The following is a 135277-nucleotide window of genomic DNA, read 5'->3' on the forward strand; positions in this document are numbered from 1 at the left end:
GGAGGGCTGCTCTGGGACATGCCCAGCAGGATTTGTTGTGCTAACAGGTTTGTTCCTGGAGCAGCTTTCCATTCCTGCAGGCTCCCAGGCAGAGGGAGACAGGAGGCTCCTGCTCAGAGCGAGCCTGCATTGCCCTCCTGCGGCCGGCACCCGGCTCCTGGAACCGCACATTAATCATAGCAGCAGGAGTGTAAAATTCAATTTTACCTCTCCATTCATTCTGAGATGAGTTGAAGGCCGGCCTTGTACATATAAAGCACACTTTACTTCATCAGAGCCCTGGTAACAAATGGAGTGTCTTCTTGAGGGAGTTTAACCATCAAAAAGCAGCGCGCCGTTTAATTCCACACGTGCCGAGGGTCAGAGCAGGAGCTCTTGGCATCAGCAAATGCTTCAGCCCTCAGCTGTGCAGTAAACTATGTTTTAGAGATTGTTCCTCAATACAAAATGATCAGTCCATTTATCTGCTAAAGCAGCCTGTCTCTTTGTTCAGTCTCCCAATATTTTTTCCGCTGACCTGATCTGGACAGTAAACCAAAGTCATCTTAAGATATTCACTGTTCAATTTGTTACTTGAGTGCCTCTGGGTCTGGCTGGCCCTGCTGTCAGCATCCTGGGCTCCCCAGCTTTCCTCATTGACACCAGTGCCTGTGCCAGGCATCCCTGGTCTGCACCAGCTCAACAGCTGGGCAATGGCAGGCAGTGCCATAATCTTAATTTGTGTTTTTTCACTGAAAACTTTCATTGAAAACATTTTTGATCTTTTTTCCCAAGGAAAATCCTAACCCTTTGTCCATGCCTCTCTCTACATCACCTTATCATGGAGCTTTCAGAGACTCATCTCCACAGGAGGTTTCACAGCAGCTCAGAGAGCTGAGCTGGCTCTGGCACCACCTCAAACTCACTTTTCCCTGGCTACCTCAGGTGTCTCAAACTGGGTGCCATGCACCTTATCCTTTGGCATCGGCAGTCCCTCTGCACTGCATGGAGGATCAGACACCCACACTTGGCTGTGGTGTCCCCTGCAGGAGCCAGACACCCCAAATTCAGCCCTCACAGCTCCCTGACTCACACCTGAGCCCTTTCATGGAGGGAACTGTAAATAACTCATGCAGGTTTACACTACAGTCATGAGGGATTTAATCTTTGAAGATGTTAAAAGAGCTTCCAAACCACCAAACCATCCTGGCTGCACAGACAAGACACTGCCTGGAGAAGCTGCTGCTCATGATCATTAATTTTGATTCCCTTGCCATTTTTCATGCTGTGTTTGCCCCGTGTTGCTCATGGGGAGCTCCATATCATCTGTCCAGCACCACAGAAGCAGCAAGATATTAACAGCATCCTGCTGACTGCAGCTTTCTCACTGCTTCCCACCTTCCCAACCCTCCAGCCGAAACAGCACCAGCCTGCAGGAGCAAATGGGAGGTGCTGGAAGTCTCTAGAAGGATATTTTCATCTCACTGCAAAGGCCCAGTGAGTTGGACTCTTGTGGAGGGGGTGTGTGTGCACAGCACAGCTTGGGGAGCCACACCTCAACAGCTGGGCAATGGCAGGCAGTGCCATAATCTGAATTTGTCTTTTTATCATTGAAAACTTTCATTTAAAACATTTTTGATCTATTTCCCCAAGAAGGATCCTAACCCTTTATCCATGTTTTGAAGTTTCACCCTGTTTCTCTCATAGTTTTTTAAAAAGAAAGGGGTTTGGGGAAAAGCTTCCTTTGCAGATCTGCATCTTTCTGCAGTGGAAAAGCACAGCGAGGAGAGGGATGTGGCAAAATGCTTTCTGCCACTCAGCCAGAGAGAGAGGAGTGAGGAAAAAAAGTGCAGCTGAAATCAAGCACAGCATTTAGAGATCAGTCAGCACTGAGAAATATCAGATGTCAGCAATCTGCTCCTTCCAGCCTTACAAAGAAGAGTTTTCTCTCAAACCATCTCTGCCACTTTTGGCGACAGAACTCCAAACATGCAAAGCCACTTGCCAAAACCATTTTTGCCTTCCAGAAAGCTTCGTGTTGGTGGGTGTCAATAAATCTGACAGACACTGCAGGCTCCTACTGCTGTGGGAGATAAAATTTCACCCATATTTACACTTCAGTAAAATGAGCTACAAGTGGATTTACCCAGAGAGAGACAAAGTCAACATCAACATTCACATGTTCAGTTCCTTGTTTCCATCCAAAAAGTGATTCCAAAATGAAAATCTGGAGGGAGGAGGAGAATAGTCAATGTTTATCTACCAGCTTCAGTAAAAATACACCAAGCAAATATAAAATACACCACTCCAGAGTGGTGGATGGAGCCTCTGGAGTCCTTGAAGGTGTTTTTCCCTGGAGAACCCACCTGGGGAGGAGCTGTGATGGTGACAGGCACTGTGCCTTCCTCTGTGACTGTGCCTGGGCAAAGCTCTGTCAGCTCCACTCTCCTCTCACTGCAGCTGATGCAGGAATCCTGGCAAAGCCTAAAACTCCTGTCTTGCCAGAAGTTATTGCTTGCTTAGGTACAAGGGCTCCTGGAAAGTTTCCAAACCCTAATGGGAACTTCACTCAGATGACTGAGTAGCGGGTTCCCACATATTTCAGCCTCCCCAGTCCCTGAGATTTCCTGCTACAATACATCTTCCCTCTGTGTTCCACTCCTCACTCTCACAAGACAACCCTTAAATAGACTCAAGAGGACTTTGTGACAAAGGGACAAGAGTTAGGAGGTGTCTGGGAACAGCTTTGGGATGGAGAGCAGCAGGAGGACATGGAGCAGGTCCAGAGCAGCAGCTGCTCCTACCAATGTGCACCAGCCCCTGCTGCCTTCATTCCCTGTTCAATGGTGAGTGCTTCCCACTTGGAGCTCCTCACTCATCCTCACAAACCTTCCCTGTGGCACAGCACACCCTCAGGAGGTCTCCAAATGGGGCTGAAATGGAGAGGTGGAACAATGAATCACACCAAGGGCACAAATACCCCCAGAGTAACCTGCACAGAGTGGGCTTGACACTGCTCCCCTGCTGCAAATCCTGCCCCCAAAATGGCACCAGTGGGGACATTCTGAGCAGGGGTCATGAGGTGGGAATGGGGCCATTTTCCATTCAGAATTCACTGAAAATTAGCCTTTTCCATATATATAGAAATATATATATGGATATATATACATGCATATATATATATATATATATATATATATATATATATATGGAGATAGATTATAGATATGGAGATAGATTATAGATATAGATATAGATATAGATATAGATGTAGATGTAGATGTAAATAATAGATATAGATATATATTCCTCCAGGATGAGGAACAGAACATAACATGAGTCTTGAGAGCTGCTTGGAAAATCAGTGCTGGGGGATGTGGACACTTAGAAGCATCACCACGTGGGGACCCTTGGCCAGACAAAGGGGCAGTGCCCACCTGGTTCCTCTGTGCACAGCAAGGGAGATGTGCCTAGCTGCCAGTAAGAAGCACACAAACACCACCAGAACTGTCTCCTTCTCTCCATGGTGAGCCCAGCAAGGCAGATCAGGTCTCCAAACCCTGCACTGACTCCCTGCCTTTGTGGTGGTCAGCAAGCAAGCTCTGAGGGCAGGGTTTGTACCAGAAACAGGAATTTCCTCCTCTGGAAATGCTCCCCTGCACACAGCTGCAGGAGGAATCACTTTCTGCTTCTCCTGCTAAACCAAGAGGCTTCAAGGCTTCTCTGATGGCTCCCTGACCACTGTAACATGCTGCTTTCCCTCCTGTAAAATGCAAAGGGTTAAATCAGCAGCAGCTGCAATTTCCAAAAAGACAGATTTTGAGTAAGACAAGACTTGTTCAGCAGTGCTGCAGCTCTGACACAACCCCCCTCCATGTGCCAGGCTGGCCAGCATCCCCAGGGAGCTGCAAAGAGCCTTCCTGGTGTCCTGGCTGCTCTGACAGCTCCTAATGGCCACCACTATTTCACACTGCCCAGGCTGGATTTACACCCAGAGCTGCCTCTGAGATGGATGCTCCCACCAGCACTGCCCCAGCCGGTGCCAGCACAGCAGGGCCAGGCACATCTTGCTCTCTGTGGCAGGAATGAACATGATCTGGCTCTTCCAGGTCTCAGCAGGGTCTTTGCACAGCTTGTGAAAGCCTGGTACCTCCCCAGACACCAAAGGGAGAAGCAGGAGGATTTCCATAAAACCTGGCTCATGGAAGATGTTTCCTGACATAAAAGAGAATCCTCTCTCTGCCAGCAGGCATCTGCAATAAACAATCTATTTCTTGGCTGAAGGGAGCCAAGAAGCTCTTGTGATTTGCTGCTCTCTGTCCTGCTCTCTCTCCTGTAAATTTTGACTTTTCCAAGCAGTACAGGATGGGAACTCTACCAGGATCTGGTGGCTGATCCCTGCTCAGGTGGGAGACCTTGAAGGGAGCCTTGAAGGCAGAGACTGCACAAGCAGAGCAGGACTCACCGCAGGCACCACCACCCACTTCCATCTGTGGGAGGGCATCAGAAACACCCCAAGGACAGCAAACATCCTCCTCTGACTGCTTCTGCCTCAGCTTTGCCCCCCTTGTGCCTCTGCCTGGGAGGAGAGCACAGGGAGCAGCCTTGGAGCTGGGAGAGAGGGAAGCAGCAAGGGTGGGATGAGCAGCTGCAGCAGATCCTGACCCCACAGTGAATTATCCAGCAAGGATCTCCTGGAGTGGAGCTCCTGATGCTCTGTGCACTGCAGGAACTGTAAAGGATAGTTCAAATAAATCTGCAAGACAAGTTAAATGCATTTAGTTATTTTAAATTCTATTATTCTAGAAAGGAGAAAAGAGGGCTTTTTTTATTTGTAGGAAATTTTTAATTGGCAACACAGCCAAATTCAACCCCTGCATCTCACAGCCTTGTACATCCAGAGCCCTGCAAAGCCAATTTTGGAATGGAGCAGGAAGATACTCCTGCATCCTCTGAGACAAATCACAGGGCTGCCATGCTGCCACAAACAAAACAGGGGAATTTCTTAGTTTGGTTTGAGGTTTTGGGCTTTTTTTTTGGGATTGTTTTTTTGTTTGGTTGATTTTGGTTTTTGGGGGGTTTTTTGTTTGGTTGGTTTGTTTGGGTTTTTTTTTTTTATTTGCATTAAACTGTTAATTTTGTTTATTACAATAGTGGCTAGAATCCAACAGAGCTCAAAGATTCCTTTGTAGTGAATACGAAGTGTGGACAAACTGCCATTTTCTATGACTCAGGGTGTAAGTGAAATAATCACTACAGAACATCCTGGTTGGGAATTTTGGGGATTTTTTGGAGCATTTTGTTTGTTTGCTTTTAAACCAGCAGGAGATTCAGCCCTCTGGGTTTTTCATTGATCTCTGCACCTCAAATGCTGCCTTTATCCACAGACAGCTTTGTCCTTTACCCTTTCTCATCCCACTTCCCATCAAACTAATTAAATGTTAGAACTGAAGAATAAGGGAAACTTTTGAAGAATTGGCAAATTAGTTTTTGCCCAAGATACTTTTTGAAACCGGTGCCTGCCATCTACTGGCACTTTTCTCAAAATGCAGCCAAAACCTGGATATAAGAACAGTTTTTCCACAAGCTACTTACCTTCATCTGGCAACTTTTTTATTCCAAGCCCCAGCAAAGTCACTTACTCTAAATGCTGAGCTGGGGTGTTGACTTTCTTTGCCAGTTGTTGATTGTGTGATCACTTGTTAGAGATGAACATTATGAAATTAGAGTAATAAATCTGTTTCCAAGACAATTACCAGATTCCTGGGATGAGCACAGTTTTCCACGACAGTGATGCTCCCAAAAGGAATTCTGAGAGGCTCCCTGTTCTCTTCTCTCCCTCCTTCCCTGCAACCAAGGCTCCCAACTTTTAATTACTTGTCTCTTCAGATTAACCAGAAAGGGTTGTGACTGTTTTCCCATTAGTTTATCAGAATTACTTTTACTCCACAAGATGAGAAACATATTTCAACTATTATTTTCTTGGCTGAATCTTTTTCCAGTTTAATTTGATTTTCTTCTAGAACTGACAGTACTGAAGTCCTGAGTAGAAATATTGACAGCACTTTCTGAGGGGCTTAAGGAGTTGCTCCTTTTTTTACCCTATAATCATTCGATGTCAATGGGTAGTAAATTCACTTTTTAAAAAATCTTTCTCCTTGCTAGCAATGGAATGATTTCTATTCCAAGCAATATTTTGATTCAACAGGCTGATATTTTAACCTCATCCTGTAAAAAACAGGGTTCAAATCCTTAAATGTTTCCTAAACTCCTGACAACCATCTTCAAATGACTCCAGCCTTGCCCACAGCAGCCTGTCACTGCAGCAAAGAGCCACACCAAGGCAGTGAGCCACCCCTTGCACCAAGCTATTTAAAGCAGAATGCTCTGTACTAACCTAGCAGGGAGCTGGAGGCCAAAGCTTTACAAAATAAAGAGATTTGCAGGGTTTTTAAAAGTTTTCTGTCTTCCAACACCTTCCAAGGGCCCACATCTCTGATGCCAGCAGCGTTTTCTCCCTAAAGGTGACCTCAGTCTGGATCCTAACACTTATTCTTAGCCTGGATCTCTGCCTGTTCTGGGTGTGGAGATACCTCAATAGTTTGTGAAACTGTTAAAAAAGTCTCAATTGTTTGTTTGTTTATAAAGATCTACTGCACTCATTCTTACCTAACTATGATGGTTTGCAGCTTGTGACAAAGCTGGCACATCCCTGGGTTCTGACCTCAGCAGGACTCACAATCACTCCTAGAGGAAATTCTGCAGCTGTGCAGCCAGGTAAAAGAACATCTGGACAGGACAGGTCTCCAGAGCCACCCACAGTTCTCAGAACTGGCAAAGGCAGTGCCACCCTCTGCCAGCCCAGCCCAACACACCCACCCAGCACCCCAGAAATCACCCCCTGCTCAGGCCCAAATGATGCATTCCCAAGCTTCCTCAATTCAACAGTTTTATTTTTCTTAAGAATACTTCCAGAGGACAGAGAAACACAGACAACTGACAAGTCTTCACATTCAGTTCTTTCTCCAATCCTTTAAGAGAAAAAAACCTGCAAATGAAATCTTTTTAGTGAGTTCCAACACTGCTCTCAGCTCTGGCTAGGAGACAGTCCCTGCCCCGAGGAGCTTCCCGTCTCAGAGAGTGATTGATACAAAGGTGAGGGGCACAGGGACAACAAGGAGAAGGTGACACAGTTTTCATGCTGCTGGTGCCATTCCTGGAGACTGGTACATGTGTTTGTGCTGGCAGTCAGGATGGACACGCTGAGGAGACCACACAGTGCACAACATGTTCTCTCGGCAGGTATTTGGAAGGGACAAGGTAAAGAAGCTCTCAAGAAAGTTTTCAAGGCAGTCTTGTGATGAGGAAGGCATTTTTTCTATGTAGAAATTTTTGCCTATTTACATCCTTTTTTTTTAAGAAAATAAAACAGTTAATATGCCAAAAAACACATTCATCAAATCAGCTGAATTACAAAAATAAAATTTTCAAGCGATGTCTTCCTAAAATAAATAGCAATAGGTAAAAATGGAAATAAATAAATGTGTATCCAAGCTGTGTTGTTAAAACACAAACAAGCATAATTGCTTACTGAAAAGTAGCCATGGAATCCCAATTAAAGCAGCAACTGCTCAGAGCATCCTTCTCCTCAGTAACAGAGGAAAATGAGTCCCAAGCAGCAAAGAACAGATTTGTAATAAAAGAAATATAAAGGACTGTGTTCCTTATAGGAAAGTATAGACAATTTCCTTCTTTGCTGATCAACAGAGGCTAAAAACATAGTTCCATGATATTCCCCAATGAAATTTACTGGTATTTCCAGCCAGTGGAAGGTCAACATTTTTTCCCTCATAGGATAAAAAAGAAAAGTAAAGCCCTGTCTGTGAACTTGATTGGTTGTGAACATCTTTAGTCCTCTGATTCAGCAGAAAATTAATCCATCTTAAAAATACTGAGCTGCTCTTTCTCCCCCTCCCCAAACAGCAACTCCCATGAGCAGAACCCAGACATTTGAGTCCCCAGGGCCTGCTCAGCACAGCGAGCTGGGCCAGCTCAGCCTCGGGCAGGACACTTTTACTGCTTGGGAGCACAAGCTGCACCAGTTTGGGATGGTCCAACAGGAAATCCATGTTTCCATGGCAGCACCTTGCATTTCAAGGGGTAGTTGATTGCCCTGAGCTCCTGCTGGCAGGAGCCAGGCTCAGTTTGGCCGGTGTAAGTCACAGTGCTCTGGGTGACAGGAGGCAGGGTACCCTACTCCCCACGCTCATAAGGCAGTACCACTCCAGGAAATCTGTTTCTTTCTTGAAGGTTTCAGGTTTTTTTGTGGTCCTGTATGTCCTCTAACTTTTTAAGTTGTTTTTTTTCTAGCTATTTAAAAGGAGCAACATGCCCAGATTAACAAGAGAGGTCAAGTAGGCAAAGATTAAAATGTCCACAATGCAAGCTCTAGGTTTACAATGTACTGGTCATGCATAAACCCCTACAGATCCTGGCAGGCATTTAAACATTTAGGTTGATGGAACATCAAATTGCTAATGAACTGACTGCTGAATGGACTGTAGCCAGCTTGAAATCACTGGTAGGTTCTGCTTCTGATGTCACAATAACTGAAGTTATGTCAGTGGTCATCTACTTTAGCCCTTTTTGCTTTCAAGGAAAGATGCTGCAAGAAAACAAAAAAACTGCTTAGCAAATATACCAAAAATTAGGAGAAAATCAACTACAATGCTTTCTATCCTTAATCACAATTTAAATAAATTCTAACACAAATAGCCCCACCCATCCAACCTCTGCTTGTTACTGACACAACTAAAATAAACCCATTAAATAAAAACCCACATGTATCCCAAAGTGATATTCTGGCTTGTAATAACTCCTAGTTCTTCTGTACTAGCTGCAAACTTAGAAGCAATTTCCCACTGGAAGCAACTTTCCAGGTGTAAAAATGCACAGAAAGATGTGTTCCCAACAATACATCTGCAAAAAGCACCAGGAGAATGAAGGACAAGATTTTAACAACTGTGTTAATCCTGAAGTTGCACTGGATCTTTGCAACCTCTGTGCCCGTAAAGATCTACAAATGTGCAAGGAAATATGAAGAGTTCTGCAAAACTTAGAATGAGAAATAACTGACCAAGATCAAGCTGTAGAAGAACATTTTTTAACAGAGTCCAATTCAGTGGTAATTTGTTTTTAACTTGACAAAGGAATAAAACCTTTCCCTCCTAGCACAAAGATGTATTCTTCAGTAGAAAAAGGGTCTGAATATCTGTAAACTAACATGAACCTGTGTGATTTATAACAGATCACTTATTCATATTTCACATGTATGACTCAAAGTTTTACACAAAAGAAATATTTCTAATTTTCAAACATTTTATAAGGACACCCTAGATTTTTGGCTGATATGGATAACTGACCAGGCTGGAAGAGAGAATGTTCCCCAAAACCAGCATCATCCTTGAGAGCTATCATTTCTTTTAGGATGAAAGCAATGATTAGATCATACTGCAAACTGACTTCACTTGATCAAAAGGTAAAAAACTTGGTAAAAATTGGGTTTTGATGTAATTTCCTAGAATATCTACAGCAGCAGTAGCACTGGAGAGCACATTCCCTCATTCAAGACAAGTCCTCTTTGCTACCACCTACCTAAACGAAAACCTCACCCCAAACTTCAGCCCATGGAGAGGTCACAACAGGATTTTGTGTGGGTGTGGGCTGCTAAATATAAATTATGGGACAACTGTAAACATGTGAGTCAAAGGACTAATTATTGCAGGAACAGATTTGATACAACATTGGCTCAGCTCTTTTTTCTGCAGATCATCTCCCAGCAGCTGAAGGCTCAAGGCTCTGCCATATAGGGGCATCACTGCCTTTGTCAAATTCTTATAGGAAAAAGGCAGAAAATATTCAGCTACTTAGTAAGTCCATTTATAGGTGGGCATTGTCTGGATAATTGAGATGAATTATCCAAGATGAGCATAAAAAACCCCTCTCTTGAGTCAATCACATGAACAGATGCCAAACTGTTGGGAACTGTAACCACAGAGGTGTCCTAAGGTGCTCCCTGCACCACAGGAGTCTCCATTTTGACAAAACTCCAAGGAAGTGAAGAAAACAAACATCAGATTCTCCGAGAAGCCAAATAGTGAAGCAGATGTATAAATTAGAAACACACCACTTTTTCATAGGTCTGATATGCAAATGCATTTTTTCACTCGGATTTTGGAAATGTTTCATTAATTTTAAATATAAAGCTCAGTAGATATTAATGTCCCATGAGAAATTCAATCGAATACAAGATCAATTTGGTAATTGTACAGTATTTATAGGTTATGTGGTACCAACAGATCCAGCTGAACTAACATTTAGATAATATTTAATACCAATTCAGTTCTCAGAATGACCGGTGAATATGTCTGGATTGACAGATTCACATGGGACAGTCAATTCAGGTTGGTGACAACTATAAAAGATACTTATAAATAAAAGGTATCTGTATCACACACAGCAATTTGCAATATAGCTCTGCACAAACAGCAGCTGTTCTTTGCCATTTCACATTTGAATAGATCAGAACTGATTCTTCTGCAGTAAACATAATTAATGCTCAGGATTTCCACAAATTTTGCAAAGCATGCAAAGGTTCTCCTAAAACTATTATGCAAAGTGTGACCACTGCCTACCTACAGTGCTGCTCAGGGAAATGCTACCAAGGCCTATAGTGAAGTGTGGAATGGCTGAAGGCTCCATTTCCCAAAGTGATACCATGGGAAATGTAACTTCACCAGCAAATGGATCTCATTTTGTAACTCTGAGATCCATTGGCTGGATCACAGGGAAAAACATTTCATGCATCAACTTATTAACCTCTTCCTTTACATTAAAACCACTACAATGACCAGAGCCAACTTGATTTCTGTCCCATTAGACCAAGCAGAACATAACCCCTGAGAAAGGTCAGACACAAGAGCTGCTGAGCAGCAATGGTACCGTTTGGCCTCTATGGCGATTCCGTACCGTTCCTTGCTGGTAAAAGTGAGGGGCCAGCTCCAAGAGCCACGAGGATTCCACAGCTGTCACATCTCTCATGTAGTATTTAGCAGTCTGTATGACTTCATTGTACACTACCCTGGGAGAAAGGAGACAAAAATGGATAGTGTTTGCTGTCAAGCAGTGAGGGAGAGATGATTAACACATATTTAGACAGTTTCACATACATGCTGCCAGAGGTGGCATTTACAGAGTGACAAGAGAGTCCTTAAGCTGTAATTCAACCTCTTGCCTCTTTCTCTCTAGTTAGTCAGAGCTGTCCACATTAAAAAATCTTCAGATTGCCATGAAAACAACCTCACATACTACCAGACCATATGGGTGCAAGGTATACATGAAAGATTTCTTATAATAGGGTCAAGGGGGACTCACAACTGATGCTGTGGAAGACAGAATATGAATTACTCTGTGATATCATAAGGGAAAACGTTCAAAGCACCAAAACCCTGCACCCACAACAAGGAGGGCACAAAGCCCAGCATGACTATGCCTGGCGCCAGTCTGCAGCCAGGTGAGATAAGCACCAGAGGAAGAAATCAGCTTTAACTCCTGCCAGAACATCTCCTGGGAAGAGATTTAGGCACATCCAACCATGGGACTCATCCCCACTGCCAGCACAGTCAGGTTGCCAGCATGGACAATCTATTTCTGAGGTCACCTTCAGCAGGTAAGGGCATTTTCCCCAAGAAGTGCAAACCCTTGCACTGAAGGGGCAGCTACCAAATCCTTTAGTCACCATCTGCCTTCTGCACACAGCAGAGCTGCAAACACCTGAGGTTTGTGGTATCTCATTAATTGGTATTTAGCTCTCAAAAGCAAAGAGGAAAGAGTCCAAAATTCTCTTTGCCAAATGCATCCTGAGACATGGCAACTAACACAGCTAAAAATAAATCAGAGAAAACAAACCAGAACAAAAACACATTTCCTATACACTTGTAGCAGGGAGAGAACTGAAGCCCTCAATGAAGGATGGCTGCCCAGGCTGCAGCAGCACTGAAATTTAGTTTGCTGACTAAATTAATTCCTGTGTGACAGGATGACACCAGGTCAAGCTTATCCTTCTCAGTCTCAGCAGCAGGCAGTGCAGGATGGAAGTCCAAACACTTCAGGCTAATCATGCTGACCTGAGAGCTCCACACACATTTCTGTTTGTTATCAGAGGATCTTTGACCTGCACACGGAATGATCATATCCCAGCTAATGGGAAGCACAGTCAGTTCTTTGCTCAATCAACTGGACAGCCATAACTTTCCACATCATGATTTTATGTGTAAGCCCTTTCCCTGAAATCCATTTACCATTTCTGCAGCACCTGTTTATGGTGGTGTTTGAGGGTCCCCAGGATAAGGGAAGAGATGAGAATCTTGACTCCATGTTTCAGAAGGCTGATTTATTATTTTATGATATATATTATATCAAAAGAAAATTATATACTAAAACTATACTAAAAGAATAGAAGAAACTATTTCATCAGAAGACTAGAAAGGAATGAATAATAAAATCTCCTGACAGACTCAACACAGCTGGCTGTGATTGGCCATTAATTAAAAACAAGTCACATGCTGGGTAAACAATTCTCCAAATCACATTCCAGAGGAGCAAAACATGGAGAAGGTGAAGCTTCCCAGGAGCAATCCTGGCAACAATATTTTCAGAAAAGATGTCAGTGACACCTGTTTGATAGGATATTTCCTTAATAGGCTTAATAAATTAACCCTAGCTCTGTTTAGGTACAGAGACCACTTGGAGAACAATCTGTAGTGTAAGATGTGATGCCCACTAAACAGGGTCACCTGGCCCTGCTTTCCACCCTCTGCAGGTTTCTTTCATAGTCAAACATCACTCTATTCCCTTTATTTATTTGGATACTTCCAAAAAAATATTGCAAAGGAAACACTACCTGGATTCTCCCTGTGGGAACTGACCTTCTACATCTATTCCCCCACTGATGGAGAGAAACAATTCAATTTGGATGCTGCAAATCCCTTAAAAAATCCCCAAAGAAGAGGAAGCAGCTCTAACTTACCAGCGTGGAGGCTTCTCTGCATACAGCACTGAGCTGGGGTGGATATGGAGCTCGTGGTCATCACGGATAGTCCTTGAAAACAAGATTCTATTTCAGACAGTGCCTCTCTTTATTGCTTAACATTTGGTTCCTTTCTGCCCCAGTATGACAAAATAGCTCCTCAGTTTAATAAAAGCAAGAATGAAAGGGCTGGAGTAAATTAACAACATTTGCATTTAATGAAGGGATGAAACCAGGCTTAAATGCTGGTGAAAGGAACAATCAATAATTTGATGTCCTAAAAGAGTTTTATCTACATTAAAAGAAAAAGCAGCATTTCAGGCTTTTACTCAGTGCTCTGGGAGTGCTACAACACTACTGCACTACAACTGTACTTGCTTAACTTAAAGCAATCTAATGACTACCAGTAGCAGCTTCCCACTGTTAATATTTTTTGTTATATTTGCCAAAGAGAAGAGATAAACACTGAGGCAGTTTCCAAATACAGAACTTCAAATATTTAGTGCATTTATTGGTACATGTTCCTAATTGCAAATTAGGAGAAACATCTGCTTGTTGATTAAACTTAGATTTATTCATCAGGGGAGCTTTCCAACCAAGCACCAGTTATAGTGAAACTGTATATAGTCACCTGTAAGCTCCTGTGGAGTGGAATTTAGCTGCATTAGCAAAGAATCCAGAAACTATGCACCTCAAAACAGGATCTGGATCACCTGGAAAGAAGAATTTTTCTGTAAGATGAGTCAATGGAAAGGCAAAAATCCCTAAAATACCACTTAATCATCTCAAACAACTTTTCAGAGTGTATCAGGCTTTGAGAGCAACGGCAGGAGAGCAGACAAATCCTGCAATTCCTTTTGACTTCAATTTCACAGCAAAGCAAAAATTGCTGCCTAAAAAAGGAATGTTGCCACCTGTGTCTCCATGAAGAGTTCCACAGTCCCTAAAGCAGCCCAGTGTGACAGCTGAGCACTGAAGACTGATTTTTCAGAGCAGGTAGAGATAAGTGCTAAGAACCAGTCCCAGTACCCAGGCACACACAGCACAGCTGGAAATCACATCCCAAAGGCTGAACAGCACTTTGAACAAAAATGGCTTTTTTGACAAGACAAAAGAGGGAACAGGGTGACCTATTTATGAGTCTTTTAGAAAATCTGTCTATTAAATAGATAATCAGTGGTTAAAACTTCTGCTGGAAATATCAGCTAATGAAGACTAGACTAAAATTTAATTGTGCAAATAGGTTAAAGTGCTCATTTGCAGCCATTTTTAGGAAAAAAATCTGGTCTGAATTAACATTATTTTGAGGCCAGGGTAAAAATACCCCAAAGGTTACAAGAAAAGCAGGGAGCAGACTGACAGTTTGGAAACTACCTTCTCTGTGTATTGGATAAGTGCTTAAAAAAAATCACCTTCACTGGACTTCTTTGGCACTTTAAAGCGGACGAGAAGTTTTTTCAGCTGCTCTCTTACAACAGAAGCTCTCACAAGCCCTTTGTAGTTCAGAAAGTGTTCCTGACACCACTGGGAGCTCTTGCTGTGCTGTACAGTGAGAAGAGAAAAAAAATCTTAATGAGATACCATCAGCAAAGCAAACCCAATCTCTTTTGGATAGCCTTGCTCTGTTTTAATTCTGGTCTCCTGCAACACATTTCTTGTGGTTTTACCTGAAAATTACCTATTTACAGAGCAACTAACAAGGCTTTGGAGCACTAGTAACTAAAAACATGTCTCAAGCAACTTGTAAATAGCAGCAGATCAAATGCTATGGGGTGTTTTCAAACAGATGTGCTTCATTTCTTCATATGTGGTGAAAGAGAAGAGCATCACTCATTCCATTTAATTCTCTCAGATCATAAACTCATCTGTTTTCAACCTCAAAGTGTAAACAACCTTTTCAGTGGTGTTTTCATTTGTCTTCTCTCTGCAAAGGGCTGTTTCTCCAGAATCCAACACTCCCTCCAAGAGCTTTTGCATCTGACTGTTTCTAAGAGAATTACATAGATAGAAAGTGTGAAGGGCAACATTTCACTTGGTGCCTACCTGGCTGCTTTGTGGCTGGGGAAAAAAGTCATGTTTGAACACTTGGGTGGTTATACTGCTTCAACTCAGCACTGCTGCAAGTATTTTACTACAGAAGTGGTTTACATCAGCAAAATATACTTCTCCCAAATAGGTGTAGCAACTTCAAAACTAATAAATAAACCTCAGCTTACAGAGCAGTACTAAGGTTGGTGTTAGACCTCAGGGTATGATGATCAATGAGTTCATTTAACACCAGAAAAAAGAGTGCTAGGTTTAAATGCAGATTATCATCAGTAAAACATGAGAAAATATTAATTTCATTGGAAATTTGGACATTTGTTTTCCCCAAGACCAAATCCCTACCTCCTTGAAAACACAGCTCTCTACCCATAAGATTTCTATGCTGTACCCCAACAAAATTCTCTTTTACTCCCTGTTCAGAGAACTGTGGAAGATCTGTGGCAAATGGTGACCAGAAAGTCTTTTAATGTAGAACTATCACTTGATAGGCTTGGGAAGTCCTTAGCTTTGAGGAGTTTTTGTACCCAGAACTTCCAGATTCAGAAATGAGAACCTCAGGTTCCTCCCACTCCTGCAAATCCACATCCACTCGAGCTGACTTACTTTGACAAAGGCTTCATAAACATTCAGCATGGTCAGATGATCTCCTTCCTCCACAGCAAACTTTCTGTGTTGCCTGGCCTGCAGAACAAGAAATACCATTTTATAGGCAGATTGATTTATGTTGAAATCATGTCTGACATGCCCAGTTCCCTTCAGCTCTGTATTTCCTGGGGACTGTTACATTCTTCCCATCTAGGGCAGCTCCTCTGGGCAACAGCAGTACTTTATTAATCCCCCTAAACTCAGGAACACTTCTAAAACTGAAACTGGAAAAATGAGCAGATAAAGAATCTCCATTCATTAAAACTAGGCTATTAAGAATTTGCTACATCCTTCCTGTTTTGTTCATCTCAAAAGGAAATGGTGTGTTGGAAGGTTTGGGGAATTTTTTTTGCAAACCCTTCCACTGACCAATACTAGTTTATAACCTTTCATGTTTCTGGCCCTCATAAGATTTTTAGTACTACTCCAGGGTTACCCTCTTATTTGGTTTTTTTCTACCTACAACAGATACAATTCCAGAGCTTATTTTATTTTCAAACAAACTTGCAGTTTGTAATAGGCACCAGTAAAACACTTGGCAGAAGTCCAGAAATGTGGAAACAACAAACAGAAAAGGAGACCCAACTGAACTTACAGCCTGGTTTTTTTGATTTGGAGGGATCACAAAGATGTTTTGAATCTGCATCATGGCAGCAATTGTCAAGATCTCTTGGGAGCAGCCAAAATTTCCTGAAGAATAAATGAAGAAATTCAGTAAAGGAAATCTTCCATTCAATTTACCACCATAGAGAATAAAATTAAAAAGAAGCAGAATATGTTTTTATAGTATTAAAAACAAAAATACATAAATTCCTAGATATTTTTTGTATGAGTGAATGTTTTCAGTGGAAAACTTATGAAGAAAATGTTAGACTTATTAGACTGTGAAATGTCATAGACAAATTATTTAATAGAGATTTTAACCAATTTTTTCACTGCAGACCAGACAAAGATGAAGTATAGTTTGAGTTTAGCAAATGTCTAGCAATGCATTACAACTACATGACTGTGAAGAAACTGATCTTTTTCCTCCTACCTGACTCCAGAAGCATCTTTGCAAACATGGGATTCAAAGGAAACTCTGCTATTCTCATCCCAAGAGGCTCTGTTAACCGGCAGTGCATGTCCAAACCTGCAGCACATTCAGAAATGCAGGTGGGAGACAGACAAAACAGCACAGCAAGGCTTCTTTTACACTTAAACTGTATTAAAGAGCAAAATTACAAGCTAAAATACAGAAAATGCACCTCAGAGTTGCTAAGTGTATATTACACTTTGCTTAAAGGCAATCCATGATACCTATTTACTCTCCCAGGGGTCATCAGGTTTATATTTCAAAAATACTTAACACACAAGTTTTTTAATTTTGATCAAGTTTCACTCTTACTGTCAATAATTTTAAAAACCTGCAGTCCAAGTCAATGCCATGGCCAGAGGGGATATTAGCTGTTAGACCTCTGATCCTCCTTTTAAATATTTAGTAATATCTTTGTTTGTGGCGATGTAAAGCAGATGAGAATGAAAATGGGGAAAAACATGGAACAGGCATTACTGCAGGAACAGGAGGCACTGCTGATGGTAGGGTGTCATTTTTCTAAGCACATCTGTCACAGACATATTTTCTGAAAAATCCTTTTGCCAGGATTTTTTCTCCTGAGAAGCTGGGAAGCCTCAGAGGAAAAGAAAAACAATAATTATCTGCTGCTGTGGAATGCAACAGGTGCATCTGTGATTGGTCCATGTGAGTTGTTTCTACTTGATGACCAATCACAGGTCCAGCTGTGTTGGGACTCTGGTCAGTCACAAGATTTTATTATGATTCCATTGCTTTCCTTGCTTTGCTAGCTTTCTGATGAAATCCTTTCTCGTTCTTTAGTATAGTTTTAATGTATCACTTTCTTTTAGTAGAATATATATAATAAAATAAAAAATCAGCCTTCTGAAACATGGAGTTAAGATTCTCATCTCTTCCCTCATCCTGGGACTCCTGTGAACACCACCACACACATCTACTTAGATCATGGAGAAAAATAATGTATTATTATGTAAACAAGAGATGCACAGCTGATGAAGCTTTCCTACAGTTTAGTCTGCCTCAAGTATCATCCACTCAACTGCCAGTCATGCCCCAGCTGTGGCCTTTTCCCTGGAGACGGCACAGGAGGGAGGCCTGACAGCTTGATCTGTGATGGCCAAAGCAACCCTGCACATTTAGCATTTTAGAGGTTTGGCTCCCTCCAGTCAAACCCCTGCAGCAAGGGTGACTCAAGCAAAGCACAGGTCACAGTCTAACTCTGAGCTTTGTGCTGAGATTTCAGGGAAAGATGTAAATGGAAAAGCCTTTCCTTTGCAAGAGGATGTAGAATAAAAAAAAATACAATACACAGGGAACAATAATAAGGAAAAAAACTTGCTAACAAAGGCAGCAAAGAGTAAAAATTGAAAGAGAAAACTTCAAGAGGCTCAGTAGTATCAGGCACGACAAAGAGGTAAGCACAAGAGAGAGGCTACACAAGCAGGGGTGAGTGAGAGCCCATAGCAGGACTTTGGGGCACTGCAGGTTGCATAACCAACCACAGCAAAGAGACCTGAGGAAACACAACCACAGCTCTCACTTTATATAAACACAATATTTGTCAGACTGTGTGGTGTAACAAAGCCACAGCTGCACTGCAGCTCTGTTTCACAGAGAAAAGCAAAACCACAAATCAGGTCAAGGAATGAGATCTCCTATAACTCATGTCAGCACATCTGAACCCACAGATCCCTCCAGTCAGTGTTTATTTTATTATTTGATATGCTACCAACTGATGACAATGTAGTGATTCACTCACACACCCCTACACTGTCCAACAAAACCTACCAGAATTTTCACATAATGTCACAGATTCTCCCCAGAAACAGGTACCAAAGGCAGCTTTTGTGCAATGGTGAATTAACATTTTTAAACACAAAGTCACAGCACCTGCAAAAATTAAGGCATGACAGCTTTCATTTGACTGGTGCCATATGAGAAGTTTAAGTTCTCCCACAACTAAGAGCTTAGATAGGTTTTCATCTACAGAAAGGCAGCTGCATTCCTAAGTAGGAAAAAGGAGAAATTTCCATATATTTATGCACCACTTTCTACAGGTGCATCAAGCCAAAATCCTTTGCCTTCTGCTGCATCCTATAAATGTCAACACAATTTTGCATGATCTATATATGGGTTGTGCACAGATCTATTTGTAGTAATAAGCTTGAATATAGCCTGCAATGGATATTAGTTTGGAATAGGTGAAAGTTTCCTTCAAATAATCCTGGAAGCAATCACTGAATCCACATATATACAGGAAATGAAAGATCTTAGGAAAAGATATTAGAAAGATTTTAATTAAATGTGCTCAGGAGAGATTATTCAAGTACCATGGCACTAAAATGTTTCAAGTAACAATCACTAGTGTGTGACAGGCTGAGGGATTAAAACTCTCCTTTATAAACTGATAGGAGACAACTCTCAAACAAATCTTCACAAAGACCTGAAATAACCCTAAAAATAAGGGCACTTTTTGCCTGCTTATTTACCTCTTAAATGATGCTTAAAACCAATAAACTCCAACTGACAACTCAGACTCTGAAAAAGGCATCAAAGGAGAAGGCTGAGGATATTCCTGATGTAATCAGTTTGCACCACTGTAAAAATAATCCTTCTACAAACAGTGATGTGTTTATTCAACACAGCTATCTCACCTTGGGAGCATCTGCCCTGCACGAGCTGGCACCATGCTGGCACAACAGGGGCCTGACCCCAAACTGCCTTTTTGGATGTGGCTGCAATGCCAATGATGAAATTCATGTTCCAACTTGCACAAGAGAAATTTAATCCTCACTGCACCTGCAAATGCTTGGGCAGCTTTACCTCTGCACTTTATATAAAATCTTCATCATAAACCACTAAAACTTCACCTTAAACTTCAGCAAAAACTGAAGAGTGTATCACACACATTTCCTTCCATCTGAAACACCAAGATCAGCACTTCTCTGCTTTGCTACAAAGCTGTGCAGCCAAGAGAATAAGAGCTCTTTGAAGCTACATGAGCAAGAACACTTCTGCCAAAACATCACCCAGCTAATCAGTGAGTTTATTGAACTTTCCTCTCCATTTCCCTAAGGTGGTTTTGGCTGTGAATTCATCCTTGCAACACATTCCTGAGCCACTGTGAAGGTCCTTGTTCCAAGCTTGCAGAGGCTGCCAAGAACCAAGTGTTTTAAGTGAAACCCTCCTTTGCGAGATGGAACTGAATCAGCACAGGGCAAAAAATCCTGGCCAGGCAGAGTTACAGCTCCATGAGAATAAAAAGAGAGCAGACTGCCACAAGTTACAGCACAGCATCTGTGAGTAGTCTAAAAACAGCCACAAACCTCTGGAAGCTTCCAAAACTTACACAATCTCCTTTATGCTGCCTCATGTTTACATTATGGAGCAAACATTGTCAACTCTGAATTAGCTACAAACAAGGAGCTGAAGTCAAACACAGCTTAGTTTTGACTACTTGGCCTCACATCAAGTTTCTGTTTTGTTTAGTTTGTTGCATTCAAAAAGATTACACAACTGTCAAAAAAACTCAACAATATAACAGTTCTTCCTATAAACAAAATTAGGCAGCAGACATCCCACTCACCACACAAAAAGGAGTTGAAAACTGCGTACAAAAACATATTACTGCAGTGTGATCTGAATGCTAAAAGTATCCAATAGCAGCATAATGAATAAAAGCAGAATGAACACATAGAATCAAAGAATATCTCAAACCAAGTCCAAGTCCCTGCTCCTCACAGAAGCACCTAAAACCAAACCATACGCCAACAGTGTTGTTCAGACTCCAGTGAATTGGAGAACAAGCTGTGATTAGTAACACAGAGAACAGAATTTTAAAAAAGATACTCTTTTAGGTAGCTAAATAGTAGAAAAGTACTTTGAACTATGCTCTCAAGATCTGTCAGACTAATCTTTTCTTTTCATTACAAGTTTGTGTGTATCTGTTGACTTGTCCATAACTGGCAAGTTCAATACTAAAACTAGAGCAGAGTCTTTGCAAGTGGCAAGCATCTAAAAGCATGAAAAGCCAGAAAGCTGTTCACTGAAACACACACCCTGCCTTGAGAAACACAGTTCCCGTTCATCCAGGAGAAAATGTGCTGGTTTTAGGGATGATAAGGGGTTTTTGTTAGTGGTTGTATCCTGTAATCACAACTAATAGAATCAGAACAGTTTGATTTGTTGTGGGTTTGAACTTTTCCCCAGCTCCAGGACCAGCAGCACAAACATGAAGAGCATTACACTACAGCAGGTGTAGCCTTTCAGCCACAGCCCATCCTGAATCCAGAGCAGAGAACAGACTGGAATTCATTTAAAAAATGATAATTAAATTAGCTCTTAATAACTTCTGTCAGTAAAACCTTCAAAATCATAGCAAGGAGGCAATTTGAAAACTATCACACACTCTGTGGGTTTCATGCACAGCCTCCAGGGACTGAGCTCTCCCAAATTCAGGCATCACATTTGACTCACAATGCTTAGACAGAGTTCCAGCGCACACACAGCAAGATCAGATAATGACTGCAATGTGTTAACAGGAAAATTTTTAATAGATAGACTGTGCTTCTCAAAGTCCCACTAAGGAACAAAGTTGCAATTCTATCAGCCTTGATAAAGTTTGGGTTATTGCAGTCAAACCTTTGCTTACAACTTTTCCTGTTTATACCTGCAAGTGTTACATGTTTCCATCGCTGGCACAGTAACATGAAATAAAAGACCACCACACCAAGTCTTAGGTATGTAACAATTTATCTAACTGGGTGCAGGTAAAGTTAGTGTCTGACTCCTCTACTGCTCTAATTAGTGTCCAAACTCCATTTCTATCTTCATACCACACTGTAAGGACTGAAGGAACACAAAGAGGATCTGCCAGGGAAAAAACACCCTCATCAGCTCAGAACCCTGTTCCTAGCAAGGATAAATAGGTGGTTTCCTCTCATGAAATTGCAAGGAAATACAGGTAAGATAGCTATAAAATACTCATTTATCCAATTTAAATAGTTTAAACTCCATTGCTGCTGTTTGTTTGCTTAACCATCTGAAATAACCAAAAGAAAAGACAGTTAATCCAGAAGAGATTGAGGTACACTCTAAAAACCCACCAACATAAGTTTCCACCAGTCACACCTGTGTTTCTCCTTTCTTAAAACACAGTTCTGAAATGCAAATTTTATTAATGTCCCTCTAACACCAAATACAAATTACAGGGTTTTTTTCACAACTCCTGCAATACAGCCCCAAATAAAGCAAAGCATGAAAATCTCACCTCCTAAAGCATACAGCAACTCTAAAGCTTGCACCATCGACTGTGCAGGAGGTGGCTGTGAAGAGAAAATGGGCATTGATTGAAATTATCAGCACAGAACATGAATTCACAGATCTTCCTCTTTTGCAAAATCCTTAACCAACTAATCTCTGCTGAAAAATGAACTGAGCTCTCACAGTCTTCCTCCTTCATGAACTCAGTGCAAAGGAACTGCAGTTACAATTCTATAGAACTGTAGAAGTTTGTCTTTTGTCTTTTTAAGACTTTCCTCACAGTTTGTATTTTTAAAACTCTCCTAACTTCTCAACAATTGAAACATCAAACTCTGGAGTACAAATAGTTGTTTCTAAGTGGTCACACAAATATTTGCACTATTGATTCCCAGGAACACAGTGCTGCCTGACAGTGGACAATGAGCTACACTTTCCAAACCAGCAGGGCTGGTGAATGGTTCTGTGGCCATCCCCACATCATCCCCTGATCCCTCTTCAGCCCAAGGAAAGCCTTCAGAGCCTGGACTCACCGAAAGGAAGGGGAACCGGAGCACATTGTCAATGCCCAGAGCCTTGAGCTGCAGGATGACAGGGGCCAGGTTGCTGCGCTGCATCTCCGGCACCGTGGACTTGGGCAGCTTCTCAAAGTCCTCCTCTGTGGGGGTAGAAAAACACAGCTGGGGACTGAACTGCAACTCCCATTTAAATTATCACATATGGATAATTTACAGCTGTTAAAAGATAATCTCTATCCTAAAGATGATACTTTCTCCAATTACTTTATTTTACATTACTTTTATTTAAGTAGAAATTCAATGGTTTTGGCTACAGTTTTGATTTTGTCGTTCATCCACCCACATTTCAATTTGAAGTGTTATAAATGCTTCACAGAAATCTGGAAATGTTTTGTTTCTCTTCTGTTTCATGGTTTTGTCAGAAAATAAAAGGCAGGGTGCAATACTACCAAAAAAGCATTTCTTTTAAAGAGACATGGAAAAGTTTCAAAGCAGCATACTTTCAGTACAAGAACACTATTTTTGTAACTACTCAAAGATATATTTTAAATAAAAATTAAGGATGGAAAAACAATTTATTTAACAATGCCTTTTTAAAATCACACTCACTATAAAGTCCAAGTCTGGAAAAATATTCCATGTAGAATAAAACCTTCCACTAACTAACTGTTCTGCAGCAAAAAAAAAAAAAAAAAAAAAAAGGCACATTCTACATTATTTTCACCCATACTATTTTCATTTCTACAGAACCCTTTTCTTTCTGAAACCTTCCCTAGGACAAAGACAGTGCTGTTTCTCTGCTGTTGTTCACTCTGTGCAATTTCTTCTTTTCTTTTTTATTTTTTCCTCCTTTAAACCACTTCTTAAAGCATTCCCTAGACCTTGAGCTCTTGAGCACACAAAAATATCTTCAGTGTAGTCATGGTTTCTCTAATAAAACACTCACAAAGCTTTGTAAGCTTGGGATACTCTGTAGCACATATTTTCTCCTGATTCTTACTGGATGCATATAAATTCAGGGCATAAATCATGGCTTGGTTTAATGTGGCAACTGCTGGCAAGCACAAACACATTTTAAAGGAAAATGCTTCATCTCCAACATCTCAGAGCTCCAGTAAAACTAGAGGGGACCTGAAGCCCATCAGCAATGGGAGTGTTCAGCTGCAAAGCCTTTTCTCATTAAGCAGCTGAGAACAGACACTTTGATTGCAGCTCTCTGGACAGTGTGAGGTAGCCAAGAGATTTATTTATAACAGCAATTTTTGTGCACTGCCAGGGTCATTGATTCAAGGGAAGAATTTGGGGTTGGCAGCTATTCCTAGGAAAAACAGAGACACAAAGTTTTCTCTGAATTACATAAAGGATTTCCAGAGCCCTTTTGTTAAATGCAAGGTCTATAAAGACTTCAGTCAGAGAAGAGAGATTATAATACTGGTAAGTGGAAAAAGCTGAAACTGCTCAGAAACCAAAATCCTTAAAGAACAAACTTCCTAATAAGCTCACCACTTTTAAGAGCTGCATCAACATTTCATGTCTGCAACTGCTGTCTGCCCCATTTGTGCTTCTGAGTCACAAAAAGACTCAGTTTCTAACACCTAGCACATAAAAACGAGGTATTTCTAAAGAAGCCAGAGGAACAACTGTGGAATCAGAAAAATAGAAACTTTCACAGATACTAAAGAATTTGATTTACAACCTCAGAAGAAGCTTAAACTAATGTAAAAATACAATACACAAACATTAAACAGAAAAATCATAAATTTATGTTCCTATAGTTGTAAGCAAATATACCATAAGTAAGTGAGAAACTGTATTGATAAGATAGTGAAGGATTTATAATGCAGGGGTGAGTTTATATAGATAATATAGGTTATATATATGTAGTGTAGAGGTTATACAGAATAAGCTATATAAGAATAAGAGTTTAGAAGGTATAATAGAAACGTGCATATGTACAACAGCAGCCTATTAGATAAAAGTATCCACAGCGCAGTAGAAGTAAAAGTGACAAGTTAAAAAAACAAAATAAAGCTTATAACATCTTATAACCATTAAACTACAAAGTATATAAATAGTTATAAATATATAACTAGAAAGTTATATATTATATAAAAATATAGAATATAATAGAATTGTATTACATTATATAAATTATATTATTTATATAATTTAATTATATATAATATATAAAATATTAATATATTAAGATAATATAAAATATTAGTATAATAATATAAAATTGATATGTTAATATATTAATATGTTATATATTTATATGTTATATATTAATATGAAATTGATATATTAGTATAAAGTATTGTGCTTATGAATATATTGTATTAATTATAGATTGATATTTATACTGATATAAGATATTATATTTATATAATTTGAATAAGATAGTATTATGATTTTATGTATTTCATTATTGCTATATATATAAATATATAATGTAATATTATAATGTATAATGTAATATTATAATGTAATATAATGTATATAGAATTATATATTATTAATATATAAATATTATAGTTATATAATATGGATATTATATAGAATTTATATATATTCTATAAATATATAACTAGAAAGTTCTATATTACTCTGTAACGAAGAAACTTGTGACTAGTCTTGAACTATAACCAGCTACTTAATCTCATAAATCTCACAACCTCTAAAACTAACATTTATCTAAATAATAAATGGTTCTTAACCCAGAAGTAATCCCACTCCTTCATTAGTAACAGCGACCATGACACAACAAATGGAACTATTGTTCCTTTGCTGAATGTCCTGGGGTGATGTGATGATGCTTGTATTCCCATTCATCTGTTCTGTGCCTTTAAGACCGACTCTGAAGAGTGGAAGTTTTGTTTGGGTTTCTCTTATCAGGGACACAGAGACGGGCAGTGCATAGGGCTGTTTTTCACTTCTTGCTTTCAGCTTGCTGCTTTGCTTGCTCTCTTTTCTGCTCTCGCTTCTGCACTGCTTTGGCCTCTGCTTATTAGCTAGTTTAGCTAAACAGTCCAAATTCCTTCCTGGACTGTTTCTCCTCTCCTGTTTCTGTGACCATCTCGAACCTGCTCCGGACTGGGACCCGGGAACACCGTTCGGCTGCAGCAGCTGCCCCAGCACCAGAGGCACTGAGAACAGAGCAACCACCCCCGAAAGAGACTTTCTGATTTTGTCATCTTTCTCAGAGCGGTGTCATCGGGTATTGTTAATTTTGTGTGCTGGGGGGTGGTGTGTCTGGTAAACAAACAGGTTCTTTCCACCTCTCTCCAAAGAATTTTTTCCCGAACCGGTTGGGGGGAGGGGCCGTGTGGGTTTTGCTTTCTGGAGGGGCCCTCCTTTGCAGATTCTTTAACAAAGTTGCCCTAAACCAGGACACTGAATGAACAAGCACGGCCCTCTCTCCCTACCCCCGCCCTGCACGAGCAGCCCGTGCAGAGCAGGAGCCCGGAGCCCTCACCCGTGTACAGCCGGTAGCACTTCCCGGAGCGGCTGCGGCCGGCCCGCCCCGCCCGCTGGTTGGCCGAGGCTTTGGACACGGGCACCACCACCAGGCACTCGATGGCCGTCCTGGGGTTGTAGGCACGCAGCTTCACGAAGCCACAGTCGATGACAAAGGCGATGCCGTGCACTGTGATGGAGGTCTCGGCAATGTTGGTGGCAACGATCACCTGCAGGGATGGGCACAGAGAGGATCCTGTGAGCTCTCAGTGAGCCCATCAGCCAATACAGCCAGGGACAGGTCCACAACACACACAGGAGCACACAATGATACAGTAGAAGCAGCAGAAAGAGCTGTCACCTTGAAATAAGCCCAGTTTCTCACAGCTTCATAACCACTTCCTTATTCAAATTTATTCTCTCTTCATAAAAGAAGAGCTTGGCAGTGTTTGCAGAGAAAATCTTTGGCAGTGTTTGCAGAGAAAAAGATTAACTGACTGTAAATCAAGTGTTCTTGTGTAGCAAACTGTGAAAAATGTGTATTTTATGATTGGCTTTTCACAAATATTAAAATGAATATTATATCTTGTGTTAGAAAGTAATGCTGTATTAATTCTCTTAACTAGTGGGTTAAATATAGTTTTAGGTTATAACAAAATGTTAAAATAGAAACTATGCTATGTAGGAATACTTTTTTCCTAAAGAAAGGACTCTGAGATAGCCACAGGACACCTGAATCTTTCAGAGAAAAAGAATTTATTGCTGCATTATCAGGAGAAACTAACTTCTTCCTGCCACACTCTGCCATGAAGACACAGTCAGGATTCAGAGGAAGAAGCTGACACTGACCAGACAGAATCCTGTGTTTGAATGGAATTTATGCATCATGTATGAGGTGTAGGAATATGCAACAGGCTGTTGCTTTTAAGGGTTAATCCTCTGTAAACGTGGGTCCTTTTTCGAGCTTGTGCTGCCTAGAAAAAGGTACCCAGACATCCATAACTCTGTGTCTCCATTGTCTCATATTGTCCTAATTCAAATTGTCCAAATTATTATTACTCTAATTGTATTAGTATTTTTATAACCATTTTATTACTATGAAACTTTTAAAATTTTAAAAACAAGTGATTGGCGTTTTTCACAAAACTAAGAATGTTTTCTTTCTGCTTCTCAGTTACAGTGAACTATTCTTTGTACACTCACAAAGCTATGTAAGGTGAGGTGGGAAGATGCAAAGCTATGTAAGGAATGAGGTGGGAGATAGGAGGGGAACAGAGCTGATTAAGAGTTCCACATTCAGCATTCCTGTAGGGATTCACTTACGTATGTATGCCCTAAAATAATAAAATAATTGTTCCCAGACAACAGTGGGAAATCTAATGCTTATTTCACCTGAAATTAAAGAGTAAATTTTGAAAGTTGACTAATGTCATATCCCAGAGAGAAGTATTTATATGAAATGTTCTTCAGTGGCAGATGAACAATTTCATCTCTCAAACTACAGCAGGTACAAGAATTACAAATCACCTTGGTGTAGTTTTGTCAGCTTATTTCAGCCCAAACACAGGCTCTGCATAAGCAGAAAGCACTAATCACTTCCAATTATATACTTCTGTGACATTAAATGTCTAAACAAGACTTACAGAAGTCAAACAAAGCTTTTTTTTTCCACTAAAATCAAATAAGCTTGAACTTGTTCCTTAGATGAAAATAGAGCACTTACCCACTCTGTCACCAATTTTTCTACTACTGGTTGAAAACAGCCATGGACATTTATATCACAAAAAGAAAGAAAAAAGTAAAAGCAGAGGAGTTCAGAGGGTAAGAAGACAAATACAAAGTTGTATGGAGACGCTGAAAAATTGCAGAGTTGATGAGGCACAGAGAGCTGGAACTGACATGTCTAGGAGTGATCAAAGATGCAAAGGGAAGCCAGGGAACATATTCTTGGTTCCTAGTCTGAAAGCTGACAGAACCCATGATATGAACCTGATAAATGCAACCTGTGTGCTGCAGACATCATTCTGTGGGGTGGAAATTGAGAGAGACACAAGAGCTCACCTTCCTGACAGTGTGAGGGACCCTCTCAAAGACTTTCAGCTGCTCAGGAGAAGGCAGCCCAGCATACATGGGCAGGACACGGAGGTGCTTCTTCATCCCGGTGCGAGCGAGGGCCCGAGCCTGCTCTATGAGCATGGAAACAACAGTCTCCACTTCCTCCTGCAGCCACAGCAGCACAGGGCACACAGTGAGACAGGCTGCACTGTAACAGCACATTCCTGTCACCTAGATACAGAAACTGCACCAAATAATACCACTGTAATTGTCCAAACTCCGGGATTTTGACCAGCTCTCTCCATGCTGTAATATTCTTAAGATAAATTGCTATCAAGAATAAATAAAGTTTTATATACATGTTTGTGTTCACTGTTATTTGAGTCAATGTCATATCACAAACACATGAGCAAAATCATGGGGAAGGACTGAACCAAGCTTAGGAGTGAGCAAGTTAATTTTCCTGTCTATCTCAACTGGTGAGAGCAAAATGGCAGGCAAAAATATTTTGGGGGCCTGGATCAGGAATGGCACAGGAACAGCACTGACACCTCCTGCTCAGCTTCATGTTTGATCTCAGCTGTGGCATCTCACTCTTAAAGACAGAAATCAAAATGTTCAAACACTGCCTCATGAAAATGCAAATTCATTATTCCAAAGTGAAATCAATAAAGGGGATGAGGAATTGCTTTTGAAAATATGCAAGATGTTACTGAAGTTCTTCAAGGTAGCTCCTCACTGCAGAAATGAGCTGCCTCCCATTTGCTCTTCCCAGCTGCAAAGTGAGCTGACAAGCACAAATAGAGCAGAAGAGACCAGTACATTTTGATCTCATGGCAATTTGTTTTTCTGTCAAACACTTCAGATGTTAAGCATAACAAATGGAAATTCCATTTGCTTTAAGTATTAATGATGACTCACTGTCAATTTAACAACTGGCTATGTGTGACTTGCACCAGCAAACCACACAGAATTCCACTCACTAATAAGGCTGAGAAATACAACATTAAATGACAAAAACTGTCATTCATCACTAGCTTAGATAAATTCAGGCCATATATTGCCTTCACATCTTTGGGACTGGCCTAGTTTTGCTCCCATCAATAGAGAAATGTTTGTCATCTTTACTAAGAATAAAGTAAGCACAACTAAAGAAAGCCTCAGGAGACTGAGGCAGCTTTGCAAAGTTCACAATACAGCACTGTAAAGCAAAAAAAAAAAAATTGCTTATGTCTATACCTGGCCAGTTAAAAATGCCAGTATATCACCATCATTTTCCATCTGGTGAATTTTCATTGTAGTTTCCACAGTTGATTTTATGTAGTCAGGAACAGGGCTATGGGGAGAGAAAACAGCAGAGACATGAGCAGAAAAATAGGCACAGACTGCTCCCCTCCAGCAGGGACAAACAGAGCAGCTTTGGGACACCAGAGCTCTGACCTAGACAAAATGATAGCACAGCAGCACAGTGTCACTACTGCCAAGAGCAGACAGGAACACACCTCTGCAGGTAAAAGATGTCCACTGGAAATGTCCTCCCCTCAACAGTCAGGATCACACTGGTGTCTTTGCTGGGGTCACCGGTATCATTTTGATTGAAGAAATCCCTGAATTTCTACATTAAAATAAAAGCAAACACTTTCAGTTTGACATTTCAAAGAATGGAGAGAAAAACCTAAAGAGACAAAGAAGTTAAATTACTACTACTTGGATGTTTACTTCATCAATTTGATACTGCCAAATAAAAAATGTCAAAGTTTGATTTTGTTGCCTTCTATTCTGTCCAGGGTTCAGGCATTTAGCACAAATAGCACTGCATGCTTATTATTTTGAGAAGTAAAAACTGGAAAGGGAAATAAAATTAATTATCTCAGCTGCTACAGTTGGAAAAAGAAGATAAATAAACTTTTAACTGGAAGCTAAATCTATCAAATTAGCAAAGTCAAAGCTATGAAGAACTTAGAAATAATTGGTGCAAAAAGGTTTGTGCAGAGCCTGCATATTCTCATCCATTTTTGGGTGAGTAAATTTTACAGCCCTTACTGAACACCAAGATGTCATTTTGTAAAAGCAGAGTTAGGCATGATTTATGAAAGTTTTTGATTTATGTATTGTGACACCTTCATAAATTTAGATCTATTGTCATGAAGTATTTTCAATAAATAACAGCAAAAGATGGAACTTAAGGACCCATATAATTCATCTCAACTTTTATGAGCATTGTAGAGATAACCATCAACTCTCTGTATTAAAAAAATATTAATAAAGTCACACCAATCATTTTGCTTGTATTAACTCATTTTAGATTAACTGTCATCTATTTGAAATGTGGTTTCTGGCAGTTAAAATTTTGCATTGTAATGTACAGAATATACAGCAGTGCAAACACTACCAGAGCACAGCACACTACCAATATTCATGGCATATGGTATTTGCCATTAAAGGAAATATCTGTGTGCCCACACCTTCAGTGCCATGTGTAAGCTCTCACATCTTATTAAGAGCAGTTTGGAAAAATGGAGAAAAGGAATGAACATGATATAGGAGATGGAATAGCTGTCAAAAGGGGAGACTGAAAAGGCTCTGCTTGGGGAGCACAAAGTTGAAAAGACACAGCTGAGGTTTATAGAATCAAAGATGACAAAGTAAATGTAAAACTGGTTTTGGGGGTGTTTTTTAAAACACAAACCCCCAGTACAAGAACTGGGAGATCCTTGATGAAACTAACAGGTTTGAAAGGATTAGACCAAGTACTTCATTATACAGCAGGTGGCAAACTCCTGAAAATTACTCATGGCGTCCTGGAGACTTGCAGAATCAAAGACAATGAACAAACAGCAGGTCCATAAACACAGAGTAGAGGGAAACAGCAGGAAGGTGCTGAGTAATATCTGTACTACAACTACTGCAGCTGCTGAGGCAGCTCACACTGAACAGACCCACAGCAGGGGCACAGCCTCACGTGCTCCCCCTAAACAGCATCTCCTGTTGCTGCTGCTACAAGCAGGACACAGGGCTGGGTGAAACTGCTCAGCTCTAAGAGTTCCTCTGCTCTTCCTACTCAAAATTAAATTCAGGATGTTTTAACTAAGTTTACATAAGTGTCCACAGGCTATGAGTCAATTAGGGATGTAGTAAGATCTCACTGATATTAAATCTATTAGTTCATCACTTATTTTTATTTAGTTATTTCTATCAGCAAAACTGGGCTAAATGTCCCTTAATAAATTAAGCCAAGAGAACATATTTTTATAAAGAATACAAATATGGAGAAAAAATACATCAATACATAAAAAGCAGATTCATATTTAAATTCACAGCCAAAACAGTTTGCTGATAGAACATGAAAACCAAACAGAGCAACTGAACTACAGCAGATTTTTTCCTGCAACCACCCAAGCAGCACAGAGGATAAACTGTACATGAATAGTAGTGGAGCTGTCACCTAATGTCACCTCACTTCACCCCAAATCTCTGAGCTGTACCTCTGCATCCAAGGTGGCTGAAGCCACAATCAGGCGAAGATCCCCACGCTTCTTCTGGACCTGGGAGAGACCAACAACAGCCAGAGTTAAAAATGCTTTCTGAAATGCAAGACTAGAACCAGGATTTAAAGAATCCAGATTACTAGAAACCTCTCTGTAAAACTACAAGACAGGTGATGAATGAAGCAGCCATATCACCCCACAAGTCTGGAGTTTTATGTATTTATTTTAAGGGCATTCAGTCAGTTATTTTCATTTACTCTTGATTTCTGGTGGGAGTCAGATCTTTAGTAGGCTGAAAGTCAGCAACAAGCCCCAATCAGATCCCTTCACATGATCAGCAGCAGCAGAATCAACAGTGTATTTTTGGAACTATCAGCTAAGGAGACATTTCAGCATCAGGGGAAAGAAACAGAGGATCCTCAATGTCAGATGACCAAATTAAATAGCTGGGTATGTACAATAGGCTGCAGGATAAATGAGGAAGCAGCAATCACACTCCCTAAATGAGGAAGCAGCAATCACACTCCCTCAATTATCAGCCATCAGGATCAGAGGTTGAATGAAAAGGATGGAAATTAAAACAGTTACAGAGAGCTGTATTAAAATTACCAAACTAAAATTACAGTGAATTAAAAAAGAATTACCTTTTTTAGTAAGCCAATGGCAATGTCTGTATAAAGAGTCCTTTCATGAGCTTCATCCAGCATGAGGACACTGAAAAAAGGAGAAAGGTAAAGTTTCAGAAATTACTTGACTGACACTAGAATCAGTGTCTCCCTGTCCTCTAGAAACACCGTTATTTGAAATCTGCTGCTGGACTGTTACTGTTCACAGCCACTCACAGAACTGGGGAAGTTCAAAAAGCTTGCAGCAGTGAATGAGGGAGAAAAATGTACCTGACATCACATGGGACATACACACTGTTCTCTAATCAGGCTAGTTTTAGGAAAGGAGGAGAAGAAAACAAGTCTGTGTTTACTGTACTGCATAGGTTTTCTGGATATGAGAAAAGCCTGTTTGTTGTTGGTTTGTTTTATTAGTATAAGGAAGAAAAAATAATCTAAAATTAGGAAATGAAACAATTCAGACTCCATAAGGCCCCCTTAGCTTTTGTCTCAAAACTACAGCATCAAATCCTGTTGGTTTTGGTGTTGCAATGATCAACTAACAACAGTATGTTGTTGCTGCAAACCAATATCATTTTTACAACATAAAGAAGTCAGAGTTCTACAATAATTTTCATTTTTTGGTATTTAATTTTTAATAACCACTAATAATCTATAAAAACTGCTATCATAGTAGCTTGAAAAAAGCAGGTTTGTACCAAACTTTTCATGTTTTCTTACCTGTATCTTGTTAACAAAGGATCAGCCATCATTTCCCTCACCAGCATACCATCAGTTAGAAACTAGAAGTGAATGCAAAAAAAAAAAAAAAAAAAAAAAGCAAAAAAAAAATCTTTATCATATAGTCTCCACTAACTGTGATTTTTATAGATGCTTTTGTATTGTAGGCTTTTGCCTGAATGTTTCCTGGCCTTTAACTTTCTAATGATCTATCAAATTAGACTGTGATTGCAACTGTGGTCTTGAACTAAGTAAGAATTGATGGTAAAACCCTCCAAATTTCCAACTTTAAATGAATAATCATGCTTTAAAAAATTAAATTCAGCTCTATTTAATGAACAAATATCTCCATTTCTTTCACTGTAAAAGGAACCATCCTCTGAAAAAAAAAAAAATCACAAAGCAAATTGTCTCATTTATCATCACTGCTGTTCCAGCACAACTAAAGCAAATTCTCTTCTGCAGAACACAAGCAACACTCACATTGCTCATAGCACTGAAAAACAGCTGCAAAGTTGCTATTTAATCCACCAAATTATCTCTCAGCCTACTCATCTTGGGTTTTATCTGTGCTTTTAATCAAAATCTCTTGTTAGGGGAGGATACTTTTAATCTGTGATGCACTGCAGCCTTTCCCTATGACTTTGAGTGACACCCAGGTCACACCAGTGCTGCACCAACAGCTGGCCATACCCTGAAATTGTCCTCTAGATTTAAAATGGTGCTTGTCAGACTATCAGAATAAAACAGGTACTCATTTTATTAAGGTTTGGATTGCCACTGCCATTTCAAGCACAATTTTGGGGTACCCACTTGGGAAACTGAAATGTCACCTATTCTCTTGAGTGGGCATCACAAGGTTCTCATTAATTTTGCAAAAGAATTACAAGGTTATCAATTAGTTTTGCAGAAGAACTTGAAGAGTTTCAACTAATCTCTTCAGAGTAACCCCACACTGTTGGTGTTTCACCTTAATTCTTGTGGCCTGTGGGTCTGTGCAGTCATCAAAGCGGATGCAATATCCAACCTCATGTCCCAGCACTGCCCCTCTTTCATCAGCAACACGGCCTGCAACCTGAGAAAAGAGATCCTCATGAGCAACAGACAGCCCAGCACCCTTCAGGCTTGTGTCATGACAAGCTACAAAGACATCTAAAGACACCATAAAACTCCACAAGACATGAATTAGTCCCTGTAGAATTCCAGCCACAAGTTAGTGTCAGAGTTTGAGTGACACTCTAGCCCATGCCTACAGGCAGTGAGTTCATGATTTCAGTTGGAATCTTATCACTTTGAGCCCAAGAATTCAGAATAATTGTCAATCTGGATAATGCAAAGAGAAGTGCAAGAATTTCTAAACTATGCTTTACATCTTTGCAGCTACCTATCTTTATTTCTAGCAACTCCCATGCTCTAGATGGGAGAGCAAATATATCACCTATTAAAATAAAATATCATTTTCACTTCAGGACAAAGCAATAAATCATCAGTTATATTTCTCATCTCCTGTAACAGCCACAGTCCAGGCAGGCTGCAACAACAGCCTCAAAGAAAAACCCTGCTGTGTCCATGTACTAAGCCTGAACGGAATAATCTTTCTATTTTAGGCTTAAAAATGACGCATTGAGACATGAAAGGGAGAAGAGAAGAGAGTTTGCTGTGAGAAATCATTGCAGCACTCACAACATCTCCTGTAAAACTTGTGCTCTGTCAGCTGGATGCCCTATGAAGGAGAAAAGGGAGGACACTGCAGGCAGACTGCCCAAAGCACAGGATGCAGAGCTCTGCTAGAGACTGTCCCCTTAACCAGGCTGGATCTGGTCAGGGAATCCTGGATCTATAGTATTTACTGAGGAAAATGCTGGTGTGTTGTAGATACCATTTATTATATTACAGAGAACAGGCAAAATGAGGGTTATAAAATGGCACCTCAGCTCTCTGTATAAAAAGAGTGCTGCAGCAGAAACTTCACCCACAAGAAAGCCTGGCAGCAGTTGTGAAGACAAAGAAGCAGTGGATGTTTCTGTGCATGCTGCTACCAGAGAGAAGTCATTGCCCTCAGCATCTCCTTTTCCCCCTCACAGATGATGTTATGTTCTTCAAGACAAAATATGTATATGCAAAAATTTCTCATAATAAAACTGTTTCTCCTTCTGCCTGACATTTTTACAGGGAGAAACAAAAAACCACACCCCATAAAAACAACAAAAACTAAACACAAAAAAATATCAAAAACCTAGAAAGAGGCACACAACCTCTTGTTTCTTCCACTGGCTGCACAACTAAATGCAGATTTACATCACTGTTTCACCTTGTGAAAGAAGTTGAGGGTCACACAAGCACAGTTCTAGTCCTGAGTCAATCACAGCTCAGCCCTAAGTTCTGCACACAGTTCTGCTGACATCAGTCAGTTTTACTTCAAAGCTTCTACATCTGCAGTCCTGGAATGCTGGAATGTTTGGCCAGACCCACTAATCAGGTAGAATTCAGTGTGTGACACCAGCAGCTCTTAGACAAGCAGAAGCATCTTTTCCTTCAGGAGCTCATGCAGATTCCTGCTGTTCAGCAAAACCTGCTGATACACTGGAGGCTCTAATGGCAGCAGACTGAGAGATGGGGACACTCACTGAAACTGCAGCGACCCGACGAGGCTGTGTCACCCCAACAACTCTGCCTTCAGCTGTCCAGCCAGCTTCTGCCAGGTACTGCAAACAACACAGGGGAGAGAGAGACACTGTCATGCTGTGCTTACACCAAGGTTTTGGCTCCTCACACTTTGTGTTTTTACCTGGTTCTGCTCAATATTCCATGGAAAATCCCCTGATTTCACCAAGCCACACAGACACTTACCTGGGGAATCTGTGTTGATTTCCCACATCCTGTTTCCCCAATAATCACCAGGGTCTGGTAGTTCTCCACTAGGTAAAGTATGTGATTTCTGAGCTGAAAGAGAAGATGACATTTAAACATAAAAAGCAGATTGTACAAAAATAAGAAAACAATTAAAACTATAATATTTACATATCTGGCAGACACAGTAACTTCTTGTTACATGGAGTTCACTGCCAAAAGCTAAACAGTCCTTTAAAATCTACAAATTACATGTACAGTATATAGTAAATAACATCCATCAACAAAACCCTTAGAACTGTCACTTACACTTGCCAAACAGGACAATAAATTCCAATAAATAGAGAGCAAAGCCATAAAATTATTATTTATGTTGCAAAGGGATTTCATATTGCTCTTAAAAAAAAAAAAAAAAAACAAAACAAACAAAACCACAAGAACCAGGCATCATACAACACATTTAATACATCAAAAAGAACTCCTGTACCTTAAAAACAGGCAGCTTCTGCCTTTGCTGTTCAATGGAGAGGGAAGCATAGGGGTTGTAGATGACAGTGACAGCGCTGCTCTCAGCAGGGCTCTGCCTCTCCTCCGAGACACTGACACCAGGACCCTCTGAGCCTACACAACAGGAGTGAATTTTAACTGGAACAACACACATCTGTCTGCTGTATCACAATACAGCTAAAAAAAATATGTTTCATACACGTAGGAATATAAAAAGAAAACAAAAATTTTTCTGTGAAAGCAATTGAAATATTACCTAACAATAAAAAAGGGATATGACCCCTCACTTCAGCTCTGAATTTACCTCAGGAACTGAAACTTGATTTATTCCTGCTGCAAGCTATCACAAAGCTACTAACAACTGAAACTGTGGAATCACACAAGGGAACCAGAGACAAAAACTCATCTCAGTAATAGAATGGGTCATCTCCAGCTGCAGATTCAACCAGGAAAGTCTGAGAGCAAAGAGGAGGATTCCCTTGTTTTGTAGGATTTCCTTGTTTGCAATTCTCCCACTGTTAAAAGGTTAGTCCTTTCCAGAGCTGCCAAGCAGTTCTACCACAAATCAACAATTATCAACATTATTTCCAAGGTGCTTCTCTCAGAGCTGCTCTCCCTGGTGTTAACCACGGTTATTCCAAACCATGGCCAGGATTTTGCTCCTCCCTCAGAACTCCTTGGGATCCCCCTGCACACTTCACATCCCCTGGAGACCCCGGCAAAGGGCAGCACACCCACCCCACAAAGCACCCCCTCCATCCCCTCCCCTGCCACCCCATTCTGGGGAGCATCCAGCCAGAGCCACAAACACCCCCTGTGCTGCGGCAAGGAGGGGACAGCCATTTCCCCACTGCCCTCATGGAATCATCAAGGCTGGAAAAGACCTTCACCATCACCCAGCCCAACCATCACCACCACTGTAATCCCTAAACCACAACACCCAGCACCGGACTCAGACTCCTCTTAAAAACCCTCACGGATGGTGACTCCATCAATTCCCCGGGAAATTATTGCAATGCCTGACAACCCGAACAGTGAAATAAAAATTATAATAGCTAATGCTGTGTCTCGGTTTAAGGCAATTTCCCCGGTTCTCTGACGGCAGACACAGCAGAAGGAACCGGCTCAGCACAGCTCCCGTCAGGGAGTTTAGGGAGCGATGAGGTCACCCCTAATCCTCCTCTTCTGGACACAAAGCAAACCCAGCTGCCGCTCTCCATAAGACACGTTCTCGAATCCTTTCAGAGCCTTGCTGCCCTTCGCTGTAAACGCGCCAGCGACCCCAACAGCCAAGGGGGGCAGCGCCGCACCCCTCATCACGGCCAGGAGCTCGGAGCTCTGTCCCCCACACCACACCCCTCAGCACGGCCAGCAGAGCTCCATTCCCCGCACCCCTCACCGCGGACAGCCCGCGGCGGGACTCCGTGCCTCGTACCCCCACATCCCGCACCCCCGCATCCCTCACCCGGCTTCCAAAACTTCACCGGCCCCACGGGCGCCGCCATCTTGGGGTGAGAGGGCGGCCGGAAGCGGCGCCCACGTGACGCGGCCCGCGTTGCCATGGAGACCGTGCCCCCCCCCCCCCTCGGGCCCTCCCCTCACGCGTAGGGCCCGAAGGTTTCGGCCCATGGCGGATATGTGAAATCCTTCTTTCTGTGAAAAATGTGTATTTTATGATTGGCTTTTCGCAAATATTAAAATTAATATTATGTGTGTTGTGTTAGAAAGTTATGCTGTGTTAATTCCCTTAAGTAGTGTGTTAAATATAGTTTTAGGTTATAACAATGTTAAAATAGAAACTATGCTATGTAGGATACTTTTTTTTTCTAAAGAAGGGACTCGCACTGAGATAGTAGCCACAGGACACCTAAATCTTTCAGAGGAAGAGAATTTGTTGCTCCATTATCAGGAGAAACTAACTTCTTCCTGCCTCACTCAGCCCTGAGGGGAAGCAGCTGACACTGACCAGACAGAATCCTGTATTTGAATGAAATTTATGCATCATGTATGAGGTGTATGAATATGCAACAGGCTGTTGCTTTTAAGGGTTAATCCTCTGTAAACGTGGTTCCTTTTTCAGGCTTGTGCTGCCCAGAAAAAGGTACCTGGACATCCGTAGCTCTTTGTTTCTATCGCCTCATATTGTACTAATTTAAATTGTCCAAATTATTATTACTTGAATTGTATCACTATTTTTATAATTTTATTACTATTAAACTTTTAAAATTTTAAAAACAAGTGATTGGCGTTTTTCACATTCCCTGTGCCTTTCTTCCCTCACAAGGCAAAAATCTGCAACAACCAAGAGACACCAGAGTTCCTGTCAGCACTGAGTAACAGCTACTGCCCAGCAAACTGCAGTGCAGGTGGGTGGCTTGGCAGTGCCTGGCCAAGGAACAGTGGACTATAAGGGAATAAGGTGCAAACTGGGATCAGGTTTGCACCTTATTCCCTGGCACAGAAGCTGGGGCTGCCCCTGGATTCCTGGAAGTGTCCAAGGCCAGGTTGGACAGAGCTTGGAGCAATCTAGGAGAGTGAAATGTGTCCCTGCTCATGGCAAGGGTTGGGATGAGATCAGCTTTAATGTCTTTTCCAACCCATCCCTTTCTGTGGTCACCTGGGGGAGCATTTAACAGGGTCGAAAGATCACTGCCCTAAAGTCCCTGCTCATTAAGTAATTAATTAGAGCTGATGCCTTCTCCAATGAAGGATGCCTCCACAGCTGCTGCACTTTACACCAGGCAGCTGAAGGACAACAAAGAAAATTATCACACTAATAATGAATAGATACAGCTGTGCCCCACCACAGGCTGCTTACAGCCTGTTTAAACCACAAACACACCCATGAAAGCCCATGGAAGTTAATATTGAATCAAACTTAATGTAGGCTTTCAGTTAATTAAGTAGAAGCTAAAGGAAATATAAAAAATTGAAAGCCCAAACTGTTTCTAATAAGTTTAGTAATACTGTCATATATTCATGCTTATGGGGAAAAAAAATCTAATCACATCTTATATTCTTATAACTTCCCACACTAGCAGTGCAGTTATGGTGATTAACACAAACTGTACCTCACAACACTCTGCCTCCCTGGTCACTTGCTGAGTAACCACACGTAAAAGAGGTTATTAAGTTATAATTATGATGTTCTTTAAGGTTCTAAGTATATGTTTCAATGCACTTTTGATATTAAGTCCACACTATCAAAAATAAACACAACTCACAGTATTTTGTATCATCAATATATTAGTAATCGTTGAGAAAAAATCCCACATGGAAAGAGCTGCCTATTAAAGTAATGAGATGAATAACAAAGTGGAGAAGTTATGCTTGAGAAAATATATACAGATAATTATTATGAAAATAAGACTGCACAAAGAGTATTTTGCATAGAGTTCAACATTGTATGGGGTTTGCCTTTATGGAAAATATAGCTAAGAATAAAAATACATATTTCAAGTTTCTTTACATCTGGATGGAAGTTAATAGTACAAAGCTATGAGCTATTGAATATTTACAGATTAGGAGAGCCTGAATGATTACATTTCCATGATTGTCAGAGCAGAAGAAAGAGGGCCCAGATTAGTTGCATACTAATCAGTACATTTTTGCAATGTACATTTTTGCAATGTACATTTTTGTAAGCTCCATCTGTCCCGTTTAATGTCACCTTGCTGCTGTTTAGCTGAAATTCCTCTGCCAGGTTTTAACCTTCCCCTCTGAAGCCCAGAACCCACAAGACACTCACACAAGCACATATCTGAGTATTTTGCAGTAGAAGAGCCACAAGAACAATTGAGAAATGATAAACATTGTTTTGGCTAATGAGTATCTGCACTGGCAGGCTGCTGGAACTTCAGTGCCTCAATGTGCAGCTGTTTGGGAGGATAGCTTATTCATTTGCGGGTGATTTTTTCCCTCCAGAAATGAATGGATTAAAAAATAATAATAAAAAATTGAGCTTCCAAGACACCTTAAAAATGGTTCTGACACTGACTTCTGTGTCATTGCATTTCTGGTGAAATTAGGACTTCTGTGAAGAGGCAGCAGCTTTACAGATTTCAGATCTACTCAGCTTTTTCCACTAAACCAGACAGCAGCAGCAGCCACAAAGACAACAAAAAGTCTGTCTGGTAATGGCAAGGAATTGGTCTCATTTGGCTCTCCTACAAACATGGGGGTCCTTTAGAATATTATCCCTCACACATTTATTGCATGATGCCCAGCAATCCAACCGGTCTAATACAAAGGCCATTTGAAATTCAGTCACACTAAAGCCTTGTTTGCTGACACATTAGCTCATTCTGCCTGCCAGCATAGCTTTGTATGAAGAAAATGTAACATTTGACAAGTAATAGTGTGGTACTGACCTACTGGCTTCTAGATTAGGATTACTCCTGGTTTGTGTCATGAACCAGTTGGTGGAGAGTTTCTACAAGACCAAGGCTGATTTCAGAGCCTGCTTTCATCTTGGAACAGACTTTCAAGCAATATGAATTTCAATACCTAGATTTCTTAACAAAAAACAAAAAAGGGTTGAGCTACTTAGCTATGACACTGCCAACCCATCAGCTTAAAACATGCACGAACAGGTTGAGAAATGAAAATTTAACAGAATAGTAGAAGTCAATAATGGCTGTATAATATTCTTCAAACAAAGCCACAATTCCAGTTTCACTTTCTGTCAGTCTGAGGTTTCTTTCCCAGCTGCCCTCACAAACACACTGCAGGAGAGTGCTGGGCAGGGATGGACAGACGTGGTTCCTGAGGTTGTGCTGCTTGCTCTGCATGGACATGCAGATCATCTCTCTATGATCCAGTGTGGCCTCATAACCAGGGAGCCATTCCTCTTAGTCAGCGGGGGAGAGGTGTGCAGTGTGTTATTTGGGCTGTACACTGCCTCCCTGGAGGCGTGCAGCCAGCTCCTCTTCCTCTTCAGCTCTCCTACAAATGCTCTCAGATACAAAAATTCCATTCTCAGGAAGTGTTCCCTGGTCATGTCTCTGGAAGCCACTGTTATCCTGAACAGCTGGTCCCACACCCTGTTCTTCTTGCAGCTGGAAAACTCTTGGAGGTTGATGGGCTTTGACCGTGAATGAAGAATCCGAAATTCCAGGTCAAAGTGTGCAACTGCTGGGCCTGACAGGATCAAAATGTTACTGCTGTTCAGCTTCCCATCTGTCCACGTAAAACTAGCAAAGGAAGAGTGAGAAAATGATGAGTTAATTCCAAATAATCAGTAAAGAAAGTATTCACTGGAAATTCCCCTTCACCACATTTAGTTATGTTGTTTTTACAACCCAACTGATGAGCAGTGGGCTCCTTTAAGGATAAATGTTGGTCATAAAATCTGATCAGTTTTCCTTTCTATGCAGAGAAATCATGTAAAGCAAGAGAAAGAAATTGGCACTTGCCTGTAGGAGCCTGTGGTCACTCTAATGCCATCAATCAACATGAACTTTTCACGGACTTTTCCAATGATTTTGGTGCCTGACCTGGTGCAGTACGTGCTCCCCGTGATAATCCGAACCCTCATCAACTGTTAATGACACAGCAAGAGTCAGGTGCACTGCAAATTTCAACTATTGCATTAAAGGAGTAACACAGCAACAACCGTCCCTGATGAACTGTGCACTGGCACAAGAGTCACCACAGGGAACAAAGTGAGGATTTTGTCTTGTTTTTGTAGGCAAAGAGGTGACATTAAGGGGCAAACCCATAAACTGACTGTGCAGAATGGGACTGTGAAAATTCCTGTCACCAAATCATCAGGATCCAAATTCCACAGACTCCTGAGAACCTGCTTCTCCCTCATCCCTCAAAGTCTCGACAAGCCCAAGCAACTCCAGTCATGCTTTAGGAACCGGACATTCCTCCAGCATTTCCTTGAACTTTCAATTAGTATTTGTACTCAGAAAGCAGCTGTAACATCCAATTACTAAGGTTTCAGATTTTCTATTAATTACTATCTTATGTAGGAATAGTTAAATCTTCCAAGATTGAGCTGGAGCTACATAACACCCATTTTAAGTTGTGGCAGCAAGTATAATAATTTCTTCACAGCTTAAAGATTACAGCCATAAGATGATCAGTTCCCTACCCCTATAAATATGACAAAGCTCACCTTTTCCTGCTCAAGGTCAACTCCCAGATCCTTGCACATTTTTAGAAAGTGGGAAAATGAAGACTGATCTAGAAGGATATACACTTTAACTTGCCGTTGGCTACAGGCTTCCAAGATGTCTGTGAAGATATCAGTGTCTGTGAAGGAATCCATAACCAGAGCAATCATCTGAAAAGAGTTTCAGAAGAAACCATTAGGCTGTTTCCACAGCATTGCAAAGGAGATAGCACATGAGAAATTTGAGTTTCAAATTAAATGCTCCCCCCTGCCTTTTTTTCATGTGGTATTGGAACATGGCACAGTCTTCTGTGATAAAGAGTATTCTTCCTCACCCTGAGATAGAGCTAGAAGCTTGGTTTTGCCCTATGTTAGGCAAATTTGATCTCTTCCTAAGCAGGAGAGGTCTTTTTCTTTTATTCTTTCTTTTTTTCAAAAGAACAGATTTCTTTTCCTCAAAAGCATTGCCAGAAGAAAAAGTTGAGCTTACTTACAATACTACAGTTTTCCCATCTTCCAACTTTTCAAGTATAAAAAGAAACAGCAAGAAAACCCAAAACCACCAGCGTCTGACTGCTCTTTATATCTCAGCTCTCTGTTTGAGATAAACGTCAGGTTCATCTTCACCTCACTATTCAGATTCTCATATTTCAAGTTAAGATCTGAATAAAACATCCCTTGAGAGCCAGCTCCTACCCCCGCAGATCTCCCCCATGGACTGAACCCCAGGATTTGCCGTGGGTCCTCTGCAGGATGGGGAAGCGAGCCGGGAATGGGCACTCCGGATTTATCGCTCACGGGTGCCAACTCCGAGAGAACTCAGCGGCACCCAGAGAGCCCATTCGGCAGAATGGGGGGAGGAGAAAGCCGGCAAATGATTAACCTGATTAAAAAATAACTACCAAAGTTGGTGGAGAAGACATAAAGCAATACGAAACAGGAGAGTATTTTAAAACGGAAGGGTATGTAAGTAAGAGAAAGCGGAGAAGGACGAGGCGGCCCCGGGAAGCCGCACAGCGGGAGCGGGCGCTCCGCGGGCACTCAGTCAGTCAGTCAGTCAGTCAGTCAGTCAGTCAGTCAGTCAGTCAGTCAATCACTCGCTCGCTCGCTCACTGACCTGCCGGGCGGAGCGGATCTGGCGCCGCACCGCCTCCTTGCAGCCGTAGATGCTGTCCCCGCAGCCGGGCTGGAAATGCGCCTCCACCCGCGTGAGCCCGCGGAAGGCGCCGCTGGCGAAGCCCGGCCAGCCCAGCTCCAGCGCGGGCGGCTCCAGCTCCGAGCGCTCGGGGAAGTAGGTGAGCGACGAGGCGTCCAGCGAGGCTCCGGCCGACGGCTCGGCCGCCGGCTCCGGGCCCGCGGCGGGCGGCAGCGCGGCCCGAGCGATGTCCTGCACCTCGGGCTCCGACAGGAAGGGCGGCAGCTGCTCCCGCCGCAGGAAAGCGCGCAGCGCCTCGGGGCCGCCCGCCACCAGCTCCTCCAGCGCCAGCCGCTGCGCCTCGCTGTACGGCCCGGCCGGCGGCGGCCAGCGCCCCGAGCCCTCCTCCAGGCACTGCGACGCGTTGGCCATGGCCGGAGCGCCCCGCCGCTGCCCCGGCTCTTTATAGGGCTCCTAACCCGCCCGCTCGCCCACGGCACAGTCACGGGTGGCACAGCCCGCAGCCTTCCCCACGCCCAGGGAAGCGCCAGCCTCGGAGGAGGAAGGATCAGCCCAGCCCTGGTGCTGCTGCCCAGCCCGCATCAAAAGGCTGCTCCAAAAGTTGGAGAGGGCAAATGGCCCCAGCCAGAAAGGACGAAGTGACTTAGTGACCCCGATTTAAAATGCCAAATAAACAGAAAGCAAAGCTCAGCGATGATCAGGTGAAAGCCCCCAAGGCAAAAAGGACTTTATTTGTAAACTGTTTCTTGTTCCTGTTAGAGTACCTTAACAGCAGCACGGTATAATAAAGTTTAAAAGCACATAGAACAAACAAGGTAATTTTACATACATTCAAGAACTGCAGGACTTGGCTCTTAAAAATACAACTCGATATTGGCTTTGAAGGTGTAATCTTGCCTCTCTCTCTGCAGTGTTCCAGATCCACAAATCAAGCAATAAAGTACTTTATCATTTTGAACAAGTGCAGACAGAACTTTTTTCCCTACCTCCAGCTTTAGTGAAGGAGTGGCTGCTTAGAAATCAAAGCAATAAAAGTAGCTAAGCCTCGTTGTCCTTAGAGATTTCAGACAGAAATGCCAAAGTTAGTTACTCTCAACACTTGCAGCCTTTTTGAGTTATGGATATTTCTATTAATTCATTCATTCAGTATTCAAGCCAACAGCTGAAATGTGCCATCTACTGGACATACATGCCCTGAATAAAAAGATACATAACCCAGACACTGGTTTGATTTGACAGAATTCAGTGTGGTTGGTCACTGAAGTACTGAGAGGCAGGTTTAAAGAAAAACAGGCCAGATCTCAGGGAGAGACTGCACACATTGCTCAGGTAAGAGACCCAGCAAGCACAGACATGCACAGCAATCTGCAAACAGATAAAGGCTTTGCAAAGCAACCAAACCTCAGGTCACCCAATATTGGAAGTATCTTCAAAAACTAGAGTGGCACTTCAGCTCCTCAAACTGAGTTAGTAGTAGAAAAATAATAGAGCAGGAAAGAGTATTTCAGATAGCAAAGTTAAATAGAGAAAAATGTTTATTTAACACCTACAGTTACTTGTAAATTAACATTACCCAACATAACCCATAACATTCTGTAGTGCATTTGTCAGTTTACTTTTGAACAGGGGATTTGTCACTTGCCCTCAGTGATTGTCTCGCCTTGAAGCACACTGCAAAGCAGGAAGCACACACACACACATATATATTTATATATCTCTAAACAAAGGCACCAGAGCATGATGACACTAAAGGGCTAGTTAGCTCATTCTGTTTCAGATGGCATAAACAAACAAAATATAATACAGTTGAAGATAACCTGCAACTGTTTCAACACTCTTTGCAACTTTAGTGGAAGAGTAACATATATATCACAGGAGTAAGAATAAAATCAGCTTTATGGCTGTTTGTAAAAGCTGATTCCTCTCCTGTCAAAGATAAAGTAGAAATAAAAGTCAGTATTGGAAAAAAAGATTGAGAATTCCTTGACATAATATAATTCCTTGATATAAGATAGATCTCCATAGCTACTCTGAACAAGGTCAGTGTGACTCAGATTTTTCGAAGTTTACATAAATTAAAACTAAGGCATTAGCAATCCTGGAAAGTAGTAATAAGTTCAGTTTTGAGGTTAAATACCCAGAATAAAAATGATCTTCACCACTAATGCATACAAGAGGAACCTCTAAGTTGTTACTACATAATGTCTCTTTTTCATCACTTACATTGCATAGGATAAAAACAAAGTGCTGGAGAGTGGTGCATTAAAAAAGTATCAAAGAAATAAAAGTGCTGGACGGAAGTGGAAGAATCTTAGGTACAAAGTGACAGCAACTTGAGCCTGGGGTTTGTGTGGTGTGTGGTCAGGGCAGGATCATTTATTGAGGGAGTAGAGCGAGGCGTGGCGCAGGCTGTGCAGGCTGGCGCTGATGTCGCGCCTCTGCTTCAGGCTGGCCCCGGCAGGGACCTGGCTCAGGTAGGTGGCAGGGACACGGCCCCGCCGGGACAGGATGGCCACCATGTGGCTCAGCTTCGACCTGATGGTCGAGTAGTGGAACTGCCTCTCTTTGTGCAGTTTTTGGAAATATTGTGCCCTGTGACTACTGGAATAGTCAAAGGAGCGGAGAGAGGATATTGAGCCTGTAGAGCTTGCAAGAGAGCACTGGGATGATGATGAAGACAAGGATTGCAGACTAGAACCAGATACGGCCTTTGCAGGCAGAAAATACTCTTCTCTTGAAAACTTTCTGGGAAGGAGGGGTGTTTCCGTGCTCTCCTCTTCCTTTGTCTGTGTCACTGCAGTCTTCAGCAAAATGGATGTCTGAGTGCCTGTCACTCTGGCTGTGACAGAAGCCTGAGTGCTAGTGTCTGCTGTGGCAGTGCTGGCCTGAGTGGCTGCATTGCATTTGGTCACAGCTGCCATCTCTTCCCACGGGCCAGTTTGAGTTGATGCACTTCTCTGTTCCACTGTGCCCACTTGATTGCTGAAAGACTCCTCTTCACACAGGCAAGAAAGCTGCAGGTTGCAAAGCTTTCCTGCAGGAGTATATTCAGTTTGATCTGCTTTTTCCAGCAATTTCTTTGGTGTGCTAGACAGTCTGGCAAATTCTGCTCTCAAGTTGCCTTCCACAGTATATTCTTTGGAGGATTCTGTTCTGGTCAGCAGGTGATCAAACATGCCACTGTTCCTGCAGCTGGACGGTCGCTTTGGGCTGATGGGCAGCGACTGGGCATAAAGAATCCTGAACTGGAGGTCAAAGTGTTCCACCACTTGACCTGACAACACCAGCAAGTTGCTGCTGTTCAGCCTTCCATCAGACCACGTGAAACTGTTGAAAACAAACCAAGATTCACAGTTAATCTCCAGTGCATTTCAACAGTGCAGCTACGGACAGCAAGACTCAGCTTAAAAAATGAAGATAAGGTGTGATGGTGTTCACAGGGGTCCGAGGATGAGGGAAGAGATGAGGATTTGACTCCGTGTTTCAGAAGGCTGATTTATTATTTTATGATATATATTACATTAAAATTATACTAAAAGAATAGAAGAAAGGATTTCATCAGAAGGCTGGCTAAGAACAGAAAAAGAAAGAATGATAACAAAGGTTTGTGGCTCGGACAGACAGTCAGAGCCAGCTCACTGTGACTGGCCATTAATTAGAAACAATTACATGAGACCAATCACAGATGCACCTGTTGCATTCCACAGCAGCAGATAACCATTGCTTACATTTTGTTCCTGTTCAGCTTCTCAGGAGGAAAGATCCTAAGGAAAGGATTTTTCATAAAATATGTCTGTGACTATAAGGTATGAAGTCAACAGACTATTCATTTATGCAGGAATAACTCTTATTTAGCCATGGCCAAGCTCTCTGCTAGCAACAAGTTGAGTAAGCCAGTTTTCCAAAGGTGTTTTCAGATTTGTGTCAGCCCCACTTGGACTCAGCTATTCCATGTGCCATTGGCACTCATTAACACAGGGCAAACAGCGAAGTTAATACATCCTTTTGCAGCAAATCACCGTTTCTACAGCTTCACTGGGCACCAGCAGACCCCAATACTTGCCTGTAGGAGCCTGTTGCCACTCTAATGCCATCAATTAACATGAACTTCTCCTTGGCTTTCCCAACAATTTTGGCACCTGACCTCATGTAGTACGTGCTCCCTGTGAGACTTCGAACTCTCATCATCTGGTTCAGAAAGGAAAGGAAAAAAGTGACATCAAATTTAAGTTAACTTCCAAAAACTTTTGATTAGCAATTCTACTGTGCAGCTAAGCACAGTATGGAAGAGAGGAATGAAATTAACTTTTTGTACAGTCTGTGTATGAGTGTTTTTTGTCACACAGTGCTAAATTGCTGTTAAATTGGGTGACAACAGTCAGTTCCAATTAGTTACTGCACAGGAAGGCAGGAGTGTTTTCCCTCTCCAGAGAAACTTTTACTGCACTGAACATAAGCCTATCCAAGCCAAGCCATAACACAGCCATGTCCATTTATATTCACACAGCTAAACAAATTGCCTGGCTCACATCATCCAAACCCTTTTAAAAGAAAGTATTAGGAAAGAAAGCAGATGGTACCAGAGCTGTGCCACCCTTCAGCTTCCCACGTTTCTGTTTTGCTTAGCAAGCAGTTCCTTGAGCCAAAGAATAAAGCTATTTAAACATTGCAAAATTCAATCCCTGAAAATTGCTGCATCCTCCGGACAGGGATCCCAGTGCACACAGCTCATGGGACTGGTGCACATCATGGTTGTACCTCCTACATAAGACCAGGTTGATTAAGCCTTTCAAGGCAGTCTGATGCTTTATAGAAAGGTTTCTTTGACATGCATGAACTGTACCACAAAAATAAAGACAAACCACACCAATCCCAATTCAGTACTTACACTTTCCTGCTCAGGACTAACTCCCAAATTGTTGCACATTTCTAAGAAATGGGGTACAAAGTCCTGGTCAAGAAGGATGTAGACAGGAACTTGGCGGTTGTTGCAGGCATCCTGAAGGTCACTGAAGATCTCAATGTCTGTGAAGGAATCCATCACAAGGGCAATCACCTGCAAGGAAAGCCACACCACTCACTCAAGGGATTTATTTTACACAAGACCACTACCTCCCCCAGCCATTTTCTCCTGCTGTTATCATCAGAGCCTCATGCACATTTCCTTGTCCTGTTACACAGGCTCTAGCAAGCTCTAAAAGATTTCTATATTCCCACAACACTCCTGTAAATTCATTGTGCCCCAGCATGCAAAGCATAGGACTGAAGAGGTTTTTCCTCTGTCTGCTGCTTTTGTACGCTTTCACATTCTCCTTTCCTACACAACCCCCTGTAGTGTGGCCAGACTGGGGAAGCTGTCACAGCAGAATCTGACAAATCTCCAGACAAACCATCTCCACACCTGTTCTCCCCGTGTTTCAAGCAGCTACAGGAGAATTAGCTCGAATGGCCTCCCTGCTGTCAGAGCTCACAAACCCCAGCTGATTTCCAGACTCTTCCTGGTTTCTATATTCTTGCTGAGTTTCTGTCCCTTACCTTCACAGGAAATCCCTCCACTGACCCAACAGTTCTTTCAAAAAGGCAAATCCTAAGATGGGAATATCACATGTATGAACCATCTCTCCAGCTAATTCAGAGCCACCTCACGCACTACACTGATTTGGTGCTTGAGCTCTCACCCTTCCAAACCACTTCTATGTAGGGACACAAAGGCATAAAAAATTCCACTTTATGACTGAATTTTCTATTTTTATATTAAACCAGCATAAAGACCAATGACAATACAACCACTGTGGGTACCTGGCACCTGCCCTTATCAGATGGAGGCTGCTGCAGCACACCCAAGGTGTATAAGCACACAACAGAGCTGCTCTGTGTGTGGCACAGCCTGTACTCACATGAAACCTTTCCCACAGGAACAGGCTGAGCTCTGCATTCCCACCTCTGTCCTGCTCCCTAAGGGACTGGTTCTGTTTGGCTGAGTTCTGACATGTAACATGCACAAGCACATGGGTATTTCTAGATAAAGTTACTTTATGTTGGTGCTTCTTGCGTGTGTCCTGAGTTTCTTGCCACCCAATCACTTGTCTAAGTGTTGAAGAAGATTAAAAACCAATAAGATGCTTTTGACAAGACCAGACAAGTGAGAAAACCACCCCTGAACACAAAACAATTCACACAAAACCCTTGGGAACACTGATGCCTTCATATGGCAGCACACTTCAATTCCTAGCATGTATGAGTTCTAGTCCCAGAATTAGCAGCTGAAAAAGAAACAGTTTTGCCCAAAACGTTTAGAGGAAAGAGAGAAAACCCTTTTCTCTAGTCATCCATTCAGGATAGCAAGGACAAGATCACAGCAGTCACTTGAACTAACTGCATTTGAGTGCATTAATTAAGGAAGAAATTATGCAGCATCTGAAGTTTTCCCAGTCTTCACATTAACTTGAGGAACTCAGAAATTATTGAGAAGTATCACACAGAATCTGACATTCAGTAAATCTTAGTGTGTCAAAAATGCCCATTTATGTCCACAAAAACTCTCCCTGGATCAGGCACAGCCACAAGCAGGGCAGGAGCAGCTTGCCTTGCTCTTGGCTCAGAGTGAGGGAAGGTGCTTGACAGGATGCTGCAAGAGCAATATTACAAACAAGTACAGCTTTTGAGGGGAATAAATGCCTTTATGGTGTTTACTCGAGTTGCCAGACTGGTCTCATGTACCTGTAGGGATTGTTTGAGAACACAGCTTCCTCCGGGACCGTTTCTGGCACGGAGCCCGTCGTTCATGTCATCCTCACACGCCCTAAGCTCCTGCCCTCGCAGGGGAATAGAGACTGAGCTCGGTTGTTGATTCAGGGTGTGCCGTGCACGTTACACAAAGAGACAGGGGTTGCTTCATCTGGCCACCCAAAAAGGAAGCTACACATTTAAATTCTAGCTGAGCCAATGGAATGGCTGCTAAGGAGAAGGGTGGTTCCCAGCTGGGATTACTGTTGGAAGCTATAAACTCCGGGAATGCAATGAGCTACAGGGAACAGCTACAGATTTCTACGCCACGTGGTTTTCAAGCCATACTGTGCATCAGAACAAAAGCGTTCACTCCTGTGGGGAGAAAGTCCTGTCAAAAGCAGTTCTGTAGGTCACTTAGTGAGCTAAGGAAGGAAAATACAATCGCGGTGTTATATTTATAGGTAACCTTCTCTTACAGAAGAGGCTTATTTTGTGTCACACCCTTTAAAGGGCAGTAGGATGTTTCTGCAAGCGCACCTGCCTGGCAGAAAACATCAGTGGGGAATCCTGAACAGGATAACTTCTGCTCCCAGTGAAAGCAAGGTCAGCTGGATCCAGCGGCTGTGCTGGCCAGGGCAGCAGCGCTGCGGGAGGGGAGCGCTGGCGCATCATCCAGAACACCGGGGAAAGGGAGGGCTCGCAGATGCAGCAAACAGAGTTGGGCATTTTTTCTGTATTTTCGAGCTTGTCCTCCTTAACGACACTATCTGCTCGACAAGGGCTTTAAAGCCACTTGGTTTTGTCGGGTGTCCCATGGCGACGCGCAGCGGTGCCGATTCTTGATGCGCTCGCAGACCAAGGGGAGAGGGACCCCGGGCAGGGCAGGGCAAGGAAGGGAGCTCCTCGGGCACTCACTCACTGACCTGCCGGGCGGAGCGGATCTGGCGCCGCACCGCCTCCTTGCAGCCGTAGATGCTGTCCCCGCAGCCGGGCTGGAAATGCGCCTCCACCCGCGTGAGCCCGCGGAAGGCGCCGCTGGCGAAGCCCGGCCAGCCCAGCTCCAGCGCGGGCGGCTCCAGCTCCGAGCGCTCGGGGAAGTAGGTGAGCGACGAGGCGTCCAGCGAGGCTCCGGCCGACGGCTCGGCCGCCGGCTCCGGGCCCGCGGCGGGCGGCAGCGCGGCCCGAGCGATGTCCTGCACCTCGGGCTCCGACAGGAAGGGCGGCAGCTGCTCCCGCCGCAGGAAAGCGCGCAGCGCCTCGGGGCCGCCCGCCACCAGCTCCTCCAGCGCCAGCCGCTGCGCCTCGCTGTACGGCCCGGCCGGCGGCGGCCAGCGCCCCGAGCCCTCCTCCAGGCACTGCGACGCGTTGGCCATGGCCGGAGCGGCTCCGAGCCCGCCGGGATCGCTCTGTGCAGTTTGAATCCAAACAGCGCGGCCGCCGCTGGAGGAGCCTTCCCCGCCCCGCGCCGCCGTTGGCTCCGACAGGAGGGCACCGCCTCCGCCGGGCGGGACCGGGACGGGATCCCGGCTGGGACAGCCCTGCTGCCCTGCAATTGAATCGGGGCTGCTCTGCCAGAGCCCTCCTGCCCTTTAAAGGAGCTCCCGGGCGGGACGGCCCTGCTGCCCTTCCATGGAGATCCCGGCTGGGGACGGCCCAGCTGCCCTTCAGTGGAGATCCCGGTTGCGGCCGCCCGGCTGCCGTTCAATGGAGCCGGGACAGACCTACCCGAGCCCCGCTGCCCGTCAATGAAGCTCCCGGCCGGGGACAGCCCTGCCCGAGCCCTGCTGCCCTTCAGGGGACCGGCAGAGATCGCGGAGTTTTTGCCCTTAACAGCATCAAGCCCCTCTGTGCTCGTACAGATGCGTGCTAACAAATGCTGGAGCTAAAGCCTTGAACGCTCCCATGGAAGGCAGGCACAGGTTTGGGTGTCTGTCCAGCTTGTCTCCAGCTCCAACTGCTGCCACTTCGCAGAATCACAGAATATTCTGTGCTGGAAGAGATCCCCAAGCCTCATCAAAGTCCAATTTTTGGCCATGCACAGGGCAGCATCAAGAATGCCACCATGGCCCTGAGAGCATTGTCCAAATGCTTCCTGAGCTCTGCGTTTGAAATAAAGTTACACCCACCCACTGACTAGATTTCCTCTTCTGGATCTCCCCTAGCTGTAGACAGCTGAGAGGCAGAGATATTTAACAGAGTGCCAAAACTCAAACCAATATAAACCAACAAACCAACCAATCAACTAACCAATCAACCAACCAACCAACCAACCAAACAAAAAACCCCTCAGTGGCATGTTTGTATTATTAAAAGAAATTTAATATAATTTTTAAATTAAAAAATTCAATCTCTCTATTAAAGACACTGAGTCAGGTGCTAATACTGTCAAACATACGCTTTTGGCATGAGTTTTACATAAAGTTTAAGATTTTATGCATTGCTTCAACATGTTAAGAAACCATCTTCATACTTACAGTAGCAATAAAGTCAATTCCATACAATATCAAATATCCTTTTTTAAAAAAAGTTTTAAATATATTAGACTCTGATTGCCAAAATGCCATTTTATACACAAAGCTGCTAATACAATATACAGTTCTTACATTATTTTTTTTCTTCACATAAAATACATTTCATCAAGTTTTATCTGTACATGTTTTACTACTGATCAATGGAATTACGAGTTATTGCAGAAGGCTTGCCATCATCTCTTACTGTCCTGTACCAGGCTTATCCACACTCCTGCAACCTCTCACTGCAATCTAAAGGCTGAAGACATGGTGGTGGCAATGCTAAGGCTGCATCTGCACTGTTTAAAAACCCGTGTGTCCCCTCCAGCTGTGGTGGAGATCATTGCATTGGTGTAGCTTTGGGAACAGGTATCTCGAGCAGAGTCTCCTCTGCTACAGCTTCCGTGGTTGAAATACAGCGAAATGTTCTAGGTCACAACTGTGCCATGGCAGATGTTGCCCAGAGAGCCCAGTGGTACTTGAATTGTGTGAGGGAACTGAGAAGCCCATTGGCAGTTTGGCCAACATGAAAACAGAATAAAGGTGAAGAACAAACAGGGAGAACTGTTCTGTTGCACAGCAAAACAAACCAAAAAATGTAAATGTGTTCTGGTGTAAGAGGTGAGACCTTGCTGCTGCAAGCATGTTCTGGATTCTTCCTGTAGAGAACTGACACACCAAAGCAGTCAATGTGATACAATGAAGCCCCTGTGCATTTCCTTTCTGTGTATTTAGGAAGAGAGAAGTGGTGCTCAGGAGAGAAATTGAAAGAGAAAAATAATAATGTCACAATCTGGCATGCTCTGGACTGTTATTCCCTGGCAAAAGTCTCCAAGTTAAAGATCAGCAAGAACTGTATGGTCACCACAAACCTTCCAGAGACAAGTTACCTTTAGCAAGTATAAGGCACAGAAATAACCCAGGTGTAGGGAGAAACCTTCCAGCAGACAGACAGACAGTTCACCCCTGGCTCACTGGAGACCAGTGCTGTAGCTTTCTCAGGATATTCCCTTTTCTATGGTAACTGATTTAGTTCCAGCAGGGATGATGGGGATAATCAGAGCTCCAAGACTGAAAAAAAAGACACTAGACAGGAGTTGTAATGTCATTTCACCCCATGAAATAAGATCCTGCTCAATAAACTCAAGAATTCAGTGCCTCCACTGAGTATTGCACTGAGTCATTATTGCTATTGCCCTGCCATGCTCTTCTCCTTCCCTACCAGGAGTTCCTCATCCAGGTGGTTCTTCAACCACACCTCCAAGATGGCACAGAATCACATCAGCTAGACTCAGTTCTTCCCAAAATGGGGAGGGTTTTAAGATTCAGGAGCACCAAAGAAGTGAAATTAGGTGGGCTGAAATCGCATCATGTGGTATGTGAAACACAGATCCAGGTGTGATTTCAAACAGATCCCAGCCATGGGACTTAAGCCCTTATCTAACATTTCAGTGCTGAGCTCACTAAAGCAGAGACATTGTTTTGAAAGACACCTTTTTCTCCAACCAACAAATTTCTTTCAACATGGAATGTAAAGCTGCTCTCATCAACCACTGGAAACAGTACAAATTCAGCCCACAGGAAAATGTGAGGAGAAGGAAGGGTTATTCTCATGCAGCTCTGCCTGCAACTGACCTGTCAGTACATTCACATCCTCAGATCTTTGCACAGTCTCTATGAACAACTACAACCTTTGGCTCACTGGTAACTGAACTGGGACTCTAATCTGGCCTTGAATCTGTAATTAGATATTTATTGATCTTAAAACCATTCAGTAAATCATAAAAACCTCAAATGCTCCTCTAATAAACTAAGATATGCCAGTCACAACATGATTTCTAGGTTTTACAGATTCTCAGCCATATTAAGATCCAATGAAACAGCCAAGTGCTCTCTGCTCTGTACCTCGGAGCTTTCCTTTGGGACGGCCTTTAAAACACACAGATACCAAACCCCAACTATTGTTGTAACACTGCTAAATTTTACAGTGAAAAGTGTTATTCCTAGATGTAGGCTGCTACAATGCCCATGTACAGAATCTCTGTTTTTTATTCCCCCAAAAGTCTGTTTTTCTTCACAAAATAATCCACCAGAAGCAAGTTAATTATCCACCTTACAGAATCCCTCATCCCAGACCTACAACCAACAGCCCTGCCAGTGCTGCACAGGCAGTGACCCATTATATCCCAAATGTCACCACAAGAAGCATGAATCCCAGGCCATTCTTCAACAGCCTTCCAGCTCACACCCTGGTGCAGCTTCAGCCTAAAGCCAGTGGCAGGTAAATACTTGGCAGGGCTGTGAAATACATCCTGCAAGATTTATCCATTACTGCCTCTTGCCATTAATAACTCTCCTGTCTTGTTAAGAATGGATTACATTTGATCAGACACCACTGGATTCACAGCTAGGATGATGAGTTCCCAGAGTTTTACTTACGTGAAATACCAGTGGAAGCCAAAAAGCTGTTTGTCTAAAATGGACTGGTTTCCTGCAGTTTTAATGTATTAATAGCTCTCAGTGAAAAGAAGCCTCAAACTACTTTACACTATTGCATTCAGTAATCTCCTTTTCATTTCCTTGGAATTAGGCAGGGTTCAATAGACTTGCTAGCACAAAGTTGCTCTGAGAAAGAAGGAAAAGGGCCCTACTCCTCCTTTGCTGGGAGGGAAGGCAACATCTGGGCCCAGATTTTGCACCATATACAACCTAGTAGATAGCGGCACCAAAATTTGTTAGAGTGAGTTCAGAAATCTCATCAGGATGGATGTGAGGAGACAAATCTCACCACCATGGGAGAAGAGAGGCACCTGAAAGAATCATCTCCCCTGCTCCATAATAGCCAGGCCACACTTGGTGTTATCCCAGAATAATTTACTCAAGGTAATCAGAAGATCCACTGTTAACCACATACAGATACAGTAAAGTCTTTCCAGTTACCAAATCATCCTCTTACTACTAGAGAATGACTTCAAAAATCCCTTAAGGTCAAGCACAAGAAGCATTTCCTAGTTCTATAATTAGCTTATGTTTCAACAATGGAGGGAGCCCAACTTCTTTGAATGCTTCAAGCTCTGCCTTTAGCAGAACTGGGGTTTTGAGTGAACCACATCAACTGCTACCACTTTATAGTTTGCACCTGAAACTGGAGAAGAAAGAGAATTCCATCTTACAATTCAAACCACTGAATTGTCAGCCTGGTACCTCATGGTCCAAAGGTGTCACTTGCACAGTGGTGACACAAGAGCCACCTCTGCTGCCTCAAGGAGCCCAGAGCCCTGCATGGGAATGTATCCAGCCCCAACAATGGGGGATTTGATGAGGGGCAGAGGGTAGCACTTAACAGTCATTGGAAGCCTCAGTCAACTTTTTATAGCCTAGAAAAAGTTAAGGCTGTGAGGATCCCCACAGAGGGAGAGTACACGTGAAAGGGAATATTGGTGTCCAACAGGTGCCAGATAAAAGGAAAATGGGTGGAAGGTGCATTTGCTGTTGCTTGGCTGAAGCACAACTAAGTGAGCTGGATTTAATCCACTGAGGCTTACAGAGACCCAAACAGGTTCATGTCTTCAGAGTTTGAAATTTAAGCTGCCCAAGAAGACACACATTCATGCAGGCAAACAATTAGGTGTGTGACAGCCCCTCTGTGCAGAGGAATTAGAGATTTACAGTTATTTCTGAGACACAAGTGAAGTGTGGCCAGTTCCTCAGAGCTGCCCACACTCTTCTCTCACCTCCCCCAGGTACACAAAGCCTGAACCTGCTGTAAAGCCAGTGCCAAACCCCCAGGTGACCCCGTGCCAGTGTCGGTCAGAGCTCACATGAACTCCACCAAGACAGTGCTGGCACTGCAGCTGCTCCGCAGCACAGAGGATTTGTTAAGTGTCAGGCAACTCCCCCAGACACAGAGGCATTTCAACCTTCCTCTGCCAGCTGCTACCCACTGCTGACAGCTTCAGAACAAAGCATCTCCTGTCCTGCTGCAGCGTTCAGCTACCACAGCAATGGTCACAGTTATTTCTCAGCCAAAGACTGCAGGTTCATGCAAGTGCTGTTCACATCTATGAGATTAGAAATGCTCTCATGGCCTTCCTGGGTTAGTGTTGGCAAGCCTTTCCTTCCCATCCCTCTTGAGCCCTGTGGTTCTGGAAATCCAGAAAAAAATCAGAACACAAAGCATATTGCCCCTACTATCTGTGTTGAGCATACAGAGTAAACAAACAGAATCAATAGGAAAGTGAGATCAACAAAAGTCTTTTCAGTTTTAACAAATTAAGAGTCTAAATAGTACAAATAAGTTTTTTAAATTACTTATCCCAATATAGACCTTTGTCAGTATTTTATTGCAGTAAAATTCTATTGCCAGGGCCCCTTTATTGCAACATCAGTTTTAAAGCCTATTGAGTGAAGCCTGTTCCAGGAAAATTTCTGCTTCAAACCTGATGGCAGTCTGCAGTGACGAGCTGACAGGGCAGAACAGGACCCAGCCAGAGCACAGTTTGTGATGGTGAGCTGTCACTGCAAGGAGGTAACACCTTGCAAACTTCCTAAGTGCAGCATCTGTGCTTGCTTGTTGCTCCAGCCCAGGAAGTGCTGGATCCAGCTGTGTGGAAAACAGTTCTGTCCACTCCTGCAAACCTCATGTGGGGGCTGGATATGTGCATCCCCCAAGAGTGAAAACACAGGTCTGAACTGTCACCTTCCAGCTGCTCAGTGACGTACAGCAAGAGGCTCAGACACAAAGATTTGAATTCAGATCCTTTCTTTGTTCCAAGGCATCTCATGGCTTCCCAAGGATGGGGAGGCAGCACTCCATACCTTCTTCCTCACGGAGCAAGACTCAGGAGACTCTTTTGACATCAGATTGATGTGCATCTCTCCTAAAGAGCCTTGCTCCACCTGCATTATTCATCCAGCTGCAGTGGAAGTAATTGGCAGGGCAAAGTACAATTTGAGATGAACAAGGCTGCCACAGTCAGGATGTCCATAACCAAATTCTCCCTTTGAAATGCAAACTGTGATAGATCCAACCCACATCTCCTGTCCTCTGGGGTGAGACACAGACCAGACTAGGAAATCCTGCAGCAGCCATGCACCTTCTCTTCCATTTCCTCCATGGGAGCTTTGAATTTCAGGAGGGGCGGATCCCCACTGGACACTGTGTAATACACCGAGGTCCCATTGGAGCTGTAGGGGGAAGTCCTGGACTCCATTAAGTGCGACTTGGCCTCGTTCTCAGCAACTCCTGCCATGCCAGTGCTGAAGTGGGTGCTGAGGAAGGGGTGCTGGAGCAGCTTGGCTGCAGCTCGCTGCCTCTTCAGCTCCGACAGCGTTTGGTGGTTGTGCTCCTTGTAGGTGCCCCAGAGCTGCGGTGCCTCGGGCAGCCCGGGGCTGCTGTAGGGCACCACGTGCCCAGGGTTGCTGTCAGGCTCAGGGTGCATGCTCCAAATGTCCCCGTTGGAAAAGGTGTACTGGTAAGGGCTGGCAGATGCCATCAGTCCATTCTGCAGAGGGATCTCGGTGTCACACTGGGTGCTTTTGTTCGCCAGCTCCGGGAGGAGGGAAGAGTTCTCCAGCACTGAGTTCTGTAACAACGAGACATGAAAGAGCATTTTCTACCATTCCTCATAGCAGGGTTCATCCCTGTGACAACCTCCTAAGTCTGCTCACACTCAGCCTTTCTACCAGACAAACATTGAATTCCCCCACTAACACTGTCAGCCCCAACCAGGAACTGTTTCCCAAACAGGAACCTTAACTCTGAAGGCCTCACACACACACAAAAATAATATGCTTATCTACATAAAATGACAATAATTTCATTTAAAACAAGCCACTGCAAAGCAAGTTTGCAATTCTTTTGTGCTTACCAGCTTGTGGGCTTTAGAATGAAAGGCAGACACTATTTTTTTGGAGCATCCTGGTTCATTTTTATCTCAAAACTATGGATGCAGCTGCACATCCAAAACAGGCTTTCCACTTGAGTGGGACATCCCAGTTTGTACCAAATGAGAATTTGGTCTTTTGCTTACACCTGGTGGATGAGGTCTACAAATTTTTCAGCCACCTTCCACCCACAGTGACTGAAGCTGCACCACAGCCCTCCTCAGTGGCTCCCATGAAAGAGAAGAGATTCCTTACAGGGTCTGTATTCTCCTGGTCAGACCGAGTCTCCCCAATTTCTCCAATGAGAGCCGAGTTTCTTCCTTCTTCTGCTGCCCCCAGCTGCTGCCACACCATGGCCTCCTTCTCACACTCCTTCCTGTAAAGGTTTGTCCTGTCCGAGAGGCTGGCCCTCCTCACCACCTTCCTGTGGGACAGGGACAAGGGCCATCAAAGCTGTGAGCAGGACATGACATTTCCTCTTAGCCTGTAGCTCTTCTCACCTCCTCCTCCTCCTCACAGCCTCTCCCTCTGGAATGGAACGTGGATTCAGCTTCCTGGCACCCACACAAAGTGAAAGCACTGGGGTGAATAATGAAGGTGGGAGGAATTTTAAGGAGCTCTAAACTGGCACTGCAAATTTGTTTTAGAGTTCATACAGGTCACCTTATGGATCTATTCTGCAAGCAGTGGAGTAAATGTAGAAGGAAATGGCCCATGAGCTGTTTAGGGAACTTTGTGGTGTGCAGGACTGCTTTGGTGTCCAGAATCATCTCACAAAGACCTCTGCAAACTGTGTCTCAGCACTGCATCTTGGCCATGTGACATACTACTGAAAAGCTCAAGTTAATCCACTTGAAGCACTGATTTCCAACACCAGTTTCAGTGGTTTAACAGGGTAAATTCTCACCATTTGGTCCTGTGCTCTGGGCAGTTCTTAAACCACACCAGCACAAAACCATTTCCCCCCCAAGAATTAGCACCTCTTCCTAGTGAAAAAACCACTCTTCAAAGGAGCTCTGCTCTCAGCCACCAAAGTGAGCTAGTGCCCTTCATTCAGAAAGGCCAGAGGGGTTGTTGTCACTGACCCCAGGGTGAGAACACCCCTGGGTGGCCAGGCCAGGGGCCAGGTGCCCTCAGGGCAGAGCAGAACTCACCCCCGGCTGCCCGTGCTGGAGGTCCTGCGGCTCAGGGAGGATTTGTGCCTCATCTGGGACTTCATGATCACATCGTGCTTGTGCTTCAGCTCCAGAAGCAGAACTTTGAATTCCTCCTCTTCGCACAGATCTATGGCACACACAGACCAAGCCCTTTGTCAGATACTCTCATTAACACCATGTTACTAATTGTGCCTTCCTGGTTAGACACCCAGGTCTTAGGGCTGCACACAACAGCTCCCAAGCACAAGGGATAACAGAGGAAACACACAGCAGGAAGACTTGGTGCTTGGGATATGCCTTCTTCCTTCTTTTTATGAGCAGGAAGAAGCATTTTCTGTAGTGAAGCGGTGCTTCAAAACTTCAGTCCCAGTTAAAGAAACTTTAACTTTGCTTCTAAGAGGATACCTAAAAATTTATGTTGATGCTTCTGAAAGCACCACATGAGGATTCCAGCCATTTCTTAAACATTTCTTTCTTTAAGCTTCATAAACTCACCTATTGGCATCTCATCCAAAGATGTCCTGGCACTCAAACTAGCCCCATGGGACACGAGCAACTCGGCCATCTGCATCTAAAGAATGGAAAGAAAGCCACGCTGATAGAGTCATTTTAGGCAATTTAGCCTTTCCTCCCTAAAGGTGAAAGGTTGGAATAAGATGAGAGGCAGGTTCAGCTTGCCTCAAATAACTCTGGTATGTGTGTGATGTTAAACACCATTCCCACCATCCACTTGCACTGGCATGCTCTGCCTGAAATTTCTCAGCCACCAGTTCTTTTTGGAGCCCTTGGGATCTCCTCTGATGCTGTCCAGAGAGCCCAGCCCCAGTTCAGATTTATTCCATTTGCAGAGTACTCCGCTGTTTGTCCAGGCAGGAAGAAATGCCACCCTCACACGTGACACAGCAAAATCCTTACCTGTCCCCAGAAAGCAGCAGCATGCAGAGGCTCCCAGCCATCCCAGTCCTTCACATCCAGGCTTGCCCCCTGGTCAAGCAGCACTTCAGCTGCATGCAGATAACCATTGGCTGCAGCTATATGCAGCTAGGAGATAAGGGACAGAGCATGAGCTGCCTGCAAGGACCACAAATGGTTTTATACATCTAGTTTCAGGGGATTTTCTTGGATAATGTTTGATCCTAGAGCTGGACAGGCAGCACATTTCACACTGAGCAGATGGCACCAGGTCAAAAGCAGGTTGTTCCTGTTATTAAAGTTCAGTATTGCCTGCATGTAATTCTGTTTGGAGAGGAAATTGCTAAACAGTTCTTAGAATAACTTAGATATATGGATGAGAAAAATAATGTATTCACATTTTAAATCAGGGGCTTTTAAGTGCTTTCCAATCTGTAGGGAAAGCACCATCAAAACACGAGCCTGCAATGCAGAACATCATCCACTCTATGCCAGAAGAACATCTCCTCTTGCCCACTGAAGTGCTGTGGATGTAATTTTTTTGAATCAAATTTACAGCCTACTTTAGTCAGGACTCTCTGTGCAATTGCACTTCCAATCACGCTGTAATCATTTTCACCATTTGAAAGTCAAAAACATTTTAAACCTTGGCTACTTTAACTTAAGGGAGGATGATTTTTCAGATATTGGCTTCCAACTACAGCCACCACTTTGGAGACAATCAATAATGGTGTCTTTCAGTTCCCCAACTTCATGTCTCTGAAGATTTTCTTAATTGCAGTCTGCTGTTGCATCTCTGAGCAAAACATTGACCCATGCACTGCTCTGAAGGGGTTAACTCCACTCAGAGCTCCTCCTACTTCAGTTGTGCTAAATGAGAGAATCAAAGCTTCTTTTAAAAAAAAATTCATGAGTATGCCACCACACGGGGTTAAAACTTCATCTGGAAATAAATCCTGATGCTTTCTGGCAACTCAATTAATTCCTACATAAATGTTATGCCACTTTCTAGAGGCCACATGAATTAATAAGGAATCAGTTGGGGATGAAACAAAAGGGGGAGCCCAGAGGTCTGCTTAAATGCATGTTTATAATCCTTGTAAAAGGGAAAAGTGTGTTAAAAAATAAGCTGCAATAAAGACTTCAATCATACAAGCTTACCTTCAGGGGAGCCTGCCCTTCCCTTACACTTCTGGTATATGGTGAAGGTGACATTTAGATTAAGAAACTGGAATGCACTGCCATGGCCTGGCCCTCAAACACACAAACCAAGTGCCTGTAATCAGTAAGGTCTGGACCCAAACATTAAATGACCCCGGTTGTATGAAATTCCCAGTACATTTAACCACCTTACTGAACTTGCCCTAATCTGGGACTGCTGTAAGACATGATTTAAGAGACACATTTCTGGGGTGAAAAGAACTAGGATAGTTCAGAATTCCCAGTCCCTGTGCAGACAAATGAGATGCCAGCTTGCTTTGTGCTGCACTCTTGTCCTGGGTGCCCACCTCTGCCCAGGGCCAGGTGCCACCAGGGGGAACAAACAGTGAAACTCTGTGAGAACCAGAGCCACACAAAGCAGAAAGGAGGCAGGAAATCTCCAGCAGCACTGGGTCCTGCTCCTGGTAAAACCAGAGGGCTCTCACATCCCCTCCACAGGATTCCAGTCAGCCCATGAGAAGCAAGAGGTTACTGGGAGGCCTTCCAGGCCCAGTTCCCTGCAGCTCACCAGATGTGTTATGTTCTGTGGGACTTCTCCTCTCAGTGACTTGCACCTGCTGATTTTGTGCAGCTCCTGCTCCAGGGCAGGTTTCACAACCCCTGGGCTGAAGGAAAGCAAAACTGAAGCCTCTGCAGTTTCACTCACCAGCGTAGCACCTTGGGCATCAGTCCTGTTCAGGTCTTGGCCAGTGGCAAGAATGTCATGAATGTCACAGATCATGACCTGCTCTGGAGCAGCTCGCATCTCATTGATCCTTTCCTGGGTAATTCCTGTTCAAATTCCATTTAAAAGAGGACAGTTGGAAAAGCTGAGTAAAATAAGATTTAGGATCCTTGATATGATCCCACATCCTTCACCCTCATGATTTTTACGAATCAGAATAACCAAAGTCAGGCCCCAAGAAATTATGCCAGGAGCAGCTCTCTGCTTTTCTCCAGAGGCCAATCAGAGCTGAGAAACAGGGTAATTTTTAGTACCCCATTGACCCATTTCTGTATTTTACATAAACTCAGCCTCCTTACCTTGATAGGCCATGCAAGTCTCAATGACATCCAGGGTTGGCTCATCTTCACAGAGGTCATATGGCATGTTGCCATCTGCATTGACTGCCAACAGGTCTGCTCCACTGCAAGGGGAAAACTGAGTTACACCAGCAAGGACCTCAGACATCCTGCAGCAGACAGTGCCAAACTCTGGGATAAATGCTTAGGGAAAACTAACTGGGATTTGATAGTTGCCCAAATGCCACCAATGTATGTATGAGATAAGAAAGATTTGAAGCAAGGCTGGGGAGCTGTGAGTGGAGAAGATTAATTCCAGAAGTGGATGAAAGGCAGCACACTACACCTCCTTCCTGAGTCAGTAATGCCCTGTGTTCCACATCTGCTCCATTTTTATAACCTCCAAAAATTTCCTAAGCCAAGTGGGAACATCCTCCAAGGGATGCTTGACTGCATCCTCTTCTCTCCTTCATTATACAGCCAAAGAAGAGCCAAATTTTCAATGCTTATGTCCCAGATGACAGCACCACAGGGAGAAGTCTCCCCCCCTGAGGAAGAAGCAGCAGGCACAGCTGTGCAAGGCAGCAGGCTAACACTCCCAAAGCACCAACACTCTGGGAAAGGGAGGAGAGGCCTCCACACACAGGCCCAACCACAGGTGCTCATGAAACAGCTCAAAACACACCTGGTTTCCTCCTCCTTGCTGGCAAGACTTGAGCTTTAGGGACTTGGTCAAGCACCCTGTGTCACCACTGGGGTCAAATCTTGCAGGAAGTTTGGTGATCACTAATTAAACCCCAGTGAGAGAGGTCACAAGGTTCACCCAGGTGTCTGAGTGACACAGGCACACTGCTGCCCTCCTACACCAGTGGCTGCAAGATCTGAAAGTGCTGTTTAGGAGCTTGAGAGTAGATCCTGCTGGCTGCTCCTGTTTCTACCCCACCCAGTGAGCACAGTTCCACAGACATACCAGAATACAGGCAAAAAGGGGCACATTTTGGCCCAGCCTCCAGAAGCTTCACAAAACTGAGCCTAGTCATCCAGGATTTTGTTGTCTCCTGGGCCTTTCTGCTCTTCCTCCTTTGTGATGGTGTTCACAGGGGTCTTAGGATGAGGGAAGAGACGAGGATCTGACTCCATGTTTCAGAAGGCTGATTTATTATTTTATGATATATATTATATTAAAATTATACTAAAAGAATAGAAGAAAGGGTTTCATCAGAAGGCTGGCTAAGAATAGAAAGAGAAGGAATGATAACAAAGGCTTGTGGCTCGGACAGACAGTCAGAGCCAGCTCACTGTGACTGGCCATTAATTAGAAACAACCACATGAGACCAATCACAGACGCACCTGTTGCATTCCACAGCAGCAGATAACCATTGTTTACATTTTGTTCCTGAGGCCTCCCAGATTCTCAGGAGGAAAAATCCTAAGGAAAGGATTTTTCATAAAAGATGTCTGTGACACTCCTTCACTCCCTTCTCCCCTAGGCAGGAAGGACCCCCATGAGCAGCCTGAAAGCAGGGAACCACCACCACTGCTGCAACCCCCCAAGGTCCTAAACAGCCATCCACAGAGGCTGTGGGTAGAATGAGACCCACAGAAAGGACAGACACCAAAAGCCACCTACTGCTGGATGAGGATCTTCACCAGGTTGATGTGGCCACAGGTGGCTGCTGCATGCAGTGGAGTCCACAGCTCGTTGTCCTTGGCATTGACATTGGCCCCATGGCTGAGGAGGAGCTTCACTATGTCCTCATAGTTGTCTATGCAGCACTGGGCAGGAAGAAATGCAGAAACATTGGGGTTTTTTAAACTTTGGGAACATGAGGGTTCACATCTGCTCAGCTGTAAAATAATAAAGGGCATCTGGACATGGAGATCTATTTTATCCTGCACTGCTTGGCAAGGAGCATCTCCAGCAGGGTTAAACACCAAAGTGAGCACCAGCAGGTCAAAAAGGCAAAACACCTACGCTGGACAGACCAAAGGGTCACTGGTATTTTCCAGGGCCTATTCTGGCAGAACCAGCAGGGAATAACAGCAAACATGTGCACAGCTTCTATTCCACTGAGTCTTCCATATTCAAGAGCAAACACAGCAGAAATTCAATGTAACCAGTAGAACCACATACCAAGGGATGAGCTGACAAGCTGACATTCCCTTTTCTCAGGGAGAATCCCACACACTGGCATGTGATGAGCAAAAGTCTTCTCAGGAGCTCACGCTACCTGCCACAGTTATCTGAGAGACACAAATTGGATTCCCAGAATTATGGGGCACTTTGCAGGGCACTTTTCACTTCCTGAAAATAAGCAGCTTCCTTCCTGCATTTAGAATATAGCCTAGCAGGCCAGAAGGGCCTCAACCTCTTTCCTTTGGCGAAGGTGGAATTTGCTCTTTGATCCACCTCTTGTTCACCTTTAGACATGAATGTGCATGTGATAAAGACATTAAAATAATATTTTTTTCTTGTGCAAGAAGGCTGTTTGTGGTCTGTGCATTGCTGCAGACACACACAGCTCAGCACACAGTACAGGCTGTTAATGGGGCTGAATTCCAACACACAACAAACATTTCAGCAGCTGAGTGACAAGGACCTGTCAGGTATTTCTATTTTGTTCACTGTTTGTACATGGAAGTGGGGTTACAGTCATGCTTGTCACACAGCCAAGTTATCACAGAAGTGGAAGGAAGTCACATTCACTGGAAGGAATGCTAATGTGCCCACTGAGGGGCTTCTCTGTGCTCAGGGATTCAGTTAATTCCAGCGCATACAAAGCTCCCATCAGAGCCCCCAAATGCACCTTTACGACCTCTCAGTGGGCAGGGTGGGATTCTCCAGGCTTCAGAGCCTGGCTGGGAAAGCAAGGAGGCTGTCAGTGTCTCTCTGAATGCAGGACAACATCTCTCAGGAGAGGTGATGGTGGTGGCACCTTTTGTTCTTCCAGGAACCAGTTTGCATTTTTAAACAAACATTCATGCAGCTTTGAAGAGAGCAGGCAACTGGCACAATAATCCAAAATCCCAAGTCAATGGGGGCATTCAGAGCAGGGAGCTCTGGCCAGAAAGCCCTGAGTGCTGGTGTGACAACCACGCCACTGTTGTTACAGGCAGTGGGGGCGGCAGCTGCCAGGCACGGCCAGTCCCACGTGCCTGAGAAAGAATAGAAAAACCCTTATGGAAACAGCACAGGGGCTCCAAGGAAGGCCACAGACCTACACACCACTATAGCAACTCTGTATTTCGCTGATGACCAGCTACTCCCATCTCATGCTGACTTTGGAAGTCCCTACAGCGAGCAGCAGTGGGTTCTTCAAGCATCTTGTGCATCATTTATTTAAATCACTTTCAAAACTCATGGATTGCCAAGGCCTCTAAATTTGTGTTTATCTCTTATGAGAATTTAGAGCCCAGTCCTACAAAAATTAGAGTGGGGGAAATGCTGTTCACATGTGAAATCCAGCCCTGACCCTGAGTTCTTATCACTGAATAAATTCTGGGATAACAAGAAAATTATTTGATCTCAGTTTGCTCCCCAAGAAACCAGATCACCAGCACAACATGGTGAGGTTTCACTGCTTTAACAGAGGGGAAAAAAATAAATCTAAGAGGTGTCCCTGTTACTCCTGGCCAGGCTGGCTGAGTGGGCAGCAGGGAGGTGTGAGCTCACCTGATGCAGCGCAGTTAACCCATCCTCATTGCACAGGTCGGGGCTGATGTTGCTCTTCAGCAGGTAACACACTGCAAGGCAAGCACAGGGGAGAGTCAGAGCAGCCACCCCTGCCACATCTCATGCTCCCAGCCAGCCCTGGACAGGTTCAAGGCAATGCATTTCACACCATCAGTGTGAAATCATCAGTGCTGGCTTGTCACCGCAGTGAGAGCAGAGCCTTCCGGGCTGTATCCAGCAGAGAGCACCAGCACACAATTTTCCCCCAAGTTCCTTCTAAAGGAGACTTCTCACAGTTACAACTTTCCTTCAGTTGTGCTGGAACAGTCTCCATTTTTTGTGTGCTTCACAATGCCTGAGTGCAACCTCTGCACTCTGTGGCCCAGGAGAGCCCAAAGGGGATTTTGGGGTCCTGAATTACAACCATGGAAGAGATTCCTCCCACCATGAGAGGGATGAGGCTTGGCCTCAAGAAGTAATCCATGCATTCAGGGCCCTGGCACATTGAATACACCAGGGTTGCTCTGGACACTTCACTTGAACTGCTGCTTGTTTGGAGAAAGCTTCCCAGAGGCTTTCATTTCTAATCACTGCTTTGGGGGGAAAGGGTAACATTTATTCCATTAAAGTGCAAATTTCTGAAACACATGAAAAGTCATTAGACCCTAGGTGAAAAACTTGCACAGGGCAACAGCAACAAGGTTGGCAGAGGGCATAAATTAATAGCAACACCAGAAACTCTTAAAATTCAACACTGCTGACAGATCTTGATGATTCATGCCCATTTTCTGTTGTTGCCTTGCTCGTTCCCTGTTTTTTCCCCAGAGATGTCACTACCTAATGCTTTTCCTACCTCAAATGTCACTGGCAGCACAAGCACAAGCCAGAGGTTCATAATCATCTTCCCAGGGCCAGAGCAGCAGCAGATACTCACATCACATCTGATTTGATGGCAGGCGTGCAGGCACTGAGTGCAACCGGAGCTGCACAGCCAGGATCACTGACAGAGCTAAAAGGGCAATAACTTTCCTCAGAGCTGGCAATCAAAAATACTGCAAGGCTGCTCACTCCAGAGCATCCTGCAGCCTCTGATCCCTGCTGTCAGAGGGAGCTCTTTCCCCAGCACATCCACAAGGAGAACCATCTGCAGGGCTGTCCCTGGGGACACTTCTGGCACGCAAAACACAACATGGAAAACACACCCACCATGACATCAGGGATGATTTATGAGGCTTTGTTTAAAAGATCTGGAAAAGGCACTTACAAGAAAGGCAAATGGAAAGCAAAGTGAAATTTTGATTGGAAGCCACTGCTCTGACGTTATCACAAAGGAAGGCAAAACCAGACAGAAGTGAAATAAAACACTTCACATCACAGAGTTGTTTCACCCAACTCAAAATGAATGCTTGGATTTACTTTTGCTGGAAATAATTTCAAGGCATTGACACCTGCTTGATGAAACTTCTGCAAAAAAAATCAGAATACAGCAAAGACAAAACTCATCCAGCACCACAGTGAATCCAAAGCCTTTTTTTTTTTCCCAGCTCAAAGGCCAGTGCAGGAAGCCCACACCTACACTGCACTCACAGCCCCAGCACTTGCATGCTGAACAGTAATAGGAGCACTGAACCTCAGCCAGTATATCCAATTTAATGACTCTGCTTCTACTGTTTCTGGCCAGCCCTGAGCTCCTGCTCTCCTAATCCAAGCTGAGTGATAGACAAGTCATCCACCAGTGAGTCTGCTTGTCTCTTATTTACCTTGGATGCTCTGCCATTAGGGTTTTAATTCAATCTCAGTCAGTTAAGTGCCATTGTGTACTAATGACACACAGCTCCATAATCATGTTTTGCCTGATTATGGAGATTTGGACAAGTAGATGCTGGCAAATTAACCTTGTAAGTGCTGTCTCTCCATGGGAAGAAGCAGCAGCATAAATCCCAGCTTGTTACAGGGTTTGTGTCAAAGGCACTGTGATCATGGCTTGACAGAGCTTGTAAGAGGCCCTGAAGGGTTAAGATTCAGAGAAGTTTTAATCTTACCCTACAGAAGCTTTGAATTTTTCCCTAACCCCTGCAGCAGCCCTCGTGCTCCCAGTGCACCTCCCCTTGGCTCCCTTGTGCCCTCAGGACAGGCTCACCTTATTGCCCAGAACCTCCCAACACACTGAGGACTGACAGCCACAGGACACCAGAAAAGGGCTCAGAAAAGTCACATAATGCAGCCAGGCATGGATGTGGTACCACTGAGTCCAGGCAAATGAGGCATGAAGAAGAGATCAGACTGCTTTCTGTCCAGTCCCAAACTGAAGATTGCATTTCAGGGCTCAGGGGAGCACAGGTCAGGCAGCAACAAACCCTTATTCCTGCCCACCAGCCTAAGTTCAGAGCAGAACACAGCTCCATTCCTGCCCACCAGCCTAAGATCAGAGCAGAACTCAGCCCCATTCCTGCCCAAGTTCCCAGCAGAACTCAGCCCCATTCCTGCCCAAGTTCCCAGGAGAACTCAGCCCCATTCCTGCCCAAGTTCTCAGCAGAACTTAGTCCCATTCCTGCCCAAGTTCAGAGCAGAACTCAGCCCCATTCCTGCCCAAGTGCTCAGCAGAACTCAGCCCCATTCCTGCCCAAGTGCTCAGCAGAACTCAGCCCCATTCCTGCCCAAGTTCTCAGCAGAACTCAGTCCCATTCCTGCCCAAGTTCCCAGGAGAACTCAGCCCCATTCCTGCCCAAGTTCTCAGCAGAACTCAGCCCCATTCCTGCCCAAGTTCAGAGCAGAACACAGTCCCATTCCTGCCCAAGTTCCCAGCAGAACTCAGCCCCATTCCTGCCCAAGTTCAGAGCAGAACACAGTCCCATTCCTGCCCAGCAGCAGGGCATGGGGTGGCAAAGAGCAGCTCCATCACCCCCTCTCCCTGTGAGCTGCAGAGGCACATGGAAGGAGGACATGGACACCTTCTCCATGCCCACCACCCAGAACAGCCCTTCCCAAAGAGCCAGGAAGAGCAAGTCCTCCTTTCTGATGAGCTTCAGGAGAAAATGTGCCTTTGTGGGTTATCCAGTGCCCAAAGAATAGGAAGAGTGGGCTCATTTGTGATGCTGTGCAGTGCTGGGAGCTGGGCCCTCACCTGTGGCACTGATCTGCTCTGCTGCTTCACACACAGCATCAGTCACAGGCACCTGAGCGTGCAAAATGCTTCTCTCTCCAAGCCCTGCTGGTGTCCCACGCTTCTCTGCAGAGCCCCACACCTTCCACCCCTCCTCCAGGCATGACTGATGCTGTCCAGGTAGGAAGCAAACCCTTCACTCCCAAGGACACAGATTAATCACCCAGCAGCAGCTGATCACCTTCTGTCAGCTCAAGCCTCAGCCGGCAGGTGGAAGGACAATCCCCCATGCTCATGGAACAGCACAGAAATGAACCCTCTGAGAGCCCCTGAGCCCCACAGAGGGGCTCTTTGGGGTCACATCAGCGTGTTGAGCAGCATCAGGCTGCACACTAACACCTGATTAACTTCTTAGAGAGCTCAGGGCCAAAACTGCTGAGCCCTGTCAGAGCTGCACGTGGGTGGAGGCAGGTGGGGAACAGGGGCTGGGTGCCTGGAGATTCTTCATTACACATCCAGCACAAGTTGTGGGAAGCAGTTCCAAAAGCATGGCAAATGAAGGAACGAAAATGATGGCAATAAGAGCTGGGTGAACAAATTGTTGTGAATAATTCATTGCAAATTGTATTAACTGAGCGATCACTCAAATGTATTTTCCATTATTCTCCTTGCTCTGCCTATAATTGAAACTCTCACACAGCAAGATGGTGTACATTAATCTTCAATTTCTATTTTATCATTCACATCTGCGCTGTGTTAAATGGAAAAAGCTCCCACAACAGCTGTAAAAATACAGCCTCGGTTTTAAGCCTCCCTCCATCAGGGAGGAGGGAGGCTCAAACACTGTCCTGGGGCAGCCTTAGAAAGATTCTCCTCCCCAAACATAGCAAACCACTTCTCAGGAGCTCCTTTTCCTCCCACACTCCCTAAGCCTCACTTATTCTCCCCAAAAACTAAAAAGCAGGGGAAAGGCAAAAACAACACTGCAAAGGAAAACTCAACACAGGGCAATCGACTCTCCAGCCTGAAGAGATGTTGCAGTGCTATCATTTTTTTATTGGTGTCACTTCCCACTGAGTTTACTCTAGAAACAGCTTTTCCAGAACAGTTCTTAAACCAGATGAAGGGAAAAAAAGCCTCTGTTAGTGCAGTTTCCCCTAAGTCAATAAGCTACACCATAAAATCCTGGATCCTGTTACACTCCCATCTATACCAAGCACTTGCATACCTCAAGCATTAATAACTCATAAGAGAAAAAGCCAGCTGGAACTGATATGGATATCATGGAGGGATTAAAAAAAAAAATCCAACAGACACCTTCCTGATAGGAGGTCCTGATTCCTCCCAAAAATATATAATGGCAAACTGCCTCTCCTGGCAAGCAGGCTTACCTGTGTGCTCCAAGTTTACATACACACACAAGCCATTACTTAGCAAAAATCCAGGTTTGTCTCAATCTTTTTTACTCAACAATTTTTATTTGAAATCATCCAAGCTCTTCAAGTTCACCTTTTGGTGAACCAGGCACTTTTAAGCGACCTTTAAAAGGTGAGGTGTATATGACAGCACAATTTCTGTATGTTCATACATGACTTCACTGCATAAAATGAAGCTTCACTCAGGTTAATAAACCATTTTTACACATTGCTGCAAGTCCCTTTCACCCAAATGCAGCTTTTTTCAGAGACCCAATGTAGCAGAAGCAGCTCCTTGCAGCATTATTTGTAGTGACATTCACGCAGGGGTGTTGGCAAATGTCTGCAAAGACTGATCCCAGCCTGCCAGGCATGGGGCTGTGGAGGAGCTCAGCTACTTCAAAGCTGCATGTTTACTGCTGTGGTTGTGCAGGGATATTTATTACACAGGAGAAACAATGCCAGGAAAACAGCACTGAAGCTGTGAGCGCTCTGCCAGCTCCCCAGCCCAGCATACAATGACAGTCACATTTTACAGCGTGTCTAAACTCTGAGCAATAACAGGATGAACTCACTCAGCCTTATCCTCCACTCCCTGCAATGTACAACTGATAGCCCATGCTGGCCCATTGATAAACTCCACAGCTCCCTAAAGCTTTCTGAAAGACAGAAAAACCCCTCAGAAAGCAAAACGCCACACACAGCTTCAAACACAGAGTACACCTAAAAATAAATATGGCCCAGTTTGCCTGCTGAGCCAGCGGCTGAGACATCCCATCCTGATCGATCACTGAGCTTTCTCAGGAAGGTTCAAAGCCTGTTAAACACTTCCCACCCAGTTGATAGCCAGGCACACACATAATATCCCCACAAAACCTGGCAAGTCTGGAGAGAGGCCAGCAGAGCCCCATCTGCTTGGTGCCACGCTCAGGGCAGGCGCTCTGCATGCAGCCACGCTCAGCCCAGGGGCTGCTCCTCTCAAGGAAAATCTATTCCTGACTTTGATGCTTCTGAGTTAAGAGGGCACAGCCCACCTCAGCCCCCAGGAGCCTGTTTTTCACAGCAGGCTCCTCCGGCATGGTTGGGGGCCTGGTTTATACAAGTTTTATTCTGACAGCAAGTCAACAAGTTGTACATTTATTTAATGCACAATTCTTTCCAATTCTTTCTCTCCCTGTTTGTGCATATTCCGATCCATTTTTGCTTTATGCTTTCAACCCTTACCCATCACTGCAGCACCACAGTAACAAGAGCAATGCTACAAAGGGACAACCTCCTACAGCAGCTTCTCAGATGGATGGGGACAGCCTGGCTCCCCCACCCTTCTGCACTCACATTTTTCTTGTTCTGCATGCAGGACTTCAAGCTCTGATAATCCACTTAGTGCTAGTGATGATAAAGCATCTTTCCTCAACGGCTGCCATCCACCTGGGATTACTGGGATAAGGAAATGTTCAAGTTACCCATCTGCAGCCACAGTGCTTGAAGGGCGTAGCAGAAGCAAAGCCAAATTTATTTCAGTTGGGAAAATAAAAATTAGAGGATGCTGCCCTCTGACACAGCTTTCTAAGGATGTAGTGTCATGTTAAAAAGTATCCTGATCCTCTTCTCGTGTCAAGCTAGCAGTGAAATTGGTCCACACTGGAAATGTTAAATACATAAAGCAAAATTAAAGTCAAAGGTTACTTCCCTGGCTTCCCATTTGTCATCTGGTATTGGAAGAATAAATAAATCATTTTGGGATGGTTTTTAAACAGATGATGAGATTTGAAAGGGATGAGTGTTTTATATAACCTTTGGGCTCAGCTGCCTTCAGCAGGATTGCTGTGGGCAGGGAGCCAGGAAAGCAGATTCCCCAATATCACCGTGACAGAAACACCTGGGCTGCAGCACAGCCTCCTCTCTCTTTAGAGCCATTTCAGAGCAGTTATTTGAACAGTCCTGATTTAGAGAGTACTAAAAAATATATTAACTCAGACTTTGGGAGGCATGGACCAAACAACCCAAGGCCAAGTTTCCCAAGGATGACTCAGGAGCTTGGCACCAGCAGAGCAGCGCTGGCTTTTAGGGTGTCAGAGCTCATAAAGGGAATGGAACCACACAAGTCAGTGGCCTGAGCAGGGAACAACAACACAAAGAGAGGGATGATGGACAGGCACATCCTCCAGCAGCAGCTCCAGGGGCATCTTCACCCCCCATCTCCTCAGTTCACACCTGAAATTTTGGGTTTGGCAGGCCCAAGCAGGTGAGCAACACATCTCATTTTAATTTGAGCTTCAGGCAGAGTGAGACAAAGGGCACCTACAGAGCCAGAAATTCAACCAGCACCTCCTGTTCTCCTACTCCTCTGGCTGTTTCCAGCCTTCTCCCTACAAAAAGCACTTCCTGGAAGTCATTACAACACAAGCAAATCCATTCACACAACACAAAATCAACACTACATGTGCCTTTTATCTGTGCAGCACAGAGGATCTCACTTGTACACGAGTTCAGAAACAACTTTTGATGTGTTGGACCAAAATCCATCTACTGAGACATGGAGCACTCAGCACCTGTCTGTACTAATCTTATTAGAAATTAAGTCTGTCAGGGTACTAAAAAGGAAATGCATCGTAAAAATTAATTGGCTTTAATAGAAATGACAGCCTGGGAAGTGTTTAGATAAAAGGGAGCAGTGGTGTCAGGAGGGAAACTTCTGCAGCTGTCTGTGAAGAGCCTCCCCAGCCACATGAACACAATAACCCAACAGGTGATCAGAGGAGCAGGATTGCAAAGGCCCCCTCCAACCTCCAGACTGCCAGGATTTGCAAGAGGATACTCTGATGTGCTCTGTGGAGCAGGAAATAGCTCCTATTGCCACTTGAAAGTGCTCTTAGGTTCCAGAGCCAACAGCCTCTGCCCCCAGCTCATGTTTCAGGCATCCCCTGGCCTCAGCTAAGCAGCTGAATGCTGACCTGAACCACAGGAACGTTTTTAAGGGTTTCAATTATAAAACAGGAAACTTTCTACTCAGAGTAGCGGAAGAGAGGTTGTGCTGGAGGGTGGGGAAATCCAGATCTGCTTCTCAAGCTGAGTTCATGCTGAACAATTCGCTGCAGGGACAGCCTGCTGACCACATCCCAGAGCTCCTGGCAGCCTGGGCTCTCCTCCTCTGCCCAGGACTCTTGTTCTGTGTTTCTCTCACCACACTCTGATCTTCAGAGAGCCCTGCTCTGCTCTCTCCATCTGCTCTGGCTGTTTCAGTACCTGCTCCACTCTCTGACCTCAATCAAAACAAGGGATTTTTTCCCTCCGCACCTCCAAAGCTGTCTCTTTTTGGTTTAGGATGAGTACAGTGGGGATGGAGATGAGTACAATGGGGATGGAGATGTTTCACAGCTACAGACCCACATCACACCCTCACATCTGCTCCCATGCATGGCTGCACTCCTGCCTCAGGCTGTGCTGTGAATGCCTGCAAGGGCCTGGTGTGCCAGTGTGAAAAATGAGTATTTTATGACCGGCTTTTCACAAATATTAAAATGAATATTATATGTGCTGTGTTAGAAAGTTATGCTGTATTGATTTTTTTAAGTAGTGTGTTAAATATAGTTTAGGTTATAACAAAATGTTAAAATAGAAACTATGTATGTGAGATATCTTTTTAAGAAAGGAATGAGGTACTCACACCAGCTAGCAGCCACAGCACACCTGAATCTTTGAGAAAGAGAATTTATTGCCCCATTATCAGAAGAAATGAACTTCTTCCTGCCTCGCTCAGCTCTGAAGACACTGTCAGGATTAAGAGGAAGAAGCTGACACTGACCAGACAGAATCCTGTGTTTGAATGGAATTTCTGCATCATGTATGAGGTGTATGAATATGCAACATGTTATTGTTTTTAAGGGTTAATCCTCTGTTAATGTGGGTCCTTCTTTGGGCTTATGTTGCCTAGAAAAAGGTACCCGGACATCCATAACTGTTTCTGCTGTCTCATATCAAATCCAAATTGTCCAAATTATTATTACTGTAATTATATTGCTATTTTATGACCATTTTATTATCATTAAACTTTTTAAAAATTTAAAAACAAGTGATTGGCGTTTTTCACACCAGGACAGGTGCCCAGCTCTGTGTGACAGTGCCACAGCAGGAGCTGCTGCCAGCCCAGATGTGTCTCACACCATTACCCACCTGGGAGACCACAAGGGACATGCCAGCAGTCAAAGAGTAATCTGCTAAAACCTCAGCTCCTTGGCTCTGTTTCTAACTGGAAATGCCATGCTGCTGTGCACTGTGGGAAGGGAAATATCTATGAAAGCAGAAAATCACCTCCCCACATCCCCTTTTCTAATATCAGATAAAGATAGAATATGGTTTCATTTTCAAAATCAAACATTACAGAAAAAACTTGCATGCAAGTTAAGCAGCAACCTGAAGTTTACCAGAGAAGCACTGGCAATCCTTAGCAATGCTTTTGCAACCTGCAATTATTCAGCAGGAAATCTTACACATTTCAGAGATTTAAATTTCAACAGCACCTTCCATCCAGAGATCTCCCGAAGTGCAGCTGCTGTTAGTGGAGTGAGCTCCAGGCTATCTCCTGGATTTTACAATCAGTTTTTGCCTCGTTTCACAGCTGTGACATCTCAGCCCAAGTTAGACCGAGGCTCTGGAGGCTCAGGGACCTTTCCTTGCCAAGGTGACAGTCCATGGCACAGCTGTGACACTGCCCTTGAGCCCAGGTCCCAGCTCTGCCCTTTAAGCACAAAAAACTCTGCTCTCCCCCATCCTTTCTGGCGTTCAAAACTGGACAAAGCAGCTGAAAACTCAGTGCTAACAGCAATTTTTTATCCCTACTCTCACATGCCCAAGTCCAAGTTTGCAATTTTTAAGGGCTGATCAAATCTCACTGTTCCCCCAGACTTTCCAACCACTTCTCCCTGAATCTTCACTTCAGCACCTGTCACCCAGACAAATCACACAGCCCACAATTTATTCTTTGTGTTAACAAAGCAGTGCTTTCAAATCTGCCCTCCAGGTCAAACACCTCCAATCCCAAAGCAATCCCAAAGTCCAGCGTCCCTTGGTGACCAACAAACTCTGGTCAGAGAAGCCAACTTTATCTGTGAACATCATCACCAGAGGCATTCAGCACTGCAGGGAACCCAGCTCATACATGTGAGAGTGGAATCAAAAGTTAGCACCAGAGCTTGGCAGAAATGCAGGTTTTTCACAGCTACAGTGGTGCTTGCAATAAATGAGGCAGAAACTGCAAAAAAACCTTCAATTTGGTCAAAACAAGCAGGCACACAGCCTGGCCTGGTTTATAACCTGCCTGTGAGTGCTGTGCACACCTTGTTTTAAAAGTTATCTCATCTGTTCCATCACACAAAGTTAAAAACTCTCTCAAACAACTTCTGCCACAAGCTCCAGGTTATTTCTGCTTGCCACCACTTGGAGAAGATGAGCATTCCCAGGCAGGGTGATGCAGCTCTGTGACTGCTGGGAGGCCCACGGGAGGCAGCTCCAGAGCTTGACAGGTCATTCGGACCTCAGAAAAGCACAAAAACGCCCAACAGGCTGTGTTCACCCACCCCTGCCCTGTGCACAGACACCAAAGGGAGCCTCCTCTGAACCCAGGACAGCTTTTGCTGCCAGCTCTCCTCTGCTGAGCTTGCAGCACTTTGATGCAGAGAAGAAAGGAACTGAGCACGGGGCTGGCAGCACTTTGCTTTTTCACCTCCCTTTCAAAAGCCATCTCCATCAGCTCCCATCTTTCATCTGCACAATGCAGCCTGAACTCAGCAAACCCCTTCAGATCCGTGGTGGGCAGAGAGAGAAAAGCTCTCCATTTCCTGGCAGGGCAACAAGGATGCTCCCTGGAGCAAGGAGAGGTTTGGGGTCCAAACCTAAACCTGGAGCTCTGAGCTCAGGACCAGCCTTTGGGGCAGCCTGAGAGCCTTTTACTCAAAGAGGAAAAGAACTGAAAGTTTCCTCCAGAAAGTGCTTGGCCTTAGTGCTTCAGGCCAGGTCACTGATGTGAGATGAGCACTTCAGTCTCTATGCGTACACTGATTTATTTATTTTTAATTCATTGCTTTGTGTTTACACGCTGAGCTTATTATAATTATATGTATTATGCATTATCTGAATCTATTGTTGCAATATATATTAACAAAACACATAGCCCAAACCACCAAATTAAAAAATACGTCATTCCTGCAGCTCCCACACAGGTTTAAGGCACCCCACTCATCAGAGCAGTATCTCTGAACACTGAAGCCACAGCTCCTTGATGCTGGGAACAAGGAGTTACAGGCAACAGCAGGGAGCAGAGACAGCACAATATACCCCACTTAGGATCATAGAATTGCTAAGGTTAGAAAAGACTTTTAAGATCATCAAGTCCAACCATCTGTTGACTTCTCTCCCTTCATCCCTGTGAGAGGACTCTTATCCTGGGATAAAAGACAAATCTCCACGTCAGAATTGCAAGTGGAATGCCTCCCCCAGCCTCTGCAGCAAGAGGCAGCTCAGAGGAGTTCCAGTTTTCCTTTCTACACCACTGGAGAACAGCTTCAGTTTGCAAAAGTGTATCACATTTCCCAATAAAATGGCAGTTTGCAGAATAATTAACAGCCATTAAAATTCCCCATTAAGTTTTGCCACTAGCAACAGCAGGAGCATTCTCCTCGCAGCAGCAGTGAAAACTCTGCTTATTTCTGTAGTAAAGCCAGTGCTGTTAATGAGCCATTTCATCCCACCCTGTTTGCTTCTGAAAGCTCCCTCACCAGCAGATCCCTCTTATCAGGGAGGTTTTCATTACATATTTAACACTACAAGATCCTGAGTGCCAAGGACCACCTTTGAGCTGTCACAGAGCAGGAATGGTGACATCCATCTTCTGGGCATGAATGGCAGAGTGCTCTGAGCTCACTGCTCCCCTTACACCGAGGAGTAAAGGGGGAGTAAAAGAGCCTCCTTACTCTCTCCTGCCATGCTGCTTGAGGAGAACAGACTAAATGACCAAATTAACTAAAATAACCCCAATTTTTGAACATTAAGGCAAGAGGAAATCCAGGCTCCAGCTCTGCACCATCCCCCATCAATTCTGCAGTTTAATATTTTGACTTGAACATTTACAGGAACAACAAAATGCTTTAGTAGCTCAACCCACCTGGGTAAGTTCATTAAAGTAATTAATGCTGAAGTGGCTGCTTACAGCTCTGCTGACAGCACTAATTACAGGCTGCAGAGGTGGATCTCAGTGACAGCACAGGAGCTGGCATGGGGATGGGCAGATGTGCAGCCCTGTGCCATCCCTGGGCTGCACCCAGGCTCCTCCTGCTCCTAACCCCAAAATTCAGCATCCCCAGCACTGAGTGTAACTGAGCAACTCCTGCAGCTTCTGCTGTTTTCCTGCAGACCAGCACCCAGCAGAAGAGACCTGGAGCATCCTCCTAAACACCTTTATGACAGCAAGCCCTTCATGAACAGAAATAGGGCTGGCTAGCCAAGGGGACAGGGCCCTTGCAGAGGAGAGCAATCCAAGCAATCCAAGTGTTCTTGTTCCTGGAGACATCGTGGACCATTTAACCTCCTGTGAAATGAAGTGGGAGGGTGTCACAGACATTTTTTATGAAAAATCCTTTCCTTAGGATTTTTACTCCTGAGAAGCTGGAAGCCTCAGGAACAAAATGTAAGCAATGGTTATCTGCTGCTGTGGAATGCAACAGGTGCATCTGTGATTGGTCTCATGTGCTCGTTTTTAATTAATGGCCAATCACAGTCAGCTGGCTCAGACAGAGAGTCTGAGCCACAAACCTTTGTTATCATTCCTTCCTATTCTATTCTTAGCCAGCCTTCTGATGAAATCCTTTCTTCTATTCTTTTAGTATAGTTTTAATGTAATATATATAATAAAATAATAAATCAGCCTTCTGAAACATGGAGTCAGATCCTCATCTCTTCCCTCAGCCTGAGACCCCTGTGAACACGGTCACAGGAGGGTTGTATCTCCCTCACTAAACCAGGGGTAGAACATTGCTCACACAAGAAGGCATGGGCAGAGACCCCCACATGCTCAATGTGATTTGTGCCAGCAGCACCTGTGTCTGCTTTGGGAGATGCAGGAGATCCCATCCTCATTGCTGGACCTGTGATCAAGCACAAGATCCCTCCCCAGCTGTTTTGGGTTCACCTTTGCCTGGGAAAAACACAGGCTTGAAGAAAATTATTATTTTTCCAGTCGGTTGTTTGTAAGAAATGCTTTTGATATGTTTCCCACATTTCACAGGCTGAGGCAATCCCACTCCAAGCCTCCATCAGCACCCAATTAGTGCTACAACAGAGGAATCCTGTTTCCTTCTGTTCATCTGATCACACAGAATCATTCCCAGGGAAAGGAGCCCACCCCACCAGGAGCATCCAACGTGGCTGGATCTCACACAGGCAGCTGCAACCAGTACAGTTGTGTAATGGAAACCTGACCTACAAACCCTGAACCAAATTGTGCCTGTCCCCCTTTGAGAAGTGAGCACGTGAAGGCTGCACACATCTTCTGCCCTGGCTGCTGCCACCTCCCACAGCTGTGATCCCAGCTTGGCTCCACATCCCAACAGGGCTGCTGCCTCTCCTCCATCCAGCACAGCTGGCAGGGAGAGGACTGGGGAATTCAGGGCATCCCTCTGGCTGTCCTGGATTGCCCAAACCCCTGCCAGGGGGCTCAGAGACCCTGGCACAGAGCCCAAGACACCTGTGACTTTGATTATGACCCATGGAGCAACTACCAACCTTATATGAAGATCTGCAAGCCACAAAAGTCTAAGTAGAATAATAATTAGTTTGTCATGGGGTGGAAAAATAGATTTTGGGAGTTTTTAGAATGGGGGTTCAGGGGGCAAGATGGAGGAATCTGGGCATGTCCAGCCTTTCTCCTTCTTCTTCTTCTTCTTGGCCTCCATCTTCTACTGTGATGTTGGCACTTTTGGGTTGGTTTAGAGTAGGAGCTCACTGTCTAACATAGGTGATAGGTATTGGGAAGTTATAGGAAATAATGTACACGTAGTTTTTAGTATAAAAAGATAACACCAGTGTGCCTCTGTCTGACCTGCTGAATGGACCTCAGCAGGCCAGAGAAAGAATTTTATAGATGAGAAACAATAAACAACCTTGAGAATGAGAACTGAAGAGTTCTGACTCCTTCTTCGACAGCCAGGCTGGGAAAAGAGACTTTCTAACACATCACTGTGAGCAGCTAAACCCTGAGAGAGGACCAGCAGCAAAAAGTGAGTTAAAAATGGGCCCTGGTTGCACAAATTGCATCATCTGTGGCACCTACAACTCAGGGATGGACGTGGTTTGGTGGCCAAGCTCTCCACACACAAACCCACCCCTGGGCTGAAGGACACACAGAGGAGCAGCTGGTGAGCCCTGGAGCAAGGGACATTGCCCAGCACACACACCCCTCATGGAGCCCACAGCCTGCTGGGGACACAACACCTGTGTGGTGATCAAGGTGACAACCAGGTGACACTGGGAGATTTTGGGACAGACAGCATTAACCTCTTAGCTGCTGGAGCCTTGCTCACCAGTGCAACCCCAGCTCCTCAGGAGGGCTCTTTCTCTTCACAGACCCAATTCCAGATTGGCTTGAGGTGTTTTGTGCCTCTGATGCAGCATCAAAGGCATTAAGAAGAAGAATATATTGCACCAGAGAGTCTAACAAATAACACACCCATAAAAGCAGAGATGAAAGCTCAGCACATGCAGGCAAATCACAGCAGCTGGGAACTGCAGTCACCCTGGGAAGGGGACAAGAGACAAAGCCATCTCCTCCTCCACCCCTGTACCAGCCAGGTCAGGTGGGAATATGGACAGTCCTGAGCCCCAGAGCAGCTCTGCAAGATGCACAAACCTTTCTTGGGTTTCTGTTCTGCAGTAAAATTCCAAAAAGCATTAAAAGGACTGTGGAAGGAGCAGGAGCCCTCACAAGGAGGTCCTTACACTGTCTGCAGTTTTGAGATGCTTTGCAACCATCTGATCTCTCCTTCCCCATGCAGCACATTTAACATTTAAATCAAGGAGTTTCTTCAGAGAGTGGGCTAGATTTGAATGACAAGGTTTCTCAGCTCCCTGGCTGGAAATCTCTTCTTTTCCTACAGTCTTGCTGAAAATAAGGAGAAATTTGCCCATTCCCAGCAGTGGTGGGCAGGGGCCAGGCTGTGCTGACCCACTGACCAGTCCTGCTTGGCCACACTCCTGGGCCAGCCCCACGTGTCCAGGGACACAGGGTCTGGCGTTGCTGTTGATAATTGCTGCCCTAAGATGTGCAGGATGTCTCTGCTTCAGCCTGCGCAACTGCAGAACGAGTCTGGACTCTTCACTTTTCTGTCTTGAGGTCATTTATTAATTCTTATCCATAAAATTTTCTTTCTGCCCAGCCGAGATCTGCTCAGCAGGGCAGCCACAGTCACTCTGCCCACCCCTGAGGCGGTGTTGTCCTTTTATACTACAAACTACAGATATCATATTTACACTTTATATAAGGGTAGAATATACACCCAATACCTATCACCCATGTTAGACAGTGCACTTCCACTCTATGCCAATCCCAAAGCGCCAACATCACAGCAGAAAATGGAGAACAAGAAGAAGAAGGAGAAAGGCTGGACACACCCAGATTCCTCCATCTTGTCCCCATAACCCCCGTACCAAAAATCGTAAAATCTACATTTTCACCCTGTGATCATTTTGTTATTACACCATTCAAACCTGTGACTTTCAGCTCCTCATACAAAGCTGGCAACTTGCTCCAGGGGTCACAATCAAATCCCCAGGTGCTCTGGGCTGTGTGCCAGGGTCCCCGAGCCTCCTGATGAGGTCCCAGCAACTCTGGACACCCGGAGGGATGTGCTGAATTCTGACAACAGGGTACAGCACCTCCCCTCACAGGGGACACTGCCCCTCACAGCTGGATAAAAGCTGCCCTCTTGGACCCATCCCAAGGCAAAAACCAGCCCAGTCTGCAGTCAGGAAGGGGCTACATGAGCCAGTGAGGAAGATGAGTTGGGAAGATGCTGCTTCATCCCCAGTGGGCAGTTTGAGTGTGTCACACACACCAGGAGCACAGTCAGAGAGGTCTGAGCCATCACATGTAACCCCAGTGGATAACAACTCGCTGAACACATAATTTACTTAATGACTGTAGCAGCAGCTTCACAAACTGTGGGTGATTGCAGAAGCACTCAGGGCTTTGCTGCTGCTGCTCCCATTTGCAGCCAAGCCCCAGAGCAAGGCAGGGACACTGAGATTTCCCCCAGCTGCTCTTATCTTGTCTCACAGCATTGGAAACTGGGGCCGACTGAGAGCAAACAAACAAGGCATGGCACTCACTGAACTCTGCTGTAAATCACTGCAGGGACAGGCTCTTCACGCAGGAGTGACAAGGAAGATGTGTCTGCAATGGTTTTATGGCACATCAGCACAGAAAATGGTTTTAAGGACATAAAAGAAGGTGATTAAAATTCCAAGATGTCACAGATTTTAATCCTCAGCTAATTTTTTCCTCTCTTCTATGCTGTATCATACATCACCGCCATCAAGAGAGCAGAACTCTCAAAAATCAGATTTCCTGAAGCTACAGAACAAGAAAATTATGTTTTCTACAGCAAATCAGTTCAACAGAGGCTCAATAAAACATGATTGATAATTAGTGTTTGCTTTTTGGCAGCTAGTAGCAATTGTCTTCTCCTTAAGCCTAGTGCATTTGCCAATTTAAAACTAATCTGTCCAAAAATGAAACAAAACATCTGCCAAAAAAATTCCCAGTGAATATTGGTTAAGATTTACAAAGTTCCACAGCAGAGTGTCACCTGCTACAGCATCAGACAACTCATCAGTAATTAGGATAGAGCTGAGACAGCCTTGTGGAAAGAGCCATCAGGCAAATGGAAAATGGATGGGAATAGCTAAATCAGTTTAGATTTCCTTAACAGAGGGAGATCAAAAGGAAACTAACCCGATTAGGAGGGAGAGAGACACTGATCCAGATTCATGGAGCAAAGCAGAACAGCTATAAAGTGATATTTATGCCTGTTTTCCTTTCTAGAGCTGCATAAAGCATCAGCATGTACCAGTAGATCTGGCCCAGATTTATGGGCTAAGGGTAGACCCTTCTAAACCAGGACAGCTTCTCTTCTCCAGTTTACTTTCCCAGTTAAGCAACTGTCCAAAAAAAAGAGAAAAAATTAAAATAGGCCATAAAAAAAAAAAGCCTCCCAAATTCAATTAAATAGAGTGGGTGACAGTGACAATCTGTGCCTGCTGGCAGTGCCATTCTCCCTGCTCAGGGCACCTTGTCCTGCTTGCAGCAGGGCAGGGATGCACTGCCAGAGCCCAGCTTTGGGCACAGCCCATTTCTGACAGCCCAGCTCTGGTGCCAGCACAGGCACAGGTCCCTGAGGATGCCAGTGTGGCTCTGTGGTCCCTGACACCAGGCAGGACAATCAGTGCTGCTGGTGGGATGCTGCAGCATTGAATATTGCAGAATATAACACACACAATCCCCCAGGAGCACTGTGCTGCCCTCCCAAGGAAAAACTGACACAGACCCTGCTCCAGCCATCACCTCCTGCAGCAAACCCTCTGCTGCCCAGAGCTGCCACCACTGCTGCCAGGGCTAATGTCAGCTGAGTGCAGCTGCTCAGTGACTTTGGGGGCATCTCATCACCCCCCTGAGCCATGCCCAGCACAGCCACAGCCTCCTCCTCAGCCCCAGGGCAGGTGCCCTTGCAGCAACACAGGGTAAAAAGCTCCATGGAGCCACTCCTGCTGTCCCCAAAGCCACTCCTGCTGTCCCCCAAGCCATTCTTGTTGTCCCCAAAGCCTCTCCTGCTGTCCCCAAACCCCACAGGAAGGACTCACAGCCCAGAGATAATGACAGCACAAAAGCTCCCTGCCACCAGCAGGCTCAGAGAAGGCCACCCTGGCAGTGTCCCCACGTGCTCCTGGCAGCCCTGCTGCTTTCCAGGGCTGGGAGTGTCCCAGGGGATGTGTGAGCACAGGTACACAGCGTTTTTCCAAAGCAAGCCTGTGACACTGTGGTTCAGGTTAAACAGCCGTGCCCCCAAGGCAGTGTTTTACAGCTCTACCACCACAAATGTGCCCAGTCTAAAGAGGTTTTTGTTGCTGAGGCTGTGCCAGAGCCAGGGCAGGCTGCAGCACTGCCCCTGCTCTGACAGGACACCTCCAGCTCCCTCTCACCTCCTCCATAAGCACTTCCCCAGCAATCCCTCTCACTGCTCAGTGCTTCATCTTACTGGCTTCTACCCCAGCTGTGCAGAATTCACACACCCCAACAAGAGCTAAGGGATACCCAAAATAAGAGCCCAAAGTCCTCTCATAGTTTACTGGGAGATTGTGGTATTTGCTGGGTCACCAGGATGAAGCAGGAATTGAGAATCTGACTCCATGTTCTTAGGAGGTTTATATTATTATATTATATTATATTACACTAAAACTTTACTAAAGAAAGAGAAAGGATACAGACAGAAGGCTACAAAGAATGATAATGAAAGCTCGTGACTGACTCCCCGAGTCCTGACACAGCTGATGGTGTTTGGTCATCAAGTTAAAACAATTCACATGAAACCAATCAATGAATGACCAGTTGGTAAATAATCTCCAACCACATTCCAAAGCAGCAAAATACAGGAGAAGCAATCAGATAATTATTGTTTTCATTTGTCTCTGAGGCTTCTCAGTTTCCCAGGAGAAGAAATCCTGGAGAAAGGATTTTTCAGAAGATATGACAGTGAGAAGAGATAAACACAGCTGAGAGTCTGCATGGCTTCCTGGGACTTCCTGGGGATCCCTGAGCATTTTGGCACAGACCTCTGAAGATATTTGGGTATTTTTCCTTTATTGCAATCAGCTTGGTTGGGTCAGTTGACACAGAATCCTTGAATTTGGGAAGCTCTTTTTTATGGCCTATTTTTTCTTTTTGTTTGGACAGTTGCTTAACTGGGAAAATAAACTGGAGAAGAGAAGCTGTCCTGGTTTAAAAGGGTCTACCCTTAGCCCAGGCAAAGTCTTAGCCCACCTTCCTCCACCCTCCTGCATGTGCCAGATGCCACCTGGCACCTCCAAGGAGCTGATACTGATTGGATGTCATTAGGATCTAACACAGAAGCTGTTTTGGGACAGGGCAGAAACAACTTTGCCCACTGCAGTGCCAGCAAACGCCCTTCTTGTGCCCTCCAGTCCCAGGATCTTGGGTGACCAGGCTGCTCTTGCCATGTCCCAGTCACACAGGGACCAGGGCTGGGTTTGGAGAGCATCTCTGGCTGTGGCACCTCAGGATGCTCCATGCAGAGCTCCAGGACAGGTGACAAACGAGGCCACAGCCATGGGACAAGGAGCAGCTTCAAACAGATGTGAGCAGCTCAGGGGGCAGGCAAACAGGATCCCCACTTCCTTCCTGTTCCACAGCTGGAAAACCCACAGGCCCTTCCTGCAGGAAGGGAAGGAGGAGGGTGGGGAGCCCACAGCACTGGGGGCAGCTTCCAAAACTGGGAACTGGCTGCCCCAGGGAACCTCTCCTGCCCATGGTACACACAGGATGCTTCCACTGCTGCTGGGAACTCCTGGCTCTGGTCAGGGTGATCCCTGAGGGCTCAAAATGCCATGTCAATATATTTTAATACCACGGGGCAGTGATTAATGGGGTGGTGTGTAGAGCAGCATCCAGCAGAAGGAGCTGAGTGGACTCTGCATCCTAAGGAGCTTTAGGATGCATGCCAGCCCTGTTCTGGCCTGGCTGGCAGCTGATGCTGTCCATGGCACAGTTACCTGCACACAGCTGCTGTTCTGTCCTTTGTGGCACCTCCAAAGCATTTCCATGTAGAGCAGCAAGGGTTGGAGGTGAGCTGCTGCCACTGCCATGGTTCTGGTTGCAATGATGAGGGCTGAGACACCATGGCTTGGTCTATTCATGGTCTTATGAATTATCTGAGCTGAAGGGTTCTCTGTGTCAAACCCATTCTTATCAATAGCAGCAAAGTTTTACCCTATTCAATAATGTTGAATGAAAAGTAAAGTCCTTGCACAGGAAGGTGCACCAAGGTTTCATTGCTGCAGGGTGTTTGTGCTTTGCTCAATCACTTGGGTCAAGGAATTCAGCTGGAACTGCATCCCAGCTCAGCCTTTTGGGGCTGGAGAGGAACAGGGACCCTGCAGTAAAGAACATTCCACTGGTGTTAGGGACATGGAGAGAACTTCCCCCATCTGTCTGAAGCCACCATTGGCTTCAGATCCTGTGTGCTGTCAGGGAAGACAGGTGAGATCTGACCTGGGGTGCTGTGATTCACCTCCATCTCTCTGGACACATCCACGTTTGGAGTGGCTGGGGAAGATTGTGGCACCTCCAAAGCATTTCCATGTAGAGCAGCAAGGGTTGGAGGTGGGGTGCTGCCACTGCCATGGTTCTGGTTGCAATGATGAGGGCTGAGACACCATGGCTTGGTCTATTCATGGTCTATTAAACTGTCTGAACTGAAGGGTTCTGTGTCAACTGACCCAACCAAGCTGACTGCAATAAAGGCAAAATATCCAAACTATCTTCAGAGGTCTGTGCCAAAATGCTCAGGGATCACCAGGAAGCTCTCAGTCAGAGGCAGCTGCAGGTGGTCCTATGAGAGCACCCAGGACAGCTGAGGAAGGTGTTTGTGGGAGCTTTGAACCCCACCAGAATGACTCAAGGTGGCCACACCTCTGGCTCAGCACCTTCACCCTGCCCTGGCCCAGCTCCTTCCACCTCCACCTGCAATCCAGGCTGTCAATCCTACCCCACAGGAGACAAATCAGCCAACACATATTGCCCTTGAGCTACAAGACAAGTCTCTGGATGTAAGCAAAGCAAGGAATATTTCCTGTTCACTTGTTCCCCACAGGGTAACTGAGAGATCAGCGCTGCAAACATTCCCATTACTGAGCAAAACCTGCAGCACTGATTGAGGCAGTGCAGTGATGAGGCAAGCCTTGAATTAATGCTACAGATCCAGTGCTGACCTGTACTCAGATGAACCTTTCCTGGCTCTGAAGAGTGCTAGAAAATTGCCACAAATGAGAGTAATTTGGGTCAGGGGACAGAGCAGCAGCTTTTTCATAGCTATTTCACAACTGCATGATTGGAGTTATAAGAAATAAATTTCCTATGAAAGCACAAGGAATCTTCCTTAGGTGCCTTTTCAGATGAAATTTTAAACCCATTTGCCCTCCTAACAAAAGCAAAATGGACTTCCAGCACCTCTCCATGACCCACTGCCACCTCCCAAAGCAGAGATGCTGTGGTTTTGGCACAGGTTGGAAGCTGGCTGGTTACAGCCTAGACTGGAACTTCACATCACACTCAGGCATCAGTGTTGTGACAGCATCAGCTTTAGGAGGAAAGGAACCCCTGTGCTAACAGCCCTGACAGGCAGCAGGATGTCACTGCAGATCCACAGGGACTGTCCTCCTTCTCTGGAGCTCTGGCTCTTTCTAACTTCTGCTATTTCAGGCTGTTACACCAACATTTTAATTAAAACAAGAGGCCCATTTAAGTTCCATGGAGCCCTGCTCTAGCCTTGCTAATTAAAGACAAACTGACAGGGTCTGAAATGATAAAATAAATCAGGTCTGAAAAGTTTGAGGGGCACAGGACGAGCTTGAGCTCTAAGTAGGTTGAAGCTGGCTCTCTGTGGGAGCACTGTGTGCTGCCCAGCCCCAGGCTCCTGAGGGAGCTCCTGGTCTCTGAGGAGCTGATGGGCTCTGCAGAGGGTGAATCACAGCACCCCAGGTCAGACCTCACCTGTTTTCCCTGACAGCACACAGGATCTGAAGCCAATGGTGGCTTCAGACAGATGGGGGAAGTTCTCTCCATGTCCCTAAAACCAGTGGAATGTTCTTTACTGCAGGGTCCCTGTTCTTCTCCAGCCCCAAAAGGCTGAGCTGGGATGCAGTTCCAGCTGAATTCCTTGACCCAAGTGATTGAGCAAAGCACAAACACCCTGCAGCAATGAAACCTTGGTGCACCTTCCTGTGCAAGGACTTTACTTTTCATTCAACATTATTGAATAGGGTAAAACTTTGCTGCTATTGATAAGAATGGGTTTGACACAGAGAACCCTTCAGCTCAGATAATTCATAAGACCATGAATAGACCAAGCCATGGTGTCTCAGCCCTCATCATTGCAACCAGAACCATGGCAGTGGCAGCAGCTCACCTCCAACCCTTGCTGCTCTACATGGAAATGCTTTGGAGGTGCCACAAAGGACAGAACAGCAGCTGTGTGCAGGTAACTGTGCCATGGACAGCATCAGCTGCCAGCCAGGCCAGAACAGGGCTGGTGCAAGAAAGGAGAAGGTGTGACAGTGCCTTAGAGTTTAATTCCTGCTCTAATCTCCCCCTTTTTTAGAGCTGAACTCTACAGCAGTAGCCCTTAGGACAGAAAAATGTGAGTATTGTTTAGTTTGGTGGGTGGGTTGCTTGGGGTGTTATTATGGAGGAGGATTGTGGTTAACATTTATTTTTACTAATGGAATTTCTCTTGTCAGCCCAGGTAAAGGCAGACAAAGATAAATGAGGCTTTGGACGTTTCCTGCTACATTTCAGAGCTTGATGCTCTTACACTCAAGGCAGGGACCTTTTTGCTGCTTGGAAAGCAAAGCCCAGCACAGCAGCCCAAACCACCAGGGAAATGTGAATTAAGGCCTGGCTTGAAAACCTTGGCCAAACTGAGAAATGCTGTGAACTGCTATAAAAAGGAATTCAGAGCAGGAGAAACACCCCAGAGCAACTGAAGCCCATTTCCCCCATGAGTGGCACTTGCAGCCAGCCTGCCTCACACTATCCAGGGAATCCAAATCCAGCAAATAAAACAGTTGCAAATTGCAGGGAGCTCAGTGGAAACTGCATCCACTGGCTCAGAGCTGCACATGGGCTCTTGTTCCCCAAATTAAAAGGGAGTGCAAGGTGCTTGATTGCATCTTGGCTCTTGATTACAAATGCACCAGCAGCCAGAATTAAACAGTTGGCTTCCTGGCCTATTTAGCATCCTTTAGTGCTGGGTTAGAGGGTGGGCAAGGCTTAGGGGGTGTTTTTATATACCAGCATCTGATTTTTTTTAATTTTTTTTTTTTTCTCAAGACACTCTCAGCGAATGGTAACGTTTCCCAAAGATCTGGCCAAGCTCCAGAGGAAAAAACAAGCAGTGGAAGTGTCTGTAGAAGCAGCTCTGCACTAGGCTATAAGGCACTGCCTGAACCAGCTGCCATAGCAACTGCTATTAAAGAAAGAATTAGAGCATTCTTCACGGAAGTAGGAAAACTCCCAGTCAGTAAGGGTAAGGATGAGATGCAAAGCAAAAAAAAAGAAAAAAATAAAAAAAGGAGGATAAATATAAGCAAGTAGGAAAAATATGCACAACTGAATGAGCAGCAGGGCTCCTTGCACAGGTAGATGTGCTCTGGTGATGTGGAGATGCCTATAAATACACTAAGATACCTAACTCCACCCTCATTAGCAAGCATTTTAGATACAGTTGATCCTGCCTGGAGGCAGGAGGTGGATTACATGACCTCCTGAGGCCCTCTCAACCTCTATTTTCCATGATTCTAGGAGGGAGAAATCTACACCAGCTGAGCTGAGCTGGCCCTGCTCCAGAAAGGCAGAAATTTAAATCTGGAAAAAAATAGATTTAATCCACTTTTCAAGTTCTCCTTGACCAGGAGAAAGGGGCAGAGAGCAGAGCCTGCAACCACAGTTTAGAGGCAAGGAAATGCATTTTCAGCTGTAGCAGGGGTACAGCAGCAACATCAGTTTTCACCTTGCTAGAAAGATTCACCCCCAAAAGTATTCATTTCCCCACCAACACTCATTTGCAAAGAACAATCAGATAGGTGGCTGCAGACCTGTGGTTTTGGTTGTGGGCTGCTGTACAAAATACACTTGAAAAGAGAATGATGCTGCAAGAAGCCAGCGAGCTCTGGGGAGCAATCAGGCTCATGTCCCACATCCCCTGGATCAGACCCCACAGCACAGCCCCAGAGCAGGACAGAGCCCTGGCTCTCAGAGCTCACAGCCAGGCACACAAAACACAAAATCTCCCTCAGGGCTGTGCTGCTTACTACACAGCAGACACCAGAGTCCCCATGGAGCTGCTGTTTACACTCTCTGGTTCCTCACTACTGGAGTGGGACAAACTATCAGGATAAATCATGTGAGACCCCATTGTCTTCATGTGGAAAAGCCTATTCTTTATTCACACAACTCCTTTCATGCTCTTTTTACAGAACTCGTGTGCAACTGTAACTGGTAAATAGTTTTGCCAGTTACTCTATTAGTTAGTAAAAGGTATTTTACTTGTCCATCAAATCTCTCTATTCTTAAATTGTTTACATATTCCCTTCACTGATTTTCGGGAGACAGATTTAATGTTTATGTAGGTGCTAGCTGTTTTTCACCTAGGAATAGACTGTTCACAAACTCTTCAAGATTGTTTTCACATGGGAACTTGCAAAGTACTAGCTGCTTAGAAGAAATGACAGGCCAGCCATCAATCCAACAGAGCAGGCCTGATTTTATGAAGCCTTTCTTTGATAATTTTTCTACCTGACTGCAACAACAAAACACACCATGAATCAGAGCACAGGAAAGAACACTCACCTGGGTCAGAGCAGACCCTGCCAGCTTGGCAGAAGGCAGAATGCAGAACCTCAAAGAGGAGTTTTTAGGGTTCAAAATGTAGCACCGTATGGTAATGTAATGATTCTTATAGGCTGTATGTAAATGCTATAGGATTGGTATCTTGTACTAGATTGGTTAGTGAGAATCAGAATATTCAACACAGAAGAAGATTTATGGTATTGTAGTCGGAACCTCGCTCTCTTACGCTCGTATCCTCTTTTACTCTTCCTCGCGCTCTCATTTTCTCTTTACCACGCTCTTGCCTTCTCTCTCTTTACCACTTTATTTACCTCTCCCTCTTTGGGGCCTGCTCTGAGCTGTGTCTGGCAGCTCCCAGCAGGGCCCTGCCCCCAGGCCCTTTGCAATAAACCCCAAGTTCCAGCCCTGGCTGCAGAGATCTCTCGTGTCCGTCTGTCCCAACCATCCTACCCCCGACACTGACACATCAGCAAGTGGTAGCAGACTTGGAAATCCTGGCTTGGATATTTGGCAGCTCTGTAAACACCAGGAATCAAGGAGGCCTGCAGGGCTGCCTCCATGTCACAGGAAGCAGAGCAGCCAGGACAGGGAAGGGAAGGGTTAAATGGCACTGATTTAGCACCTGTGGGCAGGGACATCTCCATGCACCTGGTTGAATTAAGGTCCCATTGATAATCTGCCTTGGGCTTACTTAAAGTCTGACATTCCTGTTCTGAGCCTCCTGTGGTATTTTTGGGGTCCCCCATGGCAGGAAGGAAATGATTGAGAATCTGACTCCATGTTCTTAGAAGGCTGATATGATATATATTATATATGAGATGAGACATGATATGAGACATGAGAGGATATGATATGATATTATATAGAATGCTATACTGAACTATACTAAAGAATACAGAAAGGATACTTACAAAAGGCTACAAACAATGATAATGAAAACTTGTGACTCTCTCTCCAGAGTCCGACACAGCCTGACCCTGACTGGTCATTAAGTTAAAACAATTCACATGAAACCAATCAAACAACCACCTGTTGGATAAACAATCCAATCAAACCACCACTTGTTGGATAAACAATCTCCAAACCGCATTCCAAAGCGGCAAAACACAAGACAAGCAAATGAGATAATATTGTTTTCCTTTTTCTCTGAGGCTTCACAGATTCCAAGGAGAAGAATCCTGGGCAAAGGGATTTTTCAGAAAACGTGAATGTGACACCCTCCCTGCTGTGGTTTGGCCAGGCAGGGTTGGAGAGCAGATGGTGACCTGACATATCCTACCTGCTGCACCTTGCAGCACCACCTGAGCAGGTCCAGCCTCTCATCCCTGTTATTTTAGGATGTGAAACAGAAAGATGAGGATATTGGATTTTTTAAGGTAAAAAAGAGGGAAGTTTAATTTTGACTTTAATATTTATAGATTTTTAAAAGTGACAGTGGATTGGAGGGTGATAATGTCACCTCTCCAATGACACTGGACAAACTCTAATAAGAGTTTATTAATTTTTTTTCTTTTTTTATAAAAGAATGCAAAACATTAAGTTATTTACATAAACTGTGTGAGAAAGCTTGTTACAAAAATATAAACATCAAAAGACTTAAAAAATGTAAAAAATTGAAAAAACACCTCCCTATTGCCCAGGTCTCCTTGGGAGGCAGAACACTCCTCACACGCAGCCACATTAACACCACTAACAACACCAATAAACCAAGGAAATGTCCAGGTTGTATTTGGGTGCACATGCAACCAAGGAGACACTGAGTTTCTCCTCCAAAACACACTGCACCAAATGTTGGAAGTTGATTATGTGGTTTAAACTACCTCTTGCAAGAAACAAAATCTTGACAACAGCAATTGGCCAATTCCTCTTTGATTAAAAACCAAACAGAATTCTTAGTGCAGCTTGAATCCAACGTTTATTCATTACCCTGTAATCCTATTACAAAGTACACCAGAAATATTTTCAGTGGTATCAGAAATGGTGGAAGGGAGCACACGTGTAAAAGCCAGAAAAAAAAATTATGTGGAAGTGACCAACTTTTGGGAAATAAAAGAAGTATTTCTGATCAAACTTTTTTGTTTAAAGAAAAATTGTTAAAAGAATTGGTGAAGCTGACTCCAGATTTGGGGAGGGAGAGGGTCTCATCCCAGGAAAACCTTAGGTGGACTTTTCAGTGTTAATTTGGAGAGAGGAAAGTTGGCATTTGAATCTCTTATAGATACAATTTCTCCACTTGATTGAATTTCAGAGAGTAGAGGGAAAAAAATTAAAAATATTTACTTGTTATGCCAACAGAGAAAGTTGCTGATTCAATATTGCTCACGCTCCCAGATGCCTCAAGTTAGCTGCCATATGCAAATCACCCCACGTTGGCATCACATCCAAACTGCATGAAAAAGCCAAGTTAAAATATGGCCAAATACGTGAATCTGCTTTTGGAAGACATACCAACCCCCATTAACAAAATTAACAAAATTCATCATTGCCAAGGGCTCCCACATGCAGCTTCCTAAAGAGGACAGCTCTCATTTCCACACCCAGTGAGATTAAAACTCAAGAAATGCCTTTGTTATTAAAAAGAAATGTTTTCATTTCTGACTCAAACCATTCCCAAATACCCAGATAGACACTCAGACTGATGGTGATAAGAGATCTTTTCTTTTCAGAGCCCTTCAAAGAGCACAAAACCCAGGGGAAAAACCTTCTCAGACAGATAAATGCACTTACTCACAGACCTGGACACAGGAACCCCAAGAAAAAAAGCTTCAGGAGATTAATAACGTGGGTGGAAAATTAAGGCACCTCATAAAGGGTTTGAAGTAACAAGGGAACAGATCACATCAGCTTGGAAAGGTTAAAGAAAGCAATTTATAGACACTAATTAGGGCCTCTTTTAAAAGTGCCTTTGCAAATGACAAGGTTGGGTTTATTCCAGAGGTGCAAAGGGAGCATTGGGGATGCTCCCAGAAGGTGCATGAACCATGCTGGGCACCATGGCACAGGAACAGGAGGTTTGGGATGGCACAAAGGGAAGGAGAAGGGATGTGTTGATAGGAATAAGTTGTTTTCTCCTCAGGGAAATCTTCCCCACACATGAGCTCCAAGCTCATGCCCTCTGCTCTGTCACTGTTTTGCTAAATGCCAAGTCCAAGGTCACCAAAGCTGAGCTTTCCTTCACCTTCAGGCTCACCAGCCATGAGGATCTGCACAGTTAAACTCCTACAGAAGGAGGTTAACTGTGCAGATCCTCATGGATCTGCTGCTTTATGCAACACTCTGGCTCTGATAAGGTTCTGCTTGCAGGATGGAGTGCCAGGAGGTGGGAGCTCAAGGACTCTGCAGCGGGTGCCCGTGGGAGGCAGCTCTCACCCAAGAGCAGGAGAAACCAGGGCATCTCTGGTGCTGCTGGAAGGTGAATCAATCCTTGGGTTGGTGGCTCCTTGAAGGAGCCCAGCTCACCCTGAAGCCAATGCCAACACCTGCAGTTTGTGTCACTGAAGCAGGAGCTCCCACCACCAACAGCCAAGGTGTGCAAAGGGAGCTCCAGACAGCGAATGCCACATGTTTGTACAACCAGCCACTTTACCCACCTCTGGGATCTGTGGTTTTTTTCAGTTTATAGAACACCAGCTCATCTCCCCATGCTCTGGGGCTATTTTAGAAAAGCTCAGTGATGTAGAAAGACCTGGACATGACAGCCCCGGCTGCTTTTGGGGCCGAGGTGCTGCCCTGGGAATGGCAGGACCAGCCTCCTCTCCATGGTTTCAGTCCATCACCTCACACAGCAGCCTCAAAGGGCCACAGCGCTCAGCAATTCCTTATCTTCTCAAATCCTTTGCCATCACTCATAAAGCATTCCTTTACTGCATTATAAAGCAACTCTGCAGCCACTGGAACAGCCCAGAGGCTGCATCCAGCACCACACCCCCTGGAAGCTCTGTGTGGGCTGGGGATCCTCCCTTTGCACCATGCCTTTGAAACCAGCTGGGATTGAGCCCAGAGCTGGTGAGGATGGAGCATATTTCCCTGTGAAATGGAGATGGTGTGGGATGCAGAGGGGCACAGACCAGGTCTGGCCGGGCAGCTGGGAGTGCTCTGGGCTCCCACCTCAGGCTCACCCAGGAGCTGTCTGGACCCCTCACTCTGGGGTCACCCACTGTCACCCCGCTGTCCCCAGCCTGGCTGCCTGCTCCCATCTGCCACCAGCGTGCTCCCTGCCCCTCTTCTGCCAGCAGACATCCAAGGGAGCTTTTAACAGCAGCTTGTTTGTAAAGCTGGGATGTTTTGACAGGTCTGTTGCGGAGGATCAGAGGAGCAGGCAGACAGGAGCCACCAGCCGTTCTCAGCTCCTGCCCACGCTGATGGTCTGCAGGAGCCCCTGCCTTCAGTCCTGCCTGGCCACCACACTGAGAGCATGGAGCCACAGAGCAGCTGAGGCTGGAAAAGCCCTCCAGGACCAGAGTCCAGCCATTCTCCCAGCACTGCCAAGACCACCACTAAACCATGGCCACGTGGATGCATCTTTGACATCCCTCCAGGGATGGTTACTGCACTGGGCAGCCTGTGCCAGGGCTGGACAGCCCTTTGGGTGAAGAAATCTTTCCTAATAATCAATCTAAACCTACCCTGGGGTGCAGCTTGAGGCCATTTCCTCCTGTCTTTCCCATGACACCTGGCACACAGTAGCTCTCTCAACTACCCCTGGGCCAGAGGCAGGCAAAGGACAGTGAAAGCAGCAGGTCCAGGACCTTGGGACCCCTGAAGGGCAGGGCTGGGTTCTGCACCCACCAGCTCCATCCTACAGCACTCAGCTGCCACCCCAGGAGGTGTCATACACACCACAGCCTCAGATACCATGTGGACAGATACCATGCTCCCTGATTCCATTGCACAGCACCCACCACCATCCCCTCTCCCACTTTGGGGGTGAGAATGACAAAAATGAGCAGAGAAGTCACAAGGGATGGGAATGGCACAGCAACCCAGAGGCGCCACGTGCCAGCTGCGCCCCCAGCTCCAACCCTCCTCACTCTGACTTATCAACTCCCTCATCATTTACATTTCACCTCCCCCTCCACATCCCACAGGGAAACAAAAGATGATTCATATATCAAAATAATCACCTGGGACCTCCAAAAGCCCACAAGTTTCCACACTTTCTTGACAAAGAATTTTGCCAGTTTGGCACCTGGGTTTGACTCTGTCCCCTCCTCCCTTTATACTGGTCCCACACCACAGAGGGGGCACAGAACCTGCCCACACACTACCTTTAGGATATAAATTAATTGAGAACAAAACTCATTCACTGTAAAAACAGTGGCATCTGAAAAATGCAGCTACTTGGGAAGCACCTGTGCCCTGGCAATACTGTCCCTTGTCCTCTCATAGGGTGAGGAAATTGATTTTCTGTCAGAGGGAAGTGGCTGTGTAACATTTGGGTTTTATCACCAGCATCACCTTGGAAAGAGCAGCTGCTGGTTCAAGCCCACAACCTGGGCTTGCCTACAGGAAGAGGTGCACAGGAGGATTATGGTGCCAAAAGAGACCTGCAGTGATGGATTTTCCCTCACAGGAGGAAAAGAGTGAAGCTGGGAGCTGAAAGATCAACTCTGCAGCTTCAGCAGTGAAGGATCCATGTCCACATGTGGTGCAAGAGCACTTCCATGGGACCCTGCCAGCAGAACACTGGTGTTACAGCCTGGACACAGGCCAGCACTGCCTGCTCATGACCCTCAGAGAGCAAATCCATCCTTCCCCAGGCCCTGACCACAAACACCTCCACCATTCCTGCCTCCCTCACAAAATGACAAAGCATCAGACAGTGAGGAGCTTTCCTCCTTCCAAACAGCCCAGATCCAAAACCAGAGACAGTGAAAGCAAAACTGCAGAGCTGGGCCTCTTGCAGAGCCATCACACCCCCAGCCATAGTGCTGAGCAGAGGCACAGCACCAAAAGGAATAAAATGAAACTCTCATCATCTGTCCCAGTACTGTGACTTGTCACTGGCAGCTGAACAGCTGGGTATGAAACCCAAACTACAACCTGCCAGCACAGGCAGAGGTGATGCAAGACCCAGACCTGTCCCTCAGGCAATGCCAGCAGTCACAGCTGGCTTCACTGCTGGAGCTCTCCTAGAAAACCACAGCAGCTCAGAGTGAGGAACATTGTTGTCACCATATTGCAAAGCTCCCATACCTTCTCAGTGATGTCTCATGGGCAGCTCCTCACAGCACTGACTCCTTCTTCACAGCACAGCCAACAAACTCCATCTTCTCTTCTCAGCCAAAAACTCCAGCTCTCTCCTGCCCCAGCTAACCCACTCTTTTGTAGCACTTGTCTTCTTACTGGACACAGCTGTGGCCTGTTCCTAATCTTTGGGGATCAGTACAGCTGCAACTCCTCAAGTGTGAGACTACCTTTTGCACTATCTTTATTTTCTTACATTCTATCCCTCCACAAAACATAACATGGGGCCACTGAGGCAGAGAGCTGGAGAGAGCTATGAAACCTCTACAGCAAGGAAAGAACAAATAAAAGCCAGCATTTCCAGGGCATTATCACAGGTGTGCTGTCCCAGGGAGGTCACAAAGGCACAAAGAACCAAAGCCACAGCAGGGCTGGGCAAATGCAGTGACAATTCCCAGGCAGGGCCACCGCTGTCCATGCTCTGTTTGCAAACAGGAGCAAAACACCCACACAAGGACAGAAAGGGCTTGCTCAGAAACAGGGACATGACTTTGGGGAGATTCTCCACCAGACAAGATGAAGTCCTTGCCTTCCACCCACAAACCAGGCAAGGATTCATTGTCTCTTGTAGAGGGTGCTGGAAACCGGAGCAGCATTCTCTGGCAGAGATGCTCAGCTGGCCAGGATTCCTAAACACCCTCCTCTGCCACACCAAGGGATCAGGGAGATCACACCAGTTGTGCAACTTGCAAAGCACCAACCCCAAAGGCAGCTCCAGCTCTCCTGCAAGAGATATTTTCACTCCTCTGCAGAGAAGCACTCTCTGGCTCCCCAGAGCTCACAGGTTCTCCCCCATGCTGTGCTGAGGCTAATGGTTATTGACTTTTAGACATATTTTTTCCTCCTCCCTTCAGATTTTGTAGCAGCAGCACTTTCATCCACTTGCAAATGGTGCAATTAAACCAATTTGGGAACGATTTGCAGGTCTGTTCTGCAGGAAGCACTAAGCAAAGCTGTGCTTCCCAGCATTTTGGGAAAAGATTCATACACTCCTGTAGCTCTGAATGCATGCCCTCAAGCAGGGAAAGTGAAGAGATTCACACTGACATCCCTGTGACAGACTCCTCTAAATCCACCACACCCAGAAGGCAAGGAAGTGTTTCACACCTCCTGCAAGTAGGAAGTGTGAGAAGGAAAGAGATGAAAACTGCCTTCCTTCACCCAAACCTCAGTCACAACTTCTATCCTGGCACTCACACACCCACTCCTGATGCCATCCAAGGTAACACTGGTGTCACACAGGGCTTTGGGCACCTCAGAGCTGTGTCGGGGATGGCAATGCTTTAGAGCCCACCACCACAGCAAGGGCAGACCATGGATGACAGCACAGATGCCTTCACACCACCTGGAGCTCACGGGCAGCCAGACAGAACCCACCAGTGCCATACCTTCCTCCACGTCATTCCTCAGGGAAGCCTCCAGCAGAGCAACGCTGGCCTCAAAAGACACTTTCTTTCTGTTCACAGCATTTCTCTTCTTCTCATGCTTCCTCTTCTTGTGCTGCATCTCCTTCTCGTACTGGGCCCATTTTTTCAGCTGCTGGGCCCTGCGTTTCTGGGCTGCCCTCAGCCTCTCCAGCGTGGGCACCTTGTCCAGCAGCTGCAGCTCGGTCAGCAGGTCCACGTGGGCATCCATGGCTCCTGCCCAGGCAGGGGACGGGGAGGATGGCCCAGGGGGAAGGGATGTCCCAGCACAGCTCCTCTGGATGGCAGCCTCCTGCTGCTATACCAGCATGCTGAGGCTGAGATGGGGAGGGCCCATGGCAGGGTCCGGTGGGAAGGTGGTGGGAACCTGAAATGAGGAGAAAAGCAGAGAGATCAGGTGTCAGCAAGCACACTGCTGGAAAACACAACAGGCAACACCTACCACCTCAAAATGCAGCTAACTGAGCTTTAATTGCTCTAATTGCCTTAATTGTTCTTACCAGCATTGGTGATTTCCCTCTTCCCTCACTCCAAACATCCCAGCAAAACCCTCTTGATCAAGCAGAGGTTCCACTCTGCAGCTCGATCATGTCTATTGCTCACATTAACCCTCTCCTATGACCAGAATAAAGTCTTAATGAGCAAAGACTTTCCACATGTTAGATACCATTTGTCAGAGACTTGGGAGCAGTTTGAGCACTAAGACTCCCATCCTTCCCTGGGCTGGTCCTCTGTCATGGACATATTTTATGAAAAATCCTTTCCTTAGGATTTTTCCTCCTGAGAAGCTGAGAGGCCACAGAAACGAAATGTAAACAATGATTATCTGCTGCTGTGGAATGCAACAGGTGCATCTGTGATTGATCTCATGCAGTTGTTTTTAATTAATGGCCAGTCACAGCCCAGCTGTCTTGGACTCTCTGGTCAGTCACAAGATTTTATTATCATTCCTTCTTTTTCCTTGCTAGCCTTCTGATGAAATCCTTTCTTCTATTATTTTAGTATAGTTTTAATATATAATTTTCTTTTACTATAATATATATCATAAAATAATAAATCAGCCTTCTGAAACATGGAGTCAAGATTCTCATCTCTTCCCTCATCCTGGGACCCCTGTGAACACCTCCACATTTGGTGACCCCGAGTGAAGACAAATCCCACATTTGTTGAGCCCCCAGAGGAACACAACAGATGCCACGAGGCCAGACAGGTTTGCCCAGAGGAACTCTCCCCACCAGGAGCATCATCTGTGCTGCTCTGCCTCATCCACCCAGCCCCAGCTGAGGACAGATGGACAGACCTGGCTCTCAGGTGTTACTAACACTTAAACCACCTCAGATCTTAAAAACATGGGGACGGTGTTCATTTCTCTCTTCCCTCAGGTTTTCTTCTCACCACACACTAAATCACTCTGGTTTTGCTGTTCAGGGTCCACAAGCAATGAGAGCAGACAAGTTCACAGCTCCTGACCCTCAGTGTGACCACAACAGAAACCTCTGAGCAGGGCCACCCACAGTGACCAAGCAGTCACCTGCTGCACAGGAGGAGGACACACAGCCCTCATTTCAGAAGATGTGCATTTGAAATAAAGCTGAAATCACAAGCAAATTGAATTTATCCTTTCAAATCAGACCTGTGCAAAGCACATTGAATGGCTCATGCAAAATCCAGATAAGCAGCAAATAACCAGGGATGAGATGAGAGCTTGTGTGGTTCAACCAGCTTGGAGAGGACAAAGAAAAAAGAAATATAAAGTGTTGATGGGAAAGAGTGACTGAAGGACTGAAGTATTGACAAGCACCTGAGAAAGCCTCAATAAGACAGCTGAAGCTCAAAAGAGGAAGCAACAGCTTTGTAAGCACTGGATGCAGAGATTCTATGGGAAAAGGAGCAGAGGAGAGGCAGCTGAGAGCCACGGTGAGGACAACAAACCTCACCCAGCTGAGAGCCATGGTGAGGGTATCAAACCTCACCAAGCTGCCATGGTAAGGACACCAAACCTTACCCAAAAGCCATGGTGAGGACACCAAACCTTCCCCAGCTACCACGGTGAGGACACCAAACCTCACCCAGCTGAGAGCCACGGTGAGGACACCAAACCTCACCCATCCAGGTGAGGACACCAAACCTCACCCAGCTGCCAAGGTGAGGACACAAAACCTACCCATGCAGGTGAGGCAGGAAAAGCCCCAGCTCATCCCTGCCAGAGGGTGAAGCAGCCCATCAAGGAGACTCAGGGGCTGCAGGGCAGTGTCCCCAGCACACAGCACACCCACCACATCCCAGGGAAGCCTGGCTGAGGCATCCACACCTACTAAACACTGCTCCAGACCTTCCACAGGGCTTTGACCTTCCCTATAAATATCTGGGCAGACTGAGAGCGAGACAGGCCATTTCCTCCAACAGATAATTGGTTTGGGAACTGAAAACAAACAAACTCAGCCAGAGCACACAGGCAGGTCCAGGCAGCTGCTTTACCCAGCAAAACGGTCAAGGACAGCTTCAGCAGCACCTGCAAACCTTATTCTGAAAACTTCAGGATAGACTTGAACAGAAAAAAAAAAAAAAAAAAAACAACCCCGCTTAATCCCACAAGAATTTAAGAATGCAAAAAAAAAATGCTTTAGTTCCACACAGGAACAAACACAAATCTTTGCAAAGTGTTTCATAAGGGAGCTACTAACTCAAAATTCAAATTCAATTCACTTGTTTGAGATGTAAAATACCAACTTGTGGCTTTAGCATGGCACTGGAAAGCAAGGGAGGGGTGCCATGGAGCCATGGGAAAAGCACTCACAGCTCTCCCTGACCCCTGCCCACAGCCCCCACGGGCTGGGACTCACCACAGTCCCCAAAAACCCCACAGAAAATGCATGACTGCACTTGCCAAGCAGCTTTTCCTTTGGGACAGACATTTCCCCACGCAGGCACTCAGCTGGAAAGCTCTTCAGCACCTCTGGTGAACTCAGCTGCTGCCCCTGGCAAGCATTCCGGGGCAGTATCTCTGCTGGCAATCTCAGCCTCTGCTGCAGCAGCAGCACAGCCTGCAGATCTGAAGGCCCAGCCACAATACCTCGAAGGAGGGGAGATAAGGGCAGGAAATGCCTCTCAGGATACTGCACAGGCACTCCCACCTCGCGCCTTTTCCAGGCCACTTCTGCCATTGTTTGCTCGGAGATGAACAAATATTTTCCAAAACATACCTGGAGTAGAAATGGGGACCTCGTGCTGCAGGATTGCTAAAGCAGGAAACTTTATTTCAGCGTTTCACAAGAGAGGCTGGAAGTTTTCCTGTGGGTTTAGGACTGCACCTTGGAAAGTGCAATTTATAAGTAAAGGACAAGTGTGCCATGGTTCAGCTTTCCTGCATGCAGCTTATCCTCCAGCAGCTCTCACAACAGCAGAAATGGGAGATTCAGGTGGTCTGCAAAGGGGAGTGGAATGGAGAGGAGAGATCCATGGACAGCAAGACATGTCTGGAATCCCAGCATGTCCTCAATCCAACCAGAAAATGAACCTCTAAAGGAGCTAAAAGGTCACCCTGAGAGCTCTTCCTGAAGTGGACACAGCTCAATTTCTCCCAGACATAATTCCCTATCACTCTCACAGAGCCCAGAGCCCCAAAAAAAAGACTCTGTCCCCATACCTGCCTGTTTTCCAGTGCCCTGGTTCCTTCCCTGCTCCTAAAGAAATGGCACATTGACTTGTGGCACAAACAGGTCAGGCTAACTATAGCTCAGGTTGAGGCCTCAGCACTTGTTTACCTGCAAAGTGACACAGAAGTGGCTGTGTGGGTGTCTGTGGCTTGCAAGGCATCACACTTTGGGCTCTGTTTTATTTAAAGAAGCAGAGGGGGCAGGAAGAAAAGCACTTTCCTCATGTGGGACCGAGCTGAGCAGTTTCCATGAGCTCAGCACAAGTGGTGCCACCACTGTGAGCACATCCTGCCCCACACACACACACACAGAGCCCCTGGCCCTGTGGGACAATGGGGCTATGGCAGGGGCCAAAAGGAAGGCAAGGCACTGCTGCCATCCCCCTCCTGCCAGCACTGCACCAGGGAAAGGCTCCTCTGACCAAAGCTTGGCTCCAAAGAAGGGCACACAAGTGTTGGCCAACACCACCGTGGGGTTTTTTTGGTAAATTTGCATTTCCTGTGCGTTTTGTATCACCTGACTCAGCCCAAAAGGATTCTCAAGGCAAGGTTACTCACTGCCAGTGCAGGAAGACACAGCAATTCTGTGAAGTGGGGGTTCACTGAGTCAGGGCTGCAGACTGTGCCACCAACACACAAACTCCTTCCCATTTTACTCTTTGAGGCTGGAACCTGCCTCCCTCAAAGGCCAGAACCAAAGGTACTCATTTTCTTCACCAGCACACACTCAGAGCTGCCCCCTGACCTTCCCATTAAGCATTCAATTTGCAGACAGTTTGCCCCAACACTGCTGAGGCTGGAGCTGGGTCTGGTAAAGCAGCCACAAGGCTGGAGAGGCTCCTCATCTCCCCATCTGCTGATGGAGCTGGAGCTGAGACCTGCAAATGCTCTGTCACATCTTCCCAAGGCAGCACTTAGAGCACAGCATGACACTGATGCAGAACACAAACACTCACAGAAGCCCTTCACTTAAGTGTCATCAACTGATTTCAGTTTTATTCCACTTTAAAAACACCCACAAACCATGGAAGAGCAACCTTTGAATGGTACACTTTGAAGTGAAAGACTGGAGATTTTTTAAAGTTTTCAAAGAAAGGGAAAGCAGAAAACTTTAGAAGTGGCTGCTCTGGGCCTAAGGAGATTGTTTCCAGCCACTGGATTGCTCGTGGTGAGGCACCTGCAGGACTGGGCTGGATGATCAGGTGAGGTGTCTGCAGCACAAAGTCCAGCCAGGGGCATGAGCAGACAGAAATAGCCTTCTCCTCCCCACACCAGGCTAATCTCTCCTCTGGAACTGGAAACCCAGCACCAAAGCCTCCAGCAGGGATCTGAGTGCATGAGCAGCCAGCAGAGGAGGTGGTGCCTGATTTATTTATCTATTTCATGAACATCAACACCTGCACCACAGCAAGGTGAATAGCTGCCAAATTCACCTTTTCTGCTCCCTGTGAGGACCAAGGCAAATCTGTGTGTTCAAAATGCAAGGTGTCCAGCCCACTGCAGCCCATCCTCTGGAGCAGGCACCAATGAAGAATTCACAGGATTTTCCTGTGGCACTGTCCCTGCTGAGGGACACAGGCCAGCCAGAGATGTGTGTTCTGCATGGGTGCAGAACTGCTGGCCAGGATCTCCCCAGGTCTGGAGGAAGCAGCAGAGCAGCTCTTCACCCCTTGGTCCCCAATGAGGCACAAGAAAAAGCCAAACAGAGCCAGCCAGAAAGGCACAGAGAGGATGAGGAGACAGCCCAAGGGTGATGGGAGCAGGAGCCCTGTGCTGGACAGGAGCTCTTGGGGTTTGGGTGGTTTATTTGTTTAATTCAGAGAGAGAGCATCAAATCAACGGGGTCCTTCATGCTTAGACCACCACAGCCTAAAACTGTTTTTGTGGGTTTTTTTTATAAAACTGCCTCTGTCACTTCCTGCCTTTTGGGAAAACATTTCATTAGAGCACCATCAATAAGGACACTGTCCTGAACCCCACCTGGCACAGCCTCACACACCCACAAATGGGGACTTGGCCACTGGGTTTTCACAGACACACAGAGGAGTGACACCAACAGTGACCACATGGCAAACTGGGAAGGGTTTCAAATCACAAGAGCAATTCCTCCACAGAATCACAGCCCCAAACTACTCATTTTCACCTGAAATGCCACAGGACACAGCCCCATTTCCTACAGAGCCATGTTTCCAGCCTCCTGAAGCCTAAATGTTTATTTCTCGAGTACCACCCTGCCAGGAAGGTTGCACCATCCCCCTTGTCTGTGCATGGAGTGTGACACAGGTGGGCACTGACACCCTCTCCTCTGGCCATCAGGGCTGTGGCAAGGCAGAAACCTGCCCACAGCCCATGGGCACATCGAACCACAGCTGGACACACACCTCAGCCAGCACCTCACAGTCACCTGCACCAAACCCTTCTGCAGAGCATCCACAGGGGAGCAGATGAACACAGATCAAAGCCACTGCAAGAGCCACATCACCACCTCAGGATTGTCATTTCTAGTCCATCACCACCTCAGGATTGTCATTTCTAGTCCATCACCACCTCAGGATTGTTATTTCCAGTCCTGTGCTCCTGCCACAAGGTGCTAGTGGAACCTACAAGCCCCTCAATGCTACTCTGAGAGCTCTGCCTGTTGCTTCTGGTGGCAAATTCTTCTCGCACACCGTGTGATTCTCTGTGAGCCCCACAGCACCCACAGGTTAACCACATGGAGGAGTGAAAACGATGAAAATTGTTGCTGCCTGATTTAATTTCACTGGTATCCTAGAAGTAAACAGCTCCTTTCCTCACTCAGGGCTTCAGCTGCACTTTAAGCAGCAGATGCTCAGCACTACCAGAAGAATGGTTCCTCCTGAGGAAATGACAGGCAAAGTGACAGGAAACATAATTTAAAATATATATATAAATATACACATATAAATAATTATATATTCATATAAATATATAAAATATGTAAATATATAAATATATACCCATACATAAATAGATATTATATATTTTACATATAAATATATATTAAAATATATATATAGATATATAAAAATACATATATATATATAAATATATATGCATTTCAGCCAGGACCCCTTAGGGAACACAACTCCTACATCTGCCCTGGAGTGTTGGTGGGGAAGAGCAGGTACAGAAATATTCTGGGTGAGAGATCTCAGATCTCATCAGAAATTGGGAGAGATTCTTGGCTTTCCCACAGGTTTCTTGTATGCAAATAAGTAACTTAATCTGTGCCCCAATTACCTCCTTAAAGGGAAGATACTGTTTTACCATCTGCAGCAAAGGAACTTTCATTGCTGCCTGCTGCACGGGTGCATCATTGTAAAATATTTTTCTAGCTTGATGGAAAGCTCGAAATTTCAAGCTAAATTCTGCTCCAGAGAATTAAAAAGATTTTGGTTTGGCTGCTTTATCTCTAATTCCAGATAATCTCTCTGTCTTCAATGAGCTCCTTCCCAGCAGAGGGAATAAAATACAAGCATGAAGAAAAAAAGTGGAGAAGAAAGTCAAAAATATCTCTTTGGAGCCAACACTGGTAATACAAAATTTTAAGTGCCTCTTTTTTTCCTCCTCCCATCTGTTCCACTCCTAACAATACTGGCAGTTGTTTGAGGAAAGCCCCTCAGTATTTTCACTATATATTTCCTGTAAACACCCAACACAGCACAATATACATTCTTTTTCCTATCAATACGTCAACGTCGGCCTCCTTAAAGAAATTTTAAAAATTTAAAAACCTCTTCTGTGCCAGGCAGTCCTGCCCCAGACCAGTGTGCAGTGAGGAGTGACCCAAACCTGGTGGTGGTGCCCAGACACAGAGGGGATGGAGGAGAAGAATTCCATCTGGGGGCTCAGCAGGCACAGCAGGGCAGGCTTTGAGCACAGCTCTCACCCAGGATTTAGGAGCACACCAGAGCATTAAAGCTAAACCAGCTCAGATCTCACTTCCCTCCACGTGGCTCCTGTGCAGAGCAGCCCAGCACAAGGCAGCAGCACCTGGAGGTGTTAAAAAAACCTTCTTATAAAAGCTCTGCAGAGCAAATGCACCTTTCTGTTCCTGCTCCAACACAGCCCTTCAGAGCTGCCACCTGTGACAGATGAGCAATGGTCGACTCTCACAATTAAAGGGCAAATATTATATGTTATATATAAAATATATTATATATAATATATGATATATAATATATGATATATCATATATTGTATATCATATATTGTATATCATATATTTTAATATATATAATATAAATATTTTTAATATATGTTAAGGGAAGTTTTATAGATTTATATTTATGTTTCACCCTCCCTTGCATTGTTATCAGGGCTGGCCTGAGGACATTTGGGAGGGTTGGATCATTATTATGGCAACACTTGACCTCCAATCAAGGTGTAGGAGATGTCCACCACCGGACAGTCAAGAAGGAGTTGATGGGCAGAACTTTGGGAGGGACTAAAGGGTTAAAAAGTGGAACATCAATTTTTTGGATGAGCACATGGTGGGAAAAATCCTTGGCTCCCAGCGCTGTAATATTTCCTCTATTCAGTTTTCTGTTGTATTTTTGATAAGGTTTTAATACATTCTAAATTTTTTGAAAGCGGGTGCCATTTCTCACACACCTTTCTGCATTAAGCTGCCCTTGCTTGGAGATATTTTCAAATCTAGAAGTTCCATGTGGTTTTCCCACTCACTAATAGTTGGGGGTTCTTCTCCCCTCTCTATTTTTATTCCCTATCATCTTCCTCACCAGCCAAGCTCCACTCTCACTTGCTCTTCCTCCACATCCATGGGCAGAATGGGTTTTTCCAGCCCCATTGAGGTCTAGCTCTACTCCAGGCACTGGGAGCAACTTGAAGGATGCTCTGGAGCTGTAAGAACTGCTCAGCCCCCTTGTACTCTCCAAGGGGGACACCTTGGGCTCCCCTCTGCTTTCAGGTCTATCAGTGGAACAGTAAAAACAGACACCCTGAGCTCTTGGCTATGAAATTCCACAAGGAGAAGGCAGGGGGGCATTTCTGCCAGCTTGAACTTGAAAATCTTAACAGAGATTTCGAGTTGAGTTAAAAATCAGAAAGTTCAGGGCTCAATTTCAAACTACAGCAGAACAACAATTCACCAGTCCAGTTCTTTGCTTCTGCCATTTCTGGGATCGCCAGCACAAGGGCTCTGCCACCACAGGCCAAGAAGGACCAAGGAAAACCTTGGAAAACCTCAGCCACTGATGAGACCGATATTCAGCCATTCTTCTCTGCTGTCCCAATGTGCAAACAAGGCACCCCCCTTTAAGCCAGTGCACAGAGAAACCCCACTCAGCAGCACTCACTAATTGTCCTGATTGCTTTTCTCCCTGAGCTGGGTCTCAGCACATGGAACCAGAGCAGAGCTCTCCCCTCTGACCGTGCCCCAGACAGCTCCAGGGAAGATGATGCTTGAAGACAAGGAAATTTTATTCCTCCAAGAATCCAGCACACACCACTCCCCTCTCCCCTTTGCTCCCCTCTGCTAACAAAATTTATCTGCAGCATCAGAGGAGCAGCAGGATCCCTGCCCTCAGGCAAAGAGAAGAGGATCAGAATGGGATTTCTGTGCAAACATGAAGAGAACCCCAACTTCCCTCGCACGAGAGCAGCCCCATCCTCTGAGCCAGGCAGTTAAATATTGAAGGAAAGGCATGCAGCAGCTCCAATTATGTGGAACAAAAATTAATTGAGGGCATAAGTCTCCGATTGGGCTCTCAATTTATTTTTTTTCCACAGCACATTATACGGGAGTGGGGATTGCAGTGCAGACACCTGCAGGGAAAGCAGCCCGACCCCATCTGTGACAGTGATATTACCTCTTTTTATTTGTTTTTCTGGTTAGAGCTTCCATTTTTTATCAACCCTGCCACAGACAGATGTGTGGAGGCTTCCAAAACTGCATCCCTCTTCCTGACATTTTCAGCTACACATTGAGAGATCTGTAATTTGGAAAACAACAATTTTCCCTCAAAACAGACTTGAAAATAAGACATAGGGAAAATTTAAAAAAAAAAAAAAAAAAAAGCCAACTCCGAGCTAATTTCCAACAGAATCTCAAAAACACCACTGGAAAAGCCCACACCCTTCCCTCAAGATATAAATTACAACCCTATTCACACCCTCACCCCACTCTTTTTAACAGAAATCCTTCCATTGTTTAAAGCCATTTACACATATTTTGGCCCACGGAATAAAAAAATAATCCTAGGAACAGCCCTATTGTGGCACAGCAACAAGCTAGATAAGTGCCTGGATTTTCCATTTGCAGCTCCTGGGCACCTCAGGCCGTGCCAGGGGGATGTGCCAGCAGCAGGGAGGGCTCCTGCAGGGTCCCAGCTATGCACAGGGATGTGCCTTTCCCTGGGAATTCCCACTGCAGACATCCCCCATGCAGATGTGCAGCCCCAGGGCTGGGCCTGCTTACAGAGAGTTGCCATCCAGCAGGACTGCATTCCACAATTTTTATTGATTTTTTGGGGGGTTTTGCCACCAGAAGAAAGCCCTGCCTTGCTGGTCCCTTTCCAAGGAAAGGTGAGATTCTGTCACCTTTATAGCACCACGGTGACAAAGCCGGTGATTGGCAGAATTTAAAAGCATTTGCTACACACCTGACAGTGGGAATATTGATTTTGTGGGAGATTTATGGGAGGATTCTCTTCCCAACCATCTGATCCATCCATTTTAACCAGCGGTTGCATTTAATTACCACTAACAAAATGCTCTCAACCCTAAAGCTTATGGGCATTATTGACATTATAACAATTCCAATAATCCTCAAAAGGCCTTAACAAAATAAGATACAAAGACACCCTGTGACCCGTCCTGCATCCATCAGGGAGCCTGTACAGCTGCTCAGGATGGTGTTACCCTCCTGCCTCCGCTGAGCAGGGACAGCAGGGTGTCCACAGGAGAGTAAAGACGTGAGACTGTGGGCAAAATTAATTATCCATGTGACAGCGTGGGATGCTTTGTTCCAGACAGCTCAAACATCTGGATTTGCTGTCTAGGGTTTAGCCCTTATACCTTGGTGAACTCCATGATGACTTATTGACCAAAGCCACGCATGGTTCACCAAATAATTCATCTTCCAGTTCATCCAGATTCTGCAGGTCAAGTTTGGCCCCCAGCATGCAAGAAGGGGCCCTAAGGCTGCTGATCCAACACTTACAGACCCCCCTGCAGCACCCTATAGCTGCTACAGGGTACCAGGGCCAGCCCACTCACAGCAGCGCCCACCACCAGCACCAGGACAACCCAGGACGCTTTCCCTGGGAGCCTGCAGGAATATTACAAGAGCATCTTCTAGAAAGTGGAAGCACAATACTTGAAGAGGACAAAGGCTCCTTAAGATGCAGATGAGCAGAAAGCTGCACGGGAAAGCAGCACCGCCTCTCCGGAGGAACTCGCCTTATCTCACATGCGAGCCAGGAGATGGAAACGAATGTTTAGCTAGCAGAATGCTAACAAAACCTTAGCACGGCTCTCTGCGGCGCCAACATCGCCAGTTTCACTCTGAAATCAGACTCTGGGAGCAGCTTGCCACTGCCTTGCTTGCGAGGCAGATTTTCTGTTGCTGAAGAACCTTTATTTTTATCAACCCGCGCGTCACCATACGTGCCCTACTTTCTGTGCTTTCTGCATCTCCTCTTGGCCACAGTCAGGGTGGTTGTTGGCTTGACTCGCTGCTCTGACAATACAATTGCTCTGACATCTAGCTTAATCAAATATTTACCACTTACTCGTTTGAAAAGAGGATTTCTGATACTTTAGATTAACTTGACTTGCAAGCATGGAACCAGAATTACTGGTACAGCAATTCACCAGTCCAGTTCTTACTTTGCTTCTGCCATTTCTGAGATTACCAGCACAAGGACTCTGCTGCCACAGGCCAAGGAGGACCAAGGGAAACCTCGGAAAACCTTTGAGAACCTCAGCCATTGATGAGCCCAACATTCAGCCATTCTCTGCTGTCCCAATGTGCAAACAGTCAGAGCTGCCCAGGAGAGACTCTTCCCAAAGATACCAAGATTTAAGGGCCTCAGCTGGGAAGAATGGCTGCTCTTAGGTGTGGTGGTGTTCACAGGGGTCCCAGGAAGAGTGAAGAGACGAGGATCTGACTCCATGTTTCAGAAGGCTGATTTATTATTTTATTATATGTATTATATTAAAACCATACTAAAAGAATAGAAGAAAGTATTTCATCAAGAAGGCTTGCAAGGAAAGGAAAAGAATGCAATGATAACAAAAGTTTGAGACTCTCAGAGAGTCCAAGACACCTGACTGTGATTGGTCATTAATTAGAAAGAACCCCATGAGACCAAACACAGATCCACCTGTTGCATTCCACAGCAGCAGATAATCACTGTTTACATTTTGTTCCTGAGGCTCTCAGCTTCTTGGGAGAAAAAATCCTAAGGAAAGGATTTTTCATAAAATGCAGCTGTGACACTTTGGGAAGACTTTCTGCAGGGCTTTCTGGTCAGAGGTGCCAACGCTGCCATTCAGTAGGTACCTGACTTGAATGTTTGTTCTGAGAAGAAATGTTCTTTGGACAGCAGAAAAACCAGTGCAGGAGTCAAATTCAGGGAAGAGGGGCACCTTAAAGCCTGAAATCTGACCTGCTCCAGTAGATGGTGGGGATGACCCTTCTGCATCCCACTGACAGCCCTGCAGCCCTGCTCCCCTCCACTGCTTTGGGGGGCTAAGCAAAACCCACCCTGTACAAAACCCACTTCACATTGCAGATGAACTCTTGCTCGAGACCTCACTAGTAAAAAGCCAAGTCCCTAAATCTCAGCTTAGCCCCACCAAGGAGAGAAAAGGAAGGTGTTACTGGACACCTCACAGCCAGCACAGGGTTCTCCTCCTGCCCTTCCTTCACCTTTCTCCTTGGAGTATCTGACCTTTGAGTTGCTGTGCCAGTTACCAAGCAGAATCTGTGCCCATGATAAGCTTCCAAACTCCAACATCACCACATGGAGCACCTCAGAGCAAGGTCTGACACTTGGGATTTTCCCTTATGGATCATTAAGGATGCCATATCATCATATGGAGCAGCTGGGATAAAATTAAGGCAACTGGCCCTGATGAATGAGCTGTGCATCCCCATCCTTCCCTCCTGAGCTGTCCCCTCTTCCAGAAATACCCAACCTGCAACTCCTGCCCCTCCCAGCTCAAGGGCAGAGCAGCAAGACATGGCAGACCCACACCTACAAGGTAGGACAAGAGCAAACTCCCAAGGAAGATCTCTTGGCAGCTCGGGGTGAGAGAAAAGGAGGAGGGAGTTGCTGCCAGCTTGTTTGTGTGCACTTAGGGTGGCATTCCCAACCCTGTAATTGTTGCATAATGAATTTAGCAATGGAGTTCAAGAGCAATGAATCATTCAGGCCAAGAAAGCATGAGTCAGCTCCCCAAGAATCAGGAGATGTTAAAATTACATACATTTAACTTGAGCTTGACAAATCCAGAGGAGCAATGTCCCAGCAGCACAACTCAAACCATCATGCCAACATCCTCACTGCTCCTCCTGATGGATACCAGACCACAGCAGCACCAGAGCAAAGCCTTTGGCCACTGCAAATAATTTACACCTGCCACCCCTGGCCAGCCCAAATTATCAGCCCCAGCTCTGAAAACCCACCTGATGCTGCCTCTCAGCTGCTGCTCACACTGACTCACTGAGAAAGGTGGCGAGCCTGAGAAAAGCTCTTTGCACAATCCTGAGCACTCAGGATGCTCATTTCACTGAGTGTCACCTGCTCAGGAGCTGGATGGGGACAGGGGAGGACAGCAGAGGTGGCTGTGGGAGCTGCAGTCAGGGTGCTGGAGCAAAGCACAGAGCTGGGGTGGGAAAGGAGCACAGATCTCTGTCAGGGATTGAGAATGAAACAGGGCAGATTCATGACAGAGAAGGATGCTTGAATTAAGGAGTGTGTGTGGATGCAGAGAAGACTTCAGGAAAAAGAAGGTGTTTTCCTGGCTCTGATGGGAATCCTGCTTGAGCCATGCCCTGTATTTTGCATGTACAGGGCCTGCAAAGATGGAAGGAAAGTTATCTTGAAGTGAGATAGGGCGCGAATTCAAAGCAGAACAACTATTCTGGGTTAACTCCCCAGGTGGCTTCTTATTCTAGAGTGGCAGTACCTTTTTCTAGTTTAACTCACTGTAAAAATAGATTAGGCCAATGGTTCTCATCTGCAAGGCCATGGTAGCTGGCCTGCTGCTTTTAGAGCATCCTTAATTGGAGCCTGGCTATGGGGACACGGGGGCTCTGCGTGCAGGTGTGGTACTCTCAATTTGGGAACATCACATTAACTCAAACCAGGAGAAAAACAACCACCTGCAGGAGTGTCTGCACAGCCACAGGGCTGTCCCTCAGCAGGTGCACAGGACACACAAGGCAGTTATCATTGCATTCTTTTCCTTTCCTTGCTAGCCTTCTGATGAAATCCTTTCTTCTATTCTTTTAGTATAGTTTTAATGTAATATATATCATAAAATAATAAATCAGCCTTCTGAAACATGGAGTCAGATCCTCATCTCTTCACTCTTCCTCGGACCCCTGTGAACACCACCACACCTTCCTGCAGTGCTCTCTGCCCACCATAACCAAACAGCAGCACAGCAGACCCACACCTGCCCTTTATAGCACCCCAAGGCCTCCTGGTAATGCCATTTTCGTTTGAGGTTCCTTTGAATTCACCATTTATCAAGCTTCCATTTAGCCCCGTTAATCACAGCCTATCAAGCCCTTTCAAATGCAAACATGGAAATGTACCCAGCAACTGCACTTCTCCCGTTTATCCTTCTCCTGCTGGAATTATGGAGGGCTACAAAGCAGGAATGCCAACCCACCTGTCTCATGCTTTTCAACCACTTCCCATGGGATGAAATCAGCTGACTATTCTGGAAAAAAACAGACTGATCTCTTTCCCTGCCAGCTAGCAACATTCAAGGAGAGCAAACAATGTGTTGTGCAGGAGAAAGAGCATCCCTGTGAAAGTCAAGGGGAGAGGCAGATGGGCGGTTCCAGCAGCTCAGCACCTGCAGCAGCACATGGATGCTGTCTCTGGGAGCAGGGACAGCCAAGCCACCTTTGTCACAGGCTGTGCATTTCCTAGCTGGGCCTCTAGAGCCAGGGATCTCACAGCTCACTTAATCCCCGTCAAACGATACACCATTTTTTTTTTTGCTTTGTTTAGGTATTAAGGCTTAGCCTTCCTCAAGCTATTCATTCCTTTTCCTCAGTGCCTACGTGGCTGTTAACCCCAATGCTGACATGCTTCTGAGAGCTGCCAGGAACAGCTCTGTCAGGAGTAGCCACATCACCCTGCAGGTGTCGTTTGTCCCAGACAGCAGCACGGAGTCCTGACTCAGTCCTGTCAGAGCCCCACTGACAAACCCTTGCCCACCGCTGTGAGACCCCCGGTGCTGCATTCATTCCTCTCCCCTCCCCAAGTCTGACAGCTTTGCTGCTGCTCTTTGCTCGAGCCAAGCCCAGCACACTGTCCTGATTTCATCCCTGGGAGCTATCCTGATTTCAGGGGTGAGGTGCAGGCGATTCCCACCCACCATCAGCTGCCCCTAGTGCTGCTGCTGTGGCCAAGCATCCCATGCTCTATTCTGAACCTGCAGCTGAGCAGGACCTGACCTAGGAGTGGGCTTTAATCAGAGCTGGACCCAGCTTGCTGCTGGTACCACCCTGCACCTCCACCCAGCCAGCAAAGCACCCGGGCTCCACCGTCCTTTCAGGAGCAGCACCTGCAGAGAAAACCTTTAAAAATATAAATCTTTTGATATATAAAGAAAAAACATGTTGGATGGTAAAAAGTGGCAGTTCAAAACTGTGCAAGCCCTAAACAAGGCTCTGGCAAGCAGCAGAGCTGGTGAGGGGCAGTGGAGGGGAATGTGCAGGGGAGTGCTCGGGAAGGAGACAAGGAGAGACAAGCAGATTAATAGAAGATGACAGATTTCTAGTAAGATTGTGATAAGCCTCTTGAAACTTCCCTAAAGGATGAGCCAGCTGGCAAGCCCGTCCTCGGAGGTGGTGTAAGTCGACTAACAGCCCTGCAAAAGCCACCAGCTCACCCCTTTCACACATCCCTGCTCACTCCTGCAGCTGCTTAAGCACAGAAAGCTGAGCAGGCCACACCTGGATGTTCTACCCTGGCACCCACCTGCAGCTCCTTGCAGAGAAGCCACTGGCCCTGAACTGTTCAGAGCAAGCAGCAAGGTCGGGCTGACCGCAGCACAGCACAGCTCACTGCCCTGCTCTGCTGGCACCCAGCACATTTCACTGCCCACAAGGGGTTAACCCCAACCCCTGTCCCCAGGGTAGGGCCAGGAAGCTGCCAGGGATCTCTGGGAAGTGGCACACGGCTCCTGGAAAGGGCTTTGCCAAAGCAGGGATGGGAATGACAAGGTGATGAGCAGGACCCCTGCATTATGCTTTGCTTTCCTTCCTAAATTCAGCTCTGCTGGGATCCCCCCAGAGCCAAGACCTCCAAAAACACCACACCCCAGTGAACAGGTTTAACCTCTGAGGAGGAAGAGGAGAGGGCTACCACAGGCGAAGGCAAGCTTGAAGAGCTAAGATTTTTACCCTTCAAAGGACAATACCTTCCAAACCTGCTGGAGGTGCAGTGGACACCACACCCAGGTATGGCCAAAAGAAGGAGCTCACTGTGTCCCCTTGCCAGTGCCACAACAAAACCCTGTCACTGCCTGAAACTGGAGCTCTCACCTGGAGCATCCTCCTCAGGATAATGAACAGCAGCAGCCAGTTTATTTGGTATCAGGCAAGTTTTTCTTCTTAGGCCAATTAGCTGCTGATATAATTTGCCCACCGAGGTCACTGAATCATCATTTAGCAGTTTCAAAAGAGATGAGATGAACTGCAGGCCAATTTCCCCCCTCCAGCTCAATGAGTGATTCAAAATGCAGTTAATGATAGTGGCTCATAAGTATCTGGCAGAGGATTTGCGAGAGCAATTTATTGCCCAAAAAGAGCTTGATCTCTTTCAGCCAAAGCAGCTCAGCTGGTGAAGATGTAGGATGTGATTTTGTAGGATGTGATTTTGCCACCTTGCTTGACATTTGTTAAATACTCAAGAGCTGCTAAACTTAAGTCAGACACAAAAAGAAAAAGGAGAAGAAGACCCAAAATCAGGGTAAGGAAGATCACAGTTAAAACCCACTTTGTCACCAGCAGGCAAGAGACCTTTTAAAGGATGGGGAAAAGAACCAAGTAATAACCAACAAGACTTTCAGCACAAATCCTGCATCTTTGTGAGTTTATATAAGATAAAAATGAGACACCCCCTCATCCACAAAAGCTTCATTATTTGTCAACCTCAGGCTTCGTAACCAGTAAACACTGGTTGATGTTTTTCTTCTTGCTGGATGAAATGTGCCTAGAGGCAACAGGCATTTTATAAATTATTAAACCAAGTGAAAATAGGGTTCCAACAAAGTGACTGCAGAAGCACTGAGGAGTTGGTACAATTGGTACCAGCACACTTACACAGAGTCATTTTTCCTGCAACAACTGACTCAACAACAAGACATTGTTAGAAATGCACATCCTGGACACATGGTCTTGATGGCAAAAAGAAGATGTGATATCTCAGCATTTCATCACATCCATCACACATATCTGGAGTTCAACACTTTAAACCTTATTTTTCTTATTAAATAGTCACTTATGTTTTTCAGTCAGAGGGAAAATTAGCTTTTTTTTTTTTTTTTAATTCCAGCCTCATGAGAGATCTCAGGACATAAAGCAAAACCCATGAAAATACTGTAATAAGAGTATTATAATATCATCCACAGTTTTTATCCAACCCATAGCATTGAGAAGGAAAGGAAGGATAAAACATGAATGAAAAAAGTATTCGCTATCAGGGTTTAATAAATTACATCTCTCACAACAAACACAACCCACCTCCAGACTTAGTTCTGTTCCAGCCAGAAAAAACCCTTCTGCTTTCTGCCATAGCAGCACTTGGCGCTTCCATCTGTGAAAAACCACTTAACAGTAATGGCAGGGCTCAGGACAGCAGGTCAGGGGAGGCTGGGTCAAGGTGACAGCGAGGGCAGCCCGGGCAGCCGCTGCTCCCGAGCTTCCCTGAGGGTTTGCTAGGGAACAGGAGGGCTCAGAGCCTGGTTTGGGGTTTTTTGGGTTTTTTTTCCCAGGTTTGTGAACCCTGTCCTTTCTCTGACAATTTGTGAAAAGCCACTTTTCCAGCTATTACCCTACTGCAGCTCGAAGCATCTTCCTCCTCCTCCCCAAGCGCTTTTCACCATGCAGAACAGATCTTTTCACAATAAGCAAATAGAGATAAACCAGAATTCGGTGGCTTGTCAGTCAACCAAAAGCATCTCTGCCAGCAGTGCCACCTCAGGCCCTGGAGCTGGAGAAGGGGCTGAAGTTCAGACTGAAGTTCCCCGGGTCTGCCAGAGCCTGAAGGAGACTGTCCCCAAAAGCCCTTCACCCCACCTGAAATTAGCACTTGCAACGCCAATTTCAGCAATTACGGTTGCTTGTATTTACACTACCTCGAGTCCGTTTCTTCCACACCCCTTTCGTGCCAGGAGGGCTCGGAATTCCACACGCAGCGAGCAAAACCCACCCACGAACACCCCAGAACATCCCCAGCGAGCCGCGCTGCAAACACCGCTACAACCCGAGCCACAAAGCTGCGCGGAGAGAGCGGGGGGAAGGAACATCCTCATCATCCATGTGCCAGGGAAGGGGCCGGGCTGAGCCGGGCCGGGCTGAGCCGAGTCAGGGTGAGCCGTGCCGGGGTGAGCCCAGCCGGGGTGAGCCGTGCCGGGCTGAGCCCAGCCGGGGTGAGCCCATCCGGGCAGGACTGAGCCGTGCCGGGCTGAGCCGTGCCGGGCTGAGCCGTGCCGGGCTGAGCCCATCCAGGGTGAGCCCATCCAGGGTGAGCCCATCCGGGCAGGACTGAGCCGTGCCGGGCTGAGCCGTGCCGGGCTGAGCCCAGCCGGGGTGAGCCCAGCCGGGCAGGACTGAGCCGTGCCGGGCTGAGCCGTGCCGGGCTGAGCCCATCCGGGCTGAGCCCAGCCGGGGTGAGCCCATCCGGGCAGGACTGAGCCGTGCCGGGCTGAGCCGTGCCGGGCTGAGCCGTGCCGGGCTGAGCCCATCCGGGGTGAGCCCATCCGGGCAGGACTGAGCCGTGCCGGGCTGAGCCCAGCCGGGGTGAGCCCGCTCCGGGCTGGAGTTCCCCAAACTCCGCCGTGCCTGCGGCGGGGACCGCGCCCGCCCGCCCGTGCTCGCAGCACCCCCGCAGCATCCCCGGCCGGACCGAACCGAGCCAGCCCCGATCCCCGCCCGGCCCCGGCCCCGCACTCACCGCGGAGCTGCGCGCAGCCAGCCCGGCCCCGCAGCGCGGAGGGGAGCGCAGGGAGGCAGCGGCGCCGCGCAGAGCCGCTCCCCGCCCGCCTCCGGCCCCGGTTGCGGCCGCAGCTCCGCCCCGAGGAGGGGCCGGGGCCGGAGGCGGGCGGGGAGCGGCGCCCGCCCCGCAGGTGGAAGCGCGGAGCATCCCCGGGGATGCTGCGGGAGCCGCCGCTGCGGGCTCCGGGCACACAGGGAAAGGCCGCGTGGGGCGGGCGGGGCGGTTTCTGTCGCCGGGAGGGGTGATTATGATAGATAAATAAATATATTTTTTATAAACCTCTTTGAATTTCGTTGGAAGGTCGCGCCCCTGCCTGCCTGCCCTCCAGCTGCATATGGATAAGGTTTACCCTGACTTTTGGCTTAGCACAAGGATGCTGCTGCCCCCACTGAGGCTGGAAGATGTATATGTGGTTTAGAAACTGTTTTGCCACGGTTTTTGGCATGAATATCTGAGCCTGGCAGCAGGTTCATATTTGCTGGGGTATGTTCCTATATGATGGGGTCACAGAGAATTTTTTAGGAGGAACAACCCCCCCCCCCCCCCCAATGCAGTGTAACATTGCTTTAAACAGAGTGGCTGGTACCAAAATCAAAGGCTATTCCTGAAGTGTGCCTTATGCCAATTTTATAGGCAGATAAGAGCCATTGCCAGGAGTCAAACCAGTCACTGGAGCTGGGAGAGAAGCCAAGAAGCCTCCTGGGGCAGGGAGTGGCGCTGGGGAGCCCACACTCACCCACTGGGAGCAGAGCAGATTCCTCATGCTGCTGTCAGATATTGTGTCTGGGACCAGTTGCGTTTTCCAAGGTGAAGTGGGTTTCAGAAGGTTTGGAGGATTACTCACCATGGACTCTATTTCTCCTTGGGAAAGAGTCTCCTCCCAGGATGAGCAGATCCATGGGGAGCAGCCCTGACACTGAGCTGTGGGGTTTCACTGAAACCCTTCTAGCCCAAGAGAGGCCTTTACGTTCAAAATGTGAGTCACTCCCTGAAACAGGACTAGGTGTAGGTAAGTGGTCACGGGTAACAAACCTGAATCTTTGCAATAGTACAGGAGTGTGAGACACCACATGGTGAAGGTCTGGCTAAGGTGGGAGCTTTTTCTGACATGAGATTGAGAGCTCTGTCCAGAATTCACTTATTACTACTGCAGCATGGCAGAACCCCAGTTTAGGAGTCAGCAAGCGACCCACAGAGACATGGCTTAACTGCAAAACTTGTCTTATTGCTGCCTCTGTGTGTGCAAAAATCCAAAAACAAAGGTGATGAGAAGAAAGTGATCTGTGTTCCCCTCCTCTCTGTATCCACAGAGCTATAGGTGCAGGATGGATGGAATGGGAAGAGTTTTGGCCACGTTAGAGGTTAATTACAGACTTAGCTCAGCAGCCAGGACCTTGGCAGCCCTGGGCTGCGCAGGGTGGAGGCGGCTCTCCAAAGCTGAGCCTGGCAGCAGGAGCCTTAGCCCAGGGCACTGGAGAGCTCAGCAACTTTGCATCAGCCTCTGAAGTGCATAATTCAGTTGTCTGTTTACTGAAATTGTGTTGTAAGCACAGCTGCTTTCTGAGGCACGTATGGAAATGAAGGGGGAGTCTCATAAATGCCCTGGCCCTGTGCCAGACCGGTGAGTCAGCGTGGAGAGCTGAAACGCAGCTTAACAGCTACAAGATTAAAAAACCCCTAAAATATCCTCAAAATTGCTCTCACATCCCCAACCCCCCCCCCCCCCCCCCCCTTTCTGTTCAAATTTGGGTATCAGCATTGTTATTGGGAAGATAAGGACAGCTACAGCCTCAGCAGGATCTTGCAGTGCCCAGGGCCTGGGATGGGAGAAGGTGGAGACCTTCAGGGCAGAGGGAGGGCTGAGCTCATCTGAGAGCCTGCAGGCATCTGCATCATCCTCATTCCTTCTGGCAAATCAAAGCCTTTGCTTCAGTTGCCAATGCAAAGATTTGGAGCTAGAAGAGAAATACAATGTTTGTTTACTAATATAGTCAAAATTCGTGGCATTAAGTTTTCTTTTTTTTTTTTTTCCAGTACAAATAAAATTTTGCAGAGACCTAAGTTAAGAAAAAAAAAAAAAAGACATTTCAAAGGTGAACTTGCACAAAAAGCACCACTAAAGCAACCAGCAGTTTCAAAGACTCAGTTCCTAGTTTTCTCATGCAGCATTCAATCCAATTTCACAGGTAGCTTTGGTCGCTCAAACTCCTTTCTTCAGGGAGCTCCCTATTTGCTGGAAAGATTTCACCCAGGCCTAAGAAGGGGATTTTTCTCTTGTGCTTTCATAGCACATAAGTTGCTCAGTGGCCAGAGGAGCCTCCTGGATTAAACAAGCAGGTGGAAAGCTGCAGAGGCTGAAGGACACTGAGCAGTCCCTGTGCCTTTGATGTGCAGAAGGAGCTGCCACGGGCTGTGCTGGGAGTTTAAAGTGAAGAAATGAGGTGACAGCAGAACTGCAGGCATGCAGGACACGTGTGGCTGTGCTCTCTGCTCCAGCATGCAGTGCTGCTGTCAGCCTGTCAAACACACAGCTGGGCACAGCTGGGCTGCAGCCCCACACAGGGCTCAGGGTGCTGCTGTGTTTTCTTTTCTCCTCCTCAATTTGTGCTCCCAATCTCTGCAGTTTTTGTGCCCTGGCAAAGTTCTCCTTTCGTGGTGTTTCAAGGTCTCCTGGTGTGTTTGTTTGACTCCAGCTCAGAGCTGCTGTCAGATGGAGAGCGAGCAGCCCATGTCCTCACTTAAACCTGCTGTGAAGAGGCTCTGCAGAGCAGAGGAACGTGTCCTCTCCCTGCCTGCTCATCCAAACACCCCTGGGAATGCCCATGGGCACCCTGGCAGCACCCTGAGGGCTGGGGAGGAGGAACAAGGCATGAGACAACAAATGAAGGCAGAAGTTGGCCACGGCTGCTCCGAGCACTGGGGCTCACCCAGGGCAGGAGGTGAAGCCAAGGGAGGCACAGAAAGCGCTGGGAGGGTGCTGGGAATAAAGGTGGGTAAAACAGGGATGGGGAAACAAAAGGAAATGGGCAAACTTGCAGATGAGGGCAGGTTTTGAGCACAGATAGTGGGAGGAAATCAGTGGTGCAGCACAAGGGGAACTGCGGGGTGGTGGGAGGGGAGGAGCGATCCAGCTGTGGGGTGTGGGTTCTCCAGGAGGCAACAGCAAGAAAAGGAAATGATGTTCAGGCCAGACTGTTGCCAGTGGTGAAAAAATATAATAAAGAAAGATTCATGAGTAAGAACACTGAAATTGATTATTCTCTGTTAAACAAACAAACAAACAATGAATTCAAGGGCCTGAAAAGTGCTGATGTCATGGGAAAGCTCTCAAATGTCTCACACGTGGAATAAAAACCAGAGTCTGGCTTTAAAAGGGAAATTAGATGAAGGAAATCAGTAAGAGAAGAGAGGACACAGGAGGGCACCAAGGGGAAGGTGAAAGTAGCAGCAGAATTGAGGGACTAAAAGAGACAGAGGGGGAGATCTGGGATATTCATGCTGATTTCAGTAGAAGGTCAGGACAGGATATAAGAGATTAGCTGAAAATAAACCAGGATGCAAAACCAAGGTGCATTCAACTGGTACAGCTGAATTAAAAAGTGCTGCAGCAAGAAAAGTCAAAGGTAACTGATATTTCATGCTCCAGCTTCAGATTAGTAAAAAACATTGCAAAGGTTCGTGGGAGGGGCTGTGACCTTGGGGACATCACCTGCACCAGGAAAGTCCACATCTGCACCAGGAAAGTCCACATCTGCACCAGGAAAGTCCACACCAAACTGGGCAGTGACTGGCACCAGGAATTCCCAGCACACCAGGAAACTCTCCAAGGGTATCCTCACCACTGCAGGAAAATTGAGACATGGGATGGTGCCAGTGGCAGTTTGTACCTTGTAAATAGACCAAAAGAAGAAAAAAGGATTAATTGATCAATCCCCAATATTTGTACAGCACACCCTTATCAGAGGCTGCCACTCACTCCTCCCCTTCTGCAGGCACAAAGGCCAACTCGCAGCAGGCAGAGCATGCAGTGCCAGCCCCAGCACTCAGCAAGGCACTGAAAGCTGCACTGTCACACCAGGACCTTCCCAGCATGGTCACCTGCAGGCATAAGAGCCAGGAGCAGGTCTGGAGAGAAAAACCTCTCTAAACCCACAAAGAGCCTGTGAAGGATTTCAAGCCTTGGCAGGAAGGAAATGTTACAGGCTAGTGGGCAAAGATCCACAGCTTGCAAGGTCACAAGTCAAAATCCCTGTGCTCAGGAGCTGCCTGCTCACACAGGGTGAAACTCTGTCCCAGTTATCAGCAGTAATTTGTTATTTACTCCTCCTCATCCTCGGGCTGAAGCAATGGGCACTGCCTGCCCCACCTTGCCAGGGATGCCTGCAGCCAGAGCAGCGCCCTGGTGGCAGGTGAGCTCATCTGTGGGGTCACCTGAGAGCCTGGCATGGAATCCTCTGGGGTTGGCTTTGAGGGGATTTGCTCTGGAGGTGGTTTCCTCCCCGCACTGTGCACAGGAGCTGCAGTGAAAGCAGGGATTGCACTGCAGCACAGCACAGCCCTGCAGCAGCCCTGCTTTTATCCCACATTTAACCCCTACCCCTTCCCCAGTGCCTCCAAGCCCTGCTGGGGCCTCCCTCCTGCTGCAGCATGTGGGGTGAGTGCCATCTCATCCAGAACTTTCTGGAGAGACCACCCAGACAGCTCCAAGCATTTCTCTCTGTCCATAGTTTGGTAGATGAAAACCTTTTATACTGCTACAGCTTGTTTCCTTCCTCTCACCCTCACAGGGCACTTTAATACCTGTTATTTACCTTCTTCACTGCATTTTGGGGAAATTATTCACAAAGGTCATCTCAAGGTGCAAACTTTGTACCTGGATGGAAACTTTGAAGGTCAGCAGTAAGCTGGTTTATGTTTATTACAGACCAGAACATGAAAGCACAAGGTTGCTGGTGCACTGACACACTGGCAATAGACTGATATCAGGGATTTTAAAGGTCACGGCTGCTCATGAGGAGGGGAACCTCAAAATACAGTCTCCAAAACAACTGAATCAGAACAAGACCCTCTGGCTACCTGAAACCAGGCCATGCTGGACAGTTCTGGTGTCAGTAATTAAGGTTTTTAGGAAGAAAATATCACACCAGACATAGCAGGATGCTTCTAAAATATCTCAGCAAAGGGCTACTGAAAGATGCTTTAGCATTTAGATGAGAAAATGCTATTTTATTTGCAACTCTCCCTCCTGATAGCATCCTTGAATCTCTCAGTTTCTGGCCTTGAGGAAATCACCCAGCCCATAATTCACTTGTGGAACAGGGTGGGCCTTCACCTGTAGTTCACAAAGCTGATGGAAATTTGTATAACAATGGCCATGCTCCTGTTCTCCAGCCTGGGAACCATACCCAGAGAAAGCAGAGCCTTACACAAAACCCAGAGCAGAGCTGTGCCACCAGGTTTGGTACCCCTGCAAAACGGGGTCTGCACCATCCCCAAAGACCTGCAGCACCACTCATTTCTCTAAATTCTGGTTTCTTTAATCTGTTAAAAAAGTCTGAGAATAAGGCCCTTGACCACAGGAGCACAACAGTGTTAAGTGTAATGGCAAATGCAAACAACAGCAATACTGGTTTTGAAAGCAAATGTCACTTTTGCAGAGGGCTGTGGTTTAGAGGGAAAGTCAGGGCACCACCAGAGGAAAACCATGACATTTTCTACACAACCCTCACACACTGGTCCCATTAAAGGCCCTTCCACCTTCTATTAGGCAGCCATTGATTGGAATTAATTAAAATATCTCCTGTGCACTGGACTTGAAACTCATCAGTGCTTTGTCATTATCTGTGAGCTTTCTCCCCAGTTAAAGCAAATATTGTCCAATAATCTGGTTTGCAGTAAGTGTACAGAACATTTTGCCACAAAATACCCTGTGGCATTCAGGTATTTGACAAGCTGGAGGGTTTAAGGGTGTGCCTGGCATTTCTGTTTAGATATACAACTGTGCAATGTATTTTTTAATCCAAGCTCACACAGAAACTTGGCCTCAGAACCCTTTGGAACAGAAAAACAGCAAACACGTTTCTGGAGCCATAACCTCAGGCCCTTGGCTTGTTCTGGCACTTAACCCTTGAGATGAACCAGCCTTGCTGTCCTTGCAGCCTGCTCATTCACCTGCTTCTGCTGGCTGAGGAGCTTCACCTTCCTGTTTCCAGGTGGGTTTATTCTCAGGAATGTGGAAACCCAGGGCACTGGGAATGTTTCTCTGTCTGCTCTGTTTGGGGTGCCCTGACCCCCAGGGCAGCACTGACTTTGACCCTCATCCATGGAGAAAGTTTCCTGGACTTCAAGACAGACCGGAATCTACAAAAGTGTGCAATAGATTATAGAGAGCAGTGTAGGTGTATCACTTGGTGAGAAATTGGGGTTTTGGGATTTTTAGTATGTTGTGGATGGAAGCAAGATGGAGACCACAGGGTGTCATCCTCAGTTTCTTCTTCATGATTCTTTTTCCTTCTTCTTCATGTGTTTGGGTGGCATTTTGTGATTAGACAGAAAACTCTGCATTGGGGCTCTGTGGGATCAGTTAATGAGTTAAAAGGAAAATTATTTTATTTGCTGGGAAATGTCCCAATGAAGGCAGGAATTATGAATCTGACTCCATGTTCTCAGATAGCTAATTTATTATTTTATGATGTTATATTATATTAAAGAATACTCTACTACACTAAAGAATACAGAAAGGATACTTACAGAACGCTAAAAAGATAATAATGAAAACTGGTGACTCTCTCCAGAGCCCTGACACAGCTTGGCCCTGATTGGCCAAAGAGTGAAAACAACTCCCAGCAGAATGCAATGGAACAATCACCTGTGGGTAAACAATCTCCAAACACATTGCACATGTGAGCACAGCACAGGAGAAGCAAATGAGATAAGAATTGTTTTCCTTTTCTCTGAGGCTCCTCAGTTTCCCAGGAGAAAAGTCCTGGGTGAAGGGATTTTCCAGAGAATGTGAATGCCACAGGAAATAATCTAAGTGTCCTTTCTTAATTAGATAGTTTAGTCTTAAAAGACCTTGTAACAGGAGATTGTTGGCCATTTTGTGCTTTGCTAATGAAAAGCTGCAGAACTCACGGTTGTGAGACTGTTTCATTGATAAGAAATAATAAACACCTGAGTCTGAACATGAAACTACCATCTCAAGTGCCTTCAATCCAGACCCAGAGAAACAAATACAGGAACTGCTTTTCAGCCATTCCCATGGCTCTGGTGCCTTCACCCAGGTCCTGCTCCTCTGCCAGGAGTGAGCACACCCTTTGTCACCCAGAGCTGCTGTGAAGTTTGGCAGTGCCACCCTGACTGCGAGCAAACCCAGCACACAGCTGGGCCAGCTTCAGAGGGCCCTGATTCAGCAGGATTTGACCATCTGGGAAGGGAAGGAGCACAAGGAGACTGTGAATGCTGGAACTGCTGCTGCCAGCCTGGGCAGAGCTGCCCCAGGGAAATGATCCTGACAGGCCATGCATCTTTAATGGTGCTCTCTGCACAGAACACATTTGATAGCTGAAGGCACAAAAGCCTCAGCAGGAGTGTCAGGAGCCTTTGTCCATCTTTCAGAGCCAGATCCAGTTTCTACAGCTGATGAAAGTTCCCCCTGTTAGTTTTAGCAGGGCCTGAGGAAGGAAAGATGCAGCTTGGGCTCACAGCTGGGAGAGTCAGGGCTGGTTTACAGGGATTTAAACACAGATATTCCATGCTTAGCACTTTCTCCTCTGTAAGAAGGATGGCTTTGCTGGTCAGCTGCCCTGACAGTGATGGTGTTGTGCAAACACAGGACTGCAGCAGGAGCATTCAAACAACCTGGGTTATGTTCTCTGAGTTCCCCTGTCACTCATGCCCACTGTTTCCAAAAGGGAACATAATGCCTTTGCTCTTTACATCCACAAATTCACATTTAAATAATGAGCATTTAAGAACAGTGAGAATGAGAACAAAGCAACACCAAAAGACACATCAGGAGACAGCAGGAACTCAGCCCTGTATCAGAGTTCCCTGACATTCAGAATACAGACTCAAGGTTAAGGTATCCAGCCTCAATTGAATATTCAGTATTACACAATGCACACAGCACTAAAAGCAACATCAGGATTCTTTTTTCCCCCTGAGGCCACTGAGACCTGGTTTAATGTTGTATCAAGACACCCTAACAGAGCAAACCCCATTCTCTGGTTATGGGAACACACAGGTCACTGCTGCACCAAACTTGGGTTTTATTTTGCAAACCCCCAGATTTCCCCACTTTTACTGAGCTTTTAGCAAAGCAGATAAATGTTTTATTTTTTTTCTTTTCCCAGTGCATTCAGCAGTTCATTTGGGCATGGCCCTGCATCTATTGCAGGTCAAGATGTTCCTAATTGCTTTCACATGTATTCCAGTTAACCAGCCCTGGTCATGTTACACTGCAAATGAAAAACCATTTTTTCATTGAAATCCTAACGAGGAGGAAAAAATCAATATGACAACTGCAGCAGGAAAAGTGATGATGACAACATACACTGTCCTACAGGATGTAAAACGAGGGGGAAAAATTGATTCTAATCAATATTAATTGGAAGTTTCCTGCTCTGATACTCTGAGTGCTTGTTGAATGTCTGGTTCTTAGTTGTCCCACCTGGTCTCATCATGGGCATTACTCCCACAGAGTTTGGCTGATATCTTTTGACACAGAGATGAACTTCCAGGAAAAATAAATGCTAAGAAAAAAAGAACAAAAAGGAACAAAGAGCAAGATGATGGCTGTTTCACAAACGAGATCTCCTCTCATACTTCTCCATTTTATAAGACATAAAGCTGTTAATTTCTAGTTCCCATTAGAAAATTTGGTGCCTGACCATGCAGAGTGCAGAGGGATTTATTTCAAGTTCTTATCTATGCCCAACATCCCTTCTTCCACTGCTGCTGCTTGTTTAATAATAACCACATTTATCCATGCAGTTATTCAGCTGTTCTAAAGGTGACTGCATGCATAAAAACTCACAGCCCTGGGGGTGAAGTTACCAAAAAGGAGCCTTGGCCACTTACATTACATAAACAACACTTATTTCAGTCTGAAAGCATTCCAGGTGTTGGCTCAGTAGCCAGGACAAGCACAGAGCCACCACACTGCTCAAGCTCCCAGGAAAACACAAGTGCAGAAAGGAGGATGCCATTGAAAAATGTAAGAGGAACCTGTGTGAAGTCATTCCAAAGCACACAAGACACTGCTAAATGTTGATAACTGCTTAGCAGGAATTAATTTTTTTTTCAAATTCCACCCACAGGTGAAGGAATAAAGCCCTGATGTTTGAAATGAGCACTTATGAAAGCTCAGCAGAATTAATGCTGTGATGACTCAGTGCTGGTTACCAGCAGAACTTAAAGTGGTGGCACTAAAGAGACCCCAGAGGGACAGGGCCAGCTCAAAACAGCAGCACCTGCCTGTCCCAGTGCTCTGCAAGCCTCACCCCACTCATTTCCTAAAGCTTTTGGAGAAGGATTATTCTGGAGGAGAAGGAAAAAAGGGAGGATTTGTGATGCTTAATCTGAGTATTTCTTAAGAAGCTACAGTATTTTCATACTCATCAGAGAAATCCAGTTCTGCAGATTGGAGTGTGGGGACAATTAGGGATGGGGGATGGCTGTTTCCATGGCTGGAGATGGACAAGCTGCTCCTTGCTTTGAGGAGATGCTTTGGCACCCGTGCTAAGTCATTCCTGAGGAGCAGTGTTTAAAGTGGGAGATTTCTGCTCTGCCTGGTGCCCGCAGACTGCAGCCAGCTCTGTCAGCTGGGATGGAGCCCTCTCAAGAGAGCCACCAAAGCCCTCAGGTGTGGGATTGAACCACCCCTCCCTTCCTCAGAAACCCTTGCTCAGCACTTTGGGACACTAAATAACACATAACACAGAGTGCTGTGGCTGAGCTTCTTTGGTAAGGTCATAAATTTTCTTGGTAATAATGTTTTAGAGGCATATGGGGGGGTGAGGCATCAGTGAAGTCACCAGAAACACAGATTTATATTTATTAAATCTATTAAAGCTGCAGTGAGTATTCACAGTAAAATTATTTTCTTGACTGTGCCTTAAATCACATTCTTAACAAATAATTTTAATACCTGGACTACAGCAGCGTGGTGTTAAAATATCACTGCATTTTTCAAGGAGATATTCCTATCCCTGACCATGAAACAGTGGGAGAAAAAAATAATCTAAATCTGAAATACAGTAGCAAAAAGACAGGTTTCCAAAAGCAGTGAATGCTGGTTTAAATCTGCTCCCAAATAGGAACAGAAGCTTTGTCTTGTTATCAGGCTGGACACTTACAAATCCCCTCATAATGCCTGAAATACAAATTCTGCTGAGCAAAGGACAAAATCTTGCCTTTTTCCCCTGGGTGGTGTGCTGTAAGTGCTCACTCAGGTGTGTATAAATAAAAATAAATAAATAAATAAACAAAATACACCCATGGAGTGTAACTGAAGGTTCAGGTCTGACTTATTTTTTAATAAAAAGCCAGTTTGCAGCTGTCATGGACACAGAGATATGAAGCTCAGTTTGCAGGCCAGGCCTTTGGAGGCACCCCTGGCTCGGCAGCATTGTCCCCAGCCCCTGGGAAAGCCCTGGGAGCTGCTGGCAGAGCCCAGCTGCAGGTGGGAGGTGCTGCAGAGCTCCCCTGGGGCTGCAGGCTGGAGGTGCCCCACTCCCAGTTCACACCTGTGGGAGGGATGGAGAAAAATCCTCTCCTGCTTCCTTTCACTGATTCATGCAGGCAGCTCCTTGCGTTTCTCAAGACAAGAATTAACAGAGTTAATGGGCTGCTATAAATTGCTTATTTCTGGAAAGGTGATGCTCTCACTGCCTCTGCTCAGCAGCATTGGAAGGGAAAATCCATGGGGTTTCCTTGGGCTCTCACATGGCCTGGGGGACCCAATTTAGAGATCACCAAGGACTCTGAATGACCTCTGGAAGGCATGAGCCCTTCCCTCTCGGGCTTCTGCTGCTCACAGCGACCCCCAGATGTGTCAGAAAGTCTCTTTTCCCAGTCTGGTGCTCGAAGAATAGAAGAAGCTCTTCTATTCTTGTTCTCAAGGTTGTTTACTGTTTCTTATCTACAAAATTTTTCTCCTGTCCAGCTGAGGTCCACTCAGCAGGACAGTTCCAAGCACTCTGCCCATCCTTGGGGTGGTGTTATCTTTTTATACTAAAAACTACATGTACAATATTTACAATAACTTCCCAATACCTATCACCTATGTTAGACAGTGAGCTTCTCCTCTAAACCAATCTAAAAGTGCCACCATCACAGCAGAAGATGGAGGCCAAGAAGAAGCAGGAGAAAGGCTGGACATGCCCAGATTCCTCCGTCTTTCCCCCTGAACCCCCATTCTAAAAACCCAAAAAAATCTGTTTTTCCACGCCATGACAAACTAATTATTATTCTACTTAGACTTTCGTGACTTTCAGATCTTCATCTAAGGTTGGTAATTTTTTACAGGACTCCTTGGGAACATCAAAGTGGGAAATACTGGGGTTACTCCACCATAGAAGGAAAAGCAACAAGTCACAGAGGCTTGTTTGCCTCCCCTCTAACAGCAGCCATCAGTGCAAACCAACAGCCCCAAAATTTCTCAAATCACACAGCTGAGAATCAAACCCCTGAGAGACAAAGCTGATTCCCAGCCGGACAACCTCCACACTCATTATTCCATCCCTCTGAGCTCATCTCCTGCCTGCCCACACCTCCTCCACGGGCTGAGCCCACCACCAGGCACTCAGATGCACCCACCAGCACAGCACAGGCACAGCTGGGCAGGATCCCTTTTATTCTGCAAGGATTAGAAATGCTCCAACCAAATGTGCCATGTAATTATTGCAGTAATGTATAGAGCAGAGTGGAGGTGGTGAGTAGTTCATGGTGCCTTATTTAGTGGCAGGTGATTAGTTAAGTTCCAGGGTTGGGGATTTTTTTTTTCTTTCTTCCTTAATCTTTCACTCTTCTGTGGAAAATTCAATTTGCCTTAAGGCAGTGTTGAGGGCTGATACTGACCTAATCCCTGAGCAGCTGGACCTGACCTGCTGCAAATTCCCACCTCTATCACAAAACCACATTCCTCTCCCTGACAATACAATGGCCCCTGGATCCTTTTACCTTCAGACCCTGCTTAAAATGTGTGCTTCAAAGCACATTATATAATTGTGAATCAAGAGTCAGATCTGAGCCAGCAGGTGAAAATGTATTTGTCTTGTTCTGTCAGCCCGAAAGAGCAGCATTAAATATTTTCTGTAGTTCTTTCTTTGAAGGCTACCAGGTTTTCCTTCTCCTCCCTTGCCTGTTAGGATCTTAATCTTTCTGCTCAGCAAACATTAATTCTCTTCTGTGCTGCTAGTGTTGAAATTGGCATCTCTGTTGATCACTCTTGCTCCCTTCCCTGTGCGCCTAATTGACCATTATCACTGCTAATGTCACCAGGAATCTGGGAAGGATATTTAATATCAGAATTCTCTGGGGAACAGCTCAGGGAGGAACTGCAGGCAGAAATATGCATTTATTTCTTCTTCCAGCCCTGCAGTAACAGAGATCTTGACATACACTCTTCTCCCTCTGCATTCAGAAATTTAAGCAAATAATTTGAAGGTTGTATTCTCGAGCACAAGGGTGTTCCAACACCCTCCCAGTGACACCCAGCTGGATTCTGAAACACAAGGCTGATAGTGGCCTTGGCCATGTGGGTGTCAGCACGCAGCCATGTGGAAGGGAAAAGCACAAATGTATTTACAACACATGAAAATGTGGGCTGGTGGCCAAGAGGTGAGCAGCGATGTGTGAGCAAAGCTGCGGCGCAGGGTGTGCATGGAGCACATTCCAGCTGCATCATTCTGCTCCTGCTCAAGCCATTAGTGCTGCATTCCCACCAGGAGAAGATAAATGCTCCCAGGCTCCAGGAATTGATGGCAGAATGTGCTGTACTGGAGATAAAGGGATGAGGTGTCAGTGCTGGCACTGTGAGTCCTGTGGGATACACCAGGGACAGCCAGCAATGCTGCTGCAGGTGTGCTGCACTCACAGCAGGACAGGCATGCAGCCAGCAGGCCCTGGAGTGTGGTGGTGTTCACAGGGGTCCCAGGACGAGGGAAGAGATGAGAATCTTGGCTCCGTGTTTCAGAAGGCTGATTTATTATTTTATTATATGTATTATATAATATATAATAATTATATAATTATTATATTATATAGAATAATTATATAATATTAATATATTATATTAAAAGAAAATTGTATATTAAACATATACTAAAAGAATAAAAGAAAGGATTTCATCAGAAGGCTGGCAAGGAAAAAGAAGGAATGATAATAAAATCTTGTGACTGACCAGAGACAGCTGACTGTGATTGGCCATTAGTTAAAAACAACCACATGAGACCAATCACAGATGCACCTGTTGCATTCCACAGCAGCAGATAACCATTGTCTACATTTTGTTTCTGAGGCCTCTCAGCTTCTCAGGAGAAAAGGATCCTAGCAAAAGGATTTTTCATAAAATATGTCCGTGACACTGGAGTACAAGAGCAAAGTACAAAGGCACACCAGGGCACCTTCCCAGAGCATCCCACACCAGTGTGCTCAACACTGAGTGAAGGAACTTAGAGCTGAATGAAAATCATCCCCTCGCAGAATGAGTTGGGTTGGAAGGGACCTTAGAGGCCTTGTTACACCCCTGCCATGGGCAGAGACACTTTGCACTGTCCCAGGCTGCTCCAAGCCCTGTCCAACCTGGCCTGGGATCCAGGAACAGCCACAGCTTCTCTGGGCACTCTGTGCCAGGGCCTCACCAACCTCACAGGGAGGAATTTATTCCTCATACTTAATCCAAATCTACTCTCTTACAGTATAAAATGTCTCTGTGAGCACAGACTCACAGGTTTACAAACCTTTTGAGCCTCTCTGGGAAGAGTCACAGGAGGGCTGGGCATGACAGCAGGGTCATTGCTGCTTCTCTACACATGTTCTGCTTCCCAAAATGGCCAGAGAATGCAGTTTTGACAAAAACTGGAGACAGTAGTGGAAAACAGAGCATGTCTTGTGGAGCTCTGACAACCAAAGGCTTTTCATTCTCTTTTCCATAGAACAGTGCTGAGAGGAAAAGGGACAACTCTGGAAAATCTCCCTGCTCCACCTGCACCTGGGTGTATTGCTTGGGCTGGGATGGAGGGAATTTTCTTCGCAGTAGCTGCTATGGGCCTGTTTTGGGCTCCCAGGGCTTTTCCATGGACTGGGGGATGATGCTGCCAAGCCAGGGGTGCCTCCAAAGTCCTGGCCTCCAAAGTGAGCCTCAGGACCTCTGTGTCCATGAGAGCTGCAAATTGACTTTTTATCAAAAAATAAGTCAGACCTGAAACTTCAGTTACTCTCCATGTCTTGTGGAGCTCTGACAACCAAAGGCTTTTCATTCTGTTTTCCATGGAACAGTGCTGAGAGGAAAAGGGACAACTCTGGAAAATCCCACTGCTCCACCTGCACCTGGGTGTATTGCTTGGGCTGGGATGGAGGGAATTTTCTTCCCAGTAGCTGCTATGGGCCTGTTTGGGTTTGTGCTGATAACTCAGGGGTGTTTCAGTTCCTGCAGAGCAGGGATTGCACCATGCCAGGCTGTTCTATCCCAGCAGCCAGGAGTGCTGCAGGTGTGGGTGGGACACAGTGGGACAGGTGACCCCAGCTGGCCCCAGGGACACACAGCCACACCTGGGGCCTCAGGCTCAGCATGCAGAGCTGGGGGAGAAGGGGAATTTTGGAGTGTTTGTCCTCTCCAGGCACTCTGCTAAGGAGGGCTGAACTGAACACCTGCTGCCCATGGGGAGTGGGGAATGAATTCCTTGTTTGGTTTTGCTTGCAGGAGTGACTTTTGCTTCCCATATTAAAAGGCCTTTATCTCAATCCATGAGTTTTCTCACTTTTCTCTCACCCCTCACATTGGGGCAGTGAGCCAGTGTCTCCATGGGGCTCAGATCAAACCACGACACCAGGGAGGGAGGATGCTGTGGGTATGAAATGGGATTCTCTCTCCACATCTCAAGCAAGGCATTATGAATTTGATATCCTGCATCCATCCTATCTAATGCCTTAACCTTCTCTTTCCAATAGCTAAATTATTTTAAAATCTTGTCATTTACTCGTTTGAGTAACTCTTTTCTTGAGAAACTCTCTTTCCTCTGGAGAAATTATTCCATCGTTCTGTTCAGAAAGGCAGAAATTAAACATGATCATATTAATTATGGTTCCTCATTTAACATAAAGCTGTAATCAAATGGCTTTTATGTCTAAACAGTTGTGGCAGTGGTACTAAAAAATTGTGCCATTAAAGGCTCGCACTTAACTTCAAAATATTTGAATTACACATCTCAGAAGAAATTGATGCCACACTGAGAAAGGTACAATATTTTTATTTTCAAGCAGAAACATGAAGGTGCAAAACACTTTAAAATAAAACATACTTTTGCTTTAATTTCCAGGAAGATCTGAAGTAATATATATATATTTATGATAATAATATATTTATATACAAATATATATTTATAATACATAACTATAAAGAAATGTTTATATATATTTATAAAAATATTAAATAATATATATGATGATATATTATATTTATATATTATAATATAAAATATATTTTATATATTATAATATACATAAAATTATAATAATTATTTATATATATATAAAATATAAATTTTTTGTATATATTTTATAATTTATAAAATACAAGGGTTTTTTTGTTTAGATGTAAGCCACAGTGCCTTCTTCTGAAAGGAAGGGGCAGCCTGGTTGGACATTTTCTGACAAAGCCCATGAAACAAAAATATGTCAAGGACAAGAAGTCTGCAAAGCAGAACTGGAATTTGTCACTTCTGGCAGGGCTGGACTCACCGGGCTCCTACCAGCCTGCTGGATACTGCTGGTGTCTGTGGCTCCAAAGTCAGCCTCAGATTTGAACACTGATTTCCTGAGCCAGAAAAGCCAGGAGCATTTCTGTCTGCATTTCAGGAAAACACTTCCTTCAATTCAGGAGCTGGAGCTGCTCAAGCAGCCGCCTACAAGGAAGAAAAATAGGAAATGGTCAGTGGGGCTGCTCAGAACCAGTCACAGAGGGTTCCTTCTATGGGAAACACCAAATTGCTATTTTGGGTGAAAATCACAGCAGTGGTGTTTGGAGGGGTGATTTTTTTTGGTTGTTTTCTTAATATCTACTTTTCCAGAGCAGGGACATTCCCATGTGAGCCAGCTCCACTTCCCACTGGCTCTGTGGCTCAGTCCCTGCTGCCAGCCCCTGCAGAGGGGTGTTGGAGAGCACTTGAAAGTTAAAGTTCTCCTGAAACACTGACCATCTACTTAACCCCTCTGAATAAAGCCCAGAGCTTGAGATAAAACCCCTCTCTGAGCCCTGCTTCCCAGAGTGTAAGGGTGCACTTTGATACCTGATAAAATCAATTGCTGCTGGCTCCTGTGCCTGAAGTGACACTGCTCATTAAACTCCCATGCACAGCTCCTAAATTCATAATTAAATACACATTTCCAAGCTCTCTGTAAGGCACAGAGCACAACCAGCGCTTGTACCTATTTCAAATCCCAGCATGTAAAATTGCAGAGTGGATTGAAGGTGATATAACGTTATAAAGTGCATTTTGAGTTGGGTAAACACACTCAAGGAGTTTATGGTTCCTGGGAATTGTCATCTCTGCTGCCTGGGTGAAAAACAGTATTAACTAAAATTCCTAGCATGTATCCAAGAGACAGGGCTCAGGGGGAGTTCAGATATGAGTTATTCCCTCCATTTTTGCATCATTATAAAAGCTGTTTTCACCCAGTACCCAGACAAATGGATAAGGCGGAAGGGGCAGAAACAGGAGCTGTGGTGAAAGGCATGGATGTGTCAGTTTTACAGCGCAGGGCAAGCCAAGCCCTGGGGAGCTGGGGAATCATCCCTGGCAGCCCAGATTCAGTGCAGCCCCAGGATCACACATCGGGTATCCCCACCTCTCCCAGGCATGGACCTGAAGCATGAACCCGGTGCTAAAAGCTCTGTATCCTCCTAGTCCTTCTCTCCCGAGAAAAACTCCACAAATTCCCAGCAGTGCCCGATCGCATCTTCTCCCCCTGCCGGCGCTGCAGCACCACCAGCTGCTCTCAGCCACCTTCGCTGCTGGCCAGGGACATCGCTGTGGCACCGGAGGGCAAGGCTGGGCACAAATCATCGTGGGGAAAGAGATCTGCGAAGAATTCTTGAAACCTGATAGAAAGTTTACACAACTTTGCTACAGTGTGTAGCAAATTTTGCTACATTGTGTATCAAAGGCTAATAGGTAAAAAACATTTATAAGGTATTATGACCGAGAAATAGGTTAGCTTCTGATAGAACAGCATTAAGTTTTACATCTCTTATGTCTTACCTTTCATCGAGACTGATAATAGAATTAAATATTACATTTTGACTGATAATAGAATAAATATTTCATTCTATTTTCTCTGAAAAACTAAGAGTAATCCAGCCCAGCAGGCTGGGGACAGCCCACAATGGGTGAT

At 45.5% G+C, this 135277-nt stretch overlaps 4 protein-coding genes across 7 annotated transcripts; all 4 read right to left on the reverse strand.

Moving 5' to 3' along the window:
- Positions 1-6911: 6911 nt before the first annotated feature.
- On the reverse strand, positions 6912-37826 carry DHX35 (DEAH-box helicase 35). Of its 4 annotated transcripts, none has more exons than XM_059480977.1 (22): positions 37777-37826; positions 36292-36419; positions 35805-35897; positions 35582-35659; positions 33925-34029; positions 32955-33016; positions 32253-32322; positions 31606-31665; positions 29623-29735; positions 29360-29456; positions 28127-28285; positions 26085-26295; positions 22625-22749; positions 22102-22156; positions 16794-16889; positions 16353-16447; positions 15716-15793; positions 14479-14608; positions 13698-13779; positions 13067-13138; positions 10981-11119; positions 6912-8644 (listed from the first exon to the last, which is right to left on the reverse strand). In XM_059480977.1, exons 1-22 carry the CDS (start codon positions 37814-37816, stop codon positions 8600-8602), a joined length of 2133 nt encoding a protein of 710 aa, XP_059336960.1. In that variant the 5' UTR covers positions 37817-37826; the 3' UTR covers positions 6912-8599. The 4 variants fall into 4 exon arrangements, with proteins under 4 accessions (XP_059336960.1, XP_059336959.1, XP_059336963.1 ...); XM_059480976.1 differs by having other exon boundaries at positions 36292-36425; positions 37777-37823; XM_059480980.1 differs by having other exon boundaries at positions 33982-34029; positions 36292-36425; positions 37777-37822.
- Positions 37827-39593: 1767 nt separating this feature from the next.
- LOC132078693 (protein FAM83D-B-like) lies at positions 39594-43999 on the reverse strand. The gene is made up of 4 exons (XM_059480981.1): positions 43550-43999; positions 42436-42603; positions 41726-41850; positions 39594-41503 (listed from the first exon to the last, which is right to left on the reverse strand). The coding sequence occupies exons 1-4, from the start codon at positions 43997-43999 to the stop codon at positions 41113-41115; spliced, it is 1134 nt and encodes a 377-aa protein (XP_059336964.1). The 3' UTR covers positions 39594-41112.
- A 286-nt stretch (positions 44000-44285) lies between these two features.
- LOC132078550 (protein FAM83D-B-like) lies at positions 44286-51693 on the reverse strand. The gene is made up of 4 exons (XM_059480773.1): positions 51241-51693; positions 48477-48644; positions 47652-47776; positions 44286-46915 (listed from the first exon to the last, which is right to left on the reverse strand). Exons 1-4 carry the CDS (start codon positions 51688-51690, stop codon positions 45961-45963), a joined length of 1698 nt encoding a protein of 565 aa, XP_059336756.1. The 5' UTR covers positions 51691-51693; the 3' UTR covers positions 44286-45960.
- A 921-nt stretch (positions 51694-52614) lies between these two features.
- Positions 52615-98811, reverse strand: PPP1R16B (protein phosphatase 1 regulatory subunit 16B). Its single transcript, XM_059480875.1, has 10 exons — positions 98519-98811; positions 66680-66750; positions 64637-64782; positions 63027-63130; positions 62650-62774; positions 60786-60911; positions 60366-60441; positions 59868-59997; positions 58969-59137; positions 52615-58412 (listed from the first exon to the last, which is right to left on the reverse strand). Exons 1-10 carry the CDS (start codon positions 98763-98765, stop codon positions 57897-57899), a joined length of 1710 nt encoding a protein of 569 aa, XP_059336858.1. The 5' UTR covers positions 98766-98811; the 3' UTR covers positions 52615-57896.
- Between the last annotated feature and the right edge of the window lie 36466 nt (positions 98812-135277).

The sequence above is a fragment of the Ammospiza nelsoni genome, chromosome 12 (genome assembly GCF_027579445.1).
Source record: "Ammospiza nelsoni isolate bAmmNel1 chromosome 12, bAmmNel1.pri, whole genome shotgun sequence".
In the NCBI taxonomy this organism is placed as follows: domain Eukaryota; kingdom Metazoa; phylum Chordata; class Aves; order Passeriformes; family Passerellidae; genus Ammospiza; species Ammospiza nelsoni.

Excerpts from the sequence above, each read along its gene's own strand:
- PPP1R16B (XM_059480875.1), bottom strand. The coding sequence starts at position 98,765 with ATGGATGCCCACGTGGACCTGCTGACCGAGCTGCAGCTGCTGGACAAG. Across the intron at positions 60,912-62,649 it reads ATGCCCAAGGTGCTACGCTG|CTGCATATAGCTGCAGCCAA; the intron begins GTGAGTGAAACT and ends CTTATCTCCTAG. Across the intron at positions 60,442-60,785 it reads CTGCTGCTTTCTGGGGACAG|ATGCAGATGGCCGAGTTGCT; the intron begins GTAAGGATTTTG and ends TCCATTCTTTAG.
- LOC132078550 (XM_059480773.1), bottom strand. The coding sequence starts at position 51,690 with ATGGCCAACGCGTCGCAGTGCCTGGAGGAGGGCTCGGGGCGCTGGCCG. Across the intron at positions 47,777-48,476 it reads TTAGTCCTGAGCAGGAAAGT|ATGATGAGAGTTCGAAGTCT; the intron begins GTAAGTACTGAA and ends TTTCTGAACCAG. Across the intron at positions 46,916-47,651 it reads GTGGCAACAGGCTCCTACAG|TTTCACGTGGTCTGATGGAA; the intron begins GCAAGTATTGGG and ends TGTTTTCAACAG.
- DHX35 (XM_059480976.1), bottom strand. The coding sequence starts at position 37,816 with ATGGCGGCGCCCGTGGGGCCGGTGAAGTTTTGGAAGCCGG. Across the intron at positions 36,426-37,776 it reads GGTGAAGTTTTGGAAGCCGG|GCTCAGAGGGTCCTGGTGTC; the intron begins GTGAGGGATGCG and ends CCTGTTGTGTAG. Across the intron at positions 29,457-29,622 it reads GACATCTTTTACCTGCAGAG|CCCTGTTCCTGACTACATAA; the intron begins GTGTGTTCCTGT and ends CTCTCCCCATAG.
- LOC132078693 (XM_059480981.1), bottom strand. The coding sequence starts at position 43,999 with ATGGCCAACGCGTCGCAGTGCCTGGAGGAGGGCTCGGGGCGCTGGCCG. Across the intron at positions 41,851-42,435 it reads TTGACCTTGAGCAGGAAAAG|TTGATGAGGGTTCGGATTAT; the intron begins GTGAGCTTTGTC and ends TGTCATTAACAG. Across the intron at positions 41,504-41,725 it reads GTGACCACAGGCTCCTACAG|TTTTACGTGGACAGATGGGA; the intron begins GCAAGTGCCAAT and ends TTCCTTTGCTAG.